This window comes from Chionomys nivalis, chromosome 11 (assembly GCF_950005125.1).
Source record: "Chionomys nivalis chromosome 11, mChiNiv1.1, whole genome shotgun sequence".
Classification (NCBI taxonomy): Eukaryota; Metazoa; Chordata; class Mammalia; order Rodentia; family Cricetidae; genus Chionomys; species Chionomys nivalis.
Window position 1 is genome coordinate 42,581,846 of NC_080096.1, and position 136,066 is coordinate 42,717,911.

Genomic DNA, 136,066 nt, shown 5'->3' on the forward strand with positions numbered 1-136,066 from the left:
TCATCTCTCACCCTGTAGCTTCTGGAGATCGATGTCAGGCTTGGCAACAAGTGTCCTTACCCTCTGAGCCACCTCACTGTTGAAAGTCTTTTAAGCACAAGGTCATGTTATCTACAAACTGGGGCACTTTAACTCTTCCTTTCCCATTTGTATGACTTTAATTTCTTTCTCTTGCCTTATTGTTCTGGCTAAGATTTTGAGGACTGTATTGAATAAGAGTCATGAAAGTGGTCCCCTTGTCGTGGTCCTGGGTTTTAGAGGAAATGCTCTGTTTTTCTCATCTAGTATAATATTGGCTATAGGTTTGATGTATATGTCCTTTATTGCTGGTATATGCTTCACCTATTAGTTCTTTCAGAGTGTTGTATGTAGGGAATGTTGAGCTTTGTCAAATTCTGCATTGATTAATATGTTTATATGGTTTCTGTCCTTGACTCTAATTTATATAATGATGTATTACACTTACTGATTTGCATACTTAATGAACTGTGGAATTAAATAAATTTCATCATAGTGACTTGTCTTTTTTATATGTATTGCATTTGGTTTGCCAGTGTCTGGTTTTGTATCAGGGTAGTATTGGATTCATAAAATGAATTTGATAGTATTCTTCTCTTTTTTCTGGTATGGTTTGAAGAGCACCTAGGAGAATTCAGTAAGGAATCCTTTGGGGCCTGTGGTGTGTGGATTCGAGAGACTTTATCACTTTGGCCTCATTGCTTGTCCATCACGTCTCTGTTTAAGTTGTTTTTCTTGTTGGTTTCATGGTGGTAGGCTATGGCTGTGTAGGAGTGTATCACTCCTTTAGATTTTCCAGGTTGCTGTCAAAGTATGTTCTAATAATTGAATTTCTTTGGTATATAATGATTTCTCTTTTTAATTACCATACAAATCTTAGTTATCATCGCAACATTTTCAAACAAAATTTTAGTTGATTCTCCTCCTGCTCCTTTCATCTCGCCTACCCCGTCCTCCCGACCCAGCTCCCGTCAGCTTTCCGTCGTTCACATTCAGCATCTTGTTTTGTCCTCTCTTAGTTTCTTCCCTGTTTTTGTTTGTCAGTTCATTTGGTTTTTATTTGTTTGTTTGTTTTTGTTTAGTTTGGCCTTTTTAAGGCTTCACTCATAGACATTACGAGCTAAGATCTTTGTATGATAGAGAACATGAAGTTTTGTCTTTCTTAGTTTGGGTCACTTCTCTTAATATAGTACTTTTCAGCCCATCTATTTTTTTCTGTAAATTTCATTTTTATTTCTAGATGACTAAAATTCCCTTGTGTGTATGCACATTTCATTATTCATCAGTTGATGAACAGCTAAGCTGGTTCCTTTTCCTTGCTATTGTGGGTTGCGCAGCACTATACATGGCTGTGCTCCCACCTCCGTGGGTAGGACATGGAAGCCTTTGGGTATATGCCCAAGAGTGGAACATCTGGGACCTGCATTTAATTTTTTTAAGAAATTGCCACACTGATTTCTATAATGACTGTACTAGTTTGTACACCCACCAGCAATGAGTAAGGGTTTTTCTTTTCCACATTTTCAGGAGTGTTTGGGGTGTCCTGTGGGGACTTTTTATTTGTTTTTTTGTTTTGTTTTATTTTTATCATAGCCATTCTGACTGATATGAGATGGTATGCCCAAGTAGTTTTCATTTGTATTACCTTGATGGCTAGGGATGTTGAACATTAAAAAAAAAAAAAACTTATTGGTAAATTTCCAGTGATTATTTCTGGAATAAATTGAGTGGATGATCCAGGAGTTTTCTTAGAATTAGTTTACTTAGCCATAAAGTGGACCTAGCAAGATATATATTTAAAAGGTCCTTATGTTTTCCACTTAAGGAATAAATGACACATAAAAATCCTGTGAGGTATGTGGCCTGTGCATTTATAAACATCATTTCCTTTAAAAAATAAAAATAACACTGGCTATTTGTGTTTCTTTTGAGAACTAACTGTTCATTAGCTTATGTGTTAGTTGGTTTTGATTTTTCAGTCTTTAATTTTTACAGTTCTTTTTCAGTTCTGGATAGTAGCTCCTTATGTGGAGTGGAGGAGACAAAAATCCTATTCTGTGGACTGTTTACCCTGTATGATAGCTTGTTTTACTATGCAAAAAAAATTAAATTTCACACAGTTCCATGTGTTAATTCGGGGGGGGGGTGTTCCTTGTGGTCATAGAGCTCTGTTTTGAAAGTTCTTTCCTATAACCTATATTTTGAAGTGTTTTCCTCTAGCATATTCAGTATATTAGGTTTTATATTAAAACTTTGATCACTTAAATTGCTTTTTGTACAGGGTGCAATGATGTGGATCTAACTTCATCTGCAGTTAGACAACTGGTTTTCCCCTCACTATTTTTTGAATAGGCTGGTCTTTTTCTCCCATCTCCGTGTTTTTAAAACCTTTGTCAAAAATTAGGTGGTCATAATGATTGTGTTTATTTCTGGGGCCACTATTCTGCCCCACCAGCCTATGTCTGTTTTCTGCGGTTACCAGGCTGCGTGTGCCCTAACAGTGTGTTTGGAAACCAAGCAGTGTGATGTCTGTCGCTGTGTTCTCTCTTCAGACTTAGATGGCTATTTGTGCTCCGTATGAGTTCTTGTATTGTTTTTTTTTCTAGCTCTGTGAAGAAGGCCATCAGAATTTTGATGGGAATTGCATTGACGCTGTAGATTACTTATAGTAAGACAAGCGCTTGTGCGGTGTTCTTCCACCGGAAGGTCTAATATCTAGCATTTTCTATCAGGGTCTTAAAGACCTCTTGTAGAAGTCGTCCACGTCCTTGCCTAGGTTTATTGCTGGGTACAACCCCCCCTCCCCAGAGCTACTGTAAACAGGGAATTTTTTCCTAATTCCTTTTCAGCAATCTCATTGCTGCTATGTAAGAAAGCGACGGCTTTTGTATGTGGATTTGTATGCTGCAACTTACTGAAAATTCTTAACTGAGTTTTTTGATACATTCTAAAAGGGCTTTTAATAGAGAATATTAAATTATAGAATGTCAGCTTGAAACAGTTAATTTGATTTCTTCCTTATTTTTATTCCTGGTATGTCTTTCTCTAACTGCTCTGGCCAAGATTTCAGAAGCTGTTTTGAATATGAGTAGAAAATGTGGATACCTTTTTATTCCACACATTACAAGAAATGGTCTCAAGTTTCTCTTGTTTAGTATACTGTTGTTAATAGGTTTTTCATATATAATCTTTATTATTTTGCAGAATGTTCTATCTGTTCCTAAGTACTTCAAGACTTTTATTATGAAAACACGTTAAATTTTGTCAAGTCTTTTCTGCATCTATTGAAATATCATGTGGTTTCTGTCCTTACGATCATTTATCTTGGTGAACATCTTCACTGTTTGATGGCGATTTGGAAGCCAAGGGGCTTCAGCTAGTTGTAAGCTTTTACCATCAATTACATTTTCATTCACTTATTATAGTGGCTTGAATGAGGCGGTTCTCCATAGGTTCAGATATGTGAATCCTCATTCCTCAGTTGGTGGCACTGTTTGGAGAGGTTTAAGAGTGGACTCGCTGAGGAAGTATGTCACAGGGTTCCAGGCTTTGATCGCTGAGGAAGTATGTCATGGGGTTCCAGGCTCTGATCACTGAAGAAGTATGTCACAGCGTTCCAGGCTCTGATTGCTGAGGAAGTATGTCACGGGGTTCCAGGCTCTGATCGCTGAGGAAGTATATCACGGGGTTCCAGGCTCTGATCGCTGAGGAAGTATGTCACGGGGTTCCAGGCTCTGATCGCTGAGGAAGTATGTCACGGGGTTCCAGGTTTTGGTCGCTGAGGAAGTATGTCACCGGGTTCCAGGCTTTGAGATGTAGCTTGGCACTCTTCCAGTTTATATTCTCCACTTCATGCTTGCAGCTCAAGGTGCAAACTCAACTTTCTGCTTGTGCAGCCACACCTACTGCTAGCTGCTATGCCTCTTCATCATGATGGAATGGTCATCTTGTTTGATCAACAACAGAGAAGTAACTGGTACAGAAGTTGGTACCAGGAGCGAGACATTGTTTTAAATGGTCATGTTGGGTTATTTGAAGATTGACTATCTTGATATGACATATCTTGGACATGTTTTTTGTTTTGTTTTCCCAGCAACAGAAAAGGAACTAAACACTTATCCATATGTACCCTGGGATTGGAGATACAGATGGTTGTGAGCTTCCATGTGGGTGATGAGAATCAAAGTCGGGGCCTCTGGAAGAGCAGCCAGTGTGTGTAACTGTTGAGCCCCGTGACACAGGTTAAAACACAGTGAGTTAATAATATACAAGATTATGAGTAGGTATATGAAAAAGTAAACTACTAAAATATTAACAAAACCAAAGATGCAGAGAACTTGCACTAACCAATAAAGCAGAACAAACAAGAGAGAAATAACTTTTAACCCATGTTTCTAGCCCACGTTTGGTTCCCAGCAGCGGAGGTGTGTCCTTCGTGTCCAACGCTGCACTGACATGAAATCCCCCATGGAGACTAGAAATGACAGGCCAAGTGGCTGCAGCGATCTGGCTTTGCTCGGGTGACAGCAGGACTATGGACCTGACTGAAGCCTTGGTGAGAGCAATGACTCTGGGTGATGGGAAGTGGAAGGGAAAGCCTTGGCCACACACGTTGACCTCCACGGTGATTGGCAAGGGAAAGGCTTGGAATGTGCACTGACTTCTGGAGTGACCATATGGCCCAAACCTTGGCGCACTCATGCCGACTCTGAGGTAAGTGGTGGGACTGACGGCTCATGCTACATTTGCAGTTTTATAACCATACTGTTCCCACTGTAGAAAGATTTCAGAATATGGCATTTGGGTCTAAACATCCTGAAATTTCCCTCTTTTCTTTAATGTCCCACTCTTTGCTCAATAGTTGTTGTATTTTCATGAGTTATGCACTCTCATTTCTATTAGTCACTGTGTTCATGTACAATACTAGGAATTCCTTCATACATTTTAAAAAATTATTAGGACTTGCTTTGTGTTCAAAATGTGGTCCATTTTTAGGCTGCTGAAAATAATGTGTACTCTGGACTCTGCAGATGAAACACTATGCAGATGTCTGTTATTTTCATTTGAAGTTTGCTTGCTGCTATGTCCGGATGACTGCTGGTGAGAGCAGGGTGTGCAGTTACCATAGGCCTTTATATCCGGCTGGCTCTGTTTAATGAAACTAGGTGCACTGTTTGCCGAGTGTATGCTTAGAATCGCTCCTGTAATCAAAGTGAAGTGACCTTGGTGACCTCTTGTGACTGACTTCAGTTTTGAGTCTAATGTGTCAGGCACCGGTGGATGTACCTGCTAGTTTCTGGTTCCGTTTCCTTGTGATGACGTGCTAAGGCCCATTTGCCTGTGGAGGCTTATTTCCAAAGGCAACAAATAGATGAACCATGTATTTTTCGTAAGTTTTTTTTTTTTTGAGAATTCTGAATGTGAGTACTGTAATTGTATCATTTCTGCTACCCCTACCCCAGTTCATGAGCTCTTCTATAGTAATTACTCTCCCGCACCCCCCCCTCTCTCACACACACACAGTGTACTGAGCCCAGTTAGTATTCTTCCTATGTACGTGTGTTTAGAGCTGACTCCTTGGGCTCGCATACCCTATCATGGAGCCTGTTCCTGTAGAAGATGGAGTCTCTCTCTCAGAAGCCATTGATTGCCTGTAGCTCATCTAGGCAAGGGGCCTTGTGAACTTTCCCCTGATGAATATTGCAAAGAAGTCTTTTTTCTCATAATCTATAGCCCTATTAACCATAAATTCCCCTTCACAAACACTGGCATTTCCTCTTAACCTAATCCTTGAATGGGTCCCCAGTCTTTAACGGAAGCCGTTTCTGCCATTTCCCACCAGGCCTACTGCATACCATTTGCCTGAATTTATTCACAGTCCCCAGGAAGAATATAGATTTTCCTAGTTTGTGTTGTTATTTCCAGATCAAGCTTTACTTGTAGAGGGAATTTTCTGTCCTACCAGCCAGCTCCCAAATAACTACATAGACTTATTATTAATTAGAAATACTTGATAGTTTAGGCTTGTTAACGGACTAGGTCTTCCATCTTAAATTTACCCATATTTCTTATCAGTGTTTGGCTCAGTACCTTTCTTCAGCACAGCAAGTTCAAGTTCACTTTGCTTCTCCCCAATCTCCTGGTGACTCCGCCTTCTTTATCCTGGAGCTCTCTCCCTACAGGCCCCACCTAATCACCTCTCCCTTCCTACTCTTGGCCAGTTAAGCTCTCTATTAGAGCAGAAGAGCAGCATGTCCTCACAGTGCACAAAAGGATTATCCCACACATTTAGTGCCACTTTCGCAGTAACAGCTTCCTCAACCTGTCAGCCACTCATTCCACGTATACTGCTTACTACCTGTTTTATTCTCTAAGCGTTGACCTCTATAAATACCTCTGATTCATGTGTTTTAGAGTGAACATGGCTTTTATTGGTGAGCGCCATCTGGACCATGTAGGGCAAGATGGAAGAACGTAGACATTTAAAAATTAGCTTTGAAGTAGAATGGATGAGGCTGTCAGAAAAAAAACTTCTTCCGTCGTGCCTGTTGCTTAAGGAGATGGGAAGGCTCTTCCTTCATACGTGTTTGCAGGAACATGAACCACATGAGTGCAGGTGCCCTGGAGGCCAGAGGAGCGTGTTTCATTTGGAGTAACAGGTACTGTAAGCTACTGCATGTGGGTGCTGGGAACTGAACTTGGGTCCTCTAGAAAATTAGGAAACGAACTTACAGTTTGAAAGCACACATAGAATTTATTAACATACAGTGCATATCAGGTAGAATCAGAATGTTATTTACAGCTCTTTGGTTTCTATGTACTGTCATGTAAATGAAATACATTTGGACATTTTGGGCACAGACAAGATAATAATTTTCCCTATTTTAGGCAGTATGAAGTTTTAACATGATACAGCATGTATATCTTCCCATTTTTGTTAAATATGGTCAAACTCCTCTAAAAAATACTTCTGGTTGAATTTAGAAAAGAATATATATTTTTTTCCACCAAACTGTTCCCTTCAGTTGTACTTCTATTCTTTTACTTTGGCTCAGGTGGGTTTTTGTTTGAAGTAACATGGTTACATTATTTACTCCTTAGAATTCATATGAAATGTAGATGTGTGCACTAACACTAGAAGTTGACGACACCATCTGCGTAGCTCGCCGGCACCATCCGGCAGGATGCCTAACTTGGGCTATGGCTCATTAGACAAGTGCTCGCGCACGAACGTTCTGTTTCGCATTCTCTCGAACCAGCAGTAAAATCGACATTGAAAGACAAACTTTTTCAAAGTAAAACCAACTCTGACATGTTGAGGGTTTTCTTCTGAGTTCCTGACAGAAGTCTCCACGGCCCATCTCGTTTTGACACAGGAACTGGAAGCATGCTGTGGGACTTGGGCACGTCCTGCCTTATGCAGATCTTCCTAATGGGGTCAGCCCTGATGCCTGGGACAGAAAAGAGAACAAGCAAGCGTATGAACTAGATGGTCAATGGAACCGTTAGGAGATTGCAGATGATTTTTAAAGACTGTTACAAATGGGCTCTGCATATTAGTTTGCCGAGTGCATTCAGGAAGCCAGTGATGCAGTTTCCTCTGATGCGGCTCTTGATAGTGCTGCATGGCTCAGTTTACTGGGGCAGGGTTTCTCTGTGTAGTCCTTGGACTTAGAGATCAGCCTGATTCCCGAGTGCTGGGTTTAAAGACATATGCCACCATGCCCAACTGCCTAGCTGGTTTTTAAGTAAACTCAGAAGTTCCCTTAAGACTAGTATACCTGGAACTCATGACGGAATATAAAATTAAACAACTTACTTGAAGTGTAGGTGTTCAATGAGCACATATCCATCTGTAGAAACAAAGCTGACATTACTAACCTGAGATTTCTAGAGACAATTCTTTAATATTAGAAAACAGTTCAACATAAACTCACATTTGCCTTTGGAATTGCGACATATCACTAGGTTTTGTTCAGTAGTGTCGATGACTTCCAGCTGTTCTCCAGGAGTTATTGGCAGATCAAATATTCCATTTCGTGAATTACTGGAGCATGCTACTGCTCTGTTAATGACCACAATCTCTTTACCATACTAAAATGAGAAATTATTATAGTAAGGGCATGCTTGCATGGTTATTATACCAGAATTAATGGAAGATACAATAGAGTAACCTTAAAATACAGGATGCTAGATACTAACAAAACAAATGGTGGGGTATTATAGTGAAAGTTCTTTAAAATAATAGTAAAATCCAGACCAAAACATTTGTCTAATGTGATTACATTTTAAAGCTGTTTTCACAACCACTGATACATAATTGAACAAGTTCTGGTGGATATGAAGATACTCTAACTCCAGGTATGCTGAAACAGTAACAAAGCTACCTCCTAACTCAGGAGAGGAAACATTTAAACAAAGCTGTAGAGTTAGCTTCCTGTTTCAGGATGACGCCCGGTCCAAACCTTTTCAGAGAACAGGTACTTTAAAATGGTGGTAGTCGGGTATGTGGGGAAATGAGTGTGTATGCTGAAGGACAGGCATTTGTGAAGGAGCAATACCTGATGGGAAATAGTTGTGAACCCACAGGATTGCTTCCTGATGAGCTGGCCTATGGATACTTCACCTTCTCCTGCACTGATCAGGAAAACAAAAACTAGGATCGGTAGCCTTGGTCATTGGCGTTTCCTTCGGCAGATTAGGATGTGTAAGGTCTCTGGCTACGACTGCCACCTGCTGCCCTCGCTTCTTCTCTCCAGGGATCCTCAGTGCTTTCATAAACAAATCTTAAGTAGGTCACCTTCTTAGTACACAGTTCTGAAGTCTGTTGCCTTCAGGATGAGGTCCACATCTTTTTGGCTTGATATTCGGGGTCCTTTGCCTACTGTCATTCCTTGTCCCTTAGTCTGTGTCCTTACTGAAACCCCAGAAAGCTCCAGGGTGCTTTGTAAACACACCATGCTCCCATCTCTCCAGGCCTTTGCTCATGTGAGTGCTCTTTTTTGTTTTCTACTTGAAATACTCAGCTGCCAAGAACAGCTTACTGCTGACGCTGTACTATTTCCTATTGGAGAATCCAGTAAACACACTGCCTTTTAAAAAGAAACTTAAAACGAGTGTTCCTCACCTTTGCACCCTCAAGTCCTGTCAACAGTGACACAATATTTTTTAATTTGAGCTGAATTGAATTGGTATTATTTTTCTAAAGCTAACTGGAAGTCCACCTCAGATAATTAGGAATAGACTCATAGACATACAGAGGAGATGGGATTTCTGTCCCATTCTGGACAGTCAAGGCCTAGGGAGTCTTTTCAACTAGAGATTGCTCTACTCTTGTTTTGATCTAATCAAATAACATCCTAGTATGTGGTAATTTCAGATAACAACTTCCTTATCAGCTTTGGCCAAGCAGGTTGTATCCGCAGTTAATGTATTTATGTATGGTCAGTCTTATTTTTAGTTCACTTTCCAAACAGTTTGGGATGTTCATGAAGTGTGAGGTAGTGGTTCTCAGCTGTGCACATGGATGTGAGGATGAGATGGTCTGTGTCCCCTAGAGGCTCCCAGTTTAGTATGATAAACTGGTATAGAAGTTGGTATTTAGGTTAGCAGAAGAGCAATTTCTTTAAGCAGAAGTTTGAGCAGGTCTTTCTAGAATGAGAAGATGCCTCAACTGGATCTTCATAAGTGAACACTCCAGATGGAGAAAGGAGCAGGGGGATGTCAGATGTGGAGTAGACCAAGTCGGTGCCTAGAGGAAGGAGATGCAAAGTGAGGTAGAGGTGCAAGCTCTTTTAGAAACAGAATTATGAGCAGTTCGTTGCCAAAGCAGAAAGAGCAGAGACAGAATCTGAGGAGAGGAAATAAAGATTACCTGTGGCCATGACTTGAAGAAACTATCTAGAAACATTTCTGGTAGAGCCCTGACTGACAGAATTTGTCTCTCTTAATCCACGTCTAGCACTGGGATGGTGTTTGAAATGTTTACTGAGTTCAGAGTTCTCACTTTGGCAGCACATAGGATCAGGAAGGACCAGGCCAACTTGGGAGCACTGAAGGAAGGATGTGAGTTTGACATGCTGATTCACTCGTTCACTCACTAGACTGTCGCTCAAATGCAGCACATCATCTAGCTGTACACTGGGCGCTGAAGTACGAAGGGGTGTCTTCTTATCTGCATTGCACAAATGTGCTGGGGAGTGAGATCTGACTAGAGCTGTGAACCACATCTCTGAGGCTTTACCAGGTGGAATAGCAGGGTCCAAAGGCATGCCAATATAGGAACGTATCAGTCAAAGATCATATCTTTATCTTTGCGTAACTGAGACACAGCAAACTAACGGAACCTTTAAGAGTAGAACTTTATAATTGTCAAGCGTGTTAGTTTTCTGTTAATTTTCACTCTCAGAAGAGAACATACCTGAAATCTTTCTCTGAAAAGTTTTTCTTCTTTTTCCATTCTATTCTTTTCTAAGTTGTGCTTCTTAGTTCTGAAGAAGTTTCTGGGAGAAAAACTGGCAAGAAATGACATGGGTAAGGTAAAGTACATACCAAAAGTTCTAAATTTGTGAGTCTCTGAAGTCATCCTGTCTCAGGATAAACTCAGTATTTTGTGTATTTATAATTTTACATAATATATATATGACATTTCATCTATCCATACATGCCCCTCTACTAGAGCAGATTTTCATAACTACTGAAAATGGTATACAATTATTTTTACATTTTATACAAACATATGTGTTTGTTCCCTAGTGCTGAAGATCTATACTAAAGGAACATTCTACCACTGAGCTATATCTTTAACAATATTCTTGATAGCAAGCAAACATGAAATGAGATCAGTTTGGTATAGAGAGACTGTTGTGGCAAGGGGAACAGTGGGAAAAGAGAAATCATGTGGCTCGTGGAGGAGTAGGTGATGTATTAACTAATACAGAAAACACTTAGTACTTATTGGAAGAATAAGCTGTTCTAGAAACCATTATAAAAGAACACAAGAATTGATCCATTGCTCATAGACAATGATAGCCTCATTATTGCATTTTCAAATTGAGAATAAATTTATTAAGTCAGCTTAAGAAAAAAATTACTGGAAAATTGTTTCCCCAAAAGATGGAATTATATTTATGACAGATGAAACTGTTGGAAAAGGGGTCAGAAACATTCCTTCCTGACATTGCACTTCTATGTAAAGAGTTATGATATTTAATGTGGAAAAGAAAAAAAATCAACTTTTCCAGTCTGAATACCTCTTTCCAAATTGGGAAAAAATAAACTTGAGGGGTTGCCTTTGCCACTCCGAGTTGTTTACATTCGCTGTGGACAAATGTCTGACTTCTTCTGAGATACCCTAGGAAAACCATTGGTTTCCTGACAGAGGCAAATCACGTGCTATTTACTAAAGATTCCCCCAAGAAGTCTGTCAAAGTTCCCCATCCTACCTCATGCACAGCAAATTTGAAGAGGAGAATATAGCTAAGTAAGCACGGATGACGTAGTGCACACCCTCCCGAAGCTGCCAGTGTAGTCCAGATCACACGAATGGAGGTTAGATTTCTAACCCTAACTGCGGTCACAACTAACCCATGTCAGTCAGTCCTAATTGGTGCTCTAGTCAACCTCTGTCCTTCTGGAGGAATGCTGCTGTGGCCACCAAGACAGGAAGACTGAAAGGCCATCTTTGTTTGCTAAGGGCTACCTTCCATGCTCTCTTCTTTCTCATCAGTGGAGAGTAGGAAGGAGGGTGACATAAATGGAAGGAACCATGTTTTATACCTTTGTCTCTCAACCCTCTCAGTTATACTGTGAAGCGAGTGTTGCTAGTTCTCACTGCAGACAAGGAACCAGAAAATCAGACTCAAGGACTTGCCTAAGATCAGACTGGTAAGAGGTGGAAACTGAGCGGCCAAGTTGGGAGTTCACTGTGTCCTTACCTTTTGGATCCATTGCTGCCCTTTTCCCCTTTATTCCCCTTCGATGTCAAAAACTTAGGCTTCCAAGTTTTTAGCTTATCTTCATCTCTGAGGAGAAAAATGTTTTGATCAAGTAAATTAAGATTGAACTAGTAAACATTTACAGAATCACCGCTCCTTTCTAGGTCAGTGACCAAAGTGGTTTAAACATCATCCAGAGTCTGTTTCCATACTCACAGCAAGGCTATATAGTGAGCATCTTAGGCCTTACAGGCTACCTTCTCTATAGCAACTATCAGCTCCACTGCTGTGACTTCATTTACAAAAACAAATAGCAGGCCACCCTGGCCCACAGGCCTGAATCTGCTGATCTCTCATTTTAGAGGCCCAAATTTGAAACCAGAAACTAAATTAGCTAGCTTGTAATCATATCTATCTCCTTTCTGGGCCTCAGGGTTTTTTTTTGGGGGGGGGGGATCCTCTAAAGTATAAATCCTACCAGTAAAATTGCAATTCACCAATGGCTAAGGATGCACTTTACCCGGGTAGGAACAGCTAACATCACCAAAACTTAATGCTTGTGGGAGTACAAAATAACATAACTATTAGAGAAATAAGAATGGGGTTTTCTAAAAAGTTAAAATTATCACATAACCCAGGTATAGGGCATATACCCAAGGACTTCCTGTCTACCGCAGTGATCTCTGCACACTCTCTTCCCTGTAGCGTTCATAATAAAAAGGAATTGGAACCAGCCTAGATATCTACCAACAGAAGACTGATAAAGAAAATGTGGCACAGGGGCTGGAGGGACAGTGAAGTGGTTAAGAGCATGTGCTGGTCTTCCACAGAACCCAAGCGCAGTTCCCAGCTCTTAGCTGCCTGGAACTCTGGGTCCAGGGGATGCAGCACCTCTTTAGTTCTGAGGGCACTACCCTCACATGCACACAATTAAACAATTAGTTTTTCTAAAATGGGGTACATATACACAATATAATTTTAGCTGTAAATAAAAATGAAATTTGTGGGGAAATGGATAGGTCTGGAAAGTGTAATATTAAATAAGGTGACAAGACCTTGTTTTCTGCCATGTGGATCCCAGTTTGTGATATATGTGTTTATATGTAAATAAAAAAGCATGCACGGAAAAGCAGATATTATAGAATGGTTGGAAATATTTGAGAATCTATTAAGTTTCCTGCTGCTTATTTTATATAAGATAACTCACTCCGTTTTCATATGACTACTGGATAATCCTCTGGCCACTCTAAGTTCTCCAAAGAAGGAAAAGGGATGACCAGAGAGCTGGGCAATTTGCCATGGTGGCAGAAGAGGTTGTGCTGCCCAACGTGGGTGGACATTTATGACTCCAGAGTCCATAGTCTTTCACCATGCTGCTACTCTACAATGTCTCTTCTCTGAGTTACTGGGGTGTCCATCATTGATACAAGAAAGAAAGAAAAAAGGAAAAACAAAAGAGAATCTCCTTCTACCAACCATCCAGATGTCTATAGTGCTGACATGCCTAAATACTTCAATAGCTGCCCTGGGAAGACTATAAACACAAAGGTACATGTCTGAGAAGCTTCACATTTTCATGGACGTTCTGTTATGATTCCCTTCAGAGTATGCAGTCTTGGGAATTGGACTCAGGGCTTGAATGTACAAAGTAAGCACTTTGTGACTTAAGTGTATCCCAAACCTCAAACTATGTGGCCTAGGTAGGCCTTGAACTTGCTACTCCCCTGCCTTAGCCTCTGCTACCAAGACTACCTTTCCTTCAGATTCTGGTCATGGGGTTCATCAAGAGAGGAAGGATTTAGCTCCTCAGGCAATGAAGCTGCGACTGAGAAGGTGCAAGGCCATCAGGACTTGGTGGAGACCTCCCCCTCCTCAGTTTCACCACCTGTGGAGCCTGGAAGAAGGCTCTCGCCATCACTTTTCTAACTGCTGCACGTGTGCTCAGTTGTCTGCCTCTGCTTTAGCCCGCAGAAGGTGGGACGCGGACACAGTCCACCTGGGTCTACTACAGGTTGTGCACAATCCTAGGCACAGAACGGGGTTTAGTGTGCGCGGTGTGGGAAAGCACTTGAAAGGAGCTGCAGCATGAGTACAAAAGGAACAAGCAGGGCAAGCACCCATATCCAAGCTTATTCTCTCTGCTAAGACAATATATCCCAGTCGTTAAATGTTTTAGAGCAGCAGAAAGGAAGAACTAGAAAATGCAGCTCCGTTCACACTGCAGCTAGGACAGAAGCAACCATGGAAGAGAACAGAGAGCCTGGAAACAGACCTTCAGGTGCTGAGAACCTTGGTGTGACACAGTGGCATTGGTGGGAAAATCGAGAGACCGTTCAATAAATCATGCAAAGGACATGTATCCATATAGAAGAAAACAACTGGTTACCCCTTCATTGTAAACACAAAATTCAAAAGATACTTGATGCTCCCTGGTGGTCTAGTGGTTAGGATTCAACAGTCTCACTACCAAGGCCTGGGTTTGATTCGGGGTCAGGGAAGCCTCTCTTCTGCAGGGCAGTGGTGGCACATGCCTTTAAACCCAGTACTTGAGAGGCAGAAGCAGAGGCAGGGGGATTCAAGTTCAAGGTCTATGAGTTCAAGGCCAGTCTGGTCTATAGAGCTAACTAGTGCCAGGACAGCCAGGGGTCCACAGAGAAACCCTGTCTCAAAAGCCAAGAAGAAACAAAATCAGTGTATCTAAGGACAAAGTTTAAAAGGCAAAGCTATATAACTTTTAGAAGAGAGTATAGGAAAATGTCAGATGAGCTAGGAGAAAGTTCTTTAGAAGATATAAAAAAGCAATAGTAAAAAAATGATAGTTTAAAATATATTAAGAATTTGAAATCCTATTCTTTGGGAGATTAGGAATGAACTTGAAAAGGCTAATCAACAGTTGGAGAAGATACTGTGGGAACTAACAGGAATGTGGGAAAATAGCTGTGTCCAAAACCAAATTGTTTTAAAACCTAAGATGAAGACAACTACCAGCAACACAAGAGAAAAGAAATCAAAAGATACAACAGACTCCATAGGAGGACGTGAGTGTGAGGAGCTGAAGCTTGTTAGGAATGCCAGTTACCGTAACGGTGTGATACTACTTACAAAAATGTCTTCTCTCTGTTCCATGCGCTAACATGGGAGTCAATGAGAACCCTTATGTGCTAGGCTGGCACTTGTGAGTTTATACTCCACATGTGGGCTGTATCCCCCTTCCAAGCGCACACAGGATGCATCAGTCTACGTCTGTAGAAGTGCTGATCACAAACATAAGGTCACTCAGGCGCTAAGTACCGACCGATGAGAATGGATGAGTTCATGTGACACACACATGTGCACAGAGTCTTAAAGAGCAGGAAAAATGAATTATGGTAGCAAAACAGTGGATCTGAGAAAAATCAGGCTCAGAATTCTATATAAAGGATGAAATCATTTTTACAATGAAACAGAATTTTTGTCACCTATAGATTATAATTCGATAAATCTGTTTTTGTCTTGAACAGGAAAAGAACAAAAGCAGGGAAGGCACTCACCCTGGGCGAGGCCAGTGATCAGGCGAGGGGTATGCGCACGGTGACAAGGACAGGGTTGGCCATATTCTGCTGCTTGGCTAATACGAGGACAGGGTTGGCTTTATTGTACTTTATAACTTAATTTTAAAAACAACTTATTTTTCAAGGAAAGGATTTAATTTTTTTAACTTGGTATGACAGGGCTGTTATCTAAAAATTCCCTGCTTTCTAATCTCACATCATGCTACATCGGCTTCTTTTCTGATCATATGTCTTTTGCTCCAACAAACTTTCTTTTGATTTTCTTTTCAGACAGAGTCTTACTGTGTAGTCCTGACTGGCCTGGGACTCATGGAAACCCTCCTGCCTCTGCCTCTAGAGTGCTGGGACTAAAAGCACACACCACCACACTTATTCCAGAAACTTTGCAAACACAGTGTGTTCCATGCATGTTGTCGTCCACCAACCTGCAGCCTCTGTATCTCACCTCTCCTCTTGCCCAACGTTACTATGATGTTTCACTGCTTCAGTATAGATGCCAACACTCCAGCAGACACTAAAACTACCATCTTGAGAGTCCAGATTATTCTGTGCAGTTCTATAACAAGCCCAACTTAACACACTACATTTTTGAGTCAGGCCACATAACTGAAAGATCTGAAAGCCACAGGTGTAGGACCACAGAGTTCTGAGACTGAGAAAACAGTTAAGAAAATGGATTCTTGCAGCTATAAGGATAATGGTCTAATAAAAAGGGGGTACCCAACACAATTAGATAAAAACGGTAAGCTAATATCAAAAATGTCTTCGTGCTTACTATGACTCAGAAAAAAATCTGACCTTAAAATATAAATTTTGATATTATGTCTATCATGACTATAATCGAAGTCTTGGGTATGGATAAGGAAATACTTCAAAAAAAAAATAAAGATGTCATCAAGCCTGGGGTATCACACCTGTAACCTGAGCAGCTTGGAAGATGAAGGCAGAAGTCCAAGGCAACCGCGAGCAATTTGTCAAAAGCCCAAGTAAAACAAGGGCTGAGTAGAGTGCTTTTAACACACCTATGTCCACTCTCAAATATTCCGGCCCAGCACAACCAACTGCAAACACAGAACTATAGGCTTGCTTGTCCATTATTTACTGAACAAAAATCATCACACACACACACACACAGAGAAACCTAGGTATTCTATCTGGTCTGTGAATTGCTCTACGCCCAACATCTGGCATAGAGTATATAATCAGTATTTGTTGAATGAATTAATGATGTTTGGACACTTGAAGGTTTGAAATGTTCGGCGGTTTTGGAATTCAAGAGCCTCCCAGTGGTGTAGAATGGAAAGAGCGCGGGGAGGGGGGGGAGGCCGAGGGGCCGCCTGGGGCAGTGAGAACTTCATTTTGAGAATGATGCATAACCACTGAGGGTTCAAAGCTGGTGACTATATTTGTAGCTTTGAGACTTTAGAAGAACAAAGCTGAAATGGCAGAGAAATGGCAACTCGGAGACTTTTGCAGGAATCTTAGAAGCAAAGGTGGGAATTGTGGCTGTGTGGTGGGGGAAGAAGCGAGAACATTCGAAAGACATTAAAACAAGGACTTGGAAGGGCGGGCAGGAGATTGGAGGAGCTCGGGGATATAGCATAAGGATGCCTGTGTTTCTAATTACTAACAGAGATTAGAAGAAGAGTTTGGACAAGAAAAATTGGTATTATGCATTATTACAGACCTCCTGAGCTTAAATATTGTTGCCTTGCAGGATTACTAGAACTCAGAAAAAATATCTGACCTTAAAATATAAATTTTGATGTCTTGGTTATAGTTGAATCTTGGGAGTGAGAGAACAGTAAAAGACATACAGAGGTGAAGACTGGGGAAGCACACCTGTAGTTCAAGCTACTTGGGAACCTAAGTTAGCAAGATCTCAAGTTCAAGGCCAGCTCAGACAACTTAGCAAAACCCTGAAAATGAAATAACATAAAATGAGGGTCAAGGCTATCAGGATGCTCGCTTAGCACACACAGAACCTGGCGTCAGTCCTTGTTCTGCAAAAAGGAAAAACAGGGAGTGTACGGAGGGAGAATAGAGCTGTTACAGGACATCCGAAGAACATACAACACACTAGGTATGGATGGTTGACCCAGAACTCCCATAAAGCTTAAGGAGCCAAGAGGAGGAACATGAAATCGTTACCTGGGAGAGCAGGACCCTTTTCCCCGTTAAGGATGGCATAACCAAAATGTTAAAGCACTGTAGGGAAATCCAAGTATGGAATGCCCCTTGGTTTTAACAAAGGATTATTAGTGAGTTTACCAAGACCCCAGCACAAGTCCAAATAGAGTGAGCAGGGACAGGTAGATGAAAATGAAAGACCACCATCACCGGCTGCTTGGTGGAGATGGGAAGGAAGAAGCCGCAAGGGGCACTGAGGTAAGAATGGCTTCCTTTCTACAGTTGACAGTGACTTAGACCTTGGAACCGGTTCTGTCAAACAGTCTGGGCTACCCTGTATTTTGCAGTGTACACAAAAGATTAGTAGTTAAACGTGTTGACAATTCCAAGTCTCCAGACTCAAAGATAAGTAACAAAAACACCCCGAAACTCCTATGCCTTTGGCTGGGTACCACTGTTGGGATGCCTGGGGGTGTGTGTTTGTTTTCTCTTAGGAAATGTCTGTCCAGTCTCCCAGGATCTGGCTCTCTGATGTATTTAACAAACACCAGGCTGTGGCTGGCGCAAGCAGAGATGACCAGTGAGGTGAACTGTCTTACTTTGGTTCTTTCTCGCTTGTGTCCACGTCGTCGTAGATGATGACGTCCTGAGACCCAATTCCTAGGGCACAGACAGGACCAAAAAAATATACATATATTAGGTATGATTTATACACTCCAGCTTTCCACATTATCCTCAGTGACCTGATTATCCAGATGCACCCTCAAGCCTGTTATCTGATTACAGAGACAGGCGGGAACAAAATGAGTCTCTTTGGGGAAGAAATTCAACGGAGGGAATAAAAAGCAGGGAGCTCTTGATCGCCTGACCTGCATGTGCATTACATCAACTTGATTTCGTTAAAATGGTAAGCTGTCCCCATTTTCTGGAACTGAAAAATAATTTACATTGCTAACATATTGAGAGGGCTTTTCTTAATATCCAGTGGGGGTGGGGATGGTAATGTCTTTGCTGATGCCTTCCTAACACATACAAAATTGTATTGGTTGGAAGTAATTGTTCCTTTGCAATATTACTGTATTACACTGAGTCTGAGTTAATACAGAACGATAATGAGACATTTCCAGCTTGTAATGTTCACACTGCCATTCAGTATAGAATTCCATGATTTTCAGATGGTTCGCCACCTGAACAAGTCTGGGACAGTTTGATATACTCACGATCCATGTTCAATCATCCACAGTCACTCTTAGTTCTACTAATTTATCTCAATACCTTTAAGCTTTGGGGGGGGGGTATAGTTCGACATCACTTATTTTGGTGCTTTAGGAAAGAAAATTTAAGACATCAAATCTGCTTGGATTTTAGAGTATTTGCATATATATGTGTGTGTATATATATATATATATATATATATATATATATATACAATGAGATATGGAGAGATGGTATCTTGGATATAGCAGCCAAATATAATCTTGAAATTAGTAATGTTCCATATACACTTAATACACATATCCCAATGGTAATTTCATACAGTAGTTTACTGTGCCTGCTATGTGACACACCTGTCACATGAAGTCAGGTATAGAATTTTTCAATAATGGTAGTAATAAAAAAGTTTCAGACTTTGGAGCAATTTGGTTTGTGGATTTGAGGATTAGGGGTAATCTATCTGTAAGATGCATTCTTACTTCAAGTTGCCTCTAACACTTTTTTATGACACTATCTGGGGAGAGCTGCAGTTTTATCACGTCTGTAGTAACCTTTGTTATTTGGTGTGGCAGCTTATATTTCTGAACTAAATGCTTGAATCACTAAGTCACAGTTACAAACGGAAGTAACTTTCCTGCTAGTGCTGTGAACCTAAAACAATGAACAAAAGGCAAACAGCCCTCTGTTGTTGACAGGTCCCGTGGACTGGACATGTATCGAGTGCCGTGTCAATACATGACATCCTTTATGTCAGGCATCGTGGTGACTTGCACAGCATTGTTTTAACAGCATAGCAAACAGTGTTCCAGTAACCCGTTCCTTTTCAGTTAGTGTGCAGCCTGCAGCATGTCCATACTCAGTTTACCATGTTTTAATCTGGCTATCAAATCCACCAGAGGTATGCAGACCAATGCAGAATGTCTAAGATTCATAGTCAGAGTCTTGGGGACAAATCCCAATCACAACGCACAGGTGTGGGTCCTAGAGCCTCCTATAAAGACAGCAACATCTATCTGCTTATGGAAGTGACAGAAAAGTGTTTCTCATCTCTCCAAAGCAAGAAGTGCCATTGTTTTAAGATATTCTGACGGCTCCAGTTTTTACTGGGGAAGCAGGAAAGATTACCAATGCTCTTCTGCTGCTCCTTAACACACCAGTCCTAAAGACAACAATATCAGTGGACAACATCAAGTAAACGCTACTTACCTAAGTCAGGCAGTGAAATAGAAAATCCATTGCTAATGGAGAAAAGACAAAAGAGGTCAAGGAACAAAGCTATGCACAATTATCAGATATATCCAAAATGCCATCCTGATGGCAGGTGCCCTAGTCCAGATGGTACTGAAGTGAGACCCTTGCAGCTCTGTTCTGATTGGCTCTACTCCATTCCAAATGAGTGCATTCATTCCTGTGGACTGCCCGTAACCCACTTGCTAATGAGAATACTCAGGCTGCCTTGGAATCTTCTACGATATAGTCAGATCTACTGAACGAGCACGAGGATTGATGAGAAAGAACAGTGTACAGGTGAACTAATTCATGGGGACTCCACGGACTGCAGCCCATCTGTGTTTTATAAGCAAAAGGAAGATGGCCCCAGAGAAACCCAGGTCCGGTGGAAACATAAGATGGCAAATTGCTCAGTGGGAGAGGACATGTAGCCCAGCTAGATTTATTTCTCCTCTTCTCTCATTGCTTAAGAGGTCACGTGGAAAGAGACGTGTGATAAGAAAAGGGAAAGGAAAAATATAGAAAAGAAGAAAAACCTATTTATTTGATGCCTTTAATTTAAACTCAGAACTACAGGTATTGTTTTTTTAGGAGCTGTGAGCCAGGCCCTTATGCTGGGTGAGTAAGATGATTGGATAGAATTTCTGTCCTGAAGGGAGACAGAAAATCAAACATAGTCTCTTCTGACATAGTCTCAGACTGACTAAGATATAATGCCCACACTCCTGTCCATCGGATCTCTCAGGAGATCTAGTTCCAGCAGGTGATTGGACTTAAAATCACAAAATTCCAAGGCTTTGTAATTGGGAAGAACTTTAGAGGAAAATAGTTTCATTCCACCTCAGTGCAGGTGATATCTTGACAAATTATTTTCTAGTACCCTCACAAAGTATTGCTCTAGACCTGTCTGTGTCGATATCGTGCAGAGAGACCTGTCCCAGAGATCATACAGTCCCCTTCCATTGCACCCACGAGGGACGCACGGTCCCGTGAGCATGAATGGAAGAAAATCCTGTCTCTGTCACTGCTGGTTAATTTGGAACCTCCCCAAAGGCTAATAGTGGAGGTTACATGGGGATCGGATCTCTCTAAATCCAAGATCTTGAGATATATTGGCCATTCAGCAGACCAGGTCACCCCCGCCCACATGATACCCATATTGCTGCTTTCAAAAGAGACAAAGTAAACATGGATGTGTACACGTGTAAGATCGCTGGAGATTGTGGAGCCAAGAGGACATGAAGACCTCTGGAGAGCGCGTGGCCAAGAGACATAAAAGGGTACAACTACTAACATAATGATTCGTGATAACGACATGAGGGGCTGAGGATGCCTACAGACTTTTTATTCTGGATCTTGCTTGCCTATACAGTAACTTTTTTTTCTCATGAGTGTTTTAGGGTTGCCATGTGCTGGGGCCTTTATCGTCATGGATTCTGACGCACTTGTCACTGGTGCTGAGAATCGGATAGGAAACAGCAACCATCTGTCTGCAAGTCAGCGTTGCTGATAGCCAGGAGGAAAGACTAAAGGGACTGCTTACCTGACGTTTCCTCTCGACTTGGCTTTCTTCATCCTGAATACGCCCTTCTCTTTCCTGAAGAGCTGCTGCAATCTTCTCAGCGCTGCCCTTCCATCTACACTGAGAGGAATGAGGAGATAAAACAGCATGGCATTTGAGGATTGGGACAGAGTGCTGTAGATTATCAAGGACCAGAACGCCAGTGTCACGTCCAAAGGAGACTCCCTTGAGGAAGGACAAGGGAAGGCCTCAGCAATAAGGAGTGAGGTCTGCTGAGATCCTGATATGAGGCTTATCTGAGGCAACCATGGAGAGAGTAATTATAGTGTGTACAAACATTCATCTGCCACAAATAGTGTTCATTTTTGTAGAGATTATAAAGTAAAATCTTCCTTTCCAATGAGGAAATAACTTGGGGAAACACTCACTCCAAATGGGACTAGAGACGCCTTGGAGAATTGCTGGCTCCAGGAATTGCCATCTCTGGTCCTTAACAAAGTCTCCAGTAACCAAGTGTACAGCTGCGGTAATGTACCGATGGGCCAGCTGATGCCGAAATTCTCAACATCCTTTTGGCTTAGGAGGATGGAGTCAAGGGAGTTCACCCACATAACTAGCCCAGTATCACTGTGCCCTCAATCCCCAGACTCCTCACTGTGACTATGCTCTTTGCTTTACCTTGCTTTTTTTAGGTAAGACTGGCCAATGTTGACCATTTGAACAAACATCATTTGCAATACCAGTGAGTAAGTACCAAATCCCGGAGTTGGTCTGACTAACTTACAAAGACCAAAGCTAAGTTATATTTATTGCTTTGATCCTGGAAAAGCAATTATAAAGTCAAGACTAATTCTATTGTTATTTGCTTCCCCTGTCTCAAACACTTCTTAACAGCAAAAGCTCTTTACTCTTGAAAATGAACATTTTTCTCAAAGGAGAAAGCAATAAATCTTCAATCTTATGATGTATGATTGCACACACTGATGAATATGCTGCCAATGACAATGTAGTATTTCAATAGCTTATCACCACTCCACATAATCTTCCCTCAAGGATGGTCGTGGGAGATGGGGCTACGCCTCAAACCCAGGCTTACTAGGTAAACAGGAAACACAATTAGCCTACAACTTAAACCTACGAAAGAAACTCACTCTGGCTTTTGGTCATTGTTCTTTGTTTTGTAGATGTCTTCATACATCTCTTCACTATTTTCTTCTGAAACCAAAGAGCACACACACAACAAGCACTGTGAACTGCCAAGTACTTTCAACTCTCTCTAGTTAAGTCATTTTTGTTGAAATATATGCCTGTTTTCATAAGCACGTGGTAAAAATTCATAAGCATCTCTAGAGCTCTGTAGACTCGAGAATGGGGCACATCTTCTGCGTGTGATTCCATGCGGGCTCTGGTTCAGCCAAAGGCAGCTGGTTTCTCAACAGACACATTCCTTTCCCCCTCTTCCTTCCCACAGTTAGTGCAAACAGCTGTCATCTTCTGTGCGCGAGACAGCATGCTACACACTGGGGAAACAAAGGAAAGCCCATGGATACTGAAGAATGTCTCCCTTTGCACCAGCCTAATACACATTAATATACACAGGTTGTAAGCTTAATATATGCAGGTGGTAGCCTGGAAGTGGAGTCTAGAGGAAATGGTATTGGGTTCAACGTATAACTATTAAAGTTTCAAACTTGACTGGAACACAGTGAGCATGTGGAGTTCTGGAACTTCTCTCTATGCGTCTGCACCTCTGTTCTCTCATTAAAAGTGAGCATTGTCCATACAATATGTATGTAGATATATCCGTTTTTTGAAAGTATAACAAGTCAATAAAAGTTGAAGGTTATTGTCTTAGTGTGTTCATGAAGCTATCAATAAAGTTGAAGGTTTAAAAAAATGAGTATTGAATTTAATGTTCTCTAAGGTTGTTCCTATGTGTCAAATTTCTGGATTCTAAGGAGCCAGACCAGAATAGTATTTGATGTGTGTGTATGTGTGTGTGTGTGATATTACAAAGAGAAAGACTGTCTCACTCTTCAGCCCAGGCTATCCTGGAACTCACTCTGTAGGTCTAAGCAGGAAATGGGAAAGAGGATAGGAGAAAACGGGGGAATAGGGAGGGGTAAGCAAAATTATGGATATCTAAAAAAATATGAAAACCTGCTATTTTATAAGTTATTAGAAAACACCACCTAGAAACAGTATCCTCTGTAGTGGTTTGAGAATAGCCCCAGAGGTCCATAGACTTGAATGCTTCGTCACTAGGTATTACTGTAAATATGGAGGGGTACCTGCAAACACCTTTCAGATGGCAACTGCAGAGGCAGAGTTGGCAGGGGAAGCCTCTTAAGGGGAAAAATGAACACAGTGTGAGATGGAGCTACACAGACGTAGGAGAGAGGTGCAGGCCAGCCAAAGCCTTCAGGCCAGTGGTCCTTAACCTGTGGGTCATTCCCGTTCACCAGGTCACTTATTAAATATCCTGTGTATCAGATATTTACATTACGATTCATAACAATTACAAAATTACCATTGTGAAGTAGCAATGGAAATACTTTTATGGTTGGGGGTCACCAGACCATGAGGACCTGTATTAAAGGGTCACAGCATTAGGAAGATTGAGAATCACTACTTTGGACCATATTGATATTAAAAGCACTAGGAAGTTGGGGCTACATACTCTCCAGAGGATCCAAGTTCAGTTCCCACACCCACATCAAGTGGATCAAAAAACAACAACAACAACAAAAAAAAACCCTGAAACTCCAGTTCTAGGGAATCTAACACAACTGGCCCTCATGGACACCTGTGCATTCATGCACATACTCCCTTACCCCCCTTCACGTAATTAAAAATTAATAAGTACTAGGAAGCCCAGACAGTACTTTAAATAAAATCATACACCCTTTGTCAGTCTTGCACTGTGAAGTCGCCCCAAAGAGAGCGATTTCATGTGGAGAAGCTTCTGCCACAAGAGAACCACTCCCTCCTCTAAACATGCCTCAGCACCACTGCCCTTCATCTCAACGTTCAGTTCTTAATCTCTGAAAATGTGTGCAAATAAAAGCCCGTGGTCACCTCTCAGCCCCAGAAGCACTCTGCCATTCTGGCCGGCACTTACCGCTGTCCGAGGTGAATGAGCTGGAGAAGTCCCACTTTGGTCTGTGAAGAAAGACACACAGACTGTGAACCAGCACACTTTCAGAGTCTCACCACATCCCCGCTCCTGGGAGACTGGAGTCCACTTACAGATCTCTGGAGCACCCCACATCATCGTACATCTTCTCTGAAGAGGAATTTGATCTAATGGTGCTTGGACTTGGGGTTTCTTTGGTCACCTCCAAAGCCTCCACATACCCACCTGTAAGGAAAACAGGAAAGCTGAGGCAATGTCATCAGCTGTTAGAAATACATCGGCTCCAATCCCTGGAGGAGCAACAGCAGGAAAAGGCAGACTAAGGGTGATGAAACGGGACTGCAGTCGGGGTATGTGTTGATTTGACCAAGAGATGTTCCTCTGGGCTCATGTGTCCACTGTTCTGTCTTCAATGGAGATACCATTTTGTTACATTCTGGTAACTTCAGGAGGTGGAGCCTGCTTATAGGAAATAGGTCAGCAGGGGTAACCCTTTAAAGGATATCCCTTACCCCTTCTTTGGTCTCTGCTTCCTGTCCACCAGGACCTACCTCTTCCCCCACATACTTCACCACCATGATGCTCTGCCCCACAGCAGCCCTAAAAGCAGCAGAGCCAAGGACTGAGGAGTAAAACTACTGGTGCGAAGCAAACTTCCCCTGTCCTGTCACTTCATCACCGTGCTAATGAAACCAGCCACATAGTCTGCGTGACCTCGGAGAAGCTGCTTCATCTTGCAGAGTCTGTTACAACTCTCTGAAGTTGGGGGTAACTTGTGGAATATTATTTTAAGATCTGTTACATTTGTTTATGCTGTGGAACATTTGTTTTCATGATACAAAGGTGTGCTGCATTCTTTTATGTTGTGTTTAAGTCTGTGAAGCTGTGTTGCGTGCGTGTTTAAAACACCCGATTGTTCTAAAAAGAAGCTGAACAGCCAAAGCGAGGCAGGAGAAAAGAGAGGTGGGGCTTTCAGACAGAGAGAATACATAGAGGAAGGAGCAAGAAAGCAAGAGAGTTGAAGGAGCGAGAAAAGAAGGGACCTGCCACCCAGCTACACAGCCAGACATGGAATAAGAAGGAAAGAAAGGTATAAAGAAATAAAGGTAAAAGCCTAGAGGCAAAAGGTAGATGGGATAATTTAAGAAAAGCTGTCTAGAAGCAAGCCAACCTACGGTCTGGCATTTATAAGTAAGGAAAGGCCTATGTGTGTTTATTTGGGAGCTGGCAGGCGGGCCCCCCAAAAGAGAGTAAAAGAGCCAAAAGACTAAAAGCAACCAGCAACAGTAACTAACAGCCCCTTCTATGTGGCTATGTAAGGCTCAAGTGTATTTTCACAAAGAGTGCAAATTCCCCAGCAACCCAAAGTTCTTCCCCAACTTAATGGCTCTTCCTGTTGCTTCTGACCTTCTGTGTTGAAGTCCTTCAGCCCTGGAGATTTTCTCTACTGTCTAAATTGCCTTTTCTAGGGTTTTTTTTGGTAGTTTTTTTCTTTCTTAAAGTTTCTGAAGCTAATCGAACACATGTCGACATGTATTATTAAGCATAGAATTAACTAGGCAATAACATGCTTATCTGAACAGTCCATAGGGATTGTTGGCACAGGTAGCCAGCCTGAGAGATGCAGGGATTCTCAGCTGTAAACTTATCACAAGTATAAAATGCGACCTCGTCATCAGCTGGTGTAGCTTCATCGTTAGGTTGTGGCTGACTCGGAGCTATTTTCATTTCAGACATGAACTACTTATCATAAGAAGTGTATCTAAAAATATGCAATGAGCAAAGTGACTGGTATCTATTAATTAAATGAGCCAAATGAGAAGATTTTATCCTATTGCAAGAAGTATGTGACACTCAAACTTTTTCAAAGAGGGGCAGTTCCCCAGAGGAAGGTGGCTTACTTTTTCTAGGGAAGTTAGTAGAATAGTTTCAGAAAAAAGAGATGCTAAGCACATAGCTGGGCACTTTCACTTTCTTTTAAAAAGTGTATTTATCATATTTCATAGGTTTTGAGTATTTTGCCTACACATATGTGTATATCTCATATGTGGACCTGGTGCCTATGGAGGCCAGAGGAGGGTGTTGGGTCCCCTGGCACTGGAGCTGTGGATGACTGTGACATACTGTGTGTGGGTGCTGGGAACCAAGCCCACATTCTCTGAGAGACCGAGTGCTCTTAACCACTAAGCCGTCTTTCCAGACCCCACCCTTTCTTAATCTTTCTTATTGGCTCATGAGAAGCATTATGGAATCATCTTAGAAACATAATCCACAAATGTGCATCTTCAACAGACAATTCCAGCTCCACCATCATCCTTCATGCCACGTCCATTTGATTATTCCAGGTATATCGATTCCAAACCAATCCCATGATTTCTTTTTTCTTTTTTTAAAAATTTCTAGTCTTGGGGGCTGGAGAGATGGCTCAGTGGTTAAGAGCATTGACTGTTCTTCCAGAGGACCTGAGTTCAATTCCCAGCAACCACATGGTGGCTCACAACCATCTATAATGAGATCTGGCACCCTCTTCTGGTGTGCAGGCATACATGGAGGCAGAATGTTGTATACAAAATAAATAAATAAACATTTAAAAAAAAATTTCTAGTCTTTAAATCTACACTTTCTCTAAAAAGGTCAATAATACCTTTCCTATTGCTCAGGTGCCTCAGGCCCCAAGTTTTGGAGACATCCTTGATTCTTCCGTATCTCACATCTAGTCAACAATTGCCTGTCATCTAACAAGGTTTTACAGTCAATCCAGGTCACCTCCATAGTCCAGCCACAGAGCTCTCTACCAACCTCACCTAAATCACTACAATAACAGATGCCCTGACTCAGCTTATACCCTATCTGTTCTCAGCCATGCTACTTTTTACAACACAACTCTCATCATGACTGTTTTATGTGTTGCAAGTTCTTGATGGTTAAAAAAGCAATCGTACTGAGAGCAAAGGTCAAAGCTCTGGCAGGGATTCCTAAAAGCCTGTGCTGGCCCTTCCTCCCTCACCACTCTCTCCTCTGCAGTGGACCTTGCTGTTCCTCCAGTGCCTATGATCAGCTCTGACCCAGAAGTGCTCGCTCCCGTCCTTTCTCCTCAGAGCATTCTTATATCAGATACACCTGTACCTCCGCTATTTTTATTGCTAGGATAAAGCACCTGACCAAAGTGGTTTACAGCAGGATGAGTTCATTTGGCTCGCAATCTATCATGGCAGGGAGGTCATGGCAGCAGGGGCCTGGGGTGGCTGCTCATGGCGCCTGCAGTCAGGCAGCAAAGGGAGCTGACTGCTGTGACTTTGCTTGCTTTCCCTTCTTTCCTGTTTTGTATTCAGTCTAGATCCCTAGAATGGGGGGTTGTGAGACCCACAGGCTCCAACCTTCCGAGCTCCATCCCTTCGGAAATCCCCTCACAGACACGTCAAGAGGTGTGTCCTCTGTGTGACTCTAAATGCCGTGGACGGGTAGGATTAACTATCCTTTCAGGATTGACTTGAGGCCTTGGAGGTCATCAACGTCCACGACCTCCTTAACGTCCTCTCCTTCCTTTCTTTTTATTATTTGCCTTCATTTCATATAAAAATATTATTTTTGTTATTTTGTTATTTTTGTCTGCCTCATTGGATCAGAAAGCAACCCCGATGGGGAGTGGGGTTCTTTATTACTACAGATAAGTTGTTCAGGAGAGTGTGCTGCATTGCAGCCTTCTGTCCAGGCCATGTGTGCACGTTGATCTCATTCGCATCTGTCACCTTGTCTCCCTACCTGCTCCTTCCGCATGGACCCTTTCGTCTTCCTGCTTGTGTCTTTTCACATGAGAGAGAAAACATGATTAATTCCTTGAGTCTATCTTTCTCAGTTCCTCTTCCAATTCCATCCATTTTCCTGCAAATAGTAATTCCATTCTTCATGTGTATGTGTGTGTACATAGAAGGCAGCGCTCAAACTTGGGGGTTGTTTTTCAGGCTCTGTCTCCCTTGTTTTTAAGAGACAGACTTTCTCACTGGGCTGGCCAGTGAGTCCCGGAGATCTTGCTGATCCCTGTCATGTGCTGGAGTTATAAAGCATAACACCATGCCTGTTTTTGTTGTTTCTATTTGTGTAAACACAGGTTATGGTGATCAAATTCGAGTTCTCATGCATACCAAGGCAAGATATTTACTAATGGAGTCCTTTCCCTACCCTCTGATTCTTCTTAATAGCATAAAACGCATGCGTATGCATGTGTGTGTGTGTGTGTGTTTGTGCATGGGCATGTCCATGAGCGTGTGTCCCATTTTCTTTAGCTATTCTCCTGCTGAAGGTGACTCTATAACTTGGCTATTTTGAGTGGTGCTCTGATAGACTCAGGTGGGCTGACTTAGCTCCCCAGCTTCATACACCCATCCCGGGCATAGCTGTGTCATGTGGCTATTCCATTTTTAGCGTTTTTGAAAGACGGTCACATTGATTTCCATAGCAGCTGCCCTAATTCCCATTCCCACCAGCAGTTTAAGGGGCCCCTCCACATTCTCTCTGGCACTTGTTTTCTTGTGATGACCACTCTGGTTGGGTGAGATGGACTCTCAGCATAGCGTTCATTTACATTCTTTGATGGCTAAGGAAGGCGAATGTTTTTCCGTAGAATTATTTGTACTTCTTTTGAGCAGTGTCTGCTGTATTCATGTGCTCACTCATTGACTTATTTGATTTTTCAGTGTTGAGTTTTGAACTTTATATAGTCTCGATATAAATGGTCAGTAACAGCTGGCAAAGGTCTCCCCTCCTTCCGTAGGCTGTGTTCTGCTGTTCCCTTTGCGGTCAGAAGCCTCTGCGTTCATGGTCTCGTTCGTCAGCATCGGACATTGTTTTGTGGAAGTTGCTGCTTATACCTACATTTTTTCAGCTTTCCCCATGTTTCCTTCTCATGACTTTAGGGTTTTAGTCATTACATTCAGGCCTTTGATCCATTTCGAGTTGACTTTTATGTAGGATGAAGATAGGCTCTTCAGTCCTACCTGCATGAGGAGGAGGAGGATTTTTGCTGTTTCATTGCTAAATCCCCATACCTTAAGGAATATAGGGCATGCAAATAATACTCAAATACTTTGAATTTTGAAAACTTTTAATGCACCCTCTAGCTAGTAAGTTTAACATGCACAGAATTTACTGATATTGAAATGTTTGTATCTATTTCCTTATAACATAGCTTTAAAATGTCCTCTGCTTTTTAAATCTCTTTCCTGATTAAGGTTTCTGCTGTTCATAATTTTAAAGTGGTCTCATTTTAGAGGCATATGTGTTATGTTTGTGTTGAATATTACCTGCTCCTTTAAAACCTTTTTATATTTTTTACTTTCATAATTACTTTTACTTCTTTGCTTTTTATTGTTTTTCTTTCTTCTGCAGTACTGTGAATCAAAACCCTGGAGTCTTTACATGTGAGGCGAGCACTCACAACTGAACTGCATCCTTAGCTCTGTTTTAAGATTTAATGACAACATAGTACACAGGGGAATACATCACCAAACTACAGGCCAGGGGTTGTCTCACACTGAACATCTTCACATACACAGATCAGAGCAAGCAGCTCCGCTGTCAAAGAGCAAGCACCTTTTTGGGGGCTCTCTGCTTTGTTCCCTACCACAGTCTCTTGGTGCATTCCGTCTACCTTTGACCTTTGTATAATGCAACGATGCCATTTGTACTCCTTAGCACTGCACACTTGCACTCAGCATTAGGTTGAGAGGTTCTTTCAGGTTGTTACAGCTAGTTACTTGCAACTTGTGCTTTACTCTGACAACTTCTCTTCTGTTTTGTGCACAGGATATTATATATTTATCCACCCTATCTTTTGATGGTTGTAGCATTTTCCTCCATTAGACAAAGTCCTCACTAGGAAGTCAAGGATGCCTCAAACCCTTCTACCTTTGTTGGTATGAGAATGTCCCATATAAGCACATATATTTGAATACATGGTCCCCGGTTGGTGGAACTATTTGGGAAGATTAGGAGGTGTGGCCTTGTTGGAGGAGGTGTGTCACTGGGGTGAGCTTAGAAGTTTTAAAAGCTCCTATCATGCTTGACACAGTTTGGGAGAGAATAAGGAGGGACCAGGCTGGGAAGTAACTGAGGCCATGATGCCTTCTGTGATGTCACAGCCATACATTTTGAGACTAAAACAGACCATTAGGAAAATGAGAACACCACACCATTCTATCCCATGCCTGGGGGCTCTACTTGGAATGAAATGGAACACGATGTGTGTGTCCTAACTGATAACCATCTTAAAGCTTTAGAGTGAGTGGCTAGGAGCACAGCTCAGCAGTAAAACATGTGCCCAGGACATTCAGGTCCCTGAGGGTAATTTCCAGCTTCACTTTAACTCAACTCTATGAGATAAGGTCTCCTACACCCACTGCGACTTTTGACTATTCTTTTGCTTGAGCCTTGGCAGATAGAGTTGACTAAAACACTTCCGTTCCAAAACTTCTTAAACTGAAACAATGAACTTTTATCAGATTCAAAATATAGCAGTTGTAATTATTCTGTGTCTAAATTTAGTGTCAATTAGCATATTAATGTGTGTACGCACACTTCACGCTTTCATGCTAGGGCATAATCTGACGCCCCCCAACCAAATTTGTCCTTCCTATGCACATCAACCTCTCTTCTCAGCAAAAGTTCTTCTGAGTCCCACTTTACCACATACTAAAGAGTTGTTCTAGAATGATGGCAAGATGATCAAATTATTTAAACAGTGAATTGAATGTATTTTATCAATTCAATGTCTTGCCGGTGTGTGTAGAACTGACAATTTACTAAGGAGGCAAGTATCTTGAGAGCACAAGTGTTCAGCTCTGTCTCCAAGGCTAAAAAGAGAAAACTAGCAGAAAGCTTCATGATGCACTGAATGTGTGTGTTTCTGTGTCTGTGGTGTCTGTGTATGTGTCTTTGTGTGTTTTTAAAATTAGGACATTGAATCCTTTTGATGGTAATCCATGGTTTAGTTAATATAAATATGACCTAATTCCTACTTGACCTATAGCTACTTCTATCGTGTCTATTAGTATGAGTTCTGAGACTTTGAGGCTCAATAAAATAGTAAAATGACCCCAAAATTTAAAAAAAGCTCATATCATCTCCAATGAACTCATCCTCACATGCTTCATGCTTATGGATAAGACACGAGTGCTCAGCTGCTCTGGTACCATGCCTACCTGACTGCTGCCATGTTTCCTTCCACGAGGGTCATGAATTCTAACCCTATGGAACTGCAAGCCCTCTATAACTCTTTCTTCTCTAAGTTGTCTTGGTCATGGTATTTTTTACAGCAACAGAAAAGTAGTTAAGACAAACAGTGAGTTGTTTGGTAGAAATGACTCTACCCACTCCTAGCTCAGTGGGAATATGACATAGCCTGATCCAATTAGATCATCATAGGTTTTTAATTGGTGTTGGCAAGTGGCTCAATCAAAGACAATGTAAGACTCATGTCTTTAATCTTTGGAAAGATAAAAATTACTGGTTTTCCTTTGGGGCTTATCATAGAATAGTTTGTAACCCTATCATTGCTTGCTGCCAGCTTGACTTTACAGGAACTGACTCTGCCTGGAAAAACAGAGGTGCCTCAGAGAGAACTCAGGATATGTTGTCTTTGTGATATTATCTGTGTCCCCAGATCCAGGCATGCCTTGAGTTTCTGCCAAGTGAGCCTGCTTTAAGTAGTGATTTAACCAGGTATGATTTAATCCTTGTTTGTAATCAGGGGTCCTGACTAAGGTGAACTAAGTCACGTTGTGATGCTGTGTGACATCAGTCTGCTAATGGCGGGAGCAGGGTCAGTAGGTAGACAAGAGAAGAACAAGACTGTCACATGACATGTGTCACATGACATGCTGTCGGAACTGGCCCTCCTAACTCCTGTGAGGCCCATGCTCAAATTCCTTTTTTAATGGAGAAACTGCACTACTGGAAAGCAAACTGACCACCCAATGGTTAAGTTCACAGTTGAGCAGACTTGAACGTGAGCCATTTGACTCTAAATCTACAGCTCTTCCCACTGCTCTGGGGAAGACAGTCCTTAGAGTCCAGTTACTAGGTACATAATGAATGTCTATTATATATCTGTAAATCAATTATGATCTCGGCCATGCTCCCCTTTAAAACAATTTGGTAGCAAAGAGATTTCAGGAGAAACGCAACTCACCCTTGTCTTGGGAGTGCCTTATCGGCATCACGTCCTCGGGAAAGAGCCTGTTCCGAGGGATGTCAGCCATGGCTTCCTGGTTGCCAGCCGGAATGTTCCTTCTGTCCTCATGGACTCCAGCCATCTGGACCTTTCCTGGTGTCCCTTCAAATGCACCTACCTAAACACATGCAACAGGGAGAGCACTGCTGGGGCTGGTTGCCAAGTCACTTCCTGGCTCGTGCATTCTGGTCTTCAGAATGTGGTCCTCGGTGAGAACAACTCTTAATTATTACAGGTTGTCCAGCACCATCTTACCAGACCCTACATCTTATCGGAGTATATACCATACCCTTCATTTGTTTTTGAAGAGCCAATGAGTGCCTGGCACAGAGAGTGTCAACTCCCAGTCAGGCTCTTTCTTCCATCTCAACCATTATGGCATTATGTGAGAAGAAATATCACTGGTACCCTTAATAAAGAATCTAGGCAGCTCAAAGAACTGATGATGGTCTCATTATTAGTATTCCACTGAGAGAGAGCTTAGCCCTATATCCCTGTTCTCATCATCTCTAAGGGGGCTTCTGGGTATCTCTCCTTCCCTCCAGTTTCCCTGACATTTGTCTTTCTATCCACTACCTTGTGGTCCTTCTCAAGTCCGCATTTCCTCATCTATGAGACCAATACTGAATGCAGGACAGTGTGAAAATCTCTGGAAGCAGGCAATTACCAGGTCATGGTAAACAAGGAATTAGGGTGTAATATGACATTACTTATGGAAGTGTTTGCAGCCATGGAAACAGAGGATGGAGAGATTTCTCCTTTCCATTGGGAGATTGAGTGTGGGAAAATTTCCAAAAGTAGAATTCCTCAAGCTCTATCTTAAAAAACGTAGGTAGGAGATTGAAGGAGGGGACAGGAATATCTGACAGACTAACCCGAATGAGCAAATGATGGGCTGTTTGGAGGCGTGCTAGTGACCTAAGAGTACGGAAGGAGTCGTGTGGAAGACGGAACAAGAGCTGAGCTGAACGAAGACATAGAAGAGGGAAGACTGAAGACACGACTCAAAAGACAAATGGGGTGGGGCTGGTTCATGAATGGTCTTGTCGACATGGCAAGGAGTTTGGGTTTTATTCCTTAGCTTTGTAAAGAGAAGCAGTGGAAAACACTCATCAGGATTGTATTTAAGAAAGATCAATATCTGAACTCCACCATGTACCCTCTGACACTGATACCTTAGAAGGATGGTTAGGATGTGAATCCTTTGGCTCTGAAGGTTTGAATTCAGATGGTTCCTTTTCCTTCATTCTGTTTTCTTTGTCTTGAGGTCTAGGGCTAAAACAGAATGATACCAAGGAAAAGTAAGGTCTTACCTATAGGTGGTAGATTGGCCCAGTCCTAATGAGATGACTGAGAAAAGTGAATCTTTCTTTAAGATGAGGATCTGGGACTACATCAACCAGACAGACAGCTTATATGCATGTCTGCTTGTTCCAACCAGAGTAAGTATTAATTCATGCTTAAACTCATTTGGTTCTCTAACACATGTACGATGCAGTCTAGGTCCTCGGGTGATCCACCATGCTTCTTCCTTTCTAATTCCATCTCTCTTTGTTCCTTCTCTCAATGTCTGTTTGGGTGTAGACTCTCACAATCTCACGCAGCTCACCAACTTATTTGATCACTTTCTTCTTTTTATTATCTGCTGATCTTTCCAAGCCTGTCATTTGCATCTTACATTGCTAACAAATCCAAGATCTCTTTTGTCTAAGTCACAGTACTCAAGAGTCCTCCACTGATGAGGCTCTGGGGTAGCCATGTTGTCTCCTGATCCCCAACACTTTGCCCATCTGTTTTGGATTGCCACAAGTTGTCTATAGGATGGCTCTTCAGTTACTCCTCTTTGCTTTGTCAACTAGAGTTTGCTGCATGAGGACAGTATGGGCTAAGATGACAAGACAAGGCCAGACAGGGTCACTGAGAACCTGCTTTGCACTGGGTCCCTTACAAGTTCCCAGGCAAATAGAACCAGTTCATGCACTGGGAATACGGCCAGTTCATAGCAAGAAAATGAGTTTAATCATGAGTCATAGGTGGCTAGACTATGCTTTCGCTGAGAGAAAACTTACTTCGGTTCTGGATGGAGAAAACTCCTCCAAGGCTGGAAACGAAGAGGAAAACAGTCACTTTTGTGAGTTCACCCAACGCAGGCTCTGTTGTTGGGTGTAAATCATCAGGGGACTTGATCAGTGGGAAGTGCGTTCTCAGGACACAGCACAAGCAGACAGCGGCCACAGAGAGTTCCATGAACTCTTGCGTGCGGGGCTGAAGCTCAGGCAGAAAAGAAGCCAACACTTCTGAAGGGGCAGTGCGTGTAAGTTACCACACATGGAAGGCTTGGGCAGCTTTCTCTGCATCTCTTTCTAGGCATGCCCCGAAGGAGAACTTCGGGATGTACAGCGTGTGGTATCCGGGCAATGGCAGTTGCCAAAGGACAGTATGTGAGTCTTGCTCGGATTGTGCCCTAACTACACGCTCTCTGATCAAAATTCTACTCTTACATGGCAGAGATTTAATTCTGTTAAAGATTACACCCCAGTGATCACAACATAGCACAATCCCCTTTCCCCTTAGTCACTGGCCCCACATCTGAGGTCATTAATTGTTTGGAATTTAGCCAAGAACCCTGAAGAAAACAGAATACAAAAATCTGAAAGGCTGCCTCTTAGGCGAAGCATAGACTGCTAGCCCTTAGTGGAGAGCCCTGCAGGTCTTTGTTCAGTGACTAGTGGTTCCTCCCAGAATTCTAGCAGATCAGCACCAGTAAACAAGTCAGATGGATCCTTTTCAATATTTTTGAATGTCAATTACTGGCTATTAAATAGCTCTGAGCCCTTGAGTCACCATTTATAGTTGAAGCAGGGGTACTGACTCCCAGGGTATACCTGGGGAATGAATGTTACGTAATTTCTGATCAAAGTAAGGGCTCCGTGCTAGACACCAACGTGCCAGCAGGGGGCAGACAAGGTAATTGTCAGAAAGGACAACAACCACAGAAAACAGCCTTGAGCCAGTCTGATGAGAGGCAACCAGGCAGGCCTTCTGCAAGGATCCAGCAGTATCTCGTAAGAGCATGAACTGTGTTCACACAGCCCTGTAGCCAAGTCATCAGAAGAGATGAAATCAGACTCTGCTCGCCCACCTAAATACAAAATGTGCCCACCGAGTGCAGTGGTGCCCACTCTTATCATCTCTGCCCACCGCAGTACACACCTTCTAACTCTGTACTAAATGCTGACCACTGGAGCTTAGAAAAACCCTGCTGCACATAGGGAGCGCTCGTCATGCGGGAGTGTGCTACACTTAGTCACACACCAGTAAGGACAGGAGAAGCCATACCTTTTGAAATTCTTCAATTTCAACTTCGTAAGTGGCTAAAATAAACAAAAGATATTTCAAGTCAGTTGGTCCTCCCATTTCCTGCAATATTCAGGATTAACACAGTTCACATGATCGCAGAGTCTCGTTTTCTCACGCTTCAGAGTATCGATCTATGACCTGCTGGGCATGGGTAGGAAAATTATAAGGTCAAGGTTTGAGTTCTGCGGGGGATTTTCAGGGTGAAATTTATGGCCTATTTTGAAAGCATAAGAAACCATATCTTAAGTTTCCTGGTTTAATATATAGATGTCTACATCCTGCTTAAAAGAAACCATTGAAAATCAGTGGTAGCACCCAGGAGACAGCTCTGGAAGGTGGGGGGGGGCAGGGCTGGCAGGATGGACTAACAGGAACCCTGGTCTAACTCATGAGATAAATGCCATCTCCTGCCCAAGGGCTTTGTTTCCTAAACAACAGTCTGAAAGAGGAGCCCTAGAGGACATACAAATCTCCTCACTTTCCTGATGGTTCTGAGAGTGTTACTGAATGAAATCATGACTTCCTCAATTATTAACAAATATAAGTAGTGGCAAGAATTGGCATCAAATTTGAATCCTCCCACTGAAGAGTCCGAGAATAAGAATATAGAAATGTAGATTCCAGAAATAAGAACGTAGAAATAAAGACATCAAGCTGTGAGCCTCAGAGAACGAGAACAGACGGCCAGAGCTTTCTCAGCAGTTTGAAGACGAACTGTTGACAGCGGGTTACTCTGCTTTACAACCCAGAGCTCTGTCTGCAAGGCTGAAGCGGCCCTCTGCAAACTGAGAGTCCCTCTGCAAACTGGGAGGAGTCCCTCTGCAAAGAACTGGGAGTCTCTCTGCAAACTGGGGGTCCCTCTGCAAACTGGGAGGAGTCCCTCTGCAAACAACTGGGAGTCTCTCTGCAAACTGGGAGGCCCTCCGCAAACAACTGGGAGTCCCTCTGCAAACTGGGAGTCCCTCTGCAAACTGGGAGTCCCTCAGCAAATTGGGGGTCCCTCTGCAAATTGGGAGGCCGTCTGCAAACAACTGGGAGTCCCTCTGCAAACTGGGAGTCAGCTTTTAGATACCCCCTTGGCCACTCATGACCAGCAATTGATGGGAGCCGAGTTGACTTTTAAATGATGGGATGTACCTGACTTTTTGTGCATTGTCTCATACCCTTCTCTGCTACACAAAACTGGCAGTATCAGGGGAGTGTAGAGCTTTGGTGAAGACCATCAGAAAGTGCCAGAAGAAAACAATGACCTAAAACACAAATACTAGTTTAAAAAAAAAAAAAAAAAAACCAACAAAAAAACCAAAACAAACAAAAAACCCAAAACCAAAACCAAAAAGCCCTGTTGATGGAAATTGTAAAAAAAAAAAAAAAAGGCAATTTGTATCAGACTTTTACCTCAAGATTGCAAAAACTTTTTTGTTCATGCCTAATGCTTGCTTCTTGCTATAAAAAGGAGTTTGGAAACAGCCCATTGCCACAACCTTCCAAGTCCATCTCCAGCTGTGGTCTCAGCTAGCAGCTAAGCTTTTTAGCTTTTTCTGCCCCTTGGAGATTTTTTTTTTTAATTTTTAATTTTTTTCCTGGAATAAAGTTTGCTTCTGGTGTAATAGACTTTGGTGGTCTGTCCCCATCTTTGCACCACGCCCGTGGACCCAACACCATTTTCTCCTTGGGGGATTCAGATGAATTCCCACGAGCCTTGGGCTGCTCATCTGTGAAGCTAGCCCAGCAGTACCTCCCAGATAGCAACTAAACATGCTGTCTTCAGGATACAGGACATTGTAAGAAAAGGGTCAAATTTTTCAGAAATTGCTTCTCACATGCTTTTTGCTTAGCAAACATCTATGAAAGTTTTAAACTGTTGGTGGAAGCATGGAGCGGGCGGGGCTTCTGCTGTGTTTCTTCTGTTGTCCTGAAACTGTCCAAAAACCGCCTCCTTGCTCAGCTCTTAATGTAAACATATAATTTACTTATAAAATAAATGTAGTCCTAATTCTTCCTTAAAATTAGGGTTTCTTAGATCTAAAAGACTACATGCATAGTTAATAATGTAGTTCTGTTTAGGTAAATGCAGATGGTCATCTTTAGGGACATTTACCCCTTATTTTATTTTTTGTTTAATATAATCCCCCTTTTTTTTTTTTAAAAAAAAAAGAATCTGTTTATTGGGCTTGAGAGATGATTTAGCAGTTTAGAGCACTTGTTCTTGCAGAGGACCTAGGTTCAAGTCCTAGCACCCACGTGATGGCTCGAAATACCAGCAACTCCAGTTCCCAAAAATCTTCTGACCTCCTTGGGCACCAAGCACACACATGGTACATAGACATACATGTAGGCAAAACACAAAGTAAAAAAAAATCAAGAAAATTTAAATCTCTTTATGATTCAATTTTCCGCTATACCAATTCTGAGTACTGCCTTCTTCCCACTCTTTAAAAAGACAGTCTTCTCTTTCATGTATCTGTCTGTGCTCTTCATAGAATTAACAGATTATGATCCCACCTGTTCCCCCTCAACCAACATGGAGAATATCAGGGCATGTGATTCTGAGAAACTGCAAAACCAGGGCTTGCAGATTCCCTGAGGATGCTTGCTCCGACAAGTAGGCAAACATCGCACACATTCACCTAAAGATACCCTTGCCATGTCCAGGTGGAGGGTCTCCATTAGGAAATTCAAGATCTGAACTTACGCATGGTAAGAACACGGGCTTATGTTTTGTTGATACTCATGGGAGACCTGCCCTTTCCTAACAGAAACGGAGGGAGCGTAAGAACAGAGGACGGGTGGGGGAGGGGCTGGGAGGGGAGAAGAGAGGGGACACTGCAGCTGGGATGTAAAATAAATAGATACTTTTACTTTTTAAAAAATAATACAAGGTTTGAAAAAGACCAAGAAGGGGCAGATGAGAGGGTTCAAAGGGAGGAAAGGGGAGGGAGAAATGATGTGATTACAATCTCAAAAGAAAGGGAGATTGGGCTATACTCCAAAAGAATCAGCAGGGACTAGGAATTGGAACAAGATTTGACCCACAGCTTTGGAGTCCTTGTTCATTTTCTACTCAGGAGTCTGTAACTTTCCTCCTCTGACACGGCTTTACCAGGGTGGCAGAAAAACAGAAAACTCCCACAGAGTTTCCTCAGCCACTTTCCAAAAGCAGAGGTTTGTGGCCTGGAGACTTCTATGTCTCTGTGTACGACATCCCATGGGATCTTAGACAAGTCTGTCTTTTACATCAGGAGGTTAGATGACTGTCACTGATACTAAATAATTAATAATATAAAGCAGTAAAACATCTTTAAAGTGTAGGCAATATAATTCCTTTACATTTATTAATTTCCCTTTCCTTTACCAACATTCAAACTGTACCAATGTGGAAACTCGTACTCTGAAGAAGCTTGCCCAAGGCCACACAAGAGAAACACCTTCCTAGCTTAAAACGTCATGTTCTGAGGGTGTCCCCAAGGCTCTCCAAGACCCCTCTAGAATACCCTGGCACCAGAAAGAGGCACAGTCACAAGAGCCCTGTTCTTGATGACCTCTGTGGACAATTGTGTAATTTCCAGAACAGCCTGACGCCTGCGACGAGATTGAGCTCTGTAATGGTGGACACTGTCTGAGCCAAGCACCCCAGCTACTAGGTTTGTTTCAAGGGACAGAATGGGACAACAGGTGATCTTTATTAGGGCAAAAGGACAAGGACAACTGTCTGACTTCTTAGACTTTAGGATTCCACTGTAGTGGGGTAGGCAATGAAAAAGCAAACGACAACAGCAAAATCCTATACCTATGGCAGACATTAATAATCGGTTGCAGAACTTCTATCTATCCCATGCCTAAATCAGCCATCACTGATAATAGACTTTGCCCAATGGAATTTTCTAGTAGTTATTCAACTTTCCACTTCTGGAAAGCAGAGAAAAATTTGTTGTGGAATATTATTTTAATTATGTAAAGGTATATTGCTTTTGTTTGTGATGCATTTGTTTAATTTTATAAAGATGGGTTGCATTTGCTTCACCTTGTCTGCCTAAGGCACCTGATTGGTCTAATAAAGAGCTCAACAGCCAGTAGCTAGGCAATGAAAGGATAGGTGGGGCCGGCAGACAGAGAGAATAAAGAGGAGGAGAAATCTAGGCCTGGGGGAAGAATGAGAGAAGAGAGGCGGGAATGAGGGAGACACCCAGGGTCAGCCTGGCAACCGCCAGCCAGGAGACATGAGAAGTAGTGAAAGCAAGATACACAGAAAGTAAAAAGCCCTAAGGCAAAAGGTAGACAAAGAGAAATTAATTTAAAGGAGTCAGAAATGAGCATAAGCTAGGCTGAGCATTCCTAACTAATAAGTCTTTGTGTTGTGACTTGGGAGCTGTTTGGTGGACCAAAAGAAAATGCCTGCTACAGAAATGTCAATATGTCTTCATATTTTATGTCACAAACTTCCTAAGAATATATTCCAGAATAGCGACTTATTTCCTAGAACCTAAGTCCTCTTGTCTATACAGCGACTATTGAGCCAGAAGACCGTCTGGAGCCTCCTTACAATGGAGATAAGCTACCCCCGAGTGAGATGTAGCCTAGGTTTATGGGAAGGGGCGTGGAGTGTCCCAGACAGGCTGAGCCTGTTCTGCACTACTGTTCTGCCACGCAGTACTCGGGTCACCATGCACAGCTCAACGTCTCTAATCTTCAGTCTCCTGTTGCTTGCTGTGGGGGGTGGAAGCTTTCAATCCTCAGGTATCCGCACAGAGGACCGGGCAGAGAGATACAATCCATAGTGCTGGCTCTGTAAGCCTGGTAGTTACTGTAGCACTAATGTTTATAGCTTCTGCAGAGAACTGGATGATGCTGTCTGCAGAACAAAGACACTCAGTAATGCTGAGTCTCTGCTTCTTGTTCCTTTTCGCTGGGAGTGTCCTTTGCATAAAGCATGCTGAGCATTGTCAGAGACTGGAAAATTTAGCTCTGGACTGAGGCGCTACTTTATCAAGCCCTCTTTCTTAATTAGATGGAACACAAAGTCTAATTCTCTTGGCATGTCATCTCTTCCTCTGCACACTGAGTAACTTCATGGATGCTATGATTAGCGAGGCGAGATTTCCTTAAGAGAAGTGAGAAAAATTGGATCACAGTGTCTTGGCTTTTCCTTCTTCACACCTACAAAGGGCAAAGCAGTTAAGATGACCGGAGATGAAAAGAAATGGCAGAAAGGAGGAGGTCCAGAGTAGGAGTTATTTATCAGGAGTCTGGACCAGTGCTGATGCCCAGCTGGACTGAAATATATTGCTAAGAGACGAGATATGGGAGAGAGAAAGAGGAACTACGGTGGCAGAGCAGAACGGATGCGAACATCTTAACATATCATTAGCTACAGGGAAAATGCCATCTCGACACATTTTCACTCCTCACAGGGTTAGACTATTAATTGGCTTAGCAGACTTACCATCACTAGTTTCTCCCACAGCACACGGGCACGGGTTAATGGAGTTGCTAGATTGACTCAGATACAAAATTGTTGTGTCATAATTATGTGGTTCTTCCAACTCGGTCCTGAAAAGGATGGAAGAGGAAAAGGTTACTTGAACTAACACATTTCTTGACTCCGGCCAGGGAAGCAGGCAGGCTAATGGCAGGTCTTTACCTCCCCACCTCTGCTCCAAATCTTATCCCCAGCTCTGTAGCAGCCACCTGATGCAGTCTCTCTTCCCTCCCTGCTCCCATTCCCAGCGGACTAAGCGGATTGTGATGGAATATCCTCCTACCCTCTTTCCTGTGGATCACCTCAGCACCCCTTCTTAGTGTCCTCCTCATTCCTAAGAGTCAACTCCCAATACCTGAGCATATTTTACCTAGAACTCTCCCACCAGAGGGCACATCTACCAGGATGCCAGAAAAATTTCCTACCAGAAACCACAGCCACCATACCCTCCTAAGAACCAGAGATGGCAACAGAGACCAAGGAACAAAATACTCACCCAACAAACACAAGACCTGATAACAGCACCTAGAGTGACAATCTTCCCAAACTCAGATGCCTAGAAGCCAGCATAAAAAAACAATAACAGCCAGGACAATATGTCTCCACTAGGCCAGCAACCCTACCACAGTAGTTCCCAAGTATTGTAACAAGACTGAAGGATAAGACAAAGACATTAAAATAGCCTTTATGAATGTGATAGAGGTCCTTAAAGAGACTGAATCTCTTAAGGAAATCTGTGAAAAGACAAATGGTAGAAAGAAAAGAATAAAATAAAACAGTTCAAGACCTGCAAATGAAAGTAGAAACAACAAAGAAAACAGAGGGAAATCTGGAAATGAAAAATTTAAAATTTAGAACCTCGAATAGGAACCTCAGAGGCAAGCCTCACTGACAGAAAACAATAGATAGAAGAGAAAAATCTCAGGCATTGAAGAAACAATAAAAGAAACGAATACCTCTGTCAAAGAAAATGTTAAATCTAAAAAATTTCTGTCACAAAACATCCAGGAAATCTGGGACACTGTGAAGAGATCAAACCTAAGAATAATAGGAAGGAGAAACAGCACAGGACAAAAATCCAGAAAATATTTTCAATCAAATCATAGAAGAAAATTTCCCTAACCCAAAGAAAGAGATGTCTATGAAGGTATAAGAAGCTTACAGAGCATCCAGTATTGGACCAAAAATAAAAATTTCCATGGTACATAATAATCAAAACACTAAATGTATAGAACAAAGAAAGAATATAAAAGCTGCAGAGAAAAAGGCTAATATATAAATTAAATTTACATATAACATATACATCTTACATATAATATATATATATATACACACATATACATATTACACCTGACTTCTCAGTGTAGACTCTAAAAGCCAAAAAGGCCTGGACAGATGTCTTGCAGACTCTGAGAGACCACAGATGCCAACCCAGACTTCTATACCCTACAAAACTTTTAAACACATTTCAAACACACTGATGGAAAAATAAGACATTCCATGATGAAAGCCAAATTTAAGCAATATCTATCTATAAATCCAGTTCTATGGAAGGTGCTAGAAGGAAAACTCCAACCTAAAGAGGTTAGCCACAGCTGAGAACACACAAAGAATAGTCTCAGACCAACAAATCAAAAGAAAGGAAACACACACACACACACACACACACACACAGTTCATTGAAATCTCTCAATGTCAATGGCCTCAATTCCCAATAAAAAGATGCAAACTCACAGTATGGACAAGAAAACAGGATCCATCCTTCTGCTCTAGCCAAAAGAAAAAAAAAAAAAACCAACCACAAAAACCTTAACATCAAGAATAAACATCACCTTAGGGTAAATAAATGGAAAGATATTCTAAGCCTAAAAAGCAAGCTGGTGTAACCATTTTAATATCTGATAAACTTCAAATCAAAACTAATCAGAAGAGATAGGGAAGGACACTATATACCCATCAATGGAAAAATCCAAGCGCACATTGCAATTCTTAACATTGATGCATCAAACCCAAGGGCACCCAAGTTCATAAAGAAACACTACTACTTAAATCACAAATTGGCTCTCACACACTGTTAGTGAGAGACTTCAATGCCCCACTCTCACCAACAGACAGACCATCTAGACAAGCACCACACAGAGAAACGCTAGAGCTAACTGGCATATAAACCAAATGGACCTAACAAATATTTACAGACGATTTTATCAAACACAAAAGAACACACCTTCTTCTCTGCACCTCATGGAACTTGCTCCAAAACAGACCACACGCTCGGTCTCAGTAGATACAAGACAATTGAAATAATACCCTGCATCCTGTCTGACCACCGTGGACTAAAGCTGGACATCAACAATGAAATTAACAGGAAGCTTACACACTCATGGAAACTGCACAGCTCACTACTGAATTTAAAAAAATGGGTCAAGATAGAAATTAAGAAAGAAATTACAGACTTTCTAGAATTGAATGAAAATGAATACATAGCGTACCCAAATTCATGGGACACAATGAAGGTGCTTCTAAGATGCAAGCTCAATAGCACTAAGTAACTACATTAAAAGAAATGGAGAGATCTCATAATTTCCCCAATCTCTAAGCCAGAAGCTATCTCTAGCTGATAACTATTTGCAAATGAAAATTTTATCTTATCCAAGGGAGTCTCACTGGGTAGATAAACTACTCTTAAGTGTAGGCCCCATGCCCAGCAGTAGTTGGCCAACAGAAAACAGGGCATCTTCGGAGGTTCCTTCTCTCACAATGCCATGTCAGGGCTATTTTTAAAAAATTATCCTATTATTTTTGTTACATATATAATATACATAGGGGAGATTTATATATATACATATACATATATATATATATCACTCTTTTTACTATGACTTCTAGTTTAGTGTTTCTCTGGGACTCCTGCGTGTGTGAACAAGTGGGTCTCTGTTTCTTGTGCCCTTTCTTTGGCTTTTTTTCTTTGTCCTATTCCGATGGGTTAGTTTATGTTTTACCTTACCATACTATTATCCCTTAGAAGAATGTTTGTTTTCCAACGAGAGACAGAAAGGAGGTGGATGGGAACAGGGGAGAAATGGGAAGAGTAGAGGGAAGAGAAACTAGAATCAGGATATGTCACGTGAGAAAAAAAATCTGTTTTCAATAAAAGGAAAAAATAAAAAATAACACATCTCCAAACACATTTAAAAGCTCTTTGTATGTTTTTCATCATTAGAGCAATTGCACAGGGCCTGTCTAGTGCCTTATGAACACGTGGAAGGTCCGTGCCTGCCCCGAAGTACAGGGATTCACAATGAAATGCAGTCACACAAAGTATTACAGAGAGAGCACAGCATTTACGCAGTGAGGAAACTCACAATGAGAAACTTAGGTGAGAGCTGTTGAGACTCCCAGGAAGTCTAAGGTCAGATAAAGAGAGTCCTCGCGCCAGGCAGCGGGCTAATGTCAAAGTCTGAGGGTCAAGCTGAGGTACTTCTCCCTGGAAAGCCAGAAGTGTGCTGCCAGCAGAAGGCCTACAGTGACAGCTACTGCCTGACCTATGACGGGGTCTAAGGGAATGAGCAAGAAAGCTTTCTCTCTGTGGCTGCAGAGCTGTACTACTTGGCCAGAAGAAACCAGAAGCTCAAAACCCAGCACTGAGGACAGGTATGGGGTCATTCAACCTCTGTGCAGCAGTGATTTGACCCTGACCCTGGAACTTGAAATGGATCCTCCTTATATGAACCAGAGGTCTCCTACTGTGTCTGCCTTGGAAGACTGCATGTGGATTAGTTAGCGCTGTGGTTGTGGGGAGCTGGGATACAGCAGATTGAAATCCAAAGTTCTTGGATGTCTCTTAATTTTTCCCCCAGCCTGGATTTCTCTTCATAGCCCTGGCTGTCCTGGAACTTGCTCTGTAGAACAGGCTGTCCTCGAAATCAAGAGATCTGCCTGCCCCTGCCGTTGTGGTACTGGAATTAAAGGTGTGAGCCACTACTGCCCATCTAAATTTCTTTTTAATTTTAAGAATTATATTTAATTTTGTTTGTGTGTTAGAGAAAACACATAGGTCACACCATACGGGTGGCCATCAAATGACAACTTACAGGAACTGGTTCTCTCCTTCCACCATGAGGGACTCAGGGCTCAAACTCTTGGGGTCAGGCTTCTAGGCAAGGACCTGTACTGTGGAGTTCCCTTACCAGCCCCATAGCTCTCTCCTAAGTCATGTATAAGCCTCTTCTATATCTGATCTAATGTCACGTCTACTGCCCCCAAACCTAACACTGCCAACATGTAACATCTGATCCCTATGGCAGAGACTTCCTTGCTTTGCTTTCACCCACAGTGGCCCCCTCAACATACATGGCAAATGTATTCATCTTTGACTTTTCTTTGTTTTAGGTCTATAAAAGTTTCATGTAACTGATTCCTCGAGGAGAAATACCATTTGGAGCAACTCACACCCACATCCCTAAGGCCGCACTCATCCATATGTGGTTCATAGTAAACTCTCTCTTGCTCCCTTAGGAGGGAGAGGTGAGCTTGCACTGCACTGTAAAGCAGATCTGGTGTACCTGGATAGAATGTTTCCATGTTCATGGCATCTAAGCTTCCAAAGGAAACAATCCACACTTAGAAGAAGCTTGCTGTCAAAACCTGAAAACTACAGAAGAATGTGAGCCATCACAGAACAGTCAGAAGAGGTGGCCAATAGGGCAAGTAAATTTACAAAAGTATGCTGGGAGTATTTGGAGAAATTAAATGAATAATAGTAACTATTAGGTAAAAACAAGTGGTCTCAATTTTTCAATAAAAAGCGCAGACTAATAGTATGGATTGGAAAACAGGATCCATCCTTCTGTTGCATCCAAGAAGCACATCTTAACATCAAGAATAAACATCACCTAGGAATAAAAGGATGGAAAGAGATATTCCAAACAAATGGACCTAAGAAGCAAGTTGTTGTAGACATTTTAATATTTGAGAAAATAGACTTCAAACCAAAACTAATCAGGAGAGAAAGGGAAGGATATTACATATTCATCAAAGGAAAGTAACCCAAGAGGACATTGCAATTCTTAACATCTGTGAATCGAACAGAAGGGCATTCAAGTTTATAAAGAAACACTATGACAGCTTAGATAACAAACTGACTCTCACACACTGATGGTGGGAAATTTGAAAACCCCATTCTCATCCACAGACAGGCCATCCAAACAAAACTTCTCAGAAAAATGCTGGAGCTGATGCTACAACCAAAATGACCCAACAGACATCTATGGTGCATTTACAAGAATACACCTCGACACCTCATGGCACTTCCTCCAAAACTGGTCACATACTGGGACACAAAGGCTCAACTGATAATCAATAAAATGAAAAAAATCAAAGAATCAATGAAACAAAGAGTTGGTTCTTTGAGAAAAATCTATACAAATGGCAAATCCCATGGAAAATTGAAAGACAGAGAGATCTAAATTGACAAAAGTATAAATGAAAGGGGGGCATAACAAAAACACACTGAGGAAATTCAGAGAATCAGAAGGACACACTTTAAAAACCTGTACTCCAACGAATTGGAAATCTGAAAGAAATGAATAATTTTCTCCATATATACCACTTACAAAAGTTAAATCAAGACCAGATAAGCCATTTAAACAGACTTATAATCTCTAGTGAAATAGAAGCAGTCATTAAAAGTCTCCTAACCAAAACCAAAAATAGGCCAGATGGTTTTAGTGCAGAATTCTATCAAACTTTCAAAGAAGAGTTAATACCAATACTCCTCAAATAATTCCATAAAATAGACACAGAATGAACATTGCCCAATTCATTTTATGAGGCCAGTTACCCTGATACCCAAACCCCATAAAGACAACAAAAAGAAAGAATTACAGGCCAATTTCTTTTATAAACATAGGTGCAAAAATTCTCAATACTTGTATTCAATGGAATCCAAGAACTCATCAGAAAGATCATCCACCATGATCAAGTTGGCTTCATCCCAGAAATGAAGGGATGCTTTAACATATATAAAATTATAAATATAATCCATCGTATAAACCAACTTAAAGACAAAAATACCACACGACCACCTCATTTAGATGCAGAAAATGCCTTTGGCAAAATATAATACTCCTTCCTGATAAAGGGATACAAGGGACATACCTAAACATAATTAAAACAGTTTGCAGTAAGCCAATAGGTGACATCAACTTAAATGGCGGGAAATTCAAAGAAATTCCGCTAAAATCAGAAACAAGACAAGGTTTTCCACTTTCTTTATACCTACTCAGTATAGTATTTGAAGACTTAGCTAGAACAATAAGACAACTAAAAGAGACCAAGGGGATACAAATCGGACAGGAGAATGTAAAAGTACTTTTATTTTTATTTGAATTTTTATATTTATTTGTATGATGGTATACAAAAGTGACCCTAAAATTCCATCATTAAACTCCTACAGCTGATAATTTTTTGTTCAGCTACTTTGCTGAAAGTATTTAACTCACAAAAATCATGACAGACTGAGAAAGAAAATAGGAAAGCAATGCCTTTCATAATAGCCCTAAATCTTATAAAATGTCTTGGGGTAACTCAAATCAAGCAAGGAAAAGTCTTGTATGGTAAACACAGTAAAAATGGCCATCCCACCAAAAGCAATCTACAGATTTAATGCAATCCCCATCAAAATTCCAACACAATTCTTCACAGTTCTTGAAAGGACAATTGTCAACTTCATACTGGCACAGAAAATCCAGGATGGCTAAAACAATTCTGAATAATAAAAGGCCTGCTGGGGGTATCACCATCCCCGACCTCAAAATGTACTCAACATTATAGTAATAAAAAGAGCATGGTATAAGAACAAAAACAGACAAGTTCATGAATCTAACTGAAGACCCAGATACAAATCCATACACTATGGCCATATAATTTTTTTAAAAAAAGAAGTCAGAAATATACACTGAAAAACAGCATCTTCAATAAACAGTGCTGGCCAAACTGGATGACTACATGTAGAAGAAAGCAAACTGATCCACATTTATCATTGTATATACAAAACTCAACTCCAAATGGATCAAAGACCTCAATATAAATTCAGATACATTGAACCAAAGAAGAAAAAGTGGGGAATATTCTTGAACTCACTGACACAGGAAAAGAACAGAACACCGTTAGCACAGGCACTAAGATCAACAATTAACAAATACAACCTCCTGAAACCAAAAAGCTTCTGCACAGAGAAGGACACCATCCTTCACACAGAGTGACATCTTAAAAATGGAAAAAGATTTTTATCAACTATACATTTTATGGAAGGCTATTATCCAAAATATAGAAGGAACTCAAAAAACTAGATATAAAACAAATAACCCAACATTGAGATTCCTTTTACCCTAGTCAGAATTGAAAAACAAATCAACAAAACAACCAACAGGGAATATGGGGGAAGCGGAACCCTCATTTAGTGTTGCTGGGATTGAAAACTGGTGTAGTCACTACTCTGTAAATACGTGTGGAGTATTCTTTAAAAGCTATAAATGAATCTACCAAATGACCCCCCTCTGCCACTCCTTGGAATCCTACTCCACAAATACGTGCTCAGTCACGTTCAATGGCTGTTCTGTGCTCTAGTCACAATAGCTGGAGAGTGGAAACAACCTAAGTGTCTGTCAACTGACAAACGGATGATGACAATACAGCACATATACACAATGGAGTACTATTCAGCTGTCCATATAAATGAAGTCATGAAGCACGTAGGTTATTAGGCAGAAGGAGAAAAGATCACACTGGGTAAGGTAACCCAGACCCAGACAAAGAAACACTGTGTGTTCTCTCTCATCTGGGCTTGCTAGCTGGAAATTTCCAGGTGTAAATATAGCACTCGCCCCTCATCAAAGGAGCTTCTCTTCACAATGGCGGTCATTACAGAAAATCAAAAACATGACTTGTCAAAACATAGAGAACACCGATGGGGTGCTCGGCCCCAGGAGCTGCATCTACAACACAGATTCTGCACCTCTCAGGCTCAGGGAACTTCATGGAAGACGGAGCAGGAAGATTGTATGAGCCAGAGGCGCAGTGTATCTGCTGTGAGATTGTATTCCCTAGAAATTACAATGAAGTTATACCCCTGATACCTGGACAATACGGCTGCCTAGCCCAGACCTGAGCAGGACAATGCCAATAGACTTGCTAACATGGGATGGGGATACCTTACAGAGCTTGTCTCTAGACTAAAGGCTGCTGAGAGAGGGAGGGCTAGTCCCTCCCAGGGGTGAGCTCCCAAAGATTATTCAGTAGGAATGGTCAGCCCTGAAATCTTAAACATACAAACAAAACTAAATGGACTCAGAGGTTCTATTTTTTTAAAATTTTTTTTAGATTTATTTATTATGTATACAACATTCCTTCCATGTATGCCAGCAGCAGAGGTTTTATTTCTATATTCACGCATGTGCAACAATAACACTGAAAGAAAAAGATGCCATGAATTTGGGAGGGAGTACAGGGGGAGGACTTGGGAGTGGTTGCAGGGTTAGGGTTAAGAGGGGGGAAAGGGTGCTATTAAGATCTAGAGCAACGAGGACCCCCAGGGACTGACCAGACAGTTATCCAAGCTATAAGGAGAGAATGGTTTATCTGCTGCAGATACAAAAGCTGGGGAACCCTGCAGTTCTCATCCAGTCAAGTCATACACATTATTCACGTTCTGTTTAAGACAAGATATTTCCCAGGGTGCTATCAAATTCCTAGACTCAAATGATCTGCCTGCTTCAGTGTCCAGAGTAGCTGAGATCACAGCACCTGGCTCTTTCTTTTGGCATAAACTGTATTCATGTAAGTTTTGTACTGTTACCTAATTTAACTCTCCCAGGAGCACCATGGGGCATTTTGCAGATAAGGATACCTAGGCCTAGACTGCTGTGACATAAGGACCTGGGTCTCGAAGCCAGACTGCCTGATTGGCTCATCTGATTTTCCTCTTTACTACAAGTCTTTCTAGAAGCAAGGGGAAACCTGGAGAACGAAAACCAAGAAGCACTGGTTGATGACGAGCCTGTGGAGGGAACTTAGCTTATGAGGGGCTTTTGAATAATAGTTTTCAAAGAGTTTGAGGCCAAGCCAATTGCCAGGCAAGCTGAGTCTTCGGTAAGCCATCTGCATGGGAGGTTCACGACACCAAGCCATCCTCATGTTTGCCGTTAACACCCATGAAACATGGCTGGACCGGTCATTACAGAGGTGCAGTACATTCAGTGATGGTCTGTAAGTGACCTTCCGAATGCACTCCTTTTGACCTTGTGCAGTGCTCAAGCAGACCCTCAGTCAAGCAATGGCAGCTTCAGCAGAGTGAACAGAACACAGGGCTGCGAGTCCTAGGCGATCAATCAGCAGAGTAAACAGAACACGGCTGCACGACCTAGGCGATCAATCACTCAGACAAACTGTATCTGCGGTCCATATTTCAGGGTGTATGCCCCTGTGCGGCGCCATATATCTAACCCCACATGTCTTAGAGGAATCAAGGCCACCCTCTGAGTGAGCGGCAGGCTGTAATCAGGAGTCAGATTCTGGACCTCCCATTGCCTGCAGTATGGGGCTTTAGTGGCGCCCACCCTGCTGTGTCAAGCTAGTCACACACTGCTCTGTTTATATACACTTAACTCCACTGGTCAGGATGATAGATTTTTATCCCACTGTTACAACAACCCTACAAGGTAGGATGGGATTTCACTAAACCCTATGCGAGGAGTAAAATGGAAGTTTCGGGGATAGGAAAATTTTCTGACATTACATAGCTAATACATAGAGTCCAAGAATTCTAAAATCCATGCTTTTATTTCCTTTATGGTCTCTTGTTGGGCACTGTGCCTCCCAGATTACCTAGCCCACAAGCTTCTGGGGGTTCTCCTGTCTCCACATCCCACCTTGCTGAAGGAACGGCAGGACTGTGGGAACAACTATTGCAGCTGGCTTTTGTGGGGGCTCTGGGAACACTCTCAAGTGGCAAGTGCTTTATTGACAAAGTCACATCTCCAGCCTAGGGAAGAACTTTTTTTTTCCTTAGGATTTTCGAGACAGGGTCCTGGATGTGGTGGTCCAGGCCAGCAATCTCAGCACTCAGGAAGTGGATGGGAGGGTCTTAAGTACAAACCAGTTGATGTTAAAATGTCTCAGAAGAGATTTCCACTGACTCTCTCTCCTTACTTATAGTGATCTTATAAGGTGAGACTAACACAGGAAAAAAAAACCCCAGAGAATGGTAAGTATAGTCTGGGTGCAATCGAGTCTCAGCTGAAGAAGATGCGAGTTTACTATTAAGTCAACATTCATTGAACAGCTATTACATGCAACAGCCCAGCCCATGCACACCCTACTGCTACCCATTCTAATCACATCAGGTACCTACCATTCCCACAGCCTATTGACTGCCTCCGTACTCTTTAAACATGGGACTGCTCTGCCTGCAGTATCACCAATGCCTCTTCTCAAACTCCATTCTCTGGAGAAACCTACTAATGCTATAATTTTTTACCCTCCCACAATCCCCTCTCCACATAGCACCTAGAATAATGTAGAAATATAATCTAGATGCATTCCTATGATTCTTTAAAGGCTTCCTAGTTTCTATAAAAGAAAAAAAAAACAATGATGAAACAATCCTAGTGAACTAGGAGAGTGGTTCATCTTGTAAAGTGCTTGGAGCACAAAAAGGAGGACCCGAGTTCACAACACCAGCACTCATAAAAAAGCCAGGCGTGGCAGGCAGAAAGTGCCTGCAATCCCAGCACTATGGAAGCAGAAACAGGATCCCTGGGGCTTGCAGGCCAGCCAAGCTAGCAGAATAGTAAGCTGCAGCTTCAATGAGACACCCTTGTAGTGATATTTTGTTTGTGATCTAGCTTGAAGATCAGAGTACAGAGCTAGTCACTAGATAGCCATAAAAGCCAGGCAGTGGTAGCACACACTTTTAATCCCAGTACCTGGGAGACAGAGGCAGATGGATCTCTGTGAGTTCAAGGCCACCCTGGGCTACACTATATTGAATCTGTCTAAAAGAGAAACAGAGCTCACACAAAGGTGATCCCAACACTTGGGATCCCACACCTTTAATCCCAGCACTAGGGAGGAGAGAGGAGTATAAGGTGGAAGGAGACAGGAGCTCAGTGCAGTCAGTCTTAGCATTCTCTCTGTGCATTCAGTCTGCGGACTTGTAGAGAGGATACCCCATTCAGTCTGAGGATTTCGTAGAGGTGAGAACTAGTGACCAGCTGCTCTGCTTCTCTGAACTTTCAGCTTTCACCCCATAATATCTGACTCTGGATTTTTATTGTTAAGACCAATTAGAACTCATGCAACCCTGGCTCAAAAAGTAAGGTGGAGCGCAACTGAGGAACACATGTGTCATTGACATCTGGTCCCCACACACACATGTGCATACACACATGTACACATACAATGTTAAACTCCCCATCTCATCTCATCCTTGGGCACATCTCTGGGGTTCTGTCCTCACTCTGGTTGCCAAGCTTTAACCACGTAGGTCTCCTTTCTACTTTGCAAGGACAGCATGTTTGCTGCTAGCTTCAAGGTTCTGAAGGGCAGCGCCTGAGCCTCAGATGGCTGCTGTATGGCCAGCTCCTCTCTACACCAGGTCCCACCTTTGTGCTTCTCTAACACCCTTTTCCTAGCAGTTCTCCTCCCCACCTATGCCTACATACCATTAAATGTTACTTTCTGCCTATAAATCATGGACATAATCTAGAAATTCTTTTCTGACCTTTAGATCTCTGCTGCTATGGGATCATGTGGCACCTTGTGTCACACTGGGTTCATATAGTATTTGGCACGCTGACGACTGCCAGTTGACAAGCGCATCACTTTCTGGTCTCCACAGCAACAAGGACCCAGTACATCCTATCAGAAAACCATGGGGACAGAACTATTTGGGTTTTCCATGGTTTGAATATTTGCATACATTTTGCCAGTTGGGTATCCTTAATCTGATCATTCAAAATCAGAAATGCTCTAAACCTGAAAGCTCGGGGGCACCGCGTCAATGCTCAGAAGCACATGGCATCGTTTCGGACATCCCAGGTAAGGGAAGATAATGTTGCGTCATCGCATTTTTCCACTTAGCACCTCCTGTTCCAGAACATGAAGGTGAGTATTGCAAGGTGCCTATACTTGGGAACCTCACCATCTGAACAGTAAAGGAGTTAAATACACAGCGATAATAGGGACAGTTAGGGACAGGAAGCCTCCTTTCTCTACATATATGAGCTTAGTATCTTGGGTGAGGAACCTGAGCTAGAGGCGGGAAAGCTGATGTTGATACATTTGACACTGTGTTGCAGCCTGTCATTATGGGCCCATTTGTCTTTCCCCAACTGAAAAAATTATTCTGCATGTGGGCAGAGGCTAAACAATGGCTGGCACATACTTGGGTCTGATAATTACTGAATTACCTAATTAATAAAATGGATCATGTTTGAAAAGCAGGAGCCAGGAGGACATGATGTGAAGAAGGAGGAGGCTAGGATTTCTGCAGAATTGCGGCAAGCCTGCTTGAGTAGTTGCCCACAGGTTACTCCACAGATTGAAAGGAATCAGTCACAGGAGACAAGAACTAGAAGAAAAGCCTGGAGAATCAATGGCAAGAACATACGAAGAAGGACCTCCAGGACTCCGGCAAAAGTTCGCTGTTTTGGCTTCTATTATAAATTCAGAATGGACAGCAAATGCTTGATGACTAATTTCACGGTGCAGTCAGTCATAGAGCAATGAGTCCACAAAAACAGAGCCAGGAGAAGAACATGTCTTCAGGGAAAGCTAAAGTAATCAGGACAATGTCTTGGCAGTCTACTTGGAGCTGGGCTCTAGACAGAGAGGAGGATAAAAGGCTCCATGTGAACCCCATTTTTACATGGCTCCTAAGCAAAAACAAAGAGCTCAACTCAGCCATTCACTAAGTTCAAACAATAAAAAGGCTGTAACACTGGATATGGAAATTAGTGCAAGACACAGAAATGAAGCCTACCATCATTTGCCTAAAAGTTGGCGGAAAGTGTATCATATAATCCATTCAACCATCTTTCTTTCATTGAGTTTATCTGATGTTCCCCGGTCCATCGCTTAGCCATCCATTATTATTCTTCATAAATCTCTGCATGATAGGAACTGAGAAATTGAGATGAAAACCACAGTTGACCCTTTCATACAAAGTTTGTAGTATAATAGATTCCTCCAAACCCCTTCCTGTTGGAAAGTCTGAGAGAGTACAGTGTAGTTGAAAATCCTTAATAAAGTCCTGAGTTCCTACCCTAAGGAACCTCCACATATATCATACTTTGAATCAAGATAAGAAATATCACAAGCCCTGATTTCTCATCTGTGAAACAAGATTTTAAATAATACTTTTCTTGCATGAGTCTAACAGCTATAACAAGTTTAAGCAATGCCAGGCGTGGGGCCATATTTAAAGATTAGTTTCCAGTCAACCTTACTGAATAGACCTTCCTACAAAGCAGGCTGCACACAATAGAGCCATCCTCATTGGTGGGGGTGTGGTGAGCCAGCCCGACGTTGTGAGCATGGGAGAGCTGTCCCAATTACTCATCTGTCATGTGGTGGCAGGGGTGGGGAAGAGATGCCTCCCCACCAATGCTTGAGGTGTGTGAAAGAGCTGCCCCAGTCCCCACTAGCTGCAATACTTAGGAGAGCAGGCCCTGCATCTTGCGTGGGCAGCAAAATAGAGCCAACCAAATTGATAGAGATATGGTTGAGCCAGCCCCCAAGTTGTGAGCATAAGAGAGCTGTTCCTATCCCTCATCTGCCATATGCCTTACCTCCCCTTCTGCCCATCAACACTTGAAGTGGGTGAGAGAGCTGGCCCTGCCCCTCATCAGCTGTAGCATTCAGGAGGGTGTCCCCTGTGCCATGTCTGGGCAACACAGGAGAGCTGGCCCTGAAGGTATAGGTGTGGGAGAAGGGACCTTGAGGGTGTCAAAGCAGGAGAACTGCCCCACCCCTTGCTCATTGCTATGAGGCATGAACTAGCGAGGGCAATGCTGGAGAGCTCACCCTGGTGGTGAGGACAAGAGAGAGCTGGTGGACTGACCAGCCCTGAAAATACTCAGGCCCAGCCAGGGTTATGAGTCTGCCCAGTCCAACATCCACTGTAATATGGAGTATGGGGGGCCCGTTACCTAGGTCTGGCCTAGGAGCCACTAGAAGCCACTTCTTTGCAGCATTACTGTGGCTGGGAGCTTTGGAATGAGGGAGGGACACTGTGAGGTATAGGGCTTTGTGACCAGGTGAGTGTTTAAAAGGCAGGATTCTGAAAACATGAAATAAGAGAGGTATTCTAGCCGGGCGGTGGTGGCGTATGCCTTTAATCCCAGCTCTTGGGAAGCAGAGGCAGGCGGATCTCTGTGAGTTCGAGGCCAGCCTGGTCTACAAGAGCTAGTTCCAGGACAGGAACTAAAAAGCTACGGAGAAACCCTGTCTGGAAAATCCAAAAAAAAAAGAGAGGTATTCTATTCTAGTGCATTCGTTTCTCCTGACACAACTGCCCTTGTGAAAAGGAGGACACATGGTGGCTGTCGTATGGCCCCTAAAGTCTAATTTAAAAAGACAGGAAGATGTTTTGAAGTGATTTAAACTGAAGTCATCAGAATGTTTTGGATCTAAAATTCTATAGGATATAGATTTCAAAAAATTCCTTCTCCGCAGTTGCTCCTCCCTCCCACCAAGCACTCCAACCAAGTGGACTGGAGTTTCTGGGGGTCCCACACCCCCAGATATCAGGGCAGAACCAGAGGAGCTTCCTTTGCTGTTGGTCACTCAGATGGGGTGCCTCATCTTGATTTCCTGCCCTGCAACTTCTCAGGGAAGAAACAAAGTGGTTTAAAAACTGGCCTTGAGAGGTCTGCCACAAAGACAAAGACACATTGACATGCTCTGAATTGTTCTTGCTACAAAGTAGAAACAGTCCCAGCAGCTTCCAGAAAACTCATTCTTGTCTTGTGTTAAGCATGGGCTATGTGCAACGCCCTCATCTTTGTTAACAACAATCAAGAAGGAAACAGAATAACTAGAAGTCACCATAGAATCCCCTCAGCCCTCACCCCACCCCCAACACTTGAGCCAACACTTGCTGGGTTTCTCCAGATTAGATTTCTTTAATCTCATTTCTATCCCCTCGTCCAGGACTGGTTACTTGATCTCTCTGGGACTCGATTTTCTCACCTCTGAAAAGGGGCATGGTCTACCAATAGAGGAATGCACACAGAAGTGAAGACTTGAAGCAGACTCTATGAATGTTGCTACTTTTGTTTTAATGACTTTTTGAGCTATCTTCATATTTCCTCTCTAAATTTTTTATTTACATAACACTAATAGTGATCTGTATCACTATTAATCTGTCACCTTACTCCATAGTTTGAAATTCTCCCTTGACTTGTTAGGACATTTAGGAAAAATGCCAAAATTCATCCCCTGACCGATGACATTCTTCTGCACCGTCCCCTTGCTCATTGGGCTCACTGGGCTATAACCACAATCACCTCCTGTCCAGACTCTGAGTTCTCTCCTAGAGTGTTTCTATGAGTGGACAGGGTTCTTACTCAAGGGTTAAGCCAAATGTCATCATCTACAAGAGGCCTTTGTTGGTCCTTCTAAACTTCCTTTGGTCCTCTCAATTCCCAGTTTTATGCTAATATATGCTAACAGCTTTTTCTATGACTGTTTCTGATAAGGGCTGTGAATGCATTTGACTGTTCTTAGTGCTACTATCACTGTTTTGATCTCCTTACCCCAAGTGAGGTACCTGTTTTCACTTCCATGGGATGAACCCCTCCCTGCTCTGAGTGCAGAGTGCCCTGGACACTGTCAAATGGCTTCCAGCCCTTGAAAGCTTTGTGTTTCACTCTGCATGGGGTAGGCATACTAGAGCCTAGATACAGAAGCCTGTTCCAAAATACCAGGTGTGGAAGAGACCAGCCACGTGACTAGAAATAAATTGATACCAGTATTTTAAACTTTTGTGAGACAGAGCATAAAAAAGTTCCCTTCATATACTGCCCTTCCAGAGGACCAAGTCTGGTTCCCAGCACCCAGGGGCCAGCAGCTGGCTCCAACTCCAGGGCAATCTGACCCCCTAGCTTCAGATGATACCTGCACACAGTGGCTCATACCCACATACCAAAGCACACATATGCATAATTAGAAATAATCAAAATAAATCTTAAAATCGTTTTTAAAAGTTCTCTTGTTAGGTAGAGTGGCCTCTACATTTAAGGCTTGTTTGCACTGGATAGTGGGACTCTGTCTCTAACTAACTAACTAACTAACTAACTAACTAACTAACTAACTCACACACACACACACACACACACACACACACACACACACACACACGGTACTGAAGATTTAAGTGAGACAGTGGTAGACTCCTATGAATACGCTTACAGGCTCTTCAGAGGCCCCATATGTGGGCATTTTCTCTACTCCTGAAATAAATGGTCTCGGTCTCTCTCTCTCTCTCTCTCTCTCTCTCTCTCTCTCTCTCTCTCTCTCTCTCTCTCTCTCTCTCCCTCCCTCCCTCCCTCCCTCCCTCCCTCCCTCTCTCTCATCGAAGTCAGACATTCCCTGATCAGGATTATCCTCTGCTACTTTTTAATGGGAGAAAGCCGTATTTATAGCTCATGAATAAAACCTTGGCCAGCCCTAAGTACTAACAGTGACCTAAAGCTAACTGTTGCTCAGGGACCAACCTGCCTTGTTCACACAGACTCTGACTGCTGATTCAAGAGGGATGCTAGCCAGCATGGTTTGCATGAAAGAACGATGAGAAGGAACATTCGCTAAAGAGCTCGATCCCTGTGGCGAGCTAACGAGACATTAATAGTTCAGCTACAAACAAGGATGGTGAGGTTGTGATGAAGAAGTAGCTAAGACTCACTGGGCGCTATCCATGCACGGTTTGGTGTATATACTGGTCCCCACAGCATGGCCAAGGACATAGCAACATATGTCCATTTGCAGATGTGAACATCAAAGCTCTGACATGTTGCCCCTCCTCTCAAGTGTGGAAGAGGGGCTTGGTCTTCTTAGTGTTCTGACTCCGGAAGTGTACGTGTTCTGTTGCACAGCATTGCTTCTCATATTTTTACACAGGGTAGGAAGAGGTACAGAAGTGAGCGACGGCCACCTTTGATGACACTGAGTCTTATCAAGATAATTATGTGTGACACCCCCTATCAATACAGCAAAAATACAAACACTTCATCTTCAAAGATCAAGGACAAGTGTTCTCATTTAGAGAGAGGTGATATTCTATGCTTAAAGTCCAAGTCCTGTCATAAAAAAGGTTAAAAATCCTGTCTGTTGTACATAAGAATCAAGCTCAGCTGGGACAAATGGCTGAAAGTTTGGCGTATGGAGGTCAATTTTTCTCCCAATTTGTTTTGAAAGACTGCTCAGTATACAGAGTGTACTGGAGAAATACTTGTTAAATGAATTAAAATCTGATCCAACAAAGAAAGAAGGGTACTGAGTATTCCAGCCACTGAGTTCCACACCAGTAGAGGCTTGGGAAGCAGGGGCCTCACATTATTCTATCCTTTGGGATGTTATATGATAGCTCACTGAGCTACTCTCCGGATGCCAGATTCTGTAATGAACACTTGGCGGTCCTTGTCTCATTCTGCTGTCGCACAAGACCAGAAACAGGCTTGCAGAGGTTAAGGCAGGCTCACTATTATAGATGTTAAGTGGTAAAGCTGGAATTCCAAACCCACGCTTTTATTATCTTCATGCTCATGGCCTGGCAATATTAGAAAACTGCCAGGTTCTTTCCCAGTTATGATAAATCTGTGCCGAAATTTAATAACTGTATTGAAGGTCAGTACATGAACAAGGAAGATTTTCTTTCCCAGCAAGCGCCAGTTTCCATGGAAATTGTATCTAAGGCTGCTGGGCATGATGACAGTTATATGTTCAAGCTAACACCTGTCCTGTCGTTGACAAGGCAAAGTCCAAACTCCTTAGCAAGATTTTAATATACAGTCGCCTGCCCCTCAGTCTCTCTGGGAATTACTTCAGAATCCCTTGCAAACACCACGGCTACAGATGCCCATAACACTCTATAAAATGATTAGTATGTATGAAGAATCTACACACCTACTCCCATACACTTACCTCACCTCTAGCTTATTAACATGCCAGGGCGGTACCTATGCATGTAAATAGCTGTGACACCATGTGCTAAGAGAAGGACAAGAAAATGTTTTTTTTTTTTACATGCTTAGCACATAGAATCTATTCCAAACTTTTTTTTTTTTATCTAAGGTTTATTTGGATCGGAGCCCACAGGTACAGATGGCTGGATATAGTTTATAATCTGAATGCATCGATTATTTTTCCACAACAGCATACTTCTTTTCCTATTTATCCCTCTTTATTACCATCTATATTAAACACATTTTCCCTATCTTCGTTTTATTTGTTTATTTTTAGTTTTTGTTCCTTTACTTGTTGAGACAGGATCTCACTATGAGCCCAGATTGGCCCTGAACTTGTGTCAATTCTCCTGCCTCAGCCTTCTTAGTGTTTGGATTACAGCCATGTTCTATTGTACCTAATTATTTCTATCTTGACTGTTCGTCATGTCGTCCATCCATCATCCAGCCACCTGTCAGAGGTGTGGGCTACCAGGAGGAACACCCTGCTCAGATCTCACTTCTGTATTACAGCAGCATGAAAGAGGCTAAGTGGACCTACCTACTCCTATTGTGTAGGACAGAGCTCAACTTAGTTCCTCTTCCATGAATGCACCTGAGCACTGTGGTTCTTCTTTATCTCCTTTGCCTTTCATTCTTATGTACCTACATCATAATTCATATATAACAAAAAGTTCAGATGGGAGTTGTGTTCTGAAGCCAGTGTGATGGGGAAGAATAGTCAAAATTGCCTTCATAAATCCTGTAGGAAGATAGGGCCGCACAGGAAACTGTCTCCCGAAGGCCCCTCACAGCTCTCGGGGTAAAATGACTTGCTGTTGCTGTGGTTAAAATGCCAGAGAAATCTTCATTTAGTGCCAATATGCCCAGCATAGTCACACTCATTCTGAGATATTTCTAGAATGACGGCCGTGAGACCAGGCTGGCTCCGAGCACTACAGAGGGCACCACCACTTCAGCTGCCCCCTCTGGGCCTGTGATCACTGAATGGCCAGTGTGAACCTCTGCGAGAGCCTTCCACGTTATCATCTCTTTCACAGAACTGCAGCTTCGCTGACCCACCTTGCCCTCAACGCTTTCAAATGGACTTATACTAGAGCGCATGAATTATGTCTAGCACAGCACAACCAGACTCTGGCAGCACAGGGTCCTTCAAAAATCCCTGGGTGTACAAGATACGTCACAAGGCTTCTGTCTGCTCTTCAACCCATGTCTATACTGTCCACATTCTGATTCCATGCAACTCTCTTGGTTCACAAAGACAGGATATGTCATACACCTCCCGTCCCCTCCTATAGCATCTCTTCACTAGAAGTACACCGAGCAAACATTCCTCCTCTACACTGGACTCACGTGTTCCTCTTCACCCATGGGATTAACAGCTCTACAATCAATCCTCATCCTTTTGCACGCGAGTCCTCAGTGTCCCTCAGTCTGACTCTGGACTGGGCCAGTGTGGTGCTTTGAGCACTGGGTGGTGAGTGAGAGTCACCCGGGGAAGGCTGGGAATGTGCAAGTGTTTATGCTACTGTCTGGCTTGTCTGCTGCCCCTGAGAGGAGAACACTTCTGTCTCGTGATGACAGTCAGTGCCAAGTCTACATATCCAGTCCTAGGGCCATTCTCAATCAGTCAGCTTCCAGCTGAGCTGCAGACATGAGCAAGTCCTGCAAGCACTACTACCAGTCCGATAACACATGCGGGTCCCCAAGGACTCATGGTATTAGAGAGCTGCATAGAGAAATGCTTCCCTAAAGCCTTCCTGGTCCCCCCCAGGAGATATGGCCACACTCTCACTGGGGCCACTCTGAATCATGTGGTTCCTCTATTACAGACACCATGCTTGACGACTATGAATATCCGATGGCAGAGTTGGAATAGGTGGGTGTGTCAGCTCGCTTCTCCTCCTGATACTGCCCTTGCCAAGAACATCCCCATGAGGGGGTGAGGCTTAGTCAAAACAGTCTGGGCACCTCGGAATTAATTGAGCCTCAGCAAGTGGGGCATTTCTGAAGCTAGGCATCTGGGGCCATAAAATGAGGGCTGCAGCAGCAACTTTGCAGCCCCCAAGAGGCATGCAGAAGAGCAAGCCCACAAAAACCAGGCGGCTCGAGGCGGGCATTTCAAAGGCTCAAGAGATATTATTTGGCTAAGTGAATTAATGACTCGACTCTTTCATAACAACATTCTCAGGAGGGGCATGAGAAACGGAGCATCTTTTACCCGTTTCCAACTCTTAACACCATAGTTGCCCAGAGCATTCTTTAGCCTCCTATTTGATTTATAACCAAGAAGGGCCAATGTTACAATATCCTAAACCCACCTGGACAATTAAGAAATATCAAGCACCTCAGAGGATGATACTTGCAACTTAGCATCGGTGCCGCCGTTAGTTGCATCTTATTTAATCTTTTATTTAAAACCAAGATTTGCGGTTTGCTTTGTAAGTCTGTTCTTCCTGCAGCCTTTCTGGGGGACACACGTGCTAGCTTTGGGCTTCTTGCCTGTGCTTGAGAAGGCCCATGAGTGTTCCCCAGAGGAGGAGAGGAGCAGGTACTCACCTATCTGGAAGCAGGGGGCCCTCCTTCGCAGTCACTGCAAGAGCAAGAGGCAGAAGGAAAAGGGGGTGTTGGTGGCAGGCTGGTTAAAAAGAATGATGCTCCCATACTGGTACCCAGAGGACTGTCTGTCTCTGCACAGCCGCACATACCTACACTCCGTGGTGCCCTTTATGGATATGCTGGCTTCCTTAAGGACAGGAACCCCTGTGTAGGCTTAACTTCTGCATTGCTTGTTCTGACCATGTGGCCTGGGAGAGAGACTACCCCACATGTGTTCTAAATGACACTGAGATTTACTGGGCATGTGCTGTGTGCCAGGCATGAGCAAAATACTTTCTCATAACAATCCCACAAGATTAGAGGCACCACAGTCCCCCACTTCACATGACAGACAAAGGAGGCTCCGTGAGTACCAGGCTCAGACTGAAGTGGCTACCGGTAAGGAGCTGAGGTCCACAAAGCCTGTTTTTATTATCATAGATTTAAGTGTTTTGTTCTAGACAGCCATCTTCTCTTTTGAGGCAATAGTTTGAAGCCTGAGTTCTTTAATGTTTATAAAAGTCACTGTTGGAAGAAGCAGGCAGGTCCCTGGGTTTGAGGCCAGCCTGGTCTGCGTGGTGAGTTCCAGGATAGCCAGGGCTACACAGAAAAACCCTGTCTCAAAAAACAAAGAAACAAACAAACAAAAAAATCACACTTAGTCTTCCCTGATGTGGAGCTGGCCACATTACCATTAAATACTTAGGAAAGCTCTGTCCCTGAGTGGTGACTTTCCTTTAAAGGGCAAGGCTGCAGGTGGCCTGTAGTGCATGTGTGGTTCTCCATGTGTGGGTCCCCGGACCAGCATGTCACTACACACTTAAAAGGCCAATGCCCAGGCTCCTACAAGATGAGAAACTCTGGGGATGAGGTTTTTAAAGTCCCCAGGGTGATTCTGATGCTGGCTTCAGAGCCAGTGAGTTAGGAGATTCAACTGTGAAGCTGCCCAGAGCAGACAAATGAACAACCAATGCTGTATTAGCTCTGATACCCCACCAGTGATCTGCTGTACTGATGGCCACAACCAAAACAAATGTCACTGCGTAGCACCCGCTGCACCGCGCCTGAATGTGCATTCCCCTAGTGTTCAGTTGGGGAGCAAAAAAAGGGGTTTCGGACATCAGGAGGAGGATGCCGAGGGAGGAACAGAAAGGACCAGAGGTGTTCCCCTAAATGACAGAGGGAGAGACAAAAAGAACACAGAAACATGGCTTCCGAGGATGCGTCACATCCTACAGAGGATGCGGGACACAGGGCACAAGGAGACCTTAGTAAATATGTCGAGGTCAAGCTTAAACTCACTTTGCCCATCCTTTCTTCTTCTTCCTCCTTCACTGACTGTTCACAGCACAGGTTGTACAGCACACATAAAGGTTCATTACTTCCTTACTTGGAAACTTTTTATTTTCTTCCTCTTGGGCAGGTTCCCAGTGATGCAATGCAGTACTCCCGGGGGAAGTGGACTGGCTCGGGAGTGATAAGGGACCAATTCCTACCCCCATGTGTCATTTCACGGGCAAATGGCCACAGCTGCACATACAGACAGCAGTAAAAATGTTCAGCCCCTTGGAAGACCAGCTTGCTACACGGAAGTGGGGTGGAGAGGGAAGGGGCATGTGGTCCAGGCGCTGGGCTAAGGCTCTGGCTGGTGTGGGCAGGTACTGTGTATCTTCTTACCTTCTTTCAGGGTCTTGGAGACAGCAGTTGTCCTGTGGAAGGCCTGCAGGTTCACAAACGGGGGTTTTGTAGGCTTCAGGGGAGGCGGGCCGAGGGTCTCAATGGAAGGCAGTGGCTTTGTTTTAGGAAGCTGGTGAAGCCTGGTCTCTGTCTTTTCTGAGTATGGACAGGAAAACACGCAGGGTGTTATTTACATTGTTAGGTAAAACTGACCCGTTTGCTGGCCCCCTGACTAGTCTCCATCCGGCAGTGAGAACACGCAGCTCGATCACACACCTGCTCACATTGCTGTCTTGCTGACCCTCAGTGCGGCCCACTTACTGCTTTTCTGCTATTCCAGAACACCCTGGATTCTTATTTCCAGATTCTCTTCCCAGCACATGGCCCTGTCCTACTTCTCAATCTTCAGTGCACACATCTTCCGCTCACACCACTGGCTTCTCAGGGCCCGACCCTGGCTTTAAAAGCCGTCATTGACTTGCTCATATCCGAGACTTTATGTCTGTCCCTCCTGACTTTCTTACTAACATCTGCTTGTTCTTTTAAGGTTGAACTCCAGTGATGGATTCCTAAAAATGTCCTCTTGAGTTTCCCGGAACCAAGGCCAAAACTAACGCTCTCTAATCTCCACGCTCTGGTGTATTGCTAATGGTGCTGCATCTGTGCCATGGCCGGGAGCCTCTGCGGGGACTCTTTGCTAGCTTAGATGGGAGGGACCGTGACTGTTTGCTGAAAATACTCCTCAGATGTGGACTGAGCACATAGCACGAGACTGTAGAGCAGACTAGGAATTGATCCCAGCGTTTCCAGGGTTCTGGCTTCAAGGTTCTTAGGATCTATGAACTCAGTGTCTCCAGACTGTCTCTACAGCCCCCATAGTGTTTATCTCTACTTTCTGTATTCATAAATACGACGCCAACAGGAATCCCTTGATTATATATGAAAAATCATATGACAGAAAGGACACGTTTTTAATAAGCAGGGGATCTTCATTCTTGGTTCACACAATGCAGTAGTTGTCTATACAGGCCCAAGCTAAACAAGCAGACTGTGTTCCACATGTGCCTCTGGGAAGTCCATGTCCTCCACAAGCTAAAATGCCGGGGGGGGGGCAAGTTTCCTTCTTGCCCTTCCTTTAGAGGCCATGTCTCCAGAAGCTCAGGGCCAAATTACTCCCTTCTTAGGCTATAACAGTAAGTTTGTTGAAATGCTGGAAATTTTAGTCTTAATAAAATCAAGAAGTCATATTAATTATTAACTGGATATTCACCCCCCAAGCACTGGGCTAAGCTGATCTGCATGGCTATCATTAACCGCTCCAGACTAGCTGTACCTGGGAGACGACCCTCCCTCCTTTGCTTTTCCCCACACAGCTTTCTTTTCGGTCACCTTCCTTCCCATCGTCATCAGCACCTATTTATTTACTGTGTTCCAGGCGTTACTGTGGGAGCTGGAGTGAGAACTGAGGGCAGAAACAGAGCCCTGGCTTCAGGGATGTTCATCATAATAACAGAGATTAATGATACAGAAGGAATGAACAAAGAAGGAAGTCCTGGAGGGCTACCTGGCATGGAGACCGAAGGCTGATGAGCTAGGGGAAGAGAAGTCAGAGATACAAAAACTACCATGCAAGGCCATTAAGAGTATAGTACTTTAGTTTCTATCCTAAGGACAAGGGGAAGCCTTAGGATGTGTGTGGGTGATCCGCTCATACATCAAGCCATCTGTCAGTTCGTCCGTCCATCCATCCAATCAATCAATCAATCAATCAATCAATCACTAAATAAATATGTTTTGAAGACTTAACTTGATCTTGTTCTTGGGTGATAAGGCGGTGGGTGAGATAAATTTTATGCTCTGAAAACGCCACCTTATAGAGGCAAACAAGTGTGTGACACCTTACTGGGGAGAGGCAAGGGCCATGAGAAAACCATAGAACTACAAGAAGTCCAAGGGTAACAGGAACCATGAAGATGATTCAAAAAGTCCACTCAGAGCAGGGGTCACTGCAACAGAGACTACGAAAGAAAACAGGGTCATGGTCAGGGACCATGAATAAGAATTTTCTGAGCAGATCTGTGCCAAGTCCTGGGACAGAACCGGCGTCTTATGTCTAAAGACTGCATGGCAAATGAATCAGGAGACAAGGAGAATGGAGGAACAGACCAGCACCAAACTGTGTGAGGCACTGTTAGAAGGTCAGGCAGATTTTGAGCAGCAGGGTGATGTGACCTCATGCTAACTTAGAGGCTCACCATGTCTGTGGTGGTTGAGGTGGTGGTGGTGGGGCGGACACAGGAATACAGGAGACAGGGAACAAGTGACTGGACTGGAACAGCACACCAGGGGGCAGGAGTGTGAGAGCAGGGAAAGCAGCTGATAATGGCCCAGTGAGAGAAAAGTATGGTAGAGACTAGACCCTGGGCAGAGACGGAAGTTGAGGGATGCTGAACATACTTTTAGGGTAGAGCCAGAGGTAGTTGATGAATTCAAAGCAAAGAATGGAAAGATCAGGAGATGGGAGTTTCCCTCTTAGGTTCCTACCCTGAAATGATGAGCTTTGTGCCATTTCTTACACAGATAAGGCTGGTGATGAATTTGACTCATGCAAGAACATACGAAGCTTTAAGAAGTTTATAAACCATCCGTGTTCACACAGCTTGTAGAGCTGGGATTCAAGTCCAAATTCAATCAAGCTGTGCCACCATGCAATTCTGGATTAAACACCTGTTCAAACCTGAGACTACAATTTAACAGGTATGCCAACTAAAAAACCCAAGACTACAGTTTAACCGATATGCTGAACACAGCCATGCTGTATTTCCATTGCAAAGGCTGTATGTACCGCAAGTCTGCAGGCTCAGGGTGAGAAAGGCACAGTGGTCTTATCTTGGGTCCCACAGGGATGTGGACTTGATTTCTTACCTGGAACCGGGCTGGTAAGCTCACATTCATAAACAGGCTGGCACAGGCTGTTCCTGGGGCTCCCCTCAGCTCCAGGGCTTTCTGTGCTTTTCCTGCCGTGTTGAGGAAGTGGCAAAGGGGAGGGTTCAGAGGCCACGGGTGATTTTCTCTGGACCATCATACAGCTCTGAGGAGGAAGGGTCTGGACTCCTGTTGCCTCCGTGCCCTTTTCGGGTTTTCTATGAGCAAGCGCTGTGGTTTTCTGCCCTTCCAGATGGAAGGTCTTATTCCCACAGTTCGTGAGGGGAGGAGCTGGGGACAACTCAGTCTTCTGAGATGAAAATTGCTCCCAGTTCCAAAGCTTATATCTGAAGCTGCTGATGCCCATTCCTTTGCCCTCGCTGGATGTCTCGGCTCTTGATTTACTCACATCCAATGGCATGGCAGATTTCTGGGAATTTCTTGCAGGACACACAACAGATTTTTCCGGAGGTCCCGAGGAACTTGAATTCTTCTGAATATCACCTCTCTGGATCGACTTTGTTTTCTGGCTTTTAAGAGGCTGGGACACTTCGGCAGAAGAATAAGATAGGGGCTGATGGTGGGGGGATGAGATACGCTTCCTGCTAGCCAGACTCTGAGTTGGCTGTGTTTGTCCCCTGTCCTCCTTTCGAGAAACACCAGCTGGCAACTTAATAGGTCCTGGAAGAGGTGGGGCATCAAACTTTTGAAATTTGGCTCGAAGTTCCTTGAAGTTGCTTACTCCTTCCTAAAGCACAAAGAGGAACAAAAGTGTCTGGTTACCCTGGGAAAATGTGCAGCACAATCAACTGACTTCATTGTACTTGTTAAAGGTCTCCCATGGCCGACGTGACAGAATTGTTCCCCAGGTGAGCGATATTAGCCAGTGCTGCTGCTGTCAATGTGGATGGGTGAAACCATTTTCTCCCTCTTAAATCTGGCCATGTTGGATGTTCTCATGGCATGGAAGGACCAATCAGAGACAGCACTAGCAACTGATACATAAACCTTTTTGGTGTTTTAGTAAGACAGGGTCTCACTATATGCAACCCTGCCTGACCTGCACAGAGATCCACCTGCCTCTGCCTCCAGAGTGCTGGGATTATAGGCACGCACCACCACATCTTTCTGATAAGCCTTTTGATGGCTTCTCTCTTGAGAAAAATAGTTAAAATCTGCTTTGGCCTAGAACATTATATTGTGTCTGTTCGCTCAGAAGATAATGGAATTTTATCTCCGCACGAAACAATTGAAACATGACTAGTCTTCTACAAATAGGTTGTTTACAGTTGATCTGGAGTCTTGCCCTACCCTCTACCCTGGCCTACTTGAGTCACAAAGTACACTCCCATCCATTTGTCAAATATTTCTTTGCACTTCCCTGTTGATCTTCAGCTCACTCTCTGTCAAGACTGCCACTAGGAGGCCCAGGAGAGCTAGCAGCTTCTCTGCTCCCTTGATGCTTTTGCATCTCCTTTATGACTTGGCTGTTGATTTTCACACTTTGTAAGAGCAAACTTTAGAAGGCTCACGTCTAAATCTGACTCTTTCTCATCCAGGCAAATGCTACGCACAGTCCTGTCTTAACTTCTCTTGCAGTTGTATAAGATTATACAATATCATACGCTAGAAGGTTTGGGTTACTACACAGAAAGTGTCCAATGGAGGGGATACATAGTAGGGCTGTGATAAGCCAAAGCTCCAAGGGGCCAGACGATATTTTTTTTGTTTGTGGTTCCCTTTGGAGCACAGCTCGAATCCAGCATATGAAAAGGGTTTTTGGTAATGGCAGCCCAGGCCTAGGGCAGAAGGTAGGGGTGGGGTACAATGAGGGAGTGTCCAGGACTATATAGGGAACTGGCTGATAGTCCAGCCAGGTAGGCTTGATACTTTTCCTACTGTTCCACCTTCTCCTATTAACGCTCATTTATTTTGGTAAATGTATTCTGGCATCTTTTGTCTGCATGGGAGGCAAGAGGACATTTAACAGAGCCACTCCAAACATGAAAAGCCATTATTCCCTCCTGATCACGTTTCAAGTTTTTTTTTTTCCTTTCTTCCTTCACGTACACAGACCATTGTCATGGCACTGACTTTAGATTTTGCCAGCGGAGGGAACGCTGGGTGACCTTTCTTCGCCATGTTTACAGTTGACTCACACCTGCTCCTGAGGGTTAGGGAAGGGAGGGAAGTTGACAGGCATCGGAAGGCAGGTGGCTGCAGGCTGGTTGGTGAGCTCTCCTCATCCCACTCCCATACAATACCTCCATCCCAGCGCACGCTTATAGTTCTCTCTCCAAATTGCCAATTACTTAATACTTGAGTCAACAGATCAGCTAAAGCATCTCCATGTCCTCTCTCCTGATGTGGCAGAAGCCTGTACTGGGAGTGGCATCAGGGAGCCTCAGGGTGAAGTCCTGACTTAGTCCTTCTCCAGTCAGTGCCTTATGAAATCCTTTTGATGACTCTAAGTCTATTTTCCTTACTATAAATGAGGACTTAATTCAAGCGGCTGAAATATGAGGGTTAGGAGTTCAAGGCTAGCCTGGGATACTCGAGGAGCCCTGTTCTAATAGTACAGGCTGGCTGAGGCCGGAAAAGACATGTACCTTCTCACAACAGTTCAGGATCAAATAAGATAACAGATATACATACTTCTGGGTGAGCAGTTATAACATACAGTACATGGTCTTACTATTGAAAGATTTCAGTTTAGTGCCATGAAAAAGATTTGTTGTACAAACAGTCTCCAGGACCCTGCAGCTTACAAAATGGAGACTCTCCATCCTGTAAACAAGAGCTCCACAGTCCCCTCCCACTTCACTTTCTGATGCCTTGAGTTTGACTCTTGCAGGTAATTAAACAAATGAAAAAATGCAGCATTTGTCTCATTGTGTCTGGTGACTTAACTTAGTGCAATACCCTCAAGGTTCAGCCGTGATATAGTGTTAGAATTTCCCCTAGCCAGGCAAGCTAGCGCACACGTGAAGTCCCACTACTTGGTGGGTGGAAGCAGGAAGCTCTTCTGTCAAGGCCTGCCTGGGTTAGCTACTTAGGTTCTTTGCCTATTTTAGTTGCTGGAAATTAGATTGCTCTAAAACACTGTTTTGATGTCCTGCTTTCAGGTGTCTTGGGTCTGTCCCCAGATGTTGAGTTGCTGGATCATCTGGCAATTCTATTTTTAAGTTGTTTCGTTAAAACCTCCCCGCATACTGCTTTCCATGGCAACCACATCATTTTCCGTTCCCACACAATGGCACACGAGATTCTTATTTATCAGTGTACTCACCAACTTTTCTTTTTCTGGATCCCAGCAGGTGTGAATTGGCCTGTGGTTAAAGTAACGCCACCATGATTTTTTTTTCTTTATTACTGAAGCCATGTGAACTAGAAAGCTATTACTTGGTAAGATTTAATTTGTTAGAGTGATTATACAAAACCTTAGTAGGAAAAAGAATGGTGCATTTGGTAACCTTCAAACCAAGGACCTCTGCAAAGAGCACTGGTTCAGGATGGGGCAAACCTGGCTATGCTTGGGTCATTTCCCCTTTCCATAGATGTTCATTAAGTATCTACTACATAGACAAGACTCTGTTTTCAGCATCAAAAGCCTCTGCTCTCAGATGTTACAGTATACTATCAGGGAGATATTGTAAGTAAACACACAAGCAAATCTTAGGGGCAGGAGCCAGGTGGGGAATTAGGAAGGTGTGGCAATGGTGTGCGGCTCCATTGTTCTGGTCTTCACTGTTTTGCTCCATCACATGCCAGAGTGGGTGTTGGTCTCGGTTCGGTGATCATCAAACCTCTTCAGCACGACACTGTTTCCTTCTCCTTGGTGGGCATGGGGAACAGATGTGATTTGGACTTTTCTGTTTAACACTCTGAGATTTCAAAGTTGAGGGAATGAGGGAGGTGGCATGGGGGCCTGAGAGCTAACAGTGGGTTAAAGCCTTCTGGCTAAAACCATAGCTCCCTTTTAAGGCCCCCACATCTTTGTGAGCTTCCCCTGTCTTCCTGCTACTGCCACTTTGAAATGGCTTCTTGATGGTCTTTTTGCTTCAACTCTGAGCTCTTCTAATCCTTCATTTACCCAGCTGTTAGACAAATCTGTTTAATAACACGATCTGATCATGTAAGCGCTTACATGCTGAAAATCCTTCAAATTGACTTCCTCGAGCTCTCAAGTCAGCTCAAATACATTTCCTAAGCGCTGAGACCCATCCTAATTCCTCTCCCGAACTTTCTGATACCCCTGGTGCCCCTTCCCAGCAGATGGGCCGTTTCTTTCCTCATTGTGTCATGTACATTGCCCTCTCTCATCTCCGTACCTTCAAATCTATTATTTCTTCTGCTTGGAATATCCATTTTTCTCCTAATCCCTCAAGTTAGCCAGTCTGATTCATATCAGTTCACAATATGTATTGCTTGCCTTCTAGGAGCGAGACACTCAAGTTATGATACCTAGACTCATGAAACAGACACACACCTTGGGTCACTGCAGTGTACTGTAGGAAATCATTGCATACACAGCCCAACAGAGGCTTGGAGATGCAAAGAAATCTTCCTGGAGATGACAAGGGACAGCAGTGGGCCAACAGTGGTAGGGTGTCCAGAAAACAAGAACCACAGGCCTGGAGGTGTGGAGCAGCTTGCTGTAGATGGAAGAGTTAGAGGCGAGGCTGCAAAGTCAGTCTTCTTAAAGCACTTGAGACAATCGTTAGAACAGGAAGCATGACTGACGGTTCTACTGAAGAAGGCAACCTACAAGAGACACAAGCAACACCACCTTCTCCCTCTGCCTGCTTTCGCCTGAAGGCAGCCGGACTCAACCAGCTCAAGGCAGTGAACTTGCCCTTCATGCGGAGGCCAGAACGGTCAGTGTTGCATCTCTAGGCAGTCTCTCTGCTCCACCTCTCCAAGCGGAGGTGAGAGAAATGAGCTTTTGGGAGCCAAGTGTGGGAGAGGTTGCCGTGCTACGCAGCAGATGATGGCGTCCATGGGCACCCACGTGCATACAGCATCCTTCCCAGTGTGCTCGGTAATTCCTGAGGCCATCTACGATAAACCCCTTGCTGCTTAGACAGGTAACAACAGATTTAGTCATCTGCACTGAAGATCACTGACATATCCATCCCGCTATGCTGTCCTCCATAGCACCTGTGAGCGCTCAGTGTCTCCATCCATCTCCTTCAGTCAGGGTAGAGACTCCCCAGGGGCAGGCCCCTGGTTGCAGTTCAGTTTTTGGTCACTACTGTAATGTCAGAACCTGGAAGAGTAGAAGTCTTACAACAGCTGCTCAATAAAATCTTGATGAACGGATGAAGATTCACAAGTCTTTCAGAATCTAGATGACACACACACACACACAATGCCTTGCTTTCCTCTAGTCCTGAGGCTCACAGAGTGGAAAAACTGAACCAGTGAAAGCACTCTGGGGAAAGTCAGCAGGTCCGAGGGAGACAGGAATGGTAACTGTAGTGTTTTTAACTTTCCTGGCACATCCTTGTGAGGCCAGCTTCGAATCTCCACAGAAACACACAGTCCCCTCAAATGTCAGAAGACAGCGCCGAAAATAGCTTTGGAAAACACCCTGCGCACTTCGGATCTGGATGGACCAGGGGAGCAGCAAATGGTGCACTTAGGAAGCACATGGCAGAGCCCTGCCCGAGATATTGTGGGAACAATCAAAGATAAAAGGCACGGTGTCCTCTAAACAGAAGAGGCTTATCTCTGATATGGAAAGGAGAGGGCAAACCAGCCACCACAAACAAAGAAAGAACTACTTCAGAAGGAGGCAGCCAGGATCAAACGCTTCTGAGTCCAGTTCCCCGGATTCGATGTTATGACATCTCAATTTAGCCAAACGTGGAGAACGACACTCAGGTGTCTCCCCTACGTGCACAAGCCACATGCTGACGTGAGTGGTTCATACACATCCACCTGCCCACACCTGTTGGGTTCCCAGGTGCAGACAGACACCAAGCACAGAAAGCCTACGTGATTCCCTCAAGGTCACAGAAGGTCAAAACTGGGATTGGATTTCTGCAGCCTGGCTTTGGAGCTCATGGTCACCACCGACTCTATGAGCACATGTACTCCCGTGCCCCTTTGTGTGTTTCAGACACATTTGATAGCTGTGTTTTCTGTCCTCTTCAGCCTCACCGTGAACTCTTATGCATAGAGTCTCTATTAATCTCTTCAATGGTCCCACAATGCAAGCATGCGTATGCCCCATTTTATAGATAAGGTAATGTGTAAAGCGAGGTTAGACAGCTCCTCAAGCTTATATAGAACCATAAAGTCATTTTATTGCTACTTCGCAACTGTACTTTTGCTACTGTTATGAATCGTAATGTAAGTATCTATGTTTTATTAAGGTCTGAGGAGGCCCCTGTGAAAGAGTCATGATCGTGTGACCCCCCCAAAGGAGCCTTGACCCACTGGTTGAGAATCATTGATAGAGAAAAGAACATCACATAGGAATTTCAGCCCAACTCCATGTAATCCCAGGAGTGCTTCCAGCCACCCTGCTAGTGTCTTGATCAATTTAGACCCAGCTTATAATCCTTTGCTGCCTCCCAGAAGTTCTAGAACTAATTGTGTATATGTCACAAGTCCATTAGAAACTGTACAGTAACCACAGCCAACCCGGTGGTTCAGTGAGTAAAAAAGCTTCCTGAGCAAACCTGAAGACCAGGGTTTGGTTCCCAGATGCAATGCAGAAGGGGAGAACTCACCCCCTGGAAACCATTGCCTGACCACATGTACACTGTAGCACACATGGGCCTGCACTCACACACACCATACAACGACAATGATTAAAACAAACTAAAACAGAAATTACCTACTGATTATTTTATAAAAGCAAATTAAAATTCCAGAGAACCTATCTCTTAAGAAGTCTTTTAAAATGTATATTTTAAGTGTTTGAGTGTTTTGCCTGCATAACTGTATGTGTACTGTGTGCGTGCCTGGGCCCGGATCCTCTGGAACTGGAGCTTGGGTTATGAGCCGCCGTATGGCTGCTGGGAACTGAACTACATGTCCTTTGCAAACACAGCCAGTGCTCTTAACCACTGAGCCATGTCTCCAGTCCCCAGGGACCCTCACCTTCATTTGCTTTTTGTTGTTTATATTGACAGAAACACAACATTTTCCTAATAAAATTGAAATTAAAAAATTATAATAAATGACATAGCAAATATGCTCATGTAATCTTGGATTCTGAGGGTGGTTCTGATGTGATGTAATCTAAAAAAATACATAAATATGCAAAACTAAGTAACAAAATGTAGTTTGGTGATGTCATTTTTATAAAGTAAATTTGCAGATGAGAAAAAGTCTGGTGTTAAATCACATGTCCCTTTCTGATGTTTATAAAACATGGGATGGAAGCTACTTGGCCACATTTATTTGCTGGGCAGAGTATCATGGTTCTCTAGATGTCCTTCCATGATGCCTACATCACAACACACCACAGTCCCCCCACGAGAAAGAACTACAGGTTTCCAGTGAATTAGCCGTGACCCCACGTGTGTGATGGAAACCCCCATGCCAGCTGTGCCCCTCAAATGGCACTAATTTCTGAGTTTCCATAGATTGCTGAGTAGGACTCTCCACCACAGGAAAAAACAAGGGCAACATGGATGGAAAAAGCTTACACAAGCCTGAAACCATACCTGCTGGACAGCAAATGCAAGGACCCTGAGGGATAGGCAAGCTAAAATTCCAAGGCACAGGGAAGCTGCAGACACCAAGAAATCATGCTCTAGCCAAAGAGGGAGCCATAGAGGCCAGGTATTAGCTAACACAGAAGGAGGGGAAAGTCTTACAGATAGTGTGGGTTCACTTTTCAGGAATACAAGCCTCGCCACTCTGAGAGCTGGATAGTGGGGAGACTGCCTGTGTTCCTAGTACCAGGGATTAACACCTATAACCCCCAGGAAAGAGTAAAAATAGCAAGGAGCAGCCTGAAGTCTTCTTACCTGCCCTGGGAACAATTTAGAGTAAAACCTGAAGCCCCCATGATATCAGTATAAGGACTGATAATTGCTCCCTGTCCTCCTCAGTTAGGTATCAGGGCCCTTAAGGAGGGCTCCCCACATGATTCAGGGAAGGAATCTAGAACTGGGGCCTACAAGTCAAACTCTTCCTTTGTCATGTCTCCACCCATGCAGACAGGAAGCCACTTCCCAGTGTCCAGTGTGACCACGCGTCTCTGGGCACTCCTTTGGGTCAGCTCGGCTTGCTTATCGCCTTCTAACTTATCTCGGCTGCCCCGTGGCCTCTCTCAGCCCTCCACTCTTTACAATGCAGCAGCTCTATTCCTCTCTGTTATCTTCAGCTGATAGCTGGGCCAGCTAAGCGGAGCAACTCCAAACATTCAATGCCCGCTCAGTGAAGGCAGTTATGGAAAACAGCCGCCTAACCACAGGACCAAATGTTTTGTCAATAAATACACCGTGGCATCATGAATCAGTTTGGGGCCCTCGAGATGGCTCGGTGGGTAAAAACACTTGGCTCTTAAGTCTGATGGCCTGGGTTCAACCTGCTGAACTCATATCATCACAAAGATGTGGTGGCTTGAATCTGTAATGACAGCACTCCCACAGAGACAGGAGAAACCTCCCCGAACCTCCCAGACTAGCTAGTCTGCAGTTTGCTGAGTGGCAGAAATCATGGAGTGGGGAGAACCGATTCCTGTGAGTTATCTTCTGATACAGACATGCACGCGCCTGTGTGCGCACACATACACACACAATAAATAAGTCTGGTGAAGCCTGCCTGAAGTGAGATGAATGGTTTTCACTGGAGAGGAGGCTCTAGAGTTATTCTTTGCTGATGGGACAGCATAAACAAGAGAATGAAGGCCTGCCGGTCCTCTGCATTTCAAGGGGCAGCCAGAACATGGCAGAGCCTTTACTCAAGGGTTGCTCTACAAAAGAGTAACAAGAAAGAGAAGGTATTTTGGTGCTGCAAGCCTTTCAGAGAACACAGACAAGGTTTAGCCTTTATTGGCAGATACCTTTTCTTTAAGAAGGCCATTCCTATTCATCAGCAGCCAGAGAAACTCTGGAACTGCAAGGTCCCAACAGTACTCGGTACCAATATAAATAATCATTTCTCCAGTGTTGGAAATGAATACTTATGAGCCAACTTTCCCCCGTCAAACCCAGCACCTAGGTCTTTCACAGAACATAGGCTTCATTGCTCTCTCTGTCTTTGGGAAGTTGCTTGAAATCTTGTCTTGTTAGGGTTTCTATGGCTGAGATGAAACACCATGGCTGAATCAACTTGGAGAGGAAAGGGTTTATTTTTCCATATCATTATTCATTATCAAAGGTCAGACAGGAACTCAAACAGGGCAGGAATCTCGAGGCAGGAGATGATGTAGAGACCGTGGAGGGGTGCTGCTTACTGGCTTGCTCCTCATGGTTTGCCTAGCCTGCTTTCTTATAGAACTCAGGACCACCTGTTCAGGGATAGCACCATCCACAATAGGCTGGACCCTCCCCATCAATCACTAAGGGAATGCCCTGCAGGTCTGCCTACAACCTGATCTGATGCAGGTATTCTCTTAGTTGAGATTCCTCCTCTCGAATGACTTTAGCTTGTGACAAGGTGCCATAAAACTATCTAATAGGACAATTACTGAGATTCAGGTTTCAGTATATGGATGTGCGTTATGTGAGTGTGCCTGTGGATGTAGATGCCAATGCACACATGTGGAGGTCAGAGGTCAATCCTGGGTATCAGACCTTGCTTTCCATGGTTTGAGAGCTGGTTTCTTTGTGGCTTGCAGCTTTATACACCAGGCTAGCAGACCCACTAGCTTTCCGGCTGTGGTTTCCACCTCGAATCTCACATGGGAGTGCTTGGATTACAGATGTGTGCTACCACATCTGGCTTTACATGGGTTCCAGGGAATCAAACTCAGGTTCTCATGCTTACACGGCAAGCCCTCAAAGAATGTCTCCCTAGCCTAAGGTTTAGATTTTATCTCAGCTTAAAAAAATGTTTATAATCTTTATGCAAAAGTGCTGGTCCAGATATACTTTGGGATGCAGAAGTTCTCCAATGTTAGAAAGGCGGCATATTACAGATTCTGCATACCTAAGCCCTGGCACGGTTTGCAGCAGCATGCTATGCTCAGATCGACTACTGTTCCCATAGGAAAACCTGAGTGTTCATCTAGGGTCCAGCAAGTACTGACCTGAAATTGTCTTGCGTTGATTCAGGTAGGGTTCTGATACCAAGACAGTTATGACAAATCAGTCATCTTAGAGGCATGCTGCACTTGGGAAATGTGGGTGGGGCATTATGGAATCTTACAGGATTTCCTCCCAGGAAATCCTACAAGACTGGAAGAGGAAGAATAAGGCCGTCAGTCTGTACCAGGAACAACAAGTGATATCTGTGGCTGCAGGACGCCCCTAGCAGAGAGTCCAGCAGGCCATCTGCTTACATTTTAGCAGTTTTTCCTCACTGGCCATCAGCTGAATGAAACAACTCTTCAAAGACTCCGTGGCTCTAAACTACAATTCAATTCGAATTTTTCACTCTTTTTGAAAACCAGCGCTATCCATACCTCTTTAGCAAGTAAGATGCCATCTTAGCCAGCGTTTCTAGCGCTGTGATGAAATACCATGACCAAAAGCAGCTTGGAGAGGACAGGGCTTGTTTCATGTCTACTTTACCATCCATTATTAAAGGAAGTCAGGCAGGGGCTTAAACCGGGCAGGGACTTGGAGGCAGGAACTGAAGCAGAACCCAGGGAGGTTCTGCAAGCTTACTGGCTTGCTTCTCATGACTTGATCCATCTGCTTTCTTCTAGCACCCAGGATCACCAGCTCAGGGGTGGCACCACCCACAATAGGCTGGGCCCTTCATATCAATTACTAAGAAAGGCCCTATGGGTTTGCCTACAGCCAGATCTGATAGAGGCACCTTTTTCAATATGGGCTTCCTCCTCAGATGATTCTAGCTTGTGTCAAGTTGACATAAAGCAGGTTAACACAAACGCTAACCAACTCCTTCAGCTCCTTGATCTGGTCTCAAGCCACTGTGACATGTCCCCCCCTCTTCCCACTTTCTCTCGTGCTGTGGAAGCCAGGACTTTATATAATGCTAGACAAGTGTTCTACCATCGAGTCCCTGCCATTCATTCACCTTTACTCCGTGATCACATGGACCTGCTACGCTTCCTGGATGAGGACCATATTTTCCCGCATCCTCAAGACCTGTGCTTCACCTGTTCAGGTGTTTTTGCCAGATACCCATCCTTCAAATCATACTCGTTTCTTTTATATCTCGCTCAGAAACTCCCATGAGGCTGTTACCACTGCCCCTCAAAACCTCTCCTCAGTCCTCTTCTGGCAACTGCTCTTAGTCTTGGATGTGTCCTGGAATGCCCTGGTGACCCCTGAGCATGTCCCCACTGACCAGAATCTCTGTGGGTGTGTCCACAGTGCTTTGGGTACGGCCATCTCAGCCTCTCATGCACCAACACACCTGAACGCAGAGTCGCCATTCTCTTCCTGTCTATCACTTCCCATGTCCTACGACAATCACTCAAGTGGATACTTTGCTTCCCCTGGATTCCTTGAGCTCATTCATAGAGGGCAGAGGAGGCCACTCATCCCGGAGGCCATTCATCCCGGAGCCCACAGGTTCTATGATGAGTGACTCCAAGTGTTCAATAAATATTTACCAGAGCAACTCTGAACGAAATGAATGAGCAGATTTCAGATAGTGGCCCAGAGGGGAATCTCATTTCAAAAAGGGCTTTCTCAGAGAACTGCCAATTAATTTCTTGCCAACAATGCATCTAAATTGCTCTTCTAATCATGGTACTCCCCTTATTAAAAATCCTTCAGTAGTCCCCCATGGCCTGATGCTAACTTACACATGTCTTAGCTACACACACAAGGCCCTGTCTGCTGATTTTTGCCATCATCCCCATCATCTTTCCTGGTACTTCCTACTCCATTAGACTCAGCCCCGCCCCCTCGGGAAAACGGAGTTGCCTCTGTGCGTTTGTTCACGCCACTCCCTCCACCTGGAGTGCCCGCTCCTATTGATATCCTGCTCTCATATCCATCATCTGAGACAAGGACAAGGTGTCGGTCTCCAGAAGCAGAGCCAGCTCTGATCTCCTCTGCCTCTGCTTGCCCCTATGTTTCCAGGTTCCTGATTGTATCTCTGTCACCTATACATACCTGTGTCTGCTCTAACCACCCCTCCCCAGCTGACCTGATTGTATTTGTCACCTATACGTACCTGTGTCTGCTCTAACCGCCCCCCCAGCTGACCTGATTGTATCTGTCACCTATACGTACCTGTGTCTGCTCTAATCGCCCCCAAGCTGACCTGATTGTATCTGTCACCTATACATACCTGTGTCTACTCTAACCACTCCCGCCCCCCCCAGCTGAGGTCTGTAGAGGCGAGGATCGTACTGTTTCTCCATCTCACGCTCCTGCCACTGTGCTTAGGCAGACAGAGAATACACAGACAATGCAGGTCCTTTGAACTATGCGTTTCTGGATGTGGGGACCAAGAACAATCAGGCTTCACTCTAGACAGAAGCCAAGGGTGCTCCAGACTCCTGTTATGTTACATCTGTTTATGTGGCTGCCTTTCCAGGTGTGCATGGCAACACGCTTCTGCTGCCTGTTTGTGGAGCTCCACCAAAGACTGCTGAGCTTACCGCTGAAGAGGGCTGAACCAAGGCTCAGCGCTTTCTGAAGTTCCTTCAGGTCGCCAACGAACCCTGGTCTGAACTCAGCAACGACCTGAAACCTGTGGTGTTTGGAAAGAACCCTGCTGTGCCCACCTTCTTTTCCTCAATGACATGGTAGCCCATTTTCCCTGAACATACAACACTCGTGAAACTGAGCCACCTCCCCACCCCCATTTCCTTGTGGAAGAGCCCACATAGTGGCCACCTTCAGCACCCCAAGGACACTGCTAGGACAGAGTAGTAGGGGACAGGCAGGGTGAGACAAACCTGACTGGGTCTGATAACAAGCGACTTCTCAGAGAAAAGGAAGCATGAAGAACAAATAGCAGGGTGACTGCCCTTAGGAGAAGGAAAGTACGAGCCTGTTTATAAGTGCGGAGCAAGGAGATACAGCTTTAAAAGGCTTGAGGCCTAGAAAGCCTAACAGGCAGCGATTCTTGGCCTGGAAGGATTACTGTACATGAGAGAAAAGGGGCTGGGCATATCCCCAGCCATAAAACAAACCTGTGGCACATTTTCATAGTTCAAAATGCCTTCAGAGAGGATACTGGGAAATGTAACAGAGTGATATTGTCTCTGTGTGTAGGCCCCAAGTCCACAATGGTTGTCTTCCTCAATCACTCTACTTTATTACTCAGGGTCTTGTCGGACCCAGAGCTTACCCCAGGCTTGTCTTTACTGCTGCTTTTGCAACAGGCAGGCGCCAAGCCTGCCTGCTTTTCTGTGGGTTCTGGGTAATCTAAATTTCACACTTTACAGCCATGCGGCAAGCGTTTTACCCACAGAGCCATCTCCCAAGACCAGGAAACTGATATTTTAGAGCCAACAGATTCCCCCTTTCAAGGCACAGGCCTGTAGAGCAGCCAGAGCAGAACGACCAGCAAAGCAAACCACCACTCACCAGAGACACAAGATTTACAGAGCCCTTTAGGAAACAGCTGAGCAGCGGGGCTCGGCATTGCTTCCAGGTATCAAAATGTTGCTGAGCGGGGGCTCTGTGTTGGTGCTGAGGGTCTCTAAGGAAAAAGATCCACCATATGCCTCTGAGGTCAGTTTCAAATCGAAGCCCCAGGCAAAGCAGCCTAGGTTTTAATTATGCCAGCAGACGGGAGGATCAGGGCCTCAAGGCAGAATCTGCAATCCGTGTAAATGTGCCGACCTGCCAACTGTCCCACTACCGCCCATACTCCATTACCTGTCCCACACTTGTTGGGTACTGGAGCCTGGGGCAAGAATGGAGTTTCTGGGCCGACAGGATGCCTTGGGTAAAAGTTCTTGCTAGATCCTCAGCATCTACAGTGGAAGGAATCAAATTCCCCATGAGAGCTGCCCTCTGCCATGTGGGTACCTCCATACCCAGACACACAACGTAGGAGGAGGGAGAGGAGGAGCGAGAGGGGGACGGGGAGGAGATTGAGGCTTCAGCAGAAGTGGTTGGCTGGGAAGCTGGGAAGTGGACCACAGAGCCTTTTTATTTAAGAGGCTCCCTGGGTCCCCTGCTGTCCTCCCCTATGCCTCTCCACACAGAAAAGCCAGTCACTGTCCATCTGGGTTGTGACAGTTTCACATGATGTGTAATTCACCAACCACCTAAAGGAGAAGGGTGAAATGGATTCCCAGAGTCACCTTACTGCTTTAATCCTCCACTATGTGACTTAAATGCCTCAGCCGGTGGGGCCCTTTAAATTTCTTAGATTTGTTTTGTATATTGGAATCCCAGCCAAATAAAGAAACTTGGGAAATAAATCATATCCCATTTGCTTAGGGATGTTAGGTATGTTTTAGGGAAGGAACAAATCAGGTTCTCCCAGGTTTTCTGTCTCTATTACATCTCCGTTCTGCAATAATTTCACAAAACTTGTTTTTAAGATATGAAATACCAATTGCCTGTGTCCTCCTGATCATCATATCTCTCCTTCTTCCTCCCCTCCTCTCCCTTTCTTCCCCATCTCCCTCCTCCCTCCCCCATCCTCCTTTTCTACCTCCACTGTTGATACTGGTGTGTAAACTGCTGCTTTTTGGACACCACCTTTGAACCCCTTAGAAAGCTGGCAAGGTGTGTGTCATTATTTTACAGCTTTAGGAACTGGCTTAGAGAGAAAACCATTTAGTCATGGGTTAAAAATTCTTGCTATGTACTCGGGAGGTAGAAGGGCTGTGTTTGGGCAGCCTTCAGTTGACTCTTTGTCACCCCAGTTCCCACAAGTGATATCAGTAATAGAGTTCAATACCCAATTAACTGAGATAATCCATGGTCAGTGTTCATCACAGTGCCCAGCACTGACTGTGATGCCAGGGAAGACTACCTGACCCTCATTGGTCTTGTCAGTGTGCACTGCTTTTAAGGGAAGTTTCTATTTAACAATAAAAGTCTTCTACAGTTTACATGTGTGCCCCCACACTTCATGTGTCAAAAACTTCATTACTAAATTTATATAGTAATGGAATGTGAAGGTGGGCTTTGAGTAAGTCACTTGGATAAGATTGGGTTGGATGAAGTCATGAGGGTGTGGCCTCCTGGACCATATCAGCAGCTTTGTAAAATGAGGATGAGAGACCCAAGCACTCATGCTAACTTGCTGTCATGATACAATAAAAAAGACCTTTATCCATGCTGGCATGAGACCAGTGCCGTGTTCTTAGATTCTCTGCTTCCAGAACTTGAGGTATCATTTTCTCTTCTTAATAAATTACTCAGTTTCAGGTAGCTTGCTATAGCCACATCACAGTGATCAACAGAGATCTGAGTCTAAAATGCCAGATCTTTTCCCTACCTCCCAGGCCCTTTCTCAACATTATCGTTTACTCTGAATCCAAGTTGTCATGGGAAGCAATCAACTCCATTTTACAAAAGGGGAAACTAGAGCAGGAGGTCATGATACTTTGCCCAAGACGGAAGAGCTAATTAACGGTAGACCCCCTCAACACCATCTCCCAGTTTCTCGCTACTCACTAGAACAGCCTCAGGTTTGGCCGTCAATAGACAAGAAATGCAACCATTGGGAATGTGAAAGCCCTTCATCTGAAGCAAGATTTTTTCAGCCAACAGGAACTAGTGCTTGACAGTCCGTGCTGTGTCCATGGACATTCTGCTAAGACACCCAGTCAGCCTCAGGACCTTCTTCACTTGACGAGCAGCTGAGTCAGAGTCCCATTAGAGAGGCTCACAACAGCATCAGTGTGGTGGTTTGAATGGGAATGGCCCCCTTAGGCTCACAGATTTGAATGCTTGGTCACCAGGGGGAGGCACTGTTAAGAGGTGTGGCCTTGTTAGAAGTGTGTCACTAGGGTGGGCTTTGACACAGCCAGGCCTAGTGCCACTCTCTCTTCCTGCTGCCTGCTGATCCAGATGTAGAACTCCTTCTCTAGCATCACATCTGCCTATGCAAAGCATGCTTCCTGCCATGACAATCATGGACTAAACCTCTGAACCTATCATCCGCCCCCAATTAACTGCTTTCCCTTATTCCAGTTGCTGTGGTCACGGTGTCTCTTCACAGCTATAGAAACCCTAACTGAAAGAATCAGTGACATACCAGACCCTGGTGAACACTCCTAGCACCAACTCACAAGGTCCTTCACCTTTGGAGGTAGACAACTATGTGGGACCAACACCATCTTCCATCCAGACGTTTCCCAGGAAAGATGCATCCCTGGCCCTTTGGAGGCCAGCGTGCAGTGACGGCTTTAAAGAGGAACCCTACACGGTGGCAGTGCACTGGCATCCACCAAATGTGTGGGTCCCAATAGTTACTATACATCTCTCACCCCCCAAAGTGAGAGGTGGTGAATGCCCTGTGCTCTTGAGAACCCCATATCTCCTTCAGCCCATGTGTTTACTGTCCAGTTTTCTCCTTCCTAAACTGAGAGTCACTTTTGATAACAAGGCTAAGAGCATGGGTTTGAGGGTTGAAATGCCTTAGGTTGGCATCTTGACCTGTGTCCCCTTAACACAGCTGTTTCAGTTCTTTTTTTTTCTTCTGTTTCCTGACTCATGGAATGGGGAACCAACCACTCCCATCAAGGGCAATAATGTTGGCCTGGTGCCTGGCACAAAGGAGGCCCCTAGGCAATGATGTTGGGGTTTGCAATGTGGCAAAGGAGGGCTGCTGGTAGTGATAGTGACTATGGTGATGTTGATAACCCATGGTTATGATGGCAGTGCTGGCAGGGTGACCATCTGTGGCCAACAGCACATGCCGAAGTCAATCAGCCTGGTACGTTCAGGTGGGAAGATCATTTATCCAATAGGTGGCATTTTACTTCTCAGTTACAATGATGCTTCAGTCTTGGCCCTTCCTGTACCACACCCACCACGGCCACTCCTCCTCCTCTTCAGTTTTAAATGTTCTAGTTATTGACTTATTGTATTCACATTGAACAATATAAAATAAACTTTACTTTATCTCTAAAGCAACTGTTACCCGAGGAAGAGCTCGCAGGACCACCGAAGTAACAAGAGAGAAAATGAGGACAACTTGTCAAGACAAGTCAACGATCATTGTAGAACAAAACATAGACGCCCACGTGTTTCCTCTCAGTCTCCCTGGCATGAGGCACTCATGCTCGACTGGGTTCTTAACACTTTGCTAACAAAATGCTGCACAGTATTAACATACCATGGTATAGGAGTCAAAAAACCATTTTGAAGTCAAATCTCAGTACAACAGTCCTCAAGGGCACTGCAACAATCCATACAATCTAGATTTAAAAGGTAATAACACTTAGCTTCTTATGAGATGTGCTTAAAAATTAATGTACTAACAATTAAAAATGAATTAGGACCTGTAGGGAAAAGGAGAATGAAGTTTATTGATGGCTGCTTGAAAATATATAGGAATTATGTTGTAATAGTTTTCAAAAGTATTTTTAATTTTATTTTTATGAGTGGTGTGTGTATTTGTATGTGTATGTGTGTGCTTATACATATGCATGAAGATGTCCATGGAGACTAGAAAAGGGTTGCAGATCTCTCGGGACTAAAGTTATAGGTGGTTGTGAGTCACCATGTAGGTGCTGGGAATTGAACTTCAGTTCTCTGTAAGAGCAATAAATGGTCTTAGCTGTTGAGTCACCTCTCTAGCCCTTCTGACCTATTCTAGATCCGAAGTTTTTCTTTTATTATTTTTTTCATTTTTTGAGATTATATCAGTTTCTCTGTCTCTTTCATCCCTCCAAACTCTCCCATAAGTCATTCCTTGGTCTCTTTCAAATTCATAGCCACAGTCAGTTGTCAGTTGTTAAGTATATAATATATATGTAATATACATAATATATACATACACAAATATATATACATATATATTTATTTATTCCTAAGTACATAAAAATAATCTGTTCAGCCTGTATAATGTTACTTGCATGTATGTCGTAGAGTTGACCATCTGGTGTTGGATACCCCTGTGCTCTTCCATGGGGAAGACTAAGTCTCCTCTTTCTGGCATTCCCTAGTTGCCTATAGTTTTTTAGGTAGGGTTGAGGGCTCATGGGCTTCCCCCACTTAGTCCATGTTAGCATGTTCACTGTCCTTGTTCAGCTCACGTTCAGGCAGTCATGTTGCTGATCCACATACCTTAACACTTTACTTCCAATCTGTGAAATTACCCTATGACTTTATTCTCTTCTCCTGTTCCTCTTCCTACCTTATTCCCCAGCCTACCCATGGTGCTCACTCAGAACAACACAGCGGAATCCTGCTGAAAACCTCTGTAATGCCCATTTCTACTTCATCCTGGGAGTCCCTCATCAAGGATAGCCAAGGAAAGGAGGGGAAGAACAAAGGGAGCCCAGATGGGAGAGACTCTGACCAAGCCACCAGTTGGAGGTGGCCTTGAATTTTCTCACAGATGCTAGGACAGACCTGGGACTTGGCTCAGAGACCAGCTCGAAGTAAGTGATCAGAATGATGAGAGGGTAGATGACACAGGCAATCTGCGTAGCCTGCATGGCTTCAAGAGCGATGGCAGGGGAGAAGGGGTTCTGGGTGTTAAGAGACAGGAAAAATGAATTAAGACCTTTAAAGTCACAGGATCCTACACAAATAAAAATCACAGGCAATTGTTCAGCTTCGAGAGGATAAAAGGTGTGAAGCAGCAACTTTCTGATTCCATGGCACACACAGGCTTTACTTCTGATTCCATGGCACACAGGCTTTGGTTCTGATTCCGTGGCACACACAGGCTTCGGTTCTGATTCTGTGGCACACACAGGCTTCGGTTCTGATTCCATGGCACACACAGGCTTTACTTCTGATTCTCTGGCATACACAGGTTTTGGTTCTGATTGTGTGGCACACACGGGCTCTGGGTCTGATTCCATGGCACACACAGGCTTTGGTTCTGATTGTGTGACATACATAGGCTCCAGTTCTGATTCCATGGCACACACGGGCTCTGGTTCTGATTCCATGGCACACATGGGCTTCAGTTCTGATTCCGTGGCACACACAGGCTCCAGTTCTGAATCTGTGGCATACATGGGCTTTGGTTCTAATTCCATGGCACACACAAACTTTGGTTCTGATTCCATGGCACACACAAGCTTTGGTTCTGATTCCGTGGCACACACAAGCTTTGGTTCTGATTCTGTGGCATACACACGCTCCGGTTCCTCAAGAGGATCTGACTCCCAAGAGGCCAGACAGGAACGAGGAATAACACTGCAGCAGTATCTCAAAGCCTCAGGTGTTCGTCTACGTGAGATCGCTTCTAGTTTAGGAAGTTAGAGTTAAGGATTAGAAATCCCAAGGTCTACCATGACACGTGAGCAAAAGTTAATAGGTTCATGTTAATTAGTTCTCATAGACTATGTCACAACTTGAGGAAGTTAGCTAATTGAACTTCTACAATCTATATTTTGGTAAGATCTAAAATGGAAAAAACTGTGTTTATTCTTTTTCCTTACAAAAGTTCTTATAAATGTCAAATCAAGTGCCATAGGGAGATGCTTTGGATATAAGGCCACACAGGTTCAAGGCATTCTCTTTAAAGGTGCACAATGATGTGTCTCACACAAGAGCATGGTCTGGGTAGGAAGAGCAGAGTGTGTGCACCTAGCTTAGCGGAGACAGGGGGATGGCCAGCTGAGGACATGAGTGTCCAGAGCAGCATACCCTACCTTGGACGCTCAAACATAACTGTGAACTGATGAGCAGATGAATAACGAAGCCTGGAGAACAAAGGGGCCAGCTGAACACAGGACCTATGACGATTCTGCGAAACTTTCAAATCTGAAAGCCAGACTCCAAAACCACCCTCTTACTGGCTCATGAGCATCCCAAAGAGGCACAGGAGGAAGACAGCAGATGCAGGACCTGCTATGAACATCACCTGCTCTCTCTTTCTTCACCCGAGTCTTACTCAGATTCCAGTGGGTCACAGCCATGACTGCTCACCTCAAGACTGGGCTTGTGGATTATTGACATTCTTTCCCAGAAGGAGGGTGTGGGAAAAGGAGGAACTGGGCCCTCACTTGTAATTCAGCGACTTTCTTCCACACCCTCCTAACTATGGTGTATAATTCTGCCCTAATTACAGAAGGCCTTATGGTCTCAGAAGGTGCTAGACTCTACAGTTGTGCAAGGGTAACTGAAAGGTGGACTCCATCAATGCAGCTCCTGGGAAGTCATCGTGTCTGCTGGCTCAGACTTTCTGATAGTGTGGCTGGCTTTGGGTCACCTGCATGGGAGAGAGCCTCTCACCCATGCTCTGTAAGTGAGCCCAAGGAAGGCACTGGTTCCCCAAGTTAGACTTTGGTGGCATTTTACTTGGTTTATTGGTGCCCAGAAGGAGGATAGGTAGATATATGCTTACTCTTCACTGGGAAAGCCTTTCTGCCATCATGTGTCATCTTTTAAAGCCCAAATCAGAAATAATCTCTCCTTCTCTGACTCACCCACATGAGCCCAGTCACTTGAATGTGGTGTCTTTGTCCCCACTGGAAGATATATTGCTTTTGTATATCTTCCTTATTAAACTCCAGACTGTTTGAGAAAGGCCTAAATTGCTTCATTTAAGAGCTCTTGGCACCTTGCCTATTAAATGAAGGCTCTCTAGGATCACACAGATGTAGTTTCAACCCCTGGTCCCACGATTAAGTTGCTGCGTGGTCTCAGGACAGAACTATTCAAACTCACTAGGGGGTCAGTTTTCTACTTGTGAAGGACACAGTGGTCACTGACCCTGTCAGACTGCAAGGGGATAGCGTTACATTCTTCACAGGAAGGGAACAGTTCCCAGGTCTCCAAACACACTTGGTACCAGTGTAGCGATCTGTCATCATTCTTATTGATCACATAAATTAGCAGACAAGATAACAGTAGAAAACGGACCCTGCTTTTACAGACTAGAATCCACATTATGAGAAATATATTGTATAGTGTACCGGCTGATTCTGTGTGTCAACTTAATACAAGCTAGAGTCAGAGAAGAAGGAGCCTCAGTTGTGGAAATGCCTCCATGAAATCCAGCTATAAGGCATTACCTCAATAAGTGATCAGTGGGGGAGGGACCGGTCCATTGTGGGTGGTACTGTCCCTGGCCTGGTGGTCCTGGGTTCTATAAGAAAGTAGACCGAGCAAGTCATGAGGAACAAGCCAGTAAGCAGCACCCATTGCTTCTGCATCAGCTCCTGCCTCCAGGATCCTGTACTGTCTGAGTTCCTGTACTGACTTCCTGAAAAAATGAACAGCAGCATGACCATGTAAGCCAAATAAGCCAAGCCCCCTTCCCCAACTTACTTTAGATTATGGTGTTTCATCATAGCAATAGAAACTCAAACTAAGACATATAGGAAATGAATAGCTATTTACTCACTAAAAAAATTCAGCCTGGCAGTGGTGGTGCATGCTTTTAATCTCTGTACATGGGAGGCAGAGGCAGGCAGAGCTGTATGAGTTTGAGGCCAGCCTGGTCCACAAAGCAAGTTCCATGACAGCCAAGGCTACACAGAGAAACCTGGTCTTGAAAAACAAAACAAACAAATAAAAATCTGGATGACTATTCAAAAAACAACTGGTCAGGATGGGCTTGGAAAAAAGTAGGCTAAATAGTACCCTCCATAGCTTGTACAGACGCCCATGCCCTGACTCTGGGAGTCTGTGAATATGTATTGTTATGGTATCTTACATGCTGAAGGGACTTTGGAAATTAGGGCTTGGCTCTCTCAGGTGAGCTCAGCATATTCTTAGGGTCCTTATAGGACAAAGGTGAGGAATTAATTATCTTAAAAGATATAAGGCTGGAAGCTATCAGAGAGAATAGAAGATCATATGCTACTGGCCTTGATATGCAAGGCGGCACCGGCAATGACAGCAAGGGGCAGGCACAGGAGGCATGCAGCCCTATGGGACCACTTGTTACACCACCAATTAGGTACTAATACTCATGCTCTGACTAAAATGGGGTGATCAGTGGTTAGCATAGAAGAGCTTTTATTGTTCTCAAGCAGATCCCAAATCTGCGGGCTTAAGACAAGTTCTTTCTTCCTCCAGTACATTCCCCTCTTCCACAAGGCCAAGCTGACTTAGAGGAGGACTCTGCTGTTCATAGTCTTAGAGATCCACCATGCGGCCTGTCACATCTCAACACCTAGGGCAGGTATGGAAGGGGAGAGAGACTCACACCCATGTGTAGGTGTTTAGAACATCACTTCCACTCACAGTCTATTGGCCAGCACTTGTCATATGATTTTAATATAATTTGAAAAGAGGCTGGGAACTGTTAAGAGAGCAAAGGAATGTCTGGTCACCCCTAAGCATTGTTGGCCATAGCTGGTCAGCACTAAGTGTTGTTGGCCATAACTAGTCAGCATTAAGTATTGTTGGCCATAGCAGGTCGTCCTTAAGCATTGTTGACCACAGCTGGTCATCCCTAAGTGTTGTTGGCCAAAACTAGTCACCCCTAAGAATTGTTGGTCATAGCTCGTCACCCCTAAGCATTGTTGGTCATAGCTGGTCAGCACTAAGCATCGTTGGCCATATCTTGTTACCCCTATGCATTGTTTGCCATAGCTGGTCACCCCTAAGCATTGTTGGCCATAGCTGGTCAGCACTAAGTGTTGTTGGCTATAACTTGTCACCCCTACACATTGTTGGCCATAGCTGGTCACCCCTAAGCATTGTTGGTCATAGCTGGTTGGCCCTAAGCATTGTTGGCCAAAACTAGTCACCCCTAAGCATTGTTGGCCATAGCAGGTTGGCCCTAAGCGTTGTTGGCCACAGCTAGTCAGCACTAAGTGTTGTTGGCTATAACTGGTCAGCACTAAGCATTGTTAGCCATAGTTGGACACCCCGAAGCATTGTTGGCTGACTTAACAAGAGGTTCCCAAGAGAGGGGCTTTTAAAGTGGCAGCTACAGAACAAGCGATGTGTGCTAGGTAAAGAGAAAATAAACACAGGCCGCCTTTGCACAAACTTGTGGAGTGAGGTGAGGAGAGGGAAGAAGAAAGCGTGTCTAATTGTTCTGAGGTCAGATAGACACGAACATTCACACTGCATTTAACGTGTGCTTGCCCAAACAAGACAAGCCACGAAGGTACTAAAACTGTATTTTGCATCAGTTTTCTATTTTGCATAAAATTTAATCTAGTTGTTTGGTGGAATGACTATTGATGTATTTTCCCATTTTTTTCCAAAAGGATTTCTGTGGGGTCTTGAAATTAATGGCCACTTATATTTACCTTTCTCCTTGAAAATTCTTCCTAGCTGGAGGCCAGATTGGATGACATATCCTGTATGGGCATTTCCCCAGTGGAAGTCTATGATCCATAATGCTTCTACTTAGCTTCTACTTGGGTTTATTAACTTAAAATTATACCTTTAAGAGCCTAGATGCTACACCACAAATGAGGGCTAATCTTGCCTGTCAATTTGCTAGGAATCAGAGTTGCCAGGGAAACAGAACTCTGGGCAGGTTGGCAAGGGATTATCTAAATTAAGAGGGTAAAGGTAGGAAGGCACGCCCCACTCTAGTGCTATCTCAGTCGCTGTGCTAAATACTCTGGACAAAAGCTATATACACAGGTGAGGAAAAGGTTTATTTCCACTTACAGGTCACAGATCATTGAGAGAAGTCAGGGCAGGAATTCAAGCAGGGACATGAAGCAGAAAACATGGAGGAATACTGTTTTCTAGCTCACTAGCAAATCTATGCTTAATTAGTTTTTTGTTTGCTTGTTTGTGTTTTGCTTGCTTGTTTGTTTTGCATAGCCCAAGACTTCCTGTCCTGACCATGCACAGTGCCATTCACAATGGGCTGGGCCATCCTGCATTGATTAACAATACAGACAACTCCCCACAGACTTGTCCAGAGGACAATCTAATAGAGGCAATTCCTCAGTGGACTTCCTTCTCAGAAGACTGTAGGCTGTGCTGATAGTCAAAGTTAACCAGGACACACCTTAAATGTGAGTGTTACTATTCCATGAACACTGGTCCCCAACTAAATAAAAGGGGCAAAGAAAGCTGAATCCAAGTATTGGTTACTGTGTTTGGAGGCTGTTTGGACATAATGTGACCAGTGGCTTTTTGTCCCTGCTGTCATATGTCCCCACCACTATGGATTGCATTCCCTGGAACTGTAAATCCAAAGAAACTCTTCTTTAACTGACTTTTGCCAGGCATTTTGTCAGATCAATGAGATAAGTAACTAATACATCAGATAACAATTTGATTCAAAGATGTATCTGAGTAAGAGAGAGCCGAGGCCATGTCCTACCCTCATCCTACCCCAGGTAGTTATCTAGTCTACGCTTCTGTCATCATTATTTTCTTCTGTTTGTATCTTGTATCATTGTTGCAAGGAGAGCCCACTTGTTGGTTCCCAGCCGACTGGCTAGCTTAGACCTGAAATAATCACACCGAAACTGTATTCATTAAATCACTGCTTGACCCATTAGCTCTAGCTTTTTATTGGCTCTTACATCTTAATTTAACCCATCTCTATTAATCTGTGTATGGTCACTTGGCTGTGGCTTACCGGCTAAAATTCAGGCATCTGTCTCTGGCTGGGCTTCATGGCATCTCCTTGACTCCGCCTTCATCCTCCCATGCTATAGACCAAGCCAGTTCTTTATTCATTAATCAATAAGAGCAACACATAGACAGAAGGACCTCCCACACCATATCATAATTCACAAAACCCTTTCCTCACTGATGTCCTTTCATCTCCATAACCATCTTAATGATGAGTTATCAGTCCCATTCAACATAAGAAAAACAACCTCAAATGCCTTAAGTACCTTGGTCATGTGACTATATGTTCTCTCCTATAATATATTTCCTTTGTATTCTTTCCCTAGTCAACCACAGTCAAGTGCTCCATCGCCATGTCATCTCCTGTGATGGTTCACACCTACAGGAATTTTATTACTGACAGTCAGTATTGAACAAATATCGTGTGTTAGGCAATAGGCTAAAAGCTTTGTATTTAAAACTTAGTTTCCCTTCATAAAAATACCAATGAGACAAGCGCCATTATTATGACATTCATGTTGTAGATGAAGCAACTAAAGCACAAAGCAGTGGAGCAGGGTTTCCAGGGTGTGCAGCCGGGCTGGGGTTTGTGCGCAACGAGTTCAGCCCTGGAGTCTGTACTTTTAAAAAATCATTTTCTCATTCCCTTCCTTCTCTTCTCCTAACTCAGGGCCTTGCAGATGTCAGAGAACTGTTTTCCCTCTGAGATCCTCACCCACTCCATTTTTACTGTTCTCAGTGACGCATTTACTCCAGCAGCAACTTCGTAAGACTTCCCAGTCCTGTCTCACTCATTTGCTCTTTAGACTTCAGCTTAAAGTCTTATATATTCAATTCCTTCTCATCTCTTGTTCCTGTTTGATCATGTTGTTAATGCCATGAACATTTATTGCTATATTTACCATGTCTGCTTTTCTGCCTCTCTCTAGACTGGGAGTTCTTTCACAGTGTGCCATCAGTAGAATCAGCAAACACTGCCTGGGCATTCACGGCATCAGGCACAGTTCTAAGTGTTCTGTAGAAACCTATGAGCTCAGGAGAGTCTAGGCTTTGCCAATGAGTGGACAGGTCCCTCCACTGAGTGGTTCAGAGAAGCTGAATAACAGGCTTAAGATCACACAGCCAATGAGAGGTAGTACTGGGATTCAGACTCAGGTACTTAAAGTTGTTTGTTTTGTGGGGTTGATATTGGACGACAGGGTCTCCTACATGCTTCCCAAATGCTCTGCTACTGGGCTGCAGCCCCATCCTGGGGGAAAGGTATTTGGGAAACATTCTACAGAGTTCCTCTCTTCTATAGGCCCTGGAACAATGCAGAAAGGACAGTCAGGGCTGGAAGAGAAAATTCAACACACCCCACCATGAAACACAAGGGCACAACTTGCCTATGAGTCCCTGTGGAAAAACAAAGGCAGTTTTGACTATACATCAGCAGGGAAATGACTAGTTTCACTGTTCCTCAAATTTCTTTCAGAAAAAAAAATGTTTCTTCCTATTACCAAGACAATAATAAATCTCACTGAAGGATGGCCCATTTACAGTTTCCTTCTGAAAGAGTCGAAGTAAAGTATAGCTGTGGCTGTTTGAGCACTTTCCAACTAAGTCCCTGAGACGTCTATGGATGCAAAGGTTTGTCATTGCCTGGTAGTGTATGAACCCCCTTATTTCCAGCTGAAGAAATACCGCTGTTGATGCAGTTCCACCAGACCCTGCTCAGGAAAGGATACTTAAACCTCAGAAGCCACCACTGGGGACATTGCCAGGAATCTCTAAGTTTTATCACAACCCAGGAATCCTGTGAATAGTGAGACACAAGAAGGAATGCCATTTATTGGGCCTTCTTGTTGCCAGCATGGGGTACATTCCAGAGCCACCTAGAGGATGCTACAGTAGAGGTTGGGAGCATGGGCAAGAGCTACAGAGCTTCAGGGTGAAGCTCCCTGCCTCAGAATGTCTCTTAATCCCCAGAGCCTCTCTGTGTGAAAAGTTTGAGGTGGTGCTACCTGGACATATAGTGCATATTCAAGATTTCTAGGTCTTTTGTCTTTGGTCCAGCACTCCCATCCAGAAAGGTATAGGAAGCTTTAAAAAATACGTGTGGTCCTGGAAGTTTTCAGAATATTCTCTCTGAAAAGATGAGTAGAGCCAGCATCTCCATTTCCACTGTGACGGCTGATCGACACTCACAAATTATACACTGACTGCAAAAAAGAATTTCTGGCTCACAGAGAAGTTAAGATAGGTGATGGCTATTTTATTTCTTGGTACATATACTAGCCAGTGTTCTCTAAAGGAACAGGACTCATAGATGAACATTTGTTTAAAGGGCCACTCATAGGAGTATCCAGTCGGTTGATTCCAGATCCAGTCAACTTGCCAACCAAACCAGCACAGTAAGCACACTATTCTACTCCAGATGGAAATTTAAAGTCACAGCTCACAAGCTTATGTTTCTATGTTTATGCTTTTCCAGATAATAAAGTTAAAAAAAAAATGGTACCCTAGTCAATGCTTAGCAGCTAAGGATTCTAAGGAAAGCATCTAGGTCAAAGAAAGACTGGCTCCCTGGCTTTTGGTCCATGAAACTTTGAACAAAACCAGGCAACCCAGAAAATCATTTCCTTGTTTGTAAAATGGAACTAGAATCATTCTCATGGGATTGGTGAGGCTTGAAGGAAATTGTGCCTGAAAAGACTTGACTGTGTTCTTTAAATATCTTCCATCCTTCCCAGGGTATTAAGTTCATTAAAATTGTCGCTAAGCAAGGAACTGGGGTGAGTGCCAAGGAGCGGCAAAAACACAGAACACACGTCTACTGGTATAATTTGTTTATGAGAGATATAGGTCAGACTTTGGGGGTCCTTGGTCTATGACCTGAAGACCAAACAAGGCAGAAGACACATATAGTTAAGCACCCTTTATTCAGAATGTGTGGGGCAAGTAGTGTATTGGATCTTAGGCTACTTGGGAGTTTGGAATGTTGTAAATACGTAATATGCTATCAAATCTAAATATGCAATTCATGGATGTTTCACATATACCTTATACACACGGTCTGAAGGTAACCTAGTAACTGTGCATGAATGAAAATCTGGTGGTATGAAAATCTCTCCTTGTGATATCATGTCAGTGCTCAGGCTGGTTCAGATGTGAGAACACTTCTGGTTTGGAGCTTTTAGATCAGGGCCGCTCTGCCTGTACCACATTCTTCTTCAGCACCTCACATCATTCAGACTACCCAGACAGTTCTGCTGCTAGGTGCTCTTAGCTGTTTCCTCTCTGAATTAAAATCCACCTTTACAAGCAATGAAGCCAAAGGCCACAGGGATGAAATAATTCACCTCCAGGCACGCAGGCCTGAGAGGTGGACATCACGTTGGGCAGAGTCCTGAGACTCCCAGTCTCGAGCTCTTTGTTCACATGGCAGAATCACAGAAGACAGCAAAAGTCCAGTGCACACATTCCACACACTCAAAATAGCAGCTCTGAAGGCCAATGCTGACATCAGCCTAGGATACCAGCTGCTCAGGAGCCTGAGGCAGGAGGATGGAAAGCTCAAGGATTGCCTGGGCTGCAGAGTGCGTTCAAGGCAGCCCAGGCAACTAAATGTTAATGACCCTGCCTATAAAAATAAAATAAAATGAAGGTTTGGTAGAGTAGTGAACATGAAATGCTACCTATGTTCACTCTCTATCACTCAAAACAAAACAAACAAAATGGTTTTAAAAAAGCAGCAGCAGCAACAACAAACCATTACAAACAGTAAGAGCAATAACCAAAAAAAGCCCCCAGCATTATTGAGAAAGAGCTCAACAGCCTGGGGTACTGTTTGTGTGTGTGTGTGTGTGTGTGTGTGTGTGTTTTAAGGGCACTTGAAGTAGGCATGTCCCCATTTATCCTTTAAAACTTTAAATAATGTTGCCTTAAAAAAATTAACCCTCAAAATTATTAGAAACAAGCCTCCCCACCCTTTTCTTTTCTCTTGCCTCCAACCATGACTGACTTCCAGACAAGCTATGGGCTAGTTCGTCAAAGAGGTGAATGGGTGGTGGGGGTTGCAGGGCTTGGAGAATGGTTTGCATACCAATGGTGTAATTCCATGCATGGGGGAGCTTGACAAGATCAGCAACTTTTTAGTATTTTCGTTTTTCAGTTTATTCAAATACACTACTCAAAATGTAATCCTTACTGACAAAATTGACAGGTGTTACTATATACACACACAGATAAGAAAAATTAAACTCAGAGAAAGTAACTGACTTGTCTGGGGACAAAGAGCAAGTGCAAGGCAGATGGTGGCTCACATGCAGGTTTCCTGGCTTACGTTTTAGCCCTCTGTCCCATACAATGTCCACTATCGTCATGATGGACGGGGGAAAGCCAATCATCAAGAATGGAACCTAGAAGGCCAGCAGGATGGCTTAGCAGGCAAAGGTGCTCTCTGCCAAGCCTGATCCCAGGATCCACATGGTGGAAGAGACTCAATGCTCTCTAGTTGTCCTCTGACCTCCACACTTGGGCATCATGAAAACACACACACACAGAGTCAGTCAGTCATGAAGAATGACACTTTGAGTTAGGGCTCTGCCCTATCTGAAAAATGGGAAGTCAAGAGACAAGAGACAAGAGAAATGAAACTTGGAACTCTTTCCACGGTCAGGCTGCAAAGTCCGATATTCTGAAACACAGTCTATACAACTTACCTGTAGTTAATGAGCACCTGCAAATGGGGTGTTATTCAGATTAATGTTTGCAAACCTTTCCAGGGATTTGCTGACTGGGGAGGGACCCCAACTTCCATGCCACACTCACATCTGTCTAGTCCCTGTGTAGTACTTTCCCAAGTGCCTTCTCTGAAGACCTAAGCATAGTTGCTTTGGGGGTAGTTTCAAACAGTGACACAAAGTATTACCCTGAACATTAGGAAATACTCTGGATACTAACGTCAGCTTCCTTTGTTCATTTGTGGAGATGGGTTCCTGCAGAGTTTTGCTGGGGCCGCCATGATTAAGTGCCACCTATGGTGGCTTGAACAAGAGAAATTTGTTGTCTGATGGTTCTGGAAGGTAAATGTTCAAGTTCAAGCTCCTGGAAGAGTTGGTTCCCTCCTGAGGATTGTAGGTCTTCTGCTCAGTTCGGGGTTTGGTGGCAGTCTTGATGTTCCACAGGGTGTTAGCTCAGCATGGTCACACTGTCTACCTTCTGCACATTTCCCTGTTTACACCCCTCTTTCCTGAGGATATCACTCATGCTAGATGAAAACTCACTCTTACAGCTCACTTCAATTTGACTCTTCTGTAAAGACCCTCTAAATAAGAAGTGTGTTCTTCAAGCACTGGCCCTGGCTTTGAAGTAAGACTTTGGGAGAAGAATGACACAGTCCAACTGTAACAGCCATCCCGTTCATCCTGTAAATTACTGCCGTGTCAGGCATGACATTATCTGCCCTTTGAGCCCAGAGGGCTGGTCCAAGTTCTTTGTACCTATGAATGTATTTAAGCCTCTGTGGAATGCTAAGAGGCAGATATTAGTTTCTCTCCTTTACAAATGGAGCACCGAGAAATTAAATACCTTGCTCAAAACCATGCAGGTGGTATCTGTCAGAGCTAGAGACAAACCAGTCAGGCACCTCAGAGCCTGTGCCTTTAAGAGTCAAGCTTTCCTGGCTCTCACAGTGGGGCAATGCCTTCTTCCCTAGGACCTCACACTTGGCTCTACTCAAAGGGCCTGGTGTCTTGCAAGGAAAGGAGAAGCCAACTGTGGCCAAGAAGGTGTGGAAGGATTCTTGGGAAAGTGAGGCCTGATTTTAGTCATACCAGCAAGAGGTCATGCCTCTGAGTGAGGATGCTTACAGAAACACCAGATTGGAACAGGTATAGCCCAGGGACAGGGTACCATGGCTAAAGTGGGAGGATATGGGGTGGGTACCAAGACCACCAGCCTTGTCGGGGGAGGGGCTGGCTTGCATGGGCTCCCAGCATGGAGGACACCTGGCAAGAAGAATGGCATGGCCAGCAGTGCCCACTTTGGAACATTCTCTCAGGAGAAATGATGGCAAATGATTTGGATAAGGGGGGTTTGACTCTTCCCTGATGGAGGAAGGTCATTTGTCAATAAACAAACTGCCTTGGCCCATTTGATAGGCTACCCCTTAGGTGGGTGGAGTAGACAGAATAGAATGCTGGGAGGAAGATGAAGTGAGCTCAGATGCAGGGCAGCTCCTCTGAGAGACAGACGCCATGCTCTCCTCTCCAGAGCAGATGCAATGAAGCTCCGACCCAGGATGGACGTAGGCTAGAATCTTCCCGGTAAGCGCTCCTTGGGGTGCTACACACATGAATAGAAATGGGCCAAGCAGTGTTTAAAAGAATACAGTTTGTGTGTCATTATTTTGGGGCATAAGCTAGCCAGGCAGCCATGACCCGGGCTGTGGGAAGAGGCCAGCAGCTCCCTACTACAGATGGCGCCCACGTGGATAACTGCATCCACAGAAAGCCTGAGAAAGCTTGGGAAAGAATAGAGTAAAGCATGTTTTCTTGGTAGCAGCAATTTTTCGGGTCTGTTCTGCTTGCTAGAGGCAAGCAAGCACTCTTATCTAAGAGAGGCTTCCTGACTCAGCTTCAGCTGCAAAACCCTGCAGCTCATTAAGAGGTCCTGCCACGAAACACTTAAAAGGTATTGATAAAAGCTGACTGCGTGCTTGTTTGTTTTCAGCCGTAGCAGGAAAAAAAGTTGTGCTGTTTTAAAATGCTGGCATTCTGGTCCGTCCTGCCAGGGCCGGTACCTCCACCATGAGGCTGGAAAGCTAAGGAATGGCCTGGATTTAGCTGGCAAAGCCACGGCTTTAATCCTACCCATATTGCTCAGTAATTTAAAGGCTCGTGTGGTCAGAAAAAGAGAGAGATACAGTAAAGAGAGATTCAAAGACAAAGAAAACTTTAAATGATTTACAGTGTGTTTAAAAATATATACAGGCTGAAAATTAAAGTTCTTAAAAGTAAAATAAGGAAGAAAGAGAGTAGTTGGGTGTGGTAGTGCACACCTTTAATCCCAACACTTTGGAGGCAGAGGGAGATTGACCTCTGTGACTTCAAGGTGTGGTAGCACACTCCTTTAATCCCAATGCCTGGGAGGCAGAGACAGCTGGATCTCTGAGAGTTCAAGGACAGCCTGGTCTAAAGAGTTATTCCAGGACGAAGATATACAGAAAATATAAAATAAAAGTAAAAGTAAACAAAATAGAGTTAAAATAAAGCCGCACAAAGATGGAAAGTACACAGAAAATCTTGATACTGTATGCTATTATGCTCTCTTTGAATTGTTTGAATGCTGAGGAAAGAGCAACATCTGCTAAAAGATATTTGTTTATAAATGCTGCTGAACTAATCCAAGATCGATATTTTCAAAATACCTTGACTTCAGAATTTGGATCTAAGGATATGATACTTTGGAAAAGAGTTTCTTCTTTTGTTTTCACAGAAGATGAGACACTGTGGATTGCTTATTTGATCACGATATGGTATGATAGACCACGCCCTCCTGAAGGGTTGCTGTGAACACCCTTAAAAAATTGCTTCGCTCAACTGCCAACTGAGATGAACCTAGCAGACAGGTTATCCCATAAAAGACCCGAATAACAGCGCCCCCATTCAGCAGGAAGCAGTTTGGAGAGAAAAAACTGCGCCCATGTTCCCATATATTGTTTATAAATGTTCTTTTACATTTCAAGAGGGAGATGATATAGATGTGAATAATTTGCATTGATATGAATCTTGGTTTACTGACATTAATTTAAGGTCAATTTTATTATATGTATATGTATTTCTGATATTGATTAAGGTATTGTGATTGTGTAGTTCACTTAAAAATGTAATGTGTATAGGTTGTTAATGGATAATTATCAATAATAGTCAAGTTTGTAGTCATGTTAGTTAGATTTTCTAGATGTGCATGCATATATTTCAAATAGGCATTCATCATATCTTTCAAAGGCTAGAGAATATGGTATTTTAAATGTTTTAATAACTTAGGGTTTTTCATGACAATGAGACACTCTGCTCCTGGCAGCACCAATCTACTTCAAGAAGGAGATGGGCATCGAAGAGGCACCTTATGGAGTTTGATAGCCATTTGGGCAAGAAACTGCTCTTGCCTGGACTGTTGCATAAACTGGACACAGAGAACCCACAGAAAGAGGACTACTGAACTTGCCTAAGGTGAGATGATCTTTCGGGGTTCCTGATTCATGAGAGTCTGCAAGACATTCTGCAGGATACAGCAGATAGTGACTGAACTGCCTTTGAAATTTCCTGCTTCATGGAAATGTCTGCTGGACACTATGGACCTGTAAGCCGAAGATGGATGCCCCAACGGTACAGAGGAACTTTGGGTGGCTGTCCAGGCAGCAAGATGTCTCTGTCATTTCTAGAGTTTAGAAGTTGCTTACTTTTTGTTTGCTTAGGTAATATTGTATTCTTCTGGAGTCTTTGTGGAGTTGAATAATAGATAGATAGTTATAGTGATAGTTTTCCTTAGTTATGATAAAGATAAAATAGATGTAAATATTGTAATTTTTACTTGATAACTGTTTTGTTATATGTAATTTTGCTATGTTAAAGTTAAAGCCTTCCTTTTTTTTTTGTTTAAACAGAAAAAAGGGAAATGATGGAGGAAGGTCATTTGTCAATAAACAAACTGCCTTGGCCCATTTGATAGGCTACCCCTTAGGTGGGTGGAGTAGACAGAATAGAATGCTGGGAGGAAGATGAAGTGAGCTCAGATGCAGGGCAGCTCCTCTGAGAGACAGACGCCATGCTCTCCTCTCCAGAGCAGATGCAATGAAGCTCCGACCCAGGATGGACGTAGGCTAGAATCTTCCCGGTAAGCGCTCCTTGGGGTGCTACACACATGAATAGAAATGGGCCAAGCAGTGTTTAAAAGAATACAGTTTGTGTGTCATTATTTTGGGGCATAAGCTAGCCAGGCAGCCATGACCCGGGCTGTGGGAAGAGGCCAGCAGCTCCCTACTACACTTCCCTTGGAAACAGTGGTGGGATAGGGGCAGGGCTTGCTATGAGGAATGAACTGGCAAGGACACAGGTAATTTCCTATCTCACCAGCAAGGACCAAACAAGACAATCCAGTAGGATGCTGCTCCCAGGCTCCCAGCCAAGACAGATGTGAGCTGTCCAGTCTTTTATATGGTGACTTACAGGGTGTCTTCTTTTCCCTCAGAATACAAGTGAGAAATTTTTGAGCTTTTTAAAAATTTGTTGGTTTTTAAAAGATGGGGTTTTACCCCATAACCCAGTCTAGCCTGGAACTCACAGCAGTCCTCCTGCCTCAGCCTTCTGCGTCCTGGGATTGCAGGTGTGTACCGACACTCTGCTCTGATGGAAACTTCTTAATTGCAGCTGTTTCTGCTCTCCACAGACAGACTCACTAGCAGGAGACTGTCACCGCAGGTGGATCCCTAGGGACGGATCCTTGTGGGCTGCAGATGCAACACAAGAAGAAACAGCTGGCACCTTCATTATTTAGGTGCTCCCTAAGGACCTTTTCCTGAAACGTCAGATTAGGTAAAAAGCCCAAACGCTCCTCTTGAATCATTGCTAAATGATGACTCATAGGCATTCAGACCTAGATTCCAACCAAATTATAGTCAAATGTGATCTTGGTAATGTCTTGGTCCTGCCTCAGGACCATCTCAGGGTATGCAGCTCAACCTTGAGTTTTAAAGGAAAAGCTCCCCTATCCCCTTCAGCTCTCACAATAAAACATATATAGCACCAAGGACCTTTCAGCTCCTCTCCTTTCTAAATCTTAGGATTCCATTCTGGCAACTTACTTCCGGTAACACTTTGCCTCAAGAGTGTCCCCTGTGGTAGTGTCCCTACCACACTCTGGACCTCTGATTCTTTGTCTACTGCCCTCAGCCCCATGCCCACTCTTCCTCTCCTACATCGCTACCTACTCCTCTACACTCAGCTCGGACAGCATCTCCTCAAATGAGTTCCCACGCCGGGCTAGGCACCCAGCCACACTGCTCCCATTGAGGCTGGGCCTCCTCCTCCTCTACATCTTCTGAAAAGATGAGCAACTATCTGGCATGTAAAACAGGTCCCTCTCAGGTGCTCATGCTGGGCCTGGCATGTGGAAGATGCTTGCTCAATGTCCATAAGATAATGTAAGCCGGGCCTAGTGTGATCTTCCAACCCAACATGAACAAGAACACTTTCTGGGCACCCAAGGTACAGGCACTGGATGGGTAGTTACAAAACTGCCACCCGCCTTCTGCCTCTGGGGCTCAGATTTCCTTGTAAAATGGAAGTTGTTAAACTGGTTGGACTTTGAGAAATTTCCCGACTCCAGCACTAGCTTAGATCACTTGGCTGCGGCTGGGCAGAGGCAAACTTAAATGCGGTTTGATTCTTAATGTGGCCCAAGCTCATCCATCAAACATTCAAGCTCCATTTGATGACACTGTGGCCGGCAAGCCCTAACTAAAAAAAATGCTGCAATTCTCTCTTGACAAGACTGGCCCCAACCGAAACCACGCCTGACTGAGGGCACAGGTGGGCTACCACTTAACTCTGAGTTTCACAAAGAGTTTACCAACCCCTCAGTATGAGGGTCTAAAAGTACCCCCATGAGTGTGTGTGTAGAAGATGTGTATGTTTGTGTGGGTACGTACATACATTCATACGCATGTGGAGAGCAGCAGACAACCTCAGGTGAGGCTCCTGAGGAGCCGCCCACCTTGAGTTTTGAGGCAGGCGCTCACCGAACCTGGAGCTCACTGATTGTGCCAGACTGCTGTCCATCAAGCCCCAGGGATCCTGCAGTCTCTGTCTCTCCTGTTAGGGGATTATAAATGTATCCCATGTAACACCTGACATTCTTGACATGGGTACTGTGGATTGAACTTGGGTCCTCATGCTTGGATGACAAGTGTTTTACAATTGAGCCAGATCAAACCAGATCTCATAGACTTCTTCTGAACCATATATCTATAAGAAAGACTAGTTGTTTCTTTTTTTGCTTTTGTCTTTTTGTTTGTTTTTGCTGTTGTTTGTTTAGGACAGGGTCTCATCGTGTGACCTTGAATGGTCTGGAACCACTACGTAGATGCAGCTGGTCTTGAGTTCTGAGATATATACGCTCTGTCCCCAGAGCACCAGGATTAAAGGTGTGTGGCACCTTTAATGTTAGATCAGCCCTAACTTGGTTTTTTGTTTATCTTATTTTGTTTTAGACAGAATCTCACTATGTAGCACAGGCTGGGCTCGAATTTACAGTCCTCCTGCCTCAGTTTTCCAAATGCTGGGATCAGAGGTGTGTACCACCATACCCAGATAAACATAATTTTTCTTTCAATAACTGAGAAGACCAAAAGATATCCATTTGTTCTAATACCTGCTAATGCAGAACCAGACAACTGAAAACTGAGTGGCCTAAAACAACAAACACAAGCCCCACCTTCCTCTGTATCTCCTGGTTGTATAGGAGGGGAATACTGACATGGCCCAGCCCGGTGAGATTTCTATGGTTGATGAAAGTCATTCTGTGGCGTCTGCCTTGTGCTGGTATGGTCTGTGGGGCTCTGAGAGTAGCCTTGGGGAAAGGCTGGTAAGCTAGGCTCAGCCCAAACTGTCGGTCAGGCTCTACATGAAGTTACCTTCAGCTGTGCAGAGGCTGAAGACCCAGCTGGGGGCTACAAGAATTAGTTCTCAGAACAAGGTGGGAACAGCATGGCCTCTTAGGAGTCTGTGAAGTCCCACACTGCCAAGTGTGGAAGCCCACAGTGTCTGAGGCAGCCTGCAATTTTGCACAGATACAGCACAGGTAGCATGGTTTCCCCTCTGGAGAGGAATGTTGGAGAATGTGAGGGCAGCTTTAACCCCATGCAATCGTTGACAACACTCATTGTCTGCACTGTTCTGATGTAGACCTTGTCTGATGATTCCCCCACCTCAGCCTCTCCCCTTGAATTCTGAAACTGAGTATTCCTTTGTATAATCAGCCCTTCAATCATGCCATGTCTAAAACTGACGCCTGGTGTCTTTCTAAACTGCTCAGTATTATGTCAGCTTAGAAAATTCCAGCCCCATCCTTCTGAAAGCTCAGTCTTCATGCCTTTGGGTCCTCAGCATCCTCTCCCTTCCTCCCTCGCTCCCTGCTCTAATCAGTGTATCATGCTCATCCTGCCTTTAAAATACAGATACACCTTGACTTATCACAGGATAGTGGCATGATAATCCCATGCTAAGTTGAGAATATCAGAAATATCATAAGCTAAAAATGTAGTTGGTACATCCAGTCTACCGAATCTCAGTGCTTAGCAACAGAGAGCAATAGAATATTCATTTACCTATACAGCACCACACATGGATAGCCCAGGAAAAACTCAAACTTCATAGCTCAAAGTAGTTCTTACCAGATGTGTGTCTCTTTTGTACATCGTAAAGCCAAAACATCATTACTTCGCTCATCCACAGTCAGGGACCCAGAATCTGACACTTGTATAACCATCATCCCTGCTAAGTCTGGCCTGAGCCGCTTTTCCTCCCGCTTAGATCCCTGTACCTTCCCTCTACCGGGCCACTTACCCTTCAGACCCTCTAATTTCCAAACTACAGCCACATGACTCTTAGGAAATGTAAGCCAGACGGTGCTGCCCAGCTAACTGCAATCCTTGGAGAATGCTGGTTCCACGCTTCCACGGTGTGAACATTTGCCCCCTACTTCCTCTGTCCCATGTAGTCTGCATTTGGCTGCTGCTCACCCAAGCAGTTTTTGTCTTAGCATCGGCTAGTACCTCTTGGTAGACTCGCTCCCTGGAAAGCATGCACACGACCAACCCTCTAATTTCCTTAAGTTTCTGTTCCGTTTCCTCCTTGCAGTGACTTTGGACACTGTGCCACTTGGAATGGCAGTCTCTCTGCCTCATGACCTCAGACACTTCTCTGCTTTGAACGTCCACAGTGTATAGCTGTCATTTAACCCTTACATCCCGTCTCTTTCTCCTTTCTTATTAGCATATAAACTTTATGAAGGCATTTTGTATAGCTATGCAGCCTAGTCTGGCCTTATCTTTGGATACTTCCAGGAGCTGTACCACCATGCCTGGCAGATAGTTTTGACTGGTTCCTCGCTGTATCCATGTACCCAAGACAGAACTTGCTCATATAAGGGAAGCACTCCAAATGTACATATTATATAAGGAATGTTTTGTTGCTTTTCTAAAATGATAGAACAATCCTTTCAAGGTGAGGAACTGTCCATATTTCTTTTTGTTTTGTTTTTGGAGATAGTGTTTCTCTGTGTATACATGGCTATCCGTGGCTCTGTAGACAAGGATGGCATCAAAGTCACAGAGATTCGCCTGCCTCTGTCTCCAGAGTGCTACAATTAAAGGCATATACCACCACCACCAGGTTCCCATATTTCTTTCCCTAGTCTTTCTGAGCAGGGGAGAATGTGTACTCACTTCTCTTGCCCTATAAAATGTTACTAGGTAACAAATATGCCCTTTTGTACTTTTTTTCTCTAAACTGCCAAACATCCTATCTGTTCTGCTGGAGTAACTAACCCTTGCTAATGCTGCCTGCTTTAGAGCTAGCACCCAGCTGTCGTGATTAAAGAACCAGAGACTAGATCCCAGCCCTGCTTCTGGCTGGTGCTATCACAACTGTGTAGCTCTAATATTCTGTCCTTCAGATTCCTCACCTAAAAAACCCAGGGCCAGTGACCTTCAGGCCCCATCAGATTGTCAGCAGAAATGGTCGGCAGTGTAGTGTGGACCCTGGCTAGGCAGAGAGGGCAGAATGTCAGTAGCTTTCCCTTTTCCTAAATCCACGTGGATCAGTTCATCTTGGCAAGTTGCCATCACAGAGGAAGAGGGTCCCAAAATTTGAAGAATAGGGTCCGGCACAGTGACATAGGCGTGTAGTCTAAGCATTTGAGAGGCAGAGCCAGCCTGGGCTGTAAAGTAAGACCTTTTCTAAAATAAAAACAAACAACCCTTTCCAGCCCCCCTCCCCCCAAAAGAATAAGTGTCTAAACATCGCTATGTGACAGATGGGACAGTCGAGGGAATTCGCAAGGAGACGGAACTGGCATCCTTGATTCATTCTTTTCCAGAACCCCATTGACTGGGCAGAGTGAGAAGCCAGAGACACAGACGTCCCTTTAAAACCCAGGAGCTATCCCTGATTAGCCACAGAGGAAAGGATCCCCCATCCTGATTGTAAACCAAACATCTGGGTGAGAAGTATCACACTTTCGGGAATAAATGATTTGCTTCCAAATATTTAATCTATACACGGTACAGCATGGACACTTGTGAAAAGACAGCTACTAACCCAACAGCGGAGCAAGAACTCGAGAAGAAAACAGAAAGACAGGATTAGCCAGGCAAAATCTCTGCATATGTCAACAGCATTCATTCAGCCGGTCCAAACTTTTTGTCGCGTTTGTCAAACCAAAACCAAAACCCAGCAGGGTCTCCCTGTATGACTCAGACTGGCTTTAGCCTCTTCCAGGCTCTTGTCTGTTTCTGGGGGTACTACTACAAGCCTGGGCTCTATTTCTTCAGGTACCTCCGGTCTCACAAAGCATCCACTCTGGTACAATTCTGTTTTAGGAGCGCTCTAGGGCGCAAGAGCACAAGGACTTTTGTCCCCGGCCACAGAGTTAATAGGGAGCAGGGACGTGAAGTCACGAGCCACGGGGCACACTGCAAGGCCACCTTTTCCCAGAGTCATGCTCTGTCCTTGGACCTAGACACCCGCCTGCCGCCGCAAAGGTGGGAGAGAGTGAGAAAGTCAACACCCAAGTGAGAAGCACTTGAACAGGGGCTCTAGGAGCTGCTAAATGCCTGGGTCCTGGGTTAAATAGAGCTTTGGAGAAACAGGACACAGGCTGACGGAGCATATCAAGCATGACATGTTCCTAGCTGGAGACCTGACGAACTTGGTCAGGTCCAGGAGCCAGGACACACTTTTCCTGGCTCTTTTCCTAGCCACCCCGCCTTTGGAAGGAACTAAATTTCGCAAGGTGGCACGCAGACGGCCCATACCCAAGGGGTGACTTACCTCTTCCATTGTAGTCCTCCGAGGCAGCGTCTGGTAGACAATCTCAGCTTCCCAGAGCTGGATCCTGCAAGCCAGCCAACTTGCGGTCACTTCCCCTCTTCTGGGACACGTTGGAGCCCGGGCTCTTCACCAGCTCCACCTGGGCTGTGGCTCCACCCTCTCTCGGGGCCGGGCGCGGGCGGCTCTCCATCCTCCCAGCTGGACCTGCCGGAGTGGGGGAAGGAGGCAGAAAGTGGGCAGAAGACTCTGTTAATTGCTCCCCAGGCTTCCTGCCATCACTCGTCTGCAAGGGTTTCACTTTGTGTCTGCCTCCGGTCCTCTCCCACCACATCCCACCCGGGGGAGTTGCTGAGAGTCAAACGCATCTGGTCCCTGAAGTTAGAATGTGAGGCTCGGGACACTGGTCTCCACTAGTGACACACTCGCCCAACTCTGCCCCCGTTGATGGGAGCTTAATTCCACATAAGCTGCTCAGGGTCGGAGAAAAGAAAGCCCAAAGTGTGGTGGAGCAGTCAGGTGCGTTTAATGGGGGTGAGAAAGGAAGCTAAAATAACTCCACCTGTTTTAAGACTCGTGCAATCGGTATTTGAATGCATGGCTCCCTTTAAATCTTACAGGTAGCCCGGAAGTGCTGCTGTGTTCATTTTAGCAGGGCAGGAACAGGGGCTCAGAAAAATGGCTGTAACTAGTCCCTAGTGATGCTGGTGGGAATTGAAGCAAAGAGGCTCTGGCTGACTCAGAGAGGGCATTGTGTTCTGATTTATTTGCTCAGAGCTGGTCCCTGGTGGGAAATCCAAACTTCAGTTCCTGGATTTGGGGGGCAGGGAGGTCACACAGACGTCATGAGGATTAAAGATGGGCAAGGTGAATGACCTGTGCCCTGAATTATATGCAACCTGCTGTATTTTCATACTTTATATGGACTAAAAAACCTGTTTATGTGTTTATTTATTGTGTGATGCAGGGTCTCACACTCAAACTGGCTTCAAACTCACTATATAACTTGAAATGGCCTCCAACCTATTTTTATTACTTCTACTACTATTACTATTGTTATTATTGGGTTGTTGTTGTTTTGAGTCAGGGTCTGTCTACACAGCCCTGGATGTCCTGGAACTCACTTTGTAGATCAGGCTGGTCTCAAACTCACAGAGATCCACCTACTTCTGCCTCCCTAGGACTAGGATTAAAGGCAGGCTACCACGCCCAGCTTCCAAGTTCTTAAAAATAAGATTCCCCTATCCTAACAGGGGCGGCAGAGGAGGGCGGGTGAGGAGGGCTGGTGAGGAAGCCACCTGTTTTCTCATAACAGGTGACAGACTGCAGGACTTTCGTTTTTCTCAGCACTGCGCACAGTCATTTTTGCTCCCATTCCTCAAGACCGTAGGTCTTCAGTTACCTTCACTCAGCACTCCAGTCCGCTCGACCCAGGTACATAAATTTTGGAGACAGTCCTGGGCCCCAAAGACCTTTGGGCCTCCCGCTTCTCCATGCTCCCAACATCAGGGCTCCCCCTAGTGGCGTCAGGACAGTCCACAATGGCAGAGGGGTAAGCAGGGTCTCCCAACAGCCCATTAGATCTAGAGGGGCTTTGAGGTTTGCTCTGGTTTTGGTAAACCCTAGTGTATACTAGGCACTGTTCATTGGTAGCTGTCGGAGGGTGGGGACTATTTTGCCAGTAGGCGTAAGAATTAGGCTTGGCCTCCACCATCCCTTGCGCCCCTTTCTAGTTTCTCCTGCCTTCCCCTATGCTCACTCCTAACCGTAGTTAGCCTATAGAAGCTAGGACCTGCGAACGAGCATAAAAGCTAGGACCTGTATACAAGCAAGGAGGTGGTATTTTACCTTCTAAGCCTGGGTTACCAATATGATGATTTCTAGTTCTATCCATTTTCCTATGAATTTCATAACTTAGTTTTGCTTTACAACTGAATAGAATTACACCATGTGTGTGTGTCCCCGTTCATTATGAGATCATCTGTCGATGGCCATCTAGGCTGATTTTTTGTTTTAAGAGACAGAGAGGGAATACGTAGTTGGGTGAATAGGGAAGGCAGGATCTGGAAGGAGTGGGGGAGGGGAAAGGATAAATCGGTAGCTGTCCAGGCTGAGGACTATTTGGCCAGTAGGCATAAGAATTAAGTTGGGCTCTTTCTCCTTGGACCCCTTTCTTTCTTTCTCTTTTTAAAAAAGATTTATTTATTATGTATACAGTGTTCTGCCTGCATGACAGAAGAGAACACCAAATCTCATTACAGATGGTTGTGAGCCAACTAGGAATCGAACTCAGGACCTCTGGAAGAGCAATCAATGCTCTTAACCTCTGAGACATCTCTCTACCCCCCTTGGACTTTCTAGTCTGGTTTCAAGAAACCAAAATGTATTGTATACCTTTAAAAAACTTTTTATTAAAAACATATAAACATTTTTATTTGTGAGTCTTTTACATCCATGTATTTATGTGCAGTACGTGTATGAAGTACCTGCTGAGCAAGGTATTTCTAGGACTGGAGTTACAGACTATTGTGAGCCACTACATGGGTGCTGGGAACCAAACCCAGGTCCTTTGCAGAAGTAAACCCTTTTAGCCATCAAGTCATCTCTCTAGCTCCCCTCATTTTCTTCGTGGTGATACATATTCTAACTGCAGTGAGGTCAACAGAGCATGGGCGAGATGATAGGAAAAGGGGAAAGTGTAGCGGCAGAGGGGTACCGTGAAAAAGGGGTCAGGGAAGTGGAGTGGAGCAGGGTGATGTCCAAACTAAATGTGTATGAACATTTTTCTTGGCATTGTTTCAACTCTGCATTTACCTGTCATTTACATGGCATTAGATATTCTAAATAATAAAAACATCGCAAAGTAAACAGACAAAAATAGAATTACGCTTGGAACCGTATCTCATCCTGTTAATTATCATACGATGCAGATGCTACACCCGGTTTGGCTGCTCACACTTGGCCTTGGGAGGGCCCACAAGTCCCTCTGAGGTGCTCCTTGTCTTTAAAACGAAGGCTGACCAGGTTAGCCTCAGGATTAATGACTATTTGAAACCCTGGTATGATGCTTAACACTTGGCAAGAACCTGCATGCCATTGCTGTCTTCCTGTTCCCTTTTCCCTTAAAGCACTGTACCAGCTGGGCGCACCAGTGAGGTGGGACTGTTTCATCCCCACGCCCACCTGCAGTGATCTCAAACTGCTCTTGAGCCTCCATCCTGTGAGCAGGCAGATCCTTGCACCCCTTTTGATGGAAAGCGAAATTGCACATGCTGACACAGGAGGGTGAAGGTAGCAAAGACAGGCATTAGGAGGACTCGGGAATGTGAAATTTGAGTTTTGGCCTGAGTCAAACTATATCTGACTTTACCTGAGGAATGAACACAATGTAGTCAAAGATGAGATCTGTCCAAGTACCTGGTACTTGGAAGAGCTGCTCTAGCCCCAGGCTAGCCCCAGGCTAGCTCCAGTTAACCAGGGACAAGGAAATAGTCTGCTGCTGGTCTCTGTCTATTGCTGCCAAGAGCGGAACTGTAGATTGCGGGCCTTTCCTTGCTTATCTGTATGATGAGCCCTGCAAACAGAAGCACAGCCCCATCCAGGCAGCCTGGCTCCAGACCCCACCCTCACAGCCAGTCTGTTTGCTTCTCTTTCAATTGTCAAGAAATGCCAAACCATAAACTCGAAGGATTTGAGAGCTGGAAGGTTTAAAGTATTTCCCCTATCCCAGTTAGGTTCTGAAAGTGGGCTGTTAGAGATCTTACCAGATAGGCTGGGGTTTGTCTCAAAATCTACCTATTTCTTTTAAGCCCCTTGCTTTGGTTTGCTTTTCCTTTGGGGAGATAATATGCACCCCCATTAAGGTCACATACATTCGTTGGGCCACTGCCCTTCAAATTTACCAGTCATTACTATCTTTTTCTTTTCTTTTGTTTTGTTTTTCGAGACAGGGGTTCCCTGTAGCTTTGGAGCCTGTCCTGGAACTAGCTCTTGTAGACCAGGCTGGCCTCAAACTCACAGAGATCTGCCTGCCTCTGCCTCATAAGTGTTAGGATTAAAGGTGTGTGCCATCACCGCTCAGGAATTACCATCTTCTCCAGAGAGCCTATGAATACCTACAGAAGACAAGATCAGGCTTGCTGACCTTCCAAAAGAAGGAAGGTTTGGGGAGGGTCATTAGACCCTCACCTAAGATTCTAGCTATTCCCTCCCTACCTTCTACCTATAATTCTGCCCCAAACTGTCTATGGTCTAAGGAAGTCTTGAAGAGGTGGGAAGTTCATTGAAGCAGGGGCTCCACCTTTGCAGTTTGGGGGAAGTCACCACTCATGCTGCAGTGGGACTTTCCGGTGGTGAAACTGTTTGGGGGCCACCCACAAGGCTTCAGACAACCTCTTACTTATGCGTCTGTGAGCATGCTCAGCAAACTCACTGATTCGCCCAGATAGACTTTGACCCAATCATTACTTTGGTTCCTGGTTGTAGCCTATCTGGAGTGAACAAACATTCATTTGTGAATTCCCAGGGAAAGGCACTGCAACAGGCAGTGAGCAGCAGTCATCCGTATTCCAGCACATTCTTGATTGTTCCAAACCTCCCAGCCTCCGCTATTACTTGAAACTTCTCAGTGTCTTCCTATCACGTCACCGGTTTTCATTTCTTGGGGAATACATTACTTACACTTGGTGCTGCAAGTAATGGCTTCTTCACCATTCTCACATTTCCCAACATGAAAAAGGAATATTTTTGAAAATGAGGAAATGGGAAAGACTGTGCATTCCCCAGTTCCCTGGGTAAATCTTGAGTGCTATCTGTCATGTGGCGACAAGGCTGGCGTGTGCAGATTGATTGTCGGAGTCAGGATGCTGCCGCTGGAGGAACCCGCTATTAATATTAACGCTATTATTGGTTACATTAATCATGTCTGAGGACTTTCAGCGGAACATGTAATTTGTTTATGTATAATTTATATCCCGAGTACTTTCCAAAGGGAGAGAAGGAAAGAGGAGAGGAAGTTAAATTTATTGGAAGTCTATTGTGTAACAAGTGACACAATGTCTACTCTATTCTTTCTCATGATAGTGGTTTCAGTATTATTTTCATTCTCCCCACTGAAGACAGTGAGGCTCAGGAAGATCATGGCAGATGCCCTGGCTGTGCAAACACACAGGTTTGATTCTCCCTTTTCATTGTCTTTATCTCCTCCCCTGTGTCACACTGTCGTGTGTGCGTGCGTGTGTGTGTGTGTGTGTGTGTGTGTGTGTGTGTGTAGGTTCATGTGGAGGCCAGAGGTTGACATCAGGAGTCTTTATCATTCTCCACATTATCTTTTTAAAGATTTATTTATTATGTATATGAGTACTTTATTGTCACATATACCTTTATGCAAGAAAAAGGCATCAGATCCAACTAGACATGGTTGTGAACCACCATGTGGTTTCTGGGTATCGAACTCAGGACCTCTGGAAAAGCAGCGCTCTTAACCACTGAGCCTTCTCTCCAGTCCCTCTCCACCTTATTTTTGAGGTGGGGCTCACATTGAACTTGGAGCATAGGAACTGCTTAGACTGTCTGGCCAGCCAGACCCTGGGGATGCTCCTGTCTCTGCCTCTCAGAACTGGATTAAAGATATGACTTGACCATTTGCCTTTTTACGTGAGCATGAAGGATCCGAATTCAAGCCCTCATGCTCCCCCGAGCCAGCTCCTCCCAGACATCAGTTCTCTCTTTGTACTGCTTTCTCCTTCCCTCTGTAATGGCCTCAAAAGACTCGAGTGATAAGATATCAAATAAAATAAGATGGTTAAAAGTAAAGATCAGGGTTCTGTAGAGGACAGGCAGGTGGGCAGATAGGAAGGGATGGGCAACCAACTTTTACAGATTGTATAAAAGGACGAAATGCCTAGAACCGTCTTGGAGGTCTGTGGACTTTTAAAGATCTTGCTTTGCTGTTTTTCTGTTTGAGAAAGGTGTATAATCCAGGATTTGGTTTCTCTTTTTTATGGGAGGAAGACCATCTTTCCATTTTCTGCTTATGTTAGTCAACATATTACTAACATGTGCTTCAACAAGATGAATTTTTCCTTTAGTTTTGGGAAGTTCATACAGTGTACCATGAAATACGATCATATCTAGCCCCCCATTAAAATGATTCCTAATTTTGATATACTTATTGATATACTCATAGACTGGCACATCTCCCATTCCCGCGAGAAGTTTCTTCTTGCAGCAGATGGCTATTAGCAGAACATAACTGATCAAGAGCAGAGAGTAAGAAGAAACTATGAGGTGCCCAGCCCTAAATGGGGCATCTGTATCAGGAAACTTTGAGGAAGAAGAAGCAGAGACACTGTAAGCACCAGGGATGGTGAATGACTGTTTTCTGACACAACAGGACAGTTGCGCATAGGAACTCACGGTGACCATTACAGGGTGCACAAGACTTGTGTAAGCTCAAGCCAGAAAAAATCCTGGCTTGGGTGAGGACCACTAAGTCCCATTCATACACGAGGAGCTATTGGCATTTGGTTGCTATGGGGAAAAGAAGTCTGTTCTCTTTAAGGATGTGACCCTTTACCCAGGAGTACATGAACAACACAATTGGACCTGTACTGGTTAGTTTTATGTCAACTTGACACAGGCCAGAGTCGTCTGGAAGAAGGAACTTCAATTGAGAAAATGATGTGGATGTAGGGCGTTTTCATAATTAGGGATTACTGGGAGAGGTCTCAGCCCATTTTGGGTGCTGCCAACCGTAGGCTGGCAGTCCTGGGTTCTATAAGAAAGCAGACAGAAGCCAGGTGGTGGTGGCGCATACCTTTAATCCCAGGACTCAGGAATCAGAAGTAGGCTGATCTCCGTGTGTTTAAGGCCAGCCTGGTCTACAAGAGCTAGTTTCAGAACAGGCTCCAAAGCTACAGAGAAACCCTGTCACGAAAAACCAAAAATAAGTAAATAAAATAAAAAAGAAAGCAGACTGAGCAAGGCATGAGCAAGCCAGTAAGCAGAATCCCTCCATAGCCTCTACATCAGCTCCTGCCTCCAGGATTCTCCTCCGTCTCAGTTTCTGTACTGTTTAAGTTCCTGTCCTGTTTTCCTTCACTGATGAACTACGATTTGGAAGTGTAAGCCAAATAAAACCTTTCCTCTCCAAGTTGCTTTTGACAATGGTGTTTCATTACCACAATAGCAACCCTAACTAAGAGAAGATTAAATTTTTTTTCCCGGAGGACATAGATTGGGTGGGTAGGGTGGTGGTGGGTAGATCTTGCAGGAATTGTGAGAGGCACAATGAATATGATTAAGGAGATTAAGTGCATTGTATGGGATTTACAAAGAATTAATAAAAGTATTTTTTCTTCATTTTTGAGAATTTCAAACTTAGTTAGGGTTTCTATTGTTGTGAAGAGACACCATGACCACAGCAACTTTTCTAAAGGAAACATTTAATTGGGGCTAGCTCACAGTTCAGAGGTTTAGTTCATTATCATCGTGGTGGGAAGCATCACAGTGCTCAGGCAGACATGGTGCTGGAGAGGTAGTTGAGAGTTCTATACTTGGATTGAGAGGCCATAGAAAGTGAAAGTGACAATGGACCTGGCTTGAACATTTGAAATCTTAAAGCCCCCTGCCCTCCCCAGGTGACGTACTTCCTCTAACAAGGCCACACCTCCTAATAGTGCCACTCTCTATGGGTCTGTGGGGCCATTTTCATTTAAACCACAACACATACTATACACAATAAAACATGATTGTATTGACTGCCCTGTTTCTTTCTCCAGCTCCTCTCATGGTCCTCCCAGCATCTCCCACCCTACTATAGGCCTTTTAAAGTTTTATTTTGAAGAATGTTAAGCAAACAAGACCAAATTGAGTTGCTTTCCTTTTAATAATCTTTTTTTTAAACAAGATTTATTTATTTGTATGTTATGTGTTTGAGCATTTTGCCTGCATGTATGGGCATGCGCCACTTGTCAGCACGGTACCTTTAGAAACAAGAAGGTCATGGGTCCCGGAGAAACGGAGTTACAGATGGTGGGAACCGACATGTGGGTACTGGGAACCAAACCTAGGTCCTGTGCAAGAGCAGCGAGTGCCGTCAATTGCTGCGATACCTCTCCAGCCCCTGCTTTCCTTTTAATGATCATTTAAGGAGACTTTTAGCAGCTGTCTCGCACCAGGTGTCCCGCTTAGAGCTAGGGATGTGGTAGCCCTTTGGGTTCTTGAACAGAAACTGCCTTCCTCCACCAATGCCAGTTACATTACGTATGCACACTCAGATGAATTATTAAGATGTTTTCCGCTATGCTTGTCTTGCTGAGATCAAAGAAGGGTATTCCCCTGTGGCAAGGAGATGGGGAAATCTCGACTTCTAGGCAACTAGGAAATCATTACCGATATCAATCACTCCCATGTTCCATCACCCAGAAAAGTGGGTCCTTAGAAACCTCAAGCAGGGAACTCCCAGATCTCTTTGGGTCTCGTTTACTTGTATTGGGACTTCAAGGCATAGCCACATGACAGCAATGCATAAAGGTTAGGAGTTATTAGAATGTCGACATGGTGGGGCTTGCCACAGATTCTGGAGGTCAATTGATATCTCCATCCATTGTGCTGTTAAAACAAAATCCTCAGACCAACTGATCTATTAATAGAGTAACTTTAATGATCATAGCCACGGAGACTGCAAGCTCCGAAATCAAGGCACTAACAAGTGTCAGAGCCAAGCCTTCGCTCTCAAGAGGATGCTTTTGGCACAGCATGCTCTGCATAGGATGAATGCCACTGGATCCTCACGGAAGACAGAAGGGTCAAAGGCCCAGCCGCACGCCCTCCAGACCATTTATAAGGCCCTCGGAAAACCTGCACATAGGATATTAAGCTTCGGTGTGAATTTTGGGAAGAACACAAACATCCACATGATAATCGGTATGTTTCTTATGCATCATAGTTTTAAAAGCTGACTTCGTATCCACTAGAAAGTTCTATTGAAGTCTGAGAGGTAATTAATTTTCCCTCTGAGGACATGGTGGACATGGCTTTTCTTAATCACTCACGTGCATACCTCCTTCCCTTTGGCCCCTTGAATGCCATACTTATATTTGATGGGTAGAAGGTATGTGCAGGCATTGCCAGATAGTAGGAGCAAGATGGCCTCCAAACTGTGGCTTCAGGAAAGGGGTTAAGAACACCCAAGATAAAGAGCTATAAAATGTGTTTGGAAACAAAGGAGCAGACTTTATTTCTTCTTCACGCATCACCTGCAACCATGCTATAAAACCGATTAGGGTTAGATATTTTATTTTAACTTCAACTCTGCCTCAAATGCTTTTGGTCCAGGTTTGGGATGGAGTGTTAAATAAAGGCAGAGTCGTGTCCTTTGAGGTTGGCAGGGCTGTGATACTGATTAGTGAGCCATTCGCAGGGCTGAGGAGTCTGCATGGGGGGGGGCGGTACTCGGATGCAGCCAGCCTTCCTCACATATCAGAGCTATGTGGGCCATCCTATAAATATAAGTTAGGAGGGGAGACCAAATACTTGGTTCTCACCGTATCTTACTTTTATCTCCTGGTCTTAGGCACACGAGAAGACTATGACTTGTGGGTATTAAACCGTCCACCTTCCTTTCTTTTTTCAGCAATCCTATAACACATCTTTTTAAGGTGGAGGTGTCACAAAATCAGGGGTGGGGACCATATCCTTGAGCAGCGCATCAGCTTCCCTGAGCCTCGAAGCAAAAAACGGTGATGCAGAATCTGTTAATGAGACACCAGTCTGAACTATAAGTCACATTTTGTTGGTTTACGTTTTTAAGAATTTGGGGAAGTTTGTTGATGTGGCATGGTTTCTCTTATCCTGACTGGTACAGTCGTCTTATATTTGCTATTAAATCATGGTGATGTTGAAATGGGTTGGTAGGAAAAACAAAGGCGGTGGGAAGAATTGGGACAGGAGATATGGAAAACTGCCCTGACATGGGTGGAGTTAGCCAACTCTGTGGGGCACGAACCGACTGAAGATCAAATTGTAGTGCTAACTGACATGATCTGGGTTACTGGGAATAACGGTGGTTATTACACATATCATGTTAATGTATCGGGTTAATACGTGTATCATGCTATTCAGTTCCTCAACAGGCTTACTGTGTCAGTCTTACCAATCTTATATAGACGGATAAGTTGAAGCACAAAGAAAGCTTTAGGTCACATAACCCGTATGATGCAAAGCCAGGTTTCCAACTCACACCTGGTTGCTGAGGTAACACCAAATGCTCATAGCTATAGCTATAGCATAGCTGCTGACCCTGCAGAAGCTCATGGCCCTGGAACTGCTGTGATTTAAGGGCAAGATGGTGTCAAACACTTAGAGAATCACTGGCATTTAGAGATGGATTTCAGCATCCAGGGAGAGAGCCTGCTGTGCTCAGGAAAGGTACCAGGGCATCAGACAAACAGACAAGTGTTAAGACCCCTCATAGAAGGCTTGTGAGCATCACGACAGAAGCGGATGCCCAGCTGGAGGGACCGGAAACACACGATGGAGGCTGGAAACGAGGCAAGACATAAAGACACTCTAGTGACTGTAAATTTAGCGTGCACCAGACTAGAGGAATGGTGACACCAGGTCTCCCTGCCAGTGGGATGCCTGCTCCCCCTCCACCGTCCCATCTACTTGGTTAATTAAAAAAAAAAAAAATCTGGCCTTGTGGCCAAGATTTCTCTAGACCTGCCCAGAGTGTGGCTAAGAAAGGCACCAAGATAGAATAGGAGAGATCCCTGCCCTGGACAAGGCAGAATAAGAGCTACTCCATCTGTGCTCTGTGGATGACAGGGAGAAAGGATGGATAGTGCGGATTCGATTTTTTTTTTTTTTTTTTTTTGCCAATCCCAATTCAACTGTTTAGCAGCTCTGACTTTGACTGAGAGAGCTTATCTGCTCCTCAGCTTTCTGGTCTGTAAAATGGAGTCTGATTCTACTCCCACGTGATTGTTAACAAAATTTTAGAAGGCACAGAAAGAAACATGCATAAAAGATGACGGCTAACAGGAACCCGGTATTTCTCCCTCCTCTCTCTTCAGAGAAGAGGCCGTATAGCTCTGCCTAGAGAGGCAAGACAGGCTTTACAGAGCCAACAAGGCTTGACTCTCAGTCCTAACTTGACTTAGGATGGGGCAGTCTAGAGAGAGAAGAGCTTGGACAAAGACCTGAGTTTGAGGAGCGACTCTCCTGAACAGACCTTAAGAGGGCTGAAAGGATAGAAGGCACGGCGTCTGTTTGCAGGAGTGTGGTCTGTCACCTGTCCCCCTGACAGCAACCTTCCTGTGATGTCCATGTCCCCCGCTCACTAGCCATGTTAGCAGCGTGGCCATCAGCTCAGACCCCAGCTGCCAAGAGTCAGTGCAACAGCTTGTCGGGAGGTGGGGTGCAGCTAGGCCCCTGTGAGAGATCTCATTCTGAATGGAAAGGCTGGAAGAGACAGATTGGCTGGCCCTGGTCAGATTGCAGGATCGAAGTCTTTTATCACTGAAATGAAGGGCTTCCCTGGGAAGGGAGAGATGGCTTCTGTCAATGAGATGTGTTTCCCACTGTCTCTGGAGCAGAGGATGCTACTTCAAGCCACAGAGGGACAGTCCGTGTGGACATTAGCCAGGTGGACCTGAATGTGAAAGTCAGTGATTTATTCCAAGGCATTTTATCACTGTGCCATTTAACCACCTATATAAACATATGTAGAACCAAATTACATCATTGATGCTATAAACACGGAGGCAGGAAGTGCACTAAATCCCCAGGTTTCAGGTGAAAGAGCAGCAGGATTTGATTAGGGCCTGGTTCAGAGGTATGGCATGTGGGGGAGGACGAGGAAGTGGGGCAGGCCATAGAAGTGTGGCAGACTTTGAACTTGAAAGTTCCATGATGAACCTGGTCACCCAGCCTTGCAGAGGACCTCCCTGCTTTTGGCTCCTGCTTGCATCCTGTCCACGCCCACATCCACATCCCTAGGCCCTCTTTCATTCAAATATTTACCTAATTTTCTCTGTGGGCTAGAGTAGGCCAAGACACACAGAAGGGAGCAAAACCACAGTGTCTTCACTCCAGGGAGCCTGAGTTAGGTCCTAGGCGAATCTTTACATAAATGCTCACATCCTTAAGTACTATGGAAGAGAATATTTGGGAACAGAAGATAGTCAAGAAGTCCAAGACATTCCTGATTTCCAGACCTATTCATTTTTCTCAACACATCTTTCTGAGTAGCTTCTCATGGTATTGAGTTAGGTAGGCACTGCTGTTTGTATTGAGGACACAGTGTTGTGTATCCAGCTGCCTGTTGCCGGAGCTCCTTCCGCTCCTTCAGCCTATAGCCGCTGAGAGACCATGCCCCAGTGGGCTGGTATCTCTCAGCGGCTATTGGCTGAAGGAGCAGAAGGAGCTACCGCAACACAATGCTGTGCACTGAAAAGTCCATCTGACCCTGCATATAAGGGGCGAAGTCCAAAGTTTTCCCACGTACGAAAGGCTCTTCAGAATTGGACTCTGGAGCTGCTCCAGCCTTGGCTACAGATGTCCCCACAGCTGATGCCTTCATTCTTGGGCTGACATGATTCATCATATCCCCAGAGATTTGCCTGACTTTCTTTTCTCTACCTAGAATGCCGTTCCTCACGTGTGTGCCACCCACCTGCGCCTTTCTTAGTACCCTAAGAGCTAGTGAAACGCTGTTTCTCTGTTGATTGATCACTGCATGAGGCCTCTGCTCCCACAGGCCCCTCCACATTGTCTCACAATGCAGCTGTCCCCTGGAACTGGGTCTGTTTGTAGCCTCGAGTCAGCCATCCACCTGTGCTAGTAGTACTCCCGAGGTCTTCAAAGGCTGCTTCCCAACTGTCCCCAATCTAGGCATCACAATATCTGCTGCAGTCTTCCTTCTATGACAGTTCCTCTTCACAATGATCAGAGCCCACAGGGTAGTGGGATGAGCTTCGTTACTGCTGCTGCTGAGGGGCCATGGTGATTACACCCATGTTCTTGCACGAAGTATGACTTTCCACACATGAATTCGCTGTGTTCCTGGACAAGTGGGAGGCAGGCACTGACTCCCCCTAGGATTAGAAGGAGTGTGAAAGTCTCACTGAGGGGTTGCCTGCCTGGAATCATCCCAGCCGTCCTCACACAGAGCGCCGGTTTTTTACTGTTGTGATGGGATACATAGGACCGTTTGGATGCCGCTCTGTCCACCAACCTGCATTTGTTCCTTTACCCCTGTCTGTCTACCCCACCCTCCCACACATATGGAGTCTTCAAGACCAGGGCCTGCTTCTTATTTTGGCAGGGAGAGGTTTTGAGATAGGGTTTCTCTGTGTACCCTTGACTGTCCTGTACAGAACCAGTTCTGTAGACCAGGCTGGCCTTGAACTCACAGAGATCCGCTTGCCTCTGCCTCCCAAGTGCTGGGATTAAAGGTATGTACCACCTGACAGGACCAGCTCTTCATTCACTCCCTTCCCCTGTGCCCAGCTCACAAGTGTGTTCCTCTCAGGTGAGACCTCATTCCGATGAATTAGTCATCTCTTCTTTCTCCAGGGCTATGTGTCTTCTCAGTCAGCATCCTTGATAGCCAAGCCCAGGAGAGACAAGATGGGTTGAGGGCCGCAGAAAGGTGGGCTGTGCGATCCTTTTCAAGTAGCTGGAATGCAAACTGCCAGTCATTTCCAGATCTCTTCCAAATGCTTGGCTTCTATTTTCAGCCCAGACCATGGAAATATAATAATGTTTCGGGCAGCTTCAAGGCAACCACCCGGCTATGTGCCTGCCTCCAGCACAGGGGGGGCATTTTAGCATCCGGTCCAATGTCCAAATCTGTCTATTTGGCCACAACTGTGCATCTTTCCTTCATGTGCAAATTGCACTGGGCTCTGGGACTAACAGTAAATTGGCCTCCTTCTGGCTAAAGTCACATATCAGACCTGGAGAGCGGAAGGGTACCCAGTCCTTCACCATTGTGCTGCAGGCCCCGCCAGCAGCCTTGGCGCTGTGGAGCTGAAGCATTTCTGATCTGACGATCTCGCTCTGTACTCGGTGTCTTGACCATCTGTCAGCAATGCAGATGCCACACTGTGCTGGTTAACTTGAACAAGGGGTTGGGGAACAGGGCACTGAGCTAGAAAAAGTGGAACTTTTTAAAAAAGTGAGTTAAAGCCTATTTTTGGTTAGCCATAAAGGTTGTAGAGAGTGGAAATGGAAAATTCATCCATTATAGGTAAGCATGGTGGTGATTTTTAGCCATTCATTGGTTTTATGATTGAGCCAGCCTTCCCAGATACTACTAGATAGAGCAGGGAGCAGCTGTATCTGTATATCTGTCAAAGTGCAATTATAAGGACTGAGATTTCCCTTGATGTTGGACAGAGGGAATTTCATACAGGGAACTGGCCCGACCCTGAAAGCCACAAGAAAACCAGAGGCTAAGTAAAAGCTAGAAGTCAGGAGCCTGGACGTGTCAACACAGAATGGGGTTCATCAGTCTGAGATCTGGAAACATCCAGGGGAGACCAGAACCACGTGGCTGTTAGCCTGCATCCTTCCCCAGGGTTCCTCGAGAAGAGGGAGCCTGGCTTCTCCCTTTCTTCTCCTCTGGTCTCCTGGCAGGGCCTCCTACTCACCAAGCCAAGGCGGGGCTCACCTGACAAAGGGACCTGGGATTAGCAGCCTCAGGTGACCAGGGAGGTATGTGTTGGGCTGAAGGGCGTAGGGCAGGGTGCAGAACTGCTCGGAGGGTGACAGAGTAGAGTGCAGGCCCACGTGATGACAGCATCGCCAGAGCAAAGAGCCCCGCATGAGAGCCAATCAAACAAACAGGACTAAACAGTCAAAACAGGGCAGCAAGGTCTTTTTGTGAATGCGGAGGAGTCAGGACAGAGGGTTGGAGAGGAACTGGCGTGAATCTGAGGGAGGCCGGGTCATTTGAATGAAGCCAGGGAAAGTAGAGAAATCAGAGGGAGACTGCATCAAAGCTTTCTGGTAAGAGCTTGGTCTCCCCAGCGGGAGAGAGAACTTCAGTCTGGTAAGAGGGTGTGTGTGTGTTGTGTGTGCCCGCGTGTGTGTACACATGTGGCGTGTATATGTGAGAATGCATGTATGTGTAGGGTTTTGAATCATACTCAGTTCAGACAAAGCCTGAAGTTTGGGGAATTCTGCTGCAAAAGGTCGAAAAGGGTGATACAAGATACCCTGATCCCAACCCACCTCCTTCTATTCTTCTATTAAGCAAAGAAAATCTACATTTCATCCTGAATATCCACACTTTAATATTTATCCTGGATACCTAGGATTCAAGATATGCTTGTACCTCTCCACAGACAATTGCCTATCTTACTCTATCTAAGGCGGAAAACCTTTGCTTAGAGATAGATTGTCTTTGGAAACCTTTACAGGAGACAGGAATCCCCAAACAGATGCATAGTTTATCAGAGGACCGTACTTTGGGGGTGAAACTATGGTAATAAAATCTGAGCTGTGGTGTAAAGACTCTTGCAGGGGCATATGAAGATCACTCTCTAGGTGACTGCTCCTAAAGGCAGCTCTTAGAGTTTCTAAATAAACTACTTTAAAATGGTCTGATGTCATGACTGAGCACCCTATGATTTCCCCTAGTTGGACACCACTCTCATGTCTACACAGTTCCTTGTACTTTCTAAAACACAAAAATCAAAAGAGACATAAATTGAGGGAGAAGGAAAGCAGAATCAAAGAGTTATTTATTTTTTAGGAGAATTTCTTTCAAAAGCCGTACACTACCAAGAGAGATGGGGAGTCAATATCTGAACATAGTTTAAGAAGTTAACATATGAGGGTATTTTAGGAAACTCACCATGGTGGGGAGGTTGCAAACCATACCACCCAGTTAACTAAAAGGTTCCCAAAAGATGATTCAGAGTGATTGAAAAATAACATCCACCATCCACCCATACAGCTTGTTTCCTGATGTAAGAAAATGCATCATTTCATATTTCGACTGTAGCTGATATTTTCAGTACCCTCTTCCTCCTACTTACCTGTGGTGGTTTGGATATGAATGTCCCCAGATAAGCTCACTGGTCACCAGGCAGTGGTGGTATTGGTGAAAGGATTAGAAGGACTAGGAGGTGTGACCTTGTTGGACGAAGTGTTTCACTGGGGATGGGTTTTGAGGTTTCAAAAGTCCACATAAAGTCCACCTTTCTCCCTCCCTCCCTCCCTCCCTCCCTCCCTCCCTCCCTCCCTCCCTCCCTCCCTCCCTTCCTTTCCTTTGTCTCTCTTTGTCTCTCTCTCTCTCTACCTATGGATCAGGATGGAGAACTCTCAGCTAATTCTCCAGCACCATGTCTGTCTGTATGCTGCCATGATCCCCACCATGACGATAACGCACTAACATCCAAGACTGTAAGCAAGCCACCAATTAAATGCTTTCTTTTATAAGAGTTGCCTTGGTCAATGATAGAACAGTGACTAAGACATTACCATTTTTTTCTGTCAAAATGTATCTTTAAAAAAATTCCTTCTTTCTAAAATGTATGATCTCATTCTTGGTCTGTGTGATTTAAGTGAATCTGACTTCACCCCTGGCTTCAGATTTGAGTCTTGATTGTTTCAGGAGTGAGCATGTCATGTAAGCCAGTCTAATTGGAGGAATAGCAGGATTCAAGGTACCCGGGAGGGGGGTTCTCCTGCTCTCAAAACAGGTTAGGACTCTGTAACAGCATATGTATTCAATAAGATGGAAATCATGTCTAGTACTGGAGACCTAGCCAACCATTTATGGCTAGTGAAGTCATGGATCTCTGAGGAAAACCTGCCATTGCGACTTTTCTAAACCAGCATAATTCTTAACTCCATTATAAACACCGGTCCTTATATACACAGATAAGTATAGTTTTCATTCCTCACCAAGGAAACTCCTTGTCGCAACAAATGGAGAACATTACAGAACATCACAAGTGATCGGAATGCACAGGTATGGCGCTTAGCCCTGACAGATACATCTACAATGTAACTCCCACACGTAAGATCACTTAGGAAGAGGGGACCAAAAGAGTACAAGAGCCACCAGACCTAGGGAGTTGCTGTGAGATCGCATCTCCTAGGGAGGTCAGCAGCTACAACCATGAAGTCTCACCAGCATGACTGTCTCAACAAGAGCTGAACAAGTACATCGATAGACATGCCAAAGTGAACAAAAGAAAGACCAGGAAGCCTCAACCTTAGAGAAAGAATCACAGGTAACTAAGGAATGCCGAGAGCAGGAGAAACACTCTTCCCCATGGAGGAGCACACCTGTTGGTTATCCAATACCGAATGGCCAGCCCTGAAAATATTTAACATTATACAGACTGAGGAGGCTGTAGTTATGTATTTAGGAATATGCGTGTGTGAGAGAGACACTCTCTTTTACTTACTTATATGTGTGTATTTGCTAAATGATAATTTAGAAAAAGGCCATGAACTGAGAGAGCAAGGAGGGGTATAGGAGAGGGTTTAGAGAGAGGCAGGGGAAGCGGTGGGGATGAAGTAGTTCTATTATAATCTCAAAAAAAAAATGCTCTACAAGAACAGTCGAGCTCACTTTCCCCCTGTGATCCCGATATCCTGGAATGCTCCATTGCCGTTGGTGTGGATACAGACAGAGTGCACTCGAGGGTTAGGCCAGGAAGGGCTACAATTCTGCCCACTGTCTGGAACTATTGCTTAGGTCCCCAGCTACCTATGAAGAAATAGTCTCTCCAGGGAGAGGAAGAGTGCCTGTCTGCTGTACCCAGGGAGGGCCGCGCCAGGATCCTGCTTCCAACAGGTTGTCAATGGATCCAGGCGTCTAAGCCGAGCACCACAGCCTTCCCCGTCTCCCCACTTTCCCGCACCACTCCTGCATACACCTTCACACTGAGTCACCCCCTCAATACCTTGTCACCCTGCTCCTATGTCAGCCAATTTGCATTTCCTTCCTCTGTGTCTTCTGAAGAAACTCCCAGCTTCCCTGACATTTGATAGAACCGGGGAAGCTGTACCTACCTCAGCCAGTTTCTATCGCTGCCTGGTAATGTATATGAGGAATAGATCATTTACTTACTCTCAAAGCATATGGACTTTATAAGAAGAAGTACTCTGTAACGCAGACATGGCTGGGAAGAATAAATCAAATATTTCTGTGTACTTAGGGGAAAAGGAATTATTTAAATGTAGCCTCCAGCTCCAGGGCCATTTACGGAACATGCAATTCTAGACCTTGACCACCAGGGGGAGAGCTAGGCCTATCTCTACACTGGTTCTATTTTTAGAGACTGATCCTTGCCTCAAGGAAAAAAAAAACCAAAGATTTAAGATTATAATACTTTTTTTTTTTTAAAAATCGGACCAACTTATAAATTATTTGTGAGTCCAATAAAAGGCAATTATCAACATTTCCTACTATTTCAAGAGTAATATATTCTATGTTAGAAAAAGATTCAATTTATTCCTGGGCTATGATTCAGGTGACAGGAACTGCAACCAAAGACACTGTTCTCCCACGGAAAGCTGGACGCTTGGGAGAGTGCTTGCAATAATAGAAGAAACCATTGTCTCCAAAGTTCCCCTCCTTTCTTCCCAGCCACTTGGGCAAACCATGCTCTCGCTAAGTAGAGAGGTACGATGTAAGAGGTCATGTACGAACAAAACCCTGTCTGTGGCATTTTGAGACCACAGCAACCCAAACAGACTAAACCAGCTGGATTCTGAAGAACTTGGAGGTGAGAGGCATTACGTACGATTTACAGACACGTCACACACTTCTGAAACTCTAGGGGGTCAAGGTAGAGGCCCAGAATCGAGGAAAGGTGGATGGTTCTGCCAGGAAGGAGCAGGATACAAGGTTTGCCGTGAAGTCGCGAGGTGGGGCAGCTCCGGTCCCATAGAATGGGTTTGGCCATTCAGCTCAGCTCACCCTTACTTCTCTGTGTGTGAGCATGTGTGTTGATCTGACCATGTTCAACCCTCAGACTTCACGTTTATCTTTGAAGCCCATTCTCCACTTCCTCCCTTGCCTCTCCACCCACCTTCCTCAGCCTTTCTCTACGCCCAGGAAGGTTGAGATGGAAGAACCGTGGCCTGGACGGTGGCGTCAGGTTCCAGCTGGGAAGCTCCAGTATGAGGTCCCAAGGTAAAGGAAAATGGCCACAGCATCTCTCCTGCCCTCCTCTCAATGTGCTGTGGATCATACACAGTCCCTGTATCTCCTCGCACTTCCTAGTGCCTTGACTTTGGGCTGTGCCCGAAACACCTCTGGTGGTAATGGTCCCTTCTCTCCCTGGTCATGATCTCATCTCACTGGCTTCCTGAACCCAGTCCACACCTCCCCCAAAGGTCCTGTTCCTAACCATTCCCCATTTGAATCTTGTGTGTGAACTATTTTCCACCAAGGCCCAACTTTTATATTATCTTGTTGTAAATACTTATTTATTGTCTTATTTCAAAATGGAACTTACAAATGTTTAACGATATACTAAGTGGAAATCTTGTGAGTTTAAATAGTGAGAAAACACGCAGAAAGGTATAACCTGGAAGTAATGGGAAAACAAAGACAGTTGCTTGGTGTCGCAGCCTCTCCACGAGCATCGGCAAGACACAAACAGAGCCCCTTGTTTTCCCAGCGCCCAGATAAAGCATAGCATCAGTTCAGTTCAGAGTCCATAAAACACAACTAACCCAATTACCATGCACACGTCCACCCGCATGGAGCCGGGAGCTTTGGCAGCGTCTCTTTGTTATAATGAAGGGCCTTGTGTAGATAGCACCAGGAGGAAGTGGCACCCTGGAGGGGATGGCTGTGCAGTTGCTCTTGGCAAAAGGGACAGAAGGTGCCCCTGGGAATCCTAGAATAGTATCCCATGCCTCCCACCAAGGCAGCTGCAGGCAGCAAGTCTAGCGGTATCAGCTGCGACGCTTGCTGGACCTGCACCCAGTACCCACGATTGGCACAGCCAACCAGCAGCTTATTGGCGTCTCTCTGCCTCTCTTTCTGCCAACCCTCAGCCTCCTTCAATGCCTCTAGTCCTCCTCAGTGCTCTAGTTACTCGGGTTTTCACTCCGTCATGATTTTGTTTGCAGACAATCCCAGGTTGCTGAGGGCGCCCATTCTACCTAAGAGCCACTTTCCGAATAGCCGACCTCCCTTCTGCATCTAATAACTGGATTGTTCCATGTCCTCAGAGGGCGCCATGGCTAGCCACCTGCCATTGAGTAGAACTGACTGTGTGTGGCTACAATGACAACAGCCTTGGGTAAGGTTGCCTACCCTCATGTGACTGACGGAACAGAAGTACTAACTGCTCCTCGTGGTGGTACAGAGGCTGTGGTATGGGCAGTGGGTTTCCTCTGGCAAAGGAACACTGACCCATGTGCACTGAACATTTGGACGGCTGCATGGCTGAGAACGCCTGCTGATTTTGCTTGATTAAGGTTCCCTAGACGTCTCTCCATGGCTCAGCTCTTTGTGAAAGCTGGTCTACTCCAGTCTAGACCACAGGACCCAGACCGGGGGCGGGGGGTGGTGGTGGTGGTGTCTGCAGAGCAAATGTTGGGGTGGAAAAAAATAACCAGTGTGACTCAGCACAGCCCCTGCAATGAGCTGAGCCACTGGCTTAGGACCTGGGTGGGGAGAGCTCTGGGTGGAGTCCTCAGAGGACGCTAGCCGAATACAGTTGGCTGCCTGGAGAGTGAGCTCCTCTGGGAAGGACTTCCCCAGAGAGTTCAGCAGAGACTCATGATGGCTGAACTAAGGTCCTAATTCTGCCGCATAGCCATGGATGCCCTAGGACAAACCTGACGACTGCGCTTGCTTCTCAGGCTATGAAATGTGGACAGGGAGCCCTGCCTTAAGGAGTTGTGGTGTGAAATCATGTCCCTGCGCTGACGAATTACAGAGTTGTATGATGACAATTGTTGTGGAGTGGGGGAGGGGAAGTGGGATGGGGGCTGAGGCTGCTGACCTGTTTTCTAACATTTGCACTAGGACTTGGGCTCCCAACAACTCGAGAGAAAAGCGACCCTTCAGAGCAATCCCGGGAAGCCAAGTTACCCATGATGAGGCAGCCAGGGCGGCTCAGGAAGCTGGGGCGTTCGACAAGCAGAGGCCAGGACTGTGTTCGTGCCTGCGCTTCCTGCAACCTCACTTGGCTGTGGGTTGAATAATCTATTGTGAGGCCCAGATTTGAAAATAAATTTTTTAAAAAGGCAGCCATACAAGAACAGATAACAGTTCTCCCCAGGGGCACAGCAGGCTGGAAAGGGTTTTCTTGCGTGAAGGCACTAGGATGGCTCAGTCCATCATAGCGTAACCCTGCCTCTGAAAATTCTGGCAGGGTGAGGGGAAACCCAAGCAACCTTGACCTCCTAGTCCAGTGCACTGGCTCTTACAACGCCCCCCCCCCCATGCTTCTCTGAGAGCTTTTGTTCAGGTGAGGATGGAGTTCCACCTGTACTGTCCAGTCGAGGAAGGCCACAGAAGGCAGCTTAAGCCTGGTCTTTTTTATTTTTTCTTTTCTTTTTTTTCTGGCTGGGGGAAGATGCTGTTCCCCTTCAGCCTAAGGGGCCATCTCTCTGGCAGGAAGGAGGGAGCCCCTACTCAGCTTTGCTGCCAGGGCAGGCGGAGGCTGAATTATCTCGCAAGAACAATTGAAGCCTACCTTGGCTGGAGTCAGTGAGGTTGTAAAATCACTTCCCTGAGGCGCTCCGGCACCCAATTTGGAGATGAGTGGGGATTTACATGATTCAATGGAATGTTTCTTCCCTGTGTCGGGGCTCAGTCGGTCGTGAAGGGGGATGTGTAAGCAAAGCTCAGGCGGCTGTGTGGGAGCCTCGTTCTCATTTGGAGGGGCTGGCTGAGTGGAGGCCAAAAGGGCTGCATCTTTTGGGGGGATGGTGCTTCAAGGTGGGGTGCAGCTGCTCCACTGTGACCTTCAGAGCTCTCTCCCCATTGGGGTCAGGCAGATGTATAATGAAACGTCTCGGTCTCAAGCCACCATGAAAAAGATACCCAATTTACTGAAGAGTATTATGGGCTATACCCTATCTTGTCTCTTTCCTTAGTAATTCCTCCCCAGATCTCTACAAGACTTCTAAGAAGGAAGTCCTGTCACCCCACGTACACAGGGGGAAACTGAGGCTCAGAGGAGTGGTGAGTCTAAGGAGGTGTTACTCCATCTGCTTTGCTCTTAAATCACCAGATTTCATCCACAGGAGAGCATACTCCAAGGAGGTGATAAATCTTTTAGTGTTTGTGCACGTGTGTGTGTGTGTGTGTGTGTGTGTGTGTGTGAAGCAGGCTTACATGCATCACACCATGTGTGTGTGTGGGGGGGGGATCAGACAACAACCTTAGGTCTCTCCATATTCTTTGAGACAGGGTCTCTTGTCATTTTTTTTTTTTTTCTGCTGAATATAGCAAGTTAGCTCGCCCTCAGGATTCTGGGGATCTCCTGTCTCCTCGTTCCACCTCACTGCAGGAGAACTGGGGTCAGAGATGTCGCTGCTCACATGTCCAGCTCTCATGTCAGTTCTGGGGATTCCAACTCATGACCTCAGGCTTGCAAGACAAGCATCTTTACCTACTGCTCCTTTTCCCACCTAGGCAAGACTTCTGACAAGACTGGCCAAGTAGACAAAAGGTCAGAGAAGCAGGGTGGCGTGTTCTCTCCTGCTGAAAATGGGTGGAGCCGAATGAACATGCTCAGCAGTGGGAAGACCAGAGTTCAAATCCTGATGCTGGCTCTTCTTGTCTCTGTGATGTGAGAACCTCTTCTCACCTGAGAAACGGGGTAAATAGCCACCGCTCTCATCAATGAGCACAGAGAGACAGGGACAGACAGATGTTGCCTTGCTGTCACTGGGAGCATGGACACACAATGTTCTCATCAACCTGCTGTTGAGACTTGGATGAGCTACATGCAGAACAGCTCTACAGAGGCAGGCATGGAGAAAGCATTCAGAAAATCCCAGTTACTGCTGCTGCAATCAACAGTTTTAACTCCGGCAGTAATACTGCTGATTCCACTTGACTAACAATCTTTGAGGGTTTCTGTAAGCTCCGAGACTCGTAGGCTTAAATTATGTATACTGATATCATTGGGAGTTTGTCTGCTGCAAGAACCAGGAACACACACACACACACACAATACATTGGCACAAAGCACGGAGGAAGAACCTCAATGGAAAGGGAGCCTTCTGGAGACCTACGCTGTGCTTGCGGTTGTCAGTGGCCAGGTGAGAACGCATGGTGAAGTGACAGCAATGAGGACAGCAGCGGCATTTTCAGGGAGCGAGAACTACAAACTGCTGCAGGGTTATTGCACACCTCAAACCAGATATGGTTTCCTTTCTTCCCTGGACAGTGCTTCCAGCTAGGCTCCACCATTAAATCAATTTTCCCGTGTCTGATTAGTAATGCCACGGCCCTTTGGTCACGTTGAGTAGTGAGGGTAGACTCAGTCTTGGTTTTTAACTATTTGTCTTAGCCATATGACTCCATGGTCCCCACTAATATTGGTTGCTTGGTTACTTCAGCAAGACTCCTGCCTTTAAGAACCAGGAGATGAGCTGGGTGGTAGTGGTGCTCACCTTTAATCCCAGCACTCGGGAGGCAGAGGTGGGTGGATCTCTGTGAGTTCGAGGCCAGCCTGGTCTATAGAGTGAGTTCCAGGACAGGCTCCAAAGCTACACAGAGAAACCCTGTCTCGAAACCCTGCCCCCGACCAAACAAACAAACAAACAAACAAACAAAAGAGTAATCCAACATAAAGAAATGAGTAGGGGGAGAGAGGAAAAAGTATCCATCTTTGTCTTTTCTGCCCAACTCAGCTCCGCAAACACAAGTGCACATCTTCCATCCTATATAAGTGTGTGCAGGGCTCGAGGGCTGTCGCAGAACTGTAGTCAGTAAATTAAAAGCATTTGCAGTAAGAAATTTCACAATGTTGATAACAGCATGCTATAATTACCGCCGGTAATTAGCTATTACTAACACTTAGGCAATGCCCACTAAGTGCCAGGCACCTTTCTAAGTGCCTTCCACACATTAAATCAGCATCATCTGCTCCTCCAGAAAGGGAATGTAGACAGCTTTTGATAGCCATGCCTTTGTGAAGATTTATTTACTTTTTATTTTATGGGTATGATTATTGTGTCTGCATGTATGTCTCTGTACCACAATTCCCTCGGAAGCTGGAATCCCCTGAGAGTCGTGAACCCTCACATGGGTGTTGGGACTTGAACTCTTGTCCTTCGGAAGAGCAGCCAGTACTCTCGACTGCTGCCCCAGCCTTCTTTGCAGTACCATTATATTCATGCCTTTCTATTGTGCCTTCCCACATTGATCCTGGGCTTAGCCCTGTGGTGACAACAGAATTCTCTTTGGGGAAAGCTGGTATGTAGGAAAGAAGCCCTGGCTAAATACCCGAGTGAAGAGCATCTGTATATATAAGGAGAGACCAGGGAAGGCAGGGGGTGGGGTTTTAGTCTAAGCTGAGCTTTCTGCTAAGTGAAGCCCCGAAGCCCATTAGCATCCTTTGTTGACTCTCCATATGAAGTCAGCACCCCAGCCACTGGACACAGCAGCGAAACAGAAATAGTTGTTTTGGCAAAAGTGTACAAATCCCTTGGACCGTTTTGGTGAGAGACTTTTTGTGATCCACGAGAAAAGCTCGAGCTGTGATGACGAACCTGTGAGTTTCGTTCACTCATTTATCAGCCAGAACATTGACTGCCCGTGTGGTTCCAGCCCGTGTTTGTGGTGCCGGAGACGTAGCAAGGAAGGGAGATGATGCTTTAGAATTTATGACAAAGTTCGTCCTCCCTGATGCTGCATCAACAAGATCAGCATAATCTCTAAATGTACCGTTTATTGTTTTATAACTTACTATGTATTTTCCTCATCTAAATTTGATATGACTGTTTTTGCTATGCCCCAACAGGGACCATAGGTAGACTTTGAAGTCAGTCTAACCTGATCTCAAATTCTCTCTTCCTTCTTCAATTCTTCTTTGGACCTCAGTTTCTCTGTATGTGGAAAGGGTTTCCCATCTAAAGCTACCCCACAGGTTATGGGAAGACTGTGCTTGATAACGTCTGTGCCTTTCTTTCTGCCCTCAGATATTGGGTGTCTGCAGCCAGTTCACGACAACCTTCATCACAGAGCGTGTCATGGGTGGTCTAGAATTTTTCTCTTGCTGGGAGAAAACACTCCGACCAAAAACAACTTTGGGAAGGGTGGGGTTTGTTTGGCTTACTCCTGCACATCAGAGTCCGTCACTGTGGGAAACCAGGGCAGGAACTTGAAGCAGAAGCAATGAAGAAATACTGATTACTGGTTCCCTCGGGGGTCATGTCCAGTGAGCTTTCTTATACAGCCCTAGACTATTTGCCCAGGGAATGGTGCTGCCCACTGGTCTGGGACTTTCAACATCAATTAACCATCAAGACAATCCCCCAAAACATGCCCAGAGGCCAGCAGGATCCAGGAAATCCCCCTGTTCCCTTCTCAGGCTGCAGCAAGCTAACAGTTAAAGCTAACTAGGGCAATGGGCATCTGGTCCAAACCCTTCCCTACTTTCTAGGACTCAGAGGCGGGTCAGCCGATACTGAGTCCTCTGCGTGTGTGTCCTGATTTCTGGACCCTTTGCTTTGGAAGACTGAGTCACGACCCTCACCCACAGAGCTCTGCCTAAGGTTGTCAAGGATATTGATGGCCTCGGTTACACTTCCCAGCTGGCCTGGGAGGCAGGTGTCCTTAGTCTCAGTTTTACAGTCAAGATACCCAAGACTCAAAGAGGGACTTATGCAAGGTTACAAACAAACAAACAAACAAAAACCCTGAGTAACCTAGCATGCTTTGCTTTGCAAACTTGGTATTACACCTGCTGTCTTTAGCTATGTGAAGGTTCTGCGTACTGCCTTTCTGCTCTATTGCCCCCTACCCCACCCTGGGCATCGTACTGTCTTACAAAGAAGCTGACACGAAGCCTAGAGCATTACCAAAACACAGAGCCGGCACGTTATTGTTTTTTTTTCTCTTGCAATCGTGTTCGTAGATGGCATTAACACTCACCCAGAAGCTGTTGAAATCCACTCAGCTAGAACCCTGATGGGTGAGAAGTGGACTGACCAAATTTGTTTACATTGAGCTAATCCGGTGCTGTCTCTCACTCCACACAGCCTGGCTTATGAGTGAGGAGCAAGTCTAATTATAGATAGACAGCCCAGAGTGCCTCACGGGAAGACAAATGTTGAATAAAAGTATTCAGAGAGACGTGAATGGCTTAAAATGTGTGTGTGTGTGTGTACTATGTGTATGATGTGATTATATATATATTCCCTCTGCCGGCTTTACAGTTCTAAAAGGGATTTCCTAGCTCAGGATATAGAGAATCCTGAACATTTAGACAAAGAAAGTGTAGCAGTGAGCTAGCGCTCAGGTGTGAACACTGAAGCTCAGAGAAGTGAGTGAAAACATTTAATGTGCTCCGGGCTCAGGCTAGCGTGAAAATGAGGCCCCTGACTCCAGAGTGTATGAATCCTTCCAGTCCTTCTCCCCAGAGAGACATCTTGTTGTGTGGCAGGAGCACAGTCTTTGGGCCTGCTAGTCAGTCTCGAAGCTGGTCTCTCTATCCCCAGCCTCAGTCCCCCTCAGTGCATCCTCTGTGGCTCTTGGAGGGCAAAGTGCCATCTTTGATGGCAGAGCTTCCGTTTCTCAAGGCTGTCCTCATATCCTTAGGGGCGGCGTTCACCTCAGTCATCACACAAAGGCACATGCGCCAAACCACAGTCCCTTTAATAAGAATCTCGCCTGTGCTGCCATCTCTGCTCAGGTATGGTCTGCTTCTACCCATGTAGCAGAGAGAATTCCTCCTTGGCTGGGCTCCTGGCTTCACCAATGTGACTTCCTTTGCCTAGAATGTCTAGAATGTTCTACTTTTTTTCTTTGTCTAAAAAACAAAGCTGCATTAAACAATTTCCTAGTCCTCTCCCCATGTCTCCCCTAAAGTCCAGTCACACATATTCCCCAGATCACAGATTCCCAGAGCTCAGTGCTTGCTGTTGATCCCAGCCACAGGACCCTGTGACAGGCAGGAGCGGTGCCTCTCATCTCTAGTGCCCACCAGCGTTTAACACCAGCCCTGGATGGGGTCAGTGCAGTCGTTGACCCATGGCCACGTGCAGTCTATCCCTAAGTGTGATAGGGTGGGGAAGGGAATTGGCTTGGTCAGGCCCCTCAGGATTCATCTTCTGAGTGATCAGTCCATTCGGTCATTATTGGTCATGCCTTAAGCTTATGATTCATAGTTTTGCACATGCAGAATATGTGTGCTGCACATGGGTATACATACGCATATTTGCCTATGTGTGGGGCACACATGTATGTGAGGGTTAGTGCACATGTCAATGCACATACAGAGGTCAGAACTTGACATGCAGTGTCTTCTTCAATTGCTCTCTACCTTATTGGGGTCAAGTCGCTCACATAAGCCCCGAGCTCACTGATTTGACTAGTCCACTGAGCTAGCTTGCTTCGGGTATCCCTGGCCTTGGTCTCCTGAGCACTAGGATTCCAGTCAGACCACCACGCAGCCTAACATTTACATGGGTGCTGGGGATCTGAACTCTGGTCCTCATGCTTGCGTAGTCAGTGCTTGGGGAGCCATCTCTAGAGCCCCGAGCCTGTGGTGTTTTCAAGAGCACGATCAGCTCTATGCTGACAACACACAGATGCTGAAAAGAAAAGCAGAAATGGCGCACGCAGTTTGGGTCACTCCGTCAGATCCTCAGCAACCCCCACATTGTCTCCTATCGCTCTGGGATCTGAGAGCACAGCCCCACCTGAAAGAATGGTCCCCAGCTGGGGCTTCTGAAACAGTACAACCTAACGGAAGAAGTGAAAGGAATACAAAGAGGGTGTCCCAAAGGACCACCCAGCTTTGGCCAGGGCCACTTAGAATGCTGAATCCCTTCCTGGGGAATTTAATTCTACTGTAGTGAGCCAGACACTGACTCCTCACCCCACATCCTTAAATGCAAATACAAAGCTCTCCTGGAAGTAGGTAGCAGTAGGCATGAATTAGCCTCTCCAGTGCACAGCTTTTGCTCGAGACCAATTACTTAACCCAGCCCCACTTCGTTTCTGGTGGAAAACCTACGGCTAAGGTCTTTTGGCTACAGCCAGGATCAGGAAGAAAACTGATTAATAGACAGGGGATCTACAGGAGGAGAGAGGAAGTAGGAAGGCAGTGGGCGGGACATCTTCATTTACTGCCCGCAGACTGTGCCAGGAACTGGGTTGGGTATTCTGTAGGCTTGTGCATCAATAAATTAGTATATTTTGGTACACGCACACCCACAAACCTCACCAGCAGCACCAGTGAACCCCCACATAAAGCTGTGTACTTGATGATCCATGCTGATTCCAAGTAGTATGGTCCTGGGAAAAAACGTATTTGCTGCAGCCATTGTGAGGCTGAGGTTGTCATTCTGAGTCCTTCCCACTTGTAAACCCCAAAGGTACTTTTGGAACCTAGGCAGAGATGGGGGTGGGACCAGATCTCCTTGGCCTTGGAATTATTATTCCAGCTCTTGCTGGAAGCATCTGGCCTCCGGGGGACTCAGACTCAGTCCAAGGTACCTAGGTGTGAACGCACCACATTCTACCCTCCTCCGACGGTTTCTTTGGCAGCCCTGTGCTCTCTGCCCTCCCCCCAGCCTCTGTGCTCGAAGGAAATCTCCCATGCATATAAATGAAGAAAAATAGATACAGAGACAGGGAGTCACTGTTTCAACAAGGCAGAAACAGCTGTTCAAAGTGCCCGGCTGTGAGCAGATTCCCTCATTTGGTGTTTAATCTTGTCCTATTAGGAAAACATTATTTTTATCTGTTTTACGGATGATGAAGCCAAGGCAAGGAGATAGTAACTGGTGAGCGGCGCTTTCTGGCCTAATGCTGTGGTCTTCCTACCCTAGGG

General features: G+C 44.6%; 1 protein-coding gene across 1 annotated transcript; it reads right to left on the bottom strand.

Moving 5' to 3' along the window:
- Positions 1–7,414: 7,414 nt before the first annotated feature.
- Fyb2 (FYN binding protein 2) lies at positions 7,415–107,172 on the bottom strand. The gene is made up of 20 exons (XM_057784689.1): positions 107,058–107,172; positions 67,247–67,994; positions 64,322–64,477; positions 62,606–62,639; positions 41,769–41,875; positions 36,305–36,339; positions 35,035–35,066; positions 34,141–34,240; positions 32,924–33,083; positions 24,852–24,963; positions 24,724–24,764; positions 22,754–22,817; positions 21,624–21,722; positions 20,057–20,088; positions 18,235–18,295; positions 11,955–12,041; positions 10,439–10,532; positions 7,956–8,112; positions 7,838–7,871; positions 7,415–7,469 (listed from the first exon to the last, which is right to left on the bottom strand). The coding sequence occupies exons 1-20, from the start codon at positions 107,064–107,066 to the stop codon at positions 7,457–7,459; spliced, it is 2,175 nt and encodes a 724-aa protein (XP_057640672.1). The 5' UTR covers positions 107,067–107,172; the 3' UTR covers positions 7,415–7,456.
- Positions 107,173–136,066: the final 28,894 nt, after the last annotated feature.

Coding starts and splice junctions, on each gene's coding strand:
- Fyb2 (XM_057784689.1), bottom strand. Junction 21,723..22,753: donor AACAATGACCAAAAGCCAGA/GTGAGTTTCTTT, acceptor CATTCCTCTCAG/TGTAGATGGAAGGGCAGCGC. Junction 10,533..11,954: donor GGCAGCAATGGATCCAAAAG/GTAAGGACACAG, acceptor ATTTCTTGCCAG/TTTTTCTCCCAGAAACTTCT.